The 118,208-nt window shown below is 48.5% G+C and overlaps 3 protein-coding genes across 3 annotated transcripts; all 3 read left to right on the forward strand.

Annotated features, from left to right (window-relative positions):
* The first annotated feature begins 6,972 nt into the window (after positions 1-6,972).
* Positions 6,973-59,770, forward strand: FSTL1 (follistatin like 1). The gene is made up of 11 exons (XM_054269792.1): positions 6,973-7,055; positions 7,151-7,210; positions 45,187-45,291; positions 46,522-46,651; positions 48,322-48,354; positions 49,919-50,049; positions 52,998-53,116; positions 53,863-53,975; positions 54,760-54,870; positions 56,645-56,742; positions 57,044-59,770. Exons 1-11 carry the CDS (start codon positions 7,053-7,055, stop codon positions 57,086-57,088), a joined length of 948 nt encoding a protein of 315 aa, XP_054125767.1. The 5' UTR covers positions 6,973-7,052; the 3' UTR covers positions 57,089-59,770.
* A 3,041-nt stretch (positions 59,771-62,811) lies between these two features.
* LRRC58 (leucine rich repeat containing 58) lies at positions 62,812-79,922 on the forward strand. The gene is made up of 4 exons (XM_054269746.1): positions 62,812-63,323; positions 72,501-72,629; positions 73,929-74,206; positions 75,647-79,922. The coding sequence occupies exons 1-4, from the start codon at positions 62,812-62,814 to the stop codon at positions 75,853-75,855; spliced, it is 1,128 nt and encodes a 375-aa protein (XP_054125721.1). The 3' UTR covers positions 75,856-79,922.
* A 13,687-nt stretch (positions 79,923-93,609) lies between these two features.
* On the forward strand, positions 93,610-116,690 carry GPR156 (G protein-coupled receptor 156). The gene is made up of 11 exons (XM_054269898.1): positions 93,610-93,650; positions 101,530-101,686; positions 101,798-101,942; positions 104,531-104,667; positions 106,822-106,957; positions 107,799-107,909; positions 108,941-109,066; positions 109,495-109,590; positions 112,295-112,531; positions 114,645-114,803; positions 115,358-116,690. Exons 3-11 carry the CDS (start codon positions 101,838-101,840, stop codon positions 116,552-116,554), a joined length of 2,304 nt encoding a protein of 767 aa, XP_054125873.1. The 5' UTR covers positions 93,610-93,650; positions 101,530-101,686; positions 101,798-101,837; the 3' UTR covers positions 116,555-116,690.
* Positions 116,691-118,208: the final 1,518 nt, after the last annotated feature.

A 118,208-nucleotide genomic window follows, 5' to 3' on the forward strand; every position in this document is an offset into this window, starting at 1 on the left:
TTCTTGTTTAGCAGCATAATTTCTCATTTTATAAGAGTCCCTGAACTCATGTTTATGTTTTAGTTCAGCAGTCCAAACTTACATGGCCAACTCCCAAACTTTCTCATGTACACCATTGGAACAGACATCCTGGATCTGTGTGCAGAACATTGCAGCAGTCTGTACTTTAAAAAGGCTGTGTCGACCTTTCCTTCAGGTCTCAGAGACCCCTGGTGACTCACAGAGCTGCTGCTCCACACCCAGTCCCCACTGACCCAGCCTCACTCACATAGCTCAAATGCATTTTAGGCAAATTCCTGAACGCCTTCTAGCAAGTATCCCAGGCTCTGCCACGGGCTGGGACAGATAGCTCTGTGTGTGTGATCATGTTCTATGCTATCTCATCCTTAGAGGATGAGGATAGCAAAATTATTCAGAGTGGCTGGAAGGACCTGAGAACCCCTGTCCTCTGGACTATGGAAGTGACTCACAGACAGTCTGTGAGGTTTTTCTGTCTGTATAATGTAAGGGTAAGGAGAAGGTAGCTACAAGACTTGAGTTTGAGATGTACTCTGACAGTCCTGTAGCATTGCTAAGAGACAGGATCTGCTTGTGTGGCAGTTGTTTGAATGGATTGGTGGCATCTTGGTGTGCTTTGAGTTTCTATTATTACACAGCTGTGGACAGATTATGCAGGTTAGGAGACAACCTTAGACAGAGCTGCTCAGTGGAGGGTCACCTCAGCGGTCTCTGTGGTCCCATACCTTGTAGATGGATTATGTGGTGTTGAGGCACACAAAATCCTCTCCCCAAATCTTCCCACACCTCAGTAGGCTCATTAGCTCTGTGTCTTTGCCCTTCCCCAGAAGGGGCTGGCTGCATGCACCCCAGCACCTCCTGTGACTTTCATTTTAACCCTTGAAATGCCCACTGGCTCTTCTGGCACTTGGCACTCTGATTTGGCAGCCAGGATCTGTAGGTCCCACAGCCGAGCTACAAGTGATGAGCTTTGGCTGCTGAAGAGAGGGAGCCTGCTTCTTTTCAGCAGGATGGCAGGTGCTAGCTCACCTCCTGGAAGTTTTTCTGGATATTTCACTCAAATGTTAAGCTTGCCCCTGCATGACAGCAGCAACAGAGAGGTGAGACAAGTGAGCGGCATGTGGAACACTTGTGTTTTGTTGGGATAAAATTAATAGATTATAACGGGTCTGTGCCTGAGCTCAAGACATCCTGGGTTGATTTCCTGCTACATTCATGAGCACAAACCCCCTACTGTTTCAGCTAATGGAGGAAGTGCTCTTAATTGTGTGAATCAGGATTTACTGGTGCAGATAACTGCTCACTCCACAGCAGCAGTATGTTGGGAATAGTGTGCCTGGGTTATTGTATGGAATATGGCAGGGCCAAGTACAACTTTGTAGCTCAATGATGCAGAAAGACAAGGTACCTGAAATTTCATTCAGCCACAGAAAAGTTGTGGGTTTGACTCTGCAGTCTGACAGAAATGACCTTAGCCATTCCTCAGTGATAGTGTCTGCAAAATGAGGGAAATAATGGGGAAGGAAGTTCAAGGCAGTGATGTTTATTTCCTCACTTTCAAAGAACAGTATCATATGTAATAGTTTGTGCTGTGAAGTGCGTGTGACATTAGCAGGTGTGGAGTCAAGCTGGGACTCTGCCCTGCAGTGTTTCTTCCTGGCAGTGCATACCTGCATCCTGCTTTGTGATGAACATTACACATGAGGAAATCCATATTATGAATTGGATGGGCCCATTCAGCTGCCTATACAATGGACAATTCACCTTACCTTGATACCTGAATTAATTAACTTACCCAAGACTTAATTTGCTAGGCTTCTAGCAACAAATTGCCTGTTGCATTATCAAACTGTCTCTGAGGGACTTTTGGGGTCAGACTCAAATCCAACAAACTGAGGCAGTAGCACGTTGGCTAGGACCTAATAATAATAACCTAATAATAACTGTGGGTACAGATATCTTGCTAGTGACTGCCTCATTTGGATGAAATAAGGGTTTTGCTCATCTAAGTGATAAGCCACATCTCCTCTGCACCAGGTTAGATGTGGCAGACATTGACTATGAGCCAATCTCTGTTACCAGTCATCATCTACACAATGGTGGAAGCACACATCTGGCAGCTGGGATAGCTCTTACTCCCCATCAGGCTGGGGGGCAGCCTTGTAGATGATATTGGACTGCCTGGGAACACTGTTTCCTTCATGCCAGCTGCTGTTCTGGATGCATGAAACATATTCTTTGTACATAAAGAATCACAGTAATTCGCACAGGCCCGTATCTCCAGGTCACAGCTAGTGAACTTGCCAGTTCTGAGCTGTTTGGCCATGGATAAGCACCATCCTAGGGAGCGCTTCCAGGGAATTGTATCAAACTGCTTTTGGATCAGTAGGACTTCTTTTGTGAGAGTGCTTTTACTTTAAAGGTTTTGCCAAACTTAAAGGACCAAACAAGTTCATTGAATAATTCAGGTTGGAAGAGACCTCAGTCTACCCTCCTGCTCCAAACAGGGTTACTTTTCCAGGCTGAACAAGCCTTGTGCCCTCTGCCTCTTTACAAAGGGCACATGCAGGAGCAGAATCAAAACCAAGAGTATTAAATTTATCTGTGCTGCATCCTGGCCTGACAGCAGTGGAGGGGACTGGCACGAGGAACATGCTGAAACAGAAGCATGACACACTACTGAGGACAGATGGACTGTTTCCACACTGAGGCTTTGAGACTGATTTTTCTTTCTTCTTTTCTTTTTCTGACTTGGATCCAAGTGTAGTTCAAGCCCATGAGGTACTCTGAACATCAAGTTAGCCTTGGCCAGGCTGTGGCAAATGCAGAGTGGATATGGTGACACTGTCTGGACATGGGTGCAGCTCTGTGCCCACTCCTGATGGGCATGGCCTACCTGGGTTATCACACCTGGCTGCAGGGGCTGGATGAATTCTGTGAGGAAATGCTGCCTTTGGGAGCTTGTCTGAAATTAGAAAAGCTCACCTTGAATAAAGGATACCAAGGATAAAGTTTAAGGGCCAGGTTGCCAAAGTATTTAGTCATTTTACTGCTCTAGCTAATGGAATATCCAAAAGTCTATCAAATGCATTAACCATTAGAGAAGGCATTTTAAACAAACCACATAGCCTGCTAGTGCCAGACTTGTGTGCCCTTTGGTCAGCAATGTCCATAGCACTACCTGCAAAATAAAGACACCTACTAGGGGAGAAAAAGAGGGGAAGGTGTAGCACTTTATTACATCAGGTCTGAAGCAGAGCTTTAAAGAATAATTATTAGTACAAATACTGCAGCTGGAGCAGGAGCAAGAAACGAGGAAACCACAATGAGAAAGAAAATTATAAGAGCAAGGGAATAAAAAAAAACCAAAGCCAGAAGAATAGGAAAAAAAAAATCTATATTTAATAAAGTGCATTCTGCACAGTAACCAAACTCCAGAAAAGTAGTTACAGACTCAAGTCAGCACTCCCAGGTCAGGGGGACACCTGGAGAAGGCTGCTGAGTTCTCAAAGAAGGTGATGAGGTGTCCATGTGATCCATGTGTTACAGCTCTGGGGACCCTCACGCCGGCCTTGCAGTCATCCTAGAGTTCATTTGTGTCTGATGCCCTTGTCTTTGAGGGTATAACCCTGCTCCAGGCTTTCCCCTCATGTCTGGCAGTCTTGGCCTATGTCTGCTGGGGAAACCCAGCCATCCCTTGGCCCTTCCTCGGGTGCTGGCAGTCCGGTCCATGAGGAGTCACTGCTCACATAGCTCCAGCCAACACAGATGTCTCTGGTGTCACATGAGCTGAGCCTTCTCAGCTACAACTTAACAGGTTTGCTACTCAAAAATAATTCCTACTCTTCAATGGGACAGACTGTTGTCCTGTCATGCAGGCAGCTATTGTCCTGTCACAAAGGCCACTTGCCAAACAGCTTGGTTTCTTGAATTGTAACCTAAAACGCAGTGCAGGATGAGCAATCACTGACTTCATCACAGCAGTGTGAGCACAGCCCCATCCCTTAGGGCAGATGTTTCATATGGCAGGGGAAATGGGGAAACGTGAAGGATGTGGGTGGTGGATAGGAGTGAGGTAATGTGGAGAGGGTGATATAATGGTACAGCCACAAGGGTTGGGTGAGGGCTTAAGAAGTAATTTTTGGCTTGTTTAGCCTCATTTCCCTGGGAGACGAGGCTTACAGTATCATTTTGGGTGTATATGTGTGCACATGCTGTAATAAGGGAGAGGCTGAGCCTTCAGAGCAACCCTCATGAGGCACCAGAGATCCAGGGGAGTGATCTTGACAGTGCCCCAAGAATGGAGAAAGCCTCTGTTGAAGCCTGCATTTTATTAAACACAGGGGAATGTATCCACCCATGAGATGTACACTTGCATGTGTCCAAGCTTCCCTTGATCTGCTTCTCAGGCAACAACTTGTTACTGAATTTCAGTTGTGCAGCCACTTGGGGATAAGTATGTATCTCAAAATTTGCAATCCCATATGTGTAACAAAATGTTTGTTTTAGAAATACCAGTGACTGGAAAGTAAGCATCAGCAGAAATGAAATACTGGTATATGTAATAGAACAACATCTTCTCTGAAGAGCAATGATTCCCAATTTCTTTGGCCCACCAGAGCATTGCAGCCTTCAAAATTTCAGGCAAACATCGTTCACCCTTATAATGAAGCTTTTAGCTGAAAGCATTTTTATGATACTTTGGTTGTGTAGCCAGAAATCATGAATTACCTCATCCATTATGGCCACAGCTTGAAAACACAACTGTAAATGCATTTGCTTCCCCCTTATTCTAGTGCTTCTGATTCAAGCTGTGTGTTTTGGGTCCATCACGAAAGAGCAAAGATTCCCATCAGATTTGTCATGCACTCAGGTTGTATAAACTGTTCCTTTGCAGTTTATGGTTTTAAATGGTGAAAGTTTGGGGAAAAAAAAAAGTGAAAAGTTTGTTGGATATTGTGTATTTGGTTATAAAATGTGTGCCTTTGTACACAGCAATAAGGCTCTGGTGTCTGCACTGAGATTGTTTTGTCTTGTGCTCACCCTTTCTGACGGTTGTATGAGAGACGATTTTTGGTTTTTACTTCTACCCATTTCCACATGATAGAAACTAACTTGAAGAAATATATTTTCGTGTACCTGAATGTCAACACAGAATGGGAGATTTAATCCTTTACTTTCTGTTCCATATTTAATCCTTTGAGTACACAGAAGAAAAACCCATGCTCATGGTGACCTACATAATCCAGCAGAGTGCCCAATCACACCTACATGAGGAGGCTGCCTGTGGTATGAGGGAGGCAATGTGGGCACTGGGAGACCCCTGCTAGTGCTCTGTTCTGAAGGCTGATATGAGTCACTTTTACTCTCTGGAAATAGAGAGCCTCCTCGTGTAACACAGCTTCCACAGAGCTGAGTATCAAGGGCATAGAAATTGATTAATCTTTTAAAATGTGTTTATCATGGGCTATTTGTTTTTTTCTTATCATGGCACTCACTTCAGGGTGACTCAGGGTGACCTTCTGCGAACTAGAGGCCAGCTGATTTCAGCCATAACTATGTCTGTGCTGTATCATGAGGCAGTCAATGACTCCAGAACAAAGAGCTACATCATGAAAGGTGAGTTTCAAAAAACCAAAACCAAGCAATGAAAATCACATTGCTCAGCATCAGCAGTGAAATAATTAGACATCTCCTGAGGATGGATTTATAGACTAGTACCATTCACAGGCAGAAGCAGAACTTGCTGGGGAGGATGCTTTATAAATGCAAAATTAGTAACAGTAGTCCTAAAAACAAAACTGAGTAAGGAAGCAGAGGCTGAGGAAGCACAGAAAAATGCACAGCTGCCATGAACAGACCAGATGTGGGCTGATCTAGGGTAACTCTTCCTAGAGTTTTCTCCTTGCAGCAGGATGCTGGAATACTCTTAGGTCTTTGTGAATGAGGGCACGCATGCCAGCATCTCCCTTGGTGCCTGCCTGCATTGAGGGCACAGAATAAAGCAGGAAAAGAAGACAGCTTATGGGCATGCTTGGTCAGAGTGAGATGGTATTTTAAAGCCAGGGGTGTCATTTTTGGTTACAACAAACCTCAAAACTCGAGAAAATGCCTTTGACAACCGGTGTCATAGTGTTGCTTGCTGTGAGAGAGGTTTCTGAATGTGCCCAAGGCAATGGGTCTCTTTGCATTGTCACCTCCTCTCTTCTGCCTACTGGAGGCTACTGAAATTCAGAGATAAAGAGCTAAAACAAGAGGATCACAAGTATTTATACACAAATGAGCACCACCAGGCATTTCAGGTGGGATTTTGAGCCCCTGTACCTGGCATGAAGCCCTGGCTGCCTGTTTTGCTCAGAGAACATTTGGCTTCTAACATATATGCTCTAAACCCTTATTTTTAAATCTGCCCACATCCCGACGCGAGTGACACCCGTAGCTGTGGCCAGCACTTCAGCGGCCTCAGGGCTGGAGCGTGGGGGGACAGGGGGTTGAGTCGGTGAGTGAATCCCGCCTGTGGAAAAGCCACCTCGTGCCTCAGTTTCCCCATTTTGTGACAATGTGAGGGGCGGCTGCGGCCCCTCAGCGGGATGCTCTCGTCCCGGCGGGCGGGCATCATCCTGCCCCGGCACGGCTGTCGCCGCTGCTCGGGACCCGCAGTGGGGCAGGGCTGGGGGAGCCTCCCCGGAGCCGCGTTCTGCCCGGCGGGATGTGTGAAGCCGGGCGTCGTGGGGCGGCAGCCGAGTCCCCTGGACGCCCCTCAGCCTCCTGCTGCCTTCAAAGGCCGCAGAGGTGGCCGTGGGGCGCCGAGGGGCCGGCGGCGGGAGGGACGGGGGCACCGCCGAGGGGCGGCGGGGAGCGGGCGGGGGCCGGGGAGGAGTCGGCCCCGGGGCGGGGGTCGGGCCGGGCCGGGGGTGGAGCCGCGGGCTGGCGGGTCGGGGCGAGGGGGAGCCCTCCCCTTCCCTTCAGCAGCGAGCCGGAGCCGGGGAAGGCGCCTCCGCAACTCGTCCTGCCCCGCCGGTGCCGCCCGCAGCATGGTGAGAGGGGTCCAGGGCGGGAAGTTCGGCGGCGGCGGCCGCCCCGCCGGCCCCGGCCCGACCCGCGCTCACCGCCTCCCGCTCCTTTCTTGCAGATGTGGAAAACTCTGCCGCTGCTCTGCGCCCTGCTGGCCGCCGCCCGCCTGCGAGCCGAGGTAGGCGCGGGGCCCCGGCGGCGGGACGGGAAACGGGACGGGACGGGGTGGGGACAGCGGGGCGCCGCGGGGGAGCAGCCGGGAGCGGGCGAAGTGGCAGCCGGGGCGGAGAGGGAAGTTGCGGGGCCGGCGGGCGCCTCGGTGGGGCCAGGGGCTGTGTCCGCGCCGGGGCCGGATCCCCGCATCCCGCCAGCGGGACGGGCTCCCCGGGCAGCTCCCTCCCTCCTTTTCTCCATCCCTCCCTCCCTCCCTCCCTCTCTTCCGCGCGCTCTTTCCCTCGCTCTTCTTTTCTTCCTTTCTTTCATTGCAATGACATTGAAAACCTTTGAAAGCCCCCAGTTGCAACCCCCCCAGTTCTGTTGACAGAAAACAAACGGTGCCTGCATTCCCGGTTGCGGCGGCCTCCCTAAAAAGTGAAGTCAGAAACAAAATATTTGATAATTACGGCGGGGGAAATGTGGAAGTGATTTGAGGAAAATGAACTCAAGCTGGGCTGGGAAGAGAGGCCGAGCCTGCCTTCGGAGGAAAGCGGTCCCACTCGGGGGGCAGCTCGTCCTCCCTCCCTGCATTTTTTTTCCCTACATGTTTCTCCCAGATGGCGAGACCCACCCTAGAGCATCACAGTTTGGCTCCATGAAAAACAAAAAAGCATAAACACGTCTAGTTCCCTCTTTTTCTGCCTCCCACCCGTGGACTGTGCCCGGGTTATGGTAAAGAATGGGATTTAGGATGGAGCCCATGGCTGTTGCTCTCTGTCCCTGAGCAAAGCTCTTTGTGAACTCCCTGCACCGGCCAGGTGAGGAGCAGAGATGATACAGGGTGGTTGTAGCCAGCACTGCTGGGCTCTGGTCGCTGCTGTCATGAAAACCAGGGGGAGTGGGAATGAGCTGTAGTATGGACCAGCATTTCACATCTGCCTGTACATGATAATATTGTAATACATGTTCTTCCCAAAGCGTGACATACTTATGGTAGTGAGTGTTTCCATGCATCCTCTCCAACACTGTCCCAAATAAGCTAACTCGTGTTTATTCATTTTCTTAGGAGCCCTAAATAAATCTTAATCAGCTCGGGTCATTATGCACCAACACCTCTGTAGGAAAGAGGTGCATAGCATAAGAAAAATTGTAATAACAGTTAAATAATGATGACACTGGTCTGAGTAAAGTCTTCTGGGACCAGTAACCCAGAGAAACAGCCAAAATATGTTTGGCCCTGCACTTGTGATTTCATTGGTGTCGCTAACATTGTCGAAGTGCTAAATCCTGCTTTTTGCCTGATGTTCTCTAATTTGTAGTACCTGGATAGCTTCCCAGATGTAAGTACTGTCATGTCTCTGTCTCACCTGCAAACTGAAAGTAAGAAAAAATGTACAGCCATCATGTTCAAAACTTGGTTTTAAAAGGCAGTTAAGGCTTGAGTGAATAAATGAATTATTATGACTGGCTTCAGGGATAATGGTCCAAGTGGCAAACCAGTGAATGTTTTGGTTTGATTCCAGCCTAAGTTCAGGAAAACTTGAGACTGATGACTGAGGTCTGGATCTGGTTTCAGGGAAAATGGACACTTGAGGCAACTTTTGTTTTGGGGTTCAGTTTGATTCCTCTGTGCTAGTAGCTGCCAAGCAGTGAATATCAGTTCAGTCACAGGTAGCATCCCACCCTCTGGGATATTTAGGCCTTCTCATTTTCTAGGGAGTGGGCTGTGCTTGAAGGTGGGCTGCTTGTAATTCAGAGACAGCTTTGATGGTTACCCACTTCTAAATGTTTCTTGTTACTACTCTACTGCATCACTGGCATTCAGTAAGATTAGTGTGGCATTTTCCTGTGTGGTTTTCCCTTTCCAGATTTTGGAAGCGATAACCCTCTCTGTGCCTTCTGTTTCTGCTGCAGCTTGCACTTTGTCCCTTTCAGTACATTCAGAATATTAACACTGAGCCTTAAGCTTCTAATCCTTTTGTTAGCAAAACTCTGAGTTGTACTGGGGTTCTTGTACAACATTCATTTCTACAACATTGTTAGGTGCATAATTAGAGTCTTTAAGGAAAGAAAGAAATTGCTTCAGTAAATGTTCCTGGCATAACTTCATGCAGACTGGAAAATCTGAGGCGTGCCAGAACTTTGGAGCTTTTCTTGGCCTGGTTCAGTAATAGTCACAAGAGCAATAGACGGTGAACTGTACTCCTCGGATGGAGGCCAGCCACCAGCTTCAGACAGCCCCTTTTATCTCTCTCTTCCTGGGTCAGACTCAATGAGCTGGCTGTTCACTCATATTAACAGGGATACTGCAGATGTGAAGTTACTCATATTCTCAGCTGGGGCTCCCAAAGCATATGGAGTGATTTTTGGGAAGAATCCATCACAATAGAGGAAAAGGGAGAGGCTCGAAATGTCTGTTGAATGTATTTAAATTCAATCAGTTGTTCACTTCCTGCTGGAGTAAGTTACCTAGTTAGCACTGGAGAGCAGTCCAGGTGCTATTGGGCTCTGCCCATTGAGGTCTGAAGGGTGGGACCACTTCCACACCAGCATCATTCTGTGTCCCACCAGGTTACTTGTTTCACAATAAGAGGGGTTTTCTTGTTTTCATTTTCACTTAAACCTCACTCAGAATCTTTAAGAAAGTTATTTTCACCATGAATTTTAGATGTTAGCACAGTGGTTTATGCCAGCATGAGTATATTGATGTGAGCTGTGGATACAAGTCCTTTCTTGAATCCAGCCTTGCCAAGAGGAGAGGTCACTGACCTCGCCTGCCTTCTGCTCTTTGCAAGTTTTCTGGCCATTCAAAATGATCTCTGGGGCCTGTAGCTGTTCTTCTGACTATCCTTAACCCATTTCTGGCCAAATGAGCCAGCCTTTGGAAAGAGTTATGTGTAAATGGTTTGATCTGACTTGTCTCATTTTGGCTAAAAATGGCAGGCAGAGGAAAACAAGCGACTCCCCTCTTGTGAGGAGACGTACAAACAGATCTGAGGCACTATAACCCCTGAGCACCACAGTGGTGACAAATAAAAGCCTTTTCTAAAAGCATGGTGTTTGCAGTGTCTACATCTGTTGTAACCTTGGGATGATTTTTTTTTCACCTGACCTCTGTTTCCCTAAATGTAATTTTGTGATATGAAAAGCTGAAAAGGGTTGTTAAGGGGGAAAGAGAAGGCAGAGGTTTCTGTTTGCTTAACTCACCTAAGTGCTTCCTCTTGATCTGACTTGGCTGCTTTTTCATGTAAGGAGAGCAACTCTTCATCCTTTCCAAGACTTGTGCCCTTTGCCAGCAGAGTACTTGTGTGCACCAGGGGATTTGCAGCTGGGAATTCAGACGGTCTTCACAGGACTTGGTGTACTTCCTCTCACTGGGTTGTTCACACAGTGTAGCCAGCATCAGGAGCTTGCCTTGGTCAAACTTTTCCCACGTTTTTGAAATGGACAAAACCTAAAAACTGATGTCTTAATAAAAGAAACAGATTAAATTTAAACTGAAATTCCTGTGTAATTGCATAGCTGTATTTGGCTCTGAAGCCACAGTTTTAAGAAGTTTGCCTTTTGAAATTAAATGATAGAGACTTTATTAATAGTTCAGTCCTGCTTTCACTGATAATTTAGCCAGGACAGTGGACAGAAAAGGCAGCATGGTGCCAATGATGTGTGTAACTCAGGCTGTTTTTAATAGGCACTGTCTTTGTGCAATACAACCCAGCAGTAACACATTCATAAAATAATTTAATAAAAGTGACTTCCCAGGTCTAGTCTAGCAATCGCATCTTCAGTGGAAGGAAAGATTGCATCCATTCTTTCTCCTTGAGCTGGTTTTGGAGTAATGGGTGTCTTCCTTCTTGAAATCCTTCCCTTGAGTGCCAGACCAGGCATTGCTGGAATTGCATCTCAAGACAATAAGCACCTTTTAAATGGGAAGGCAGGGAAGAAGTGATTCTTTCCTGGGAGCGCAGCAAAGGCTCGTGAGTGCAAAGCCCATTTTTTAAGGTGCGTGCTGTGCCACCAGGCAGCTGCTGCGCTGCAGATGTCCCAGGAGTTGGAGTGTGGGAGATGTCCAAGCTGTTCTGTCCGAGGCACCTCATTGGGCTGAAGCCACTGGCCAAATGCCCGTGTCGGAGTGTTTGAACAACCTCCCGGCCGTTCTGAAGGAGCTGTAACCTCTGAGCAGCAGCATGTGTGGCACGAGCTCTGCAGCAGTGTCGTGTAGCACTCCCGTGTGCGTGGCACCCAAATGCTGCTTCTCAGCCGGAGCCGCTGTCAGAGCCGAGCTGCTTTGTGCGAGTGAATGCCTTCATCTGCCCGAGTGCAAATTCCTTGCCGGCAATTAACGGGGGGCTGCTGCTGGGGGCTGCCGAGGAGGCAGCTCTGCTTCCAGCACAGGAGGAAGGGACTGGCCGAGTCTCCTGTTGCATTTTCCAGCTGCTGTTATTGGTACAGCTGCTTACCCGTCGGGAGGCTTCGGGACACCTTTGATCTTTCTTGTGTGGTGTTACATGAGCTGGGGAGTGTTTCTCTTTGTACAGAAGAGAGTTCGTCACGAATCTCAGCCAGATGTCTCTTCCCAGACTGATGAGACTCCCATTAACCAGGCTGTGTTTCCGCCACATATCCTGTGAGCTAGATGAGATTGGTTCTCAGAAATGCCTTGTTTACCTGGGTTGCATCTGTCTTTGCAGGGAGATTGGCTTCTGCTCTACTGTGATAGCTATGCTAATCTGTGAATAACCAGCATTTCCTTGGATAGATTTATCTCTCACAGCATGGCCTCTGAGTTTAGCAAGCAAAAAGAGCAGCCTGCTGTTGTGCTGTGAAGTGTACTTCCTCTTACAGCTGCATCTGGGTGGTAGACAAGGGGTTATACACATCTGGGCTTTACCAGGGGTTGTAGGTTTTGCCACAGCTGTGTACTGTTAGGTGTGAGCTGGTTAGAGCAGGGGTGTATTTGCTCTCAGCTGTGGAGTTCTGATTGCAAATCCTTGGGAGTAAATAAACAAATAGCTGATAAACCAGTCTGGAGGCTCCAATGCTCTGTTAAAGCACAGATAACTGTAGCACAAGCAGCAAGTCTGTGGCATTTTCTTGCTACTTTTTCTCAAATGTGTTTCAGTATGGATCTGGGCTGAAGACGCCAGGCAGCAGTAATGAGTAGCTGTCCCTTCTCTGCCTTGCAAACTAGCTACCCCAAAGTGAAGCTCATATAAGCTGCTGTGAAATTTTGCTACTGTGCTGTAGTTTTGTCACTTATTACAGTGTACCTCTTGGGCTTGGTGTGGGCCCTGTGGTTGCTTGGGGCAGTGGTTTAGATGAAGGTTGCCTGTAAGAGTTGAAGAAAAGCAGATTCATGCTCCAGTCTGCAAATGTGGAATTTCTTGCAGACGTCTGCACCTTGTTTGGAGTGCATCAGGAGGCCTGTAAGCTAGAAACAAATTGGAGGCTCCTCTTGGACAAATACCTTGGAAAGAGCAAAGCATTTGGGGTGGATGACTGGAGAGGAGTTTAGTATCTTGTTAACTTAAGTTGGAAGTGAATCCCATATTTCCACTGTTTGACAGCTAAACAGTGTTTTCCTTGGCTATACTCTCTCAACTGCTGGCCCAGAGATGGACCTCTAACCACTTTCTCAAAATACCTTAAGGCTGTGTAATGGACCCCATAGAACCCAGCTTTACTTGTTCCTTCTCCCTAGTCCTTCCCTTTTGCTCTGCAAAGACCAGCAAATCAGCTTGAAGGAACAACGGAGAGAAACAAAAACACCAAGACAGAGCCACTGTGTTTCATTTGCAGGAAGAGAGGATTTGCACACTTATGCTCCAAGCATAGAAGGGCTGTTTGGACAGCTATTTGTTATCCACTGCTGGTTGTCCCTAGCTAGTACATGTTCCTTCTGATCCATCTCTGCTTCTTGCTTAGAGTCCTGAGACAGGATCAAGAGACCTTGGGAATATGAATGCTGGTAGAGCTTCCAGTGCTTAATCAGCTTCCTCCCAACAATGGAAATTTTCAAGAAACAGCGATCTGAAGATTGCTTCATAGCAAGAAACAAATTCTTTAGTTTTGTATCTGTCAGGAGACCTAGAGAGGTCTTTCCATGATCTCTTTAGGTCTCATCACAGATACAAAACTAAAGAATATGGTACCCATGGCAGTAGTATGACTCAAACCTGAAAGGTTCTTAAGTCTTACAAGTCATGGGAGGGGAGCAGGGGATGTTTAAGTCTTTGATAAGAGGGAAGAAAGAGTGGAGTGACAGGAGTAGGTTGGCAAAGGTACCTGCTTCTGATGGAGAGCTATACTGGTGAACCTTGTCCTAATGAAGGAGCCCAGAGCCTGGGTGTACTTCTTGCCATCAGAAATGCTATCCTTGCCTGCCTTTTTCTTGTCACCCTGCTGCAATGGTGAGATATTTTGGAGCTTGAGTGTCTGAGAGGCAGAACAAGGAATTTGTGCCCATCCACCAGCATGGGCTTTGGCAGGCACTGGCCAGCTGATAAGTTGGCCTCCAGTACTGTGTTGTCCAGGGATGGTTTTGACAGCAGAGCCTGCTGTTTTCCCAACAATGGATCGATCTGCAGGACTGTTCCTGGGAAGGTGCCCCTCCATGCTAGAGCAACCTTGCCATTTAAGCACTGGTAATTTTAGCCCGAAGCCAAGAGCTTTCCTTCTGCATGATGTAACTCCTTGCATATGTACTTCTTGCTGCTCTGGGACTTTCTTTCCCCTCCCGGTTTTGGCTGCATTTTCATGTTTATGTTCAAGGAAGCGTAAGTATGAGGGATTGGAATTGTTGTCTCATTTCCTATATGCAGGAGGAAGCGATTTCATTGGGGAATTTTTGCAATGTCTGGATCATTTAGTTGTCTGGGTGAGTAAAATTCCTCAGGGATAACTGTAAAGGTTGTGACCGAGCTCTGGTCTACAGTTTGTGCATTCAAACCCAGAGCTCTGGAAGATTAGGGTGGCAAGGGACCAAGCATTCATGTGGGAGGCATCGCCTTCAGCTTGGCAGAAAAGCTGCGGTGTTCCTGTGTGAGGACAGCGTGTTTGCTCCACCATGCAAGCTCTGGGGTATTCCAGTCCTAAGACAATGAATGCCACATGAGTAGTGTCAGCCTAATCTTCTGGCAGTTCTCTCCCTCTCCAATTGCCCTCTGGATGGATCATGGAGAAGTCAGGTTGCAGCAGAGGCTCAGCTGCTCACAAAGCTCTTTTTCTGTCATCCCCAGGACTGGGGCTTGGACCCTTTTGTAGAGGATGATGTGTAAGGGTAAGGAGGAGCAGGTTAAGCAGGGAGTACTTCTATATTCTTTCCTTGTTCAGAAAAACAGACTGTTTTTTCTACAAGGTATCACTGCATGCCCTGGGATTAGAAGCTGCTTGTACAAACCATAGCCATTAGTGTCTTGTTAAATCCAGTTTCACACATCCCTGATAAGAGATGCCCCCCTCCTGTCCTTTGAAAAATGATACTGCGCTCTGGAATATCTCAGAGTTAGTAAGTTTATCTTCACGATCCTCTTCTGTGAGCAAGTAGGCCATTAATTATTTTATTCTGTCCCAGTGTTCCTAATTACACCCCCCTGTTCATTGATAATCAGTGCCTCCCCCGTGCCATTATCTCCACCTTGTACACACAGCCGGTTTATGGGACCCCTCGGCTCAGTGCTCAGCACACCTCTTTTCATCTCCTTGTAGCTCCCCTCCTCCTGTCAATGCAGGAAAGGAAACAGATGTATGTGATCTGATTCTCTGTTCGGTGTCCCCTTTGAACCTTCTCAAGCAACTTTTAAACTGAACAGCCAGTTTCAGTCATGTTTAGTGAAGCATGGTAATTTCCTACAGGATACAGTGTTGCTCTAAGCTTTGTAAAAGTAGGTGCGGTGCTACAGTGCTTACTGCCTTACGGGAGTAAGGCTTGAGTGTGAGATCAGCTTCTGCTGCAGGCCAGAGAAGAAATTTATGAGCATTCCCCAGTGACTGTAGTTCATACCTTCATAGGCACTAAATGCCATCAGCCTCAAGAAGGAATCTGTGGGAAGCAGTTTGTGGAACAACTTATTGTTGCTCAACTTTGAACTCGGTGCTTTGTCTTCTCCTCTTTGGCACTCAGAGCTGTGTGCAGTCCCCCAGGAGGGTGTCATGGAGGAAACTGAGCCTAAGCAGAGCTAATCAGGGGGCACAAAATGTGGTTTGTTGCACCTCGTGTGCACCCACACCCATGTGCACAGAGCCACTGTGCCCGGTCTTGTTACTTGCTGGTAACTCCTGCAAACCAGACCTGGGATGGGAGAATGGAAGATGTAGCAAAATTTGCAGTCGATGTGGATTATTTGTGGATTTCCTGTCTTGCTGGGTGAGTGTTAAATCTCACTGTGGTCTGTGAAAACCTTGAACTCAGTGCCAGCACCGTGCCTAGGCTGCTCCTGGCTTTGTGCACGTGAAAACCAAAAGAGATGGGAGAACAGCTGGATGTTAACACCTCCTCACAAATCGCTGCCAAGCTCTTCTGCAGTGCAGCAGCACACATCCAGATGCTGGGGCGAGTTAGGCCATCCTGGCTGCAGATGCAAGGTCAACAGTAAACCAGCATTAAACAGAGACAACTATTTGAGGTTTGGGTTTTTTGGTTTTGTTTCAGGTTAATATTTATTTGCTGTGGGGTTTTGGCAGGGTGGAGGGACTACAGCAGACTCTGAGCATCTGTGGTTCAAACACTGTCAGAGCCTGTGGGCATCAAGAAAATGCAAACAAACTCTTTGCAGACTAATTTGTCCTCACTCTTAGCATGATGCCATGATTTGTATTTAGGCTTGGGGCAAGGCATCCTATTCCTCTAAGATGTGGTGCTCACATCTGTAAGACAAGAATAATGATGGTGCCGTGCCTCATAGCAGGGTTTATAAAGCTGAATGCATTCTTGTTAAGAGAAGTTTAAAAGCTCTCATGTAGAAGGTGCAGCAGGCATTGCCGAGCATAATTTTCCCTGCCAGCAACGATAACAACAGTAAGAAATAGGGAGAAAAAATGTAGACCAGAGTTACTGGTTGATACAGCAATTTCTTGCCAGCCAGTAAAGATGTGCAAAAAGGACTTAATATGGGCCACCTTCCAGGTGTGAGCCAACCACAGAGGTGGTTGAATGTTTTGATGAAGCCAGAGAGAGAATGAAGCAGGTCATAAAGTGGGAGAGCTGGGGTCTCTCAGAGGGGATTGCACTTCTGGGGTACATTTGCTCTTGCAGGAAAGCAGTAAGCACCTCTCCATCCCCTAATACCTCAGAGGAAAAAAACTAGAGCTGTGCTATAAGGGGAGCACTTGACATTATGACAATGTAGATTTCCTGGTGTTCTGGTTCACCAGAGAACCCTACACAGGGCATAGTCCCTTGCTTTCCCTGACAGGTCTGCCAGAGGTTGACAAGGGAGAGAAGATGGGTTAGTGATTTCCATTGGTTGTCATGGAAACTAATGGAAATTACTCCTTTCTTCTTTTTTTTTTTTTTTTTTGTCTGTCTGTCATATATGAAAATTTTGTTAAAACAACTAGGAAGTATTCTTTCTTTTTCTCTCTCTCTCTCTCTCTCTCTCTCTCTCTCTCTCTTGTTTTTAACACTTTAATTGCTGACTTCTGCTCTTTTCAAAAGTATTTTGTTGGCAGAATTTTCCTAGGGAAGTTTATATATAGTTTTTGAATGCTATAAAGTTTTATTGGGGATGAGCATCTGAAGTAGGGCAGCTGCTGGTCAGTTCTGTGTGCTGAGCTGCTTTCCACTCTGACAGCTTCTGCAAGGTACCTATGTGACCATTTTCTCACCAAAAGGCTTAAAAGTAAGATGGCAGGTAGCCTGAGTGTTCTGTTTCCCATGTAAATGGTAAGCAGATGATTAGCTACTCTGAAAAAGCACAAGCTGGATGAAAGGGGGATGATAATGCCAATTTATCAGCCAGTGAGTTGTCAGGCTTGCTGACATAGTGATGGTAAAGAGCTTAGAGAATTTCAGATTACAGGTGTGGGTGTAACACAATGTATTATTATTGCTATTTCATGTAAACATCAGAATGTCTTGTTGCTAAAAATATGACTGTCTTCCAACTCCACTGACACTAAAAGGGGCAATTTTCCCCATAGATTAGTAGATGGTGAGACCAAAAGGAGCTATTGTGCTTTAGTTCTGCCCTCTTGCACAATGCAGCCCATATATCTAGGTTTTTTTAATTCATTCCATTTGCTCTGGACTCTACAATGTGTCTTTAAAACATCTAGTCTTGATTAAGTAATTACTACAAATGGAAAATACCACTGTGTTTGGTGTGTTGCTGCAGTGGTTAATTACCCACATGCTGTTACACCTCATTTCTGGCTTGCATTTATCTAGTCTTGATCTACAGATGCTGAATCTTCTGTTTAATCCACTAAACAGCAGAAGCCTTTAGTCCAGGGTGTCTCTTCCCTGCTGCTGTAACTGTGGTCTGTATAAGGACTGCTCCCAGTCTTGTCTTTGGCAAAATGAACAGTCTGAGCTCCTCAAGCTGTCCCCTGGCAAGGTGAGTTTCCTGATCTCTTGCTCAGCACTGGGTCTCCATGCAGTGCATCCCTCTGCCAGTGTGTGCTCCCTCACTCTGTGATGACAGGGCACTTCCATGTGCTTGTTACTGGGAATCCATAAATACTGGGCAATGTAAATTGTGAAAAGAAGAAAGGCAAAACCACTACAAGCCCCGATTTACTACTAGGGAGTTTATACACAGTAACACACACACCATCAGGAGGCACAGCTGGTGAAGTTTTCACAATGGGCGTGCTCCCTTAGTGCACAAATGTGCTGTTGTTGTTATCAGCTAAAGCCTTGGGTTTGAGTTTCCTGAAATACATGCTTAAGTTAAAGGTCAATATTTGGAGGCTTTCTGACCCTCTTAACTTCACAGATGAGATTTGACTGGTCTGGGGGCCAGGAGGTGTGCTCAGCACAGCTTGTGTCCTGTAGGAGGCAAGCAGCCAAACTGCAGCACCTCAGCCAGCTGGAGCCTGTCCTCAGGCAGCCTCAGCTGAAGCTTGCTGGGGTTCCTGTGCTCCCCAGCCAGTGCCCTGAGCACGGTCTCTCTTTGTCTTTAACTTTTGTCCTTAAGTAGGGATGTTGGACTTTTTTCTCCTCTGAGAGAAAGTGGAAAGCTGGCTGTGTTTCTTGGCCTCAGGTCCCTTCTGGTTCACATCTTGGAAAGACTAAATGGGCGAGGCTGAAGGTTTGTGCTTTCATAGCTTTAAGGCATCTTCCTGCATGGCAGCCTTTACTGGGCAGCAGAGGCAGTCAGATAAAGAAAGCTCATGCACTTTTTCTGTGGGCAAGCTAGTTGGAAGGTTTTTTTTGTCAGTGATGAGAGGTGAAAGGAGATGGTTCCCTTTCCTGAGGTGATGTTTTCACCCTGTGCTCTGCTGCAAGCTTGAAACTAATTTTTAATAAAAGTATGGCAAGTGCAACAAAGCCCTGTTTCTTAGGGCTGTGATTTTTAGACTTGTAGCCACACTTCCTTCAGACATGCATCTAAAGAATTGGTTACAGAGTGTGTGAGTTGCTCTGCCTGGGAGCTGCCCTGAAGAAAGGTGAACGTCTCCTGTGCTGCTTTGTCTTTGTGCTCCCTTTTCTTTTTTCTCTGCCCTTAGGCAGCTGAAAACTGAACTCTGCCCCCAGAATAACTCTAGATGTTTGGGATGAGGGTGAGCATAGTTTTTAATTTTTTATCTTTACAGACATGAGAGAAAACATTGGACAATGGAGCACAGGGAGTGCAAAAGAGGTGCCCTCCCTCTCTGCCCCAACACATTCCCTACAGCCCCTGTGACAGAAGCCCTTTGCTGGCTGCTTTGTCTTTTGGATGGAGGAGACCCTTAATGCTTTTTCAGAGAAGTTGTGGTCTGTCCCCATGGTTCCTCTCACATAAAACCTCTCCTTCAGAGCCTCCAGCAGCATACAGGTGAGGGGGGATTTCCACCTCCCCACAGGACATTTGCCCATGGTCCCCTTCTGGAATGGGGAGCTTGTTAAGTGTTCATTTATTGCAGAGGCAAATTCCAGAGGACACGAGGTGATGTACTCAAGGACAAAGGTACCATGACTGAAGGGTGGATGCAGAAGCATTTATCAGCTTAATTCTGTGTGAGAAGGACTTTGTGTCCTTGCTCATGCAGTGCATGGCAGGATAGTGTCATGGAACAACTGCAGTTGGTGGAAGGTGAGGATGGGCTTACCTGGCAGGACTTTCAAGGCTTCCCACAGACTTCCCATGTGGCATTGGATTAGTGCTGAAGACAGATAATGTATCTAACATTCGTGGAGAACAGGGGAGTTAGACCACTATCATCATTTAGGAAACTGAGGATACTTCAAGGTGGGTGTTTTGGTAGAATTTTCCTCATCCTGTGTCAGCACGTAAGATTCTTAAAGAAGAGCTTTCTACCCCATGAGCACATTTAGGTGATAATGCAGTGCAGTTCATGCCTGCTTTCAGGAAGCAGCTCTCTGATACAGTAGTGGGAAGTGTGCATACAGCTCTCTCAGCTTTCATACCTAGGCCTGTTTGTTTAGCCAGCAGGTGTTCACACAGTAAGTACCAGGAGTCCCAAATTAGTTCCTTTCAGCCTCTGTCCCATCCAGCAGCATTATGTGTTCCTAAGAGGTTGTTGAAAGCATTAGGATGTCTTGGGGAGGAGTGCTCATATTTGCATCATTATTTTTTATAGGATTTAGCTGTTAAAAGCCAGGCACACTGCATACTGCTGGCTGGGGTCCCAGTGTTATTATAGTCTGATCTCTCTGCAGTCGAATGGTTTCCGACAGGGAAGTGGGGAGGGAAGGAAGTAAAATGTCTTGGCTCAGATGAAGATTCAAAACTCAGGTAAGATGAAGAAACATGGTGAAGTCCATGTATGGAGTATGCAGAGGTATAAAGCATGTGTTTCACAAACTGTTGCTTGGTGTGTTTGATGACATATGAGAAAGTGGAGAAACAAGATTTAATGGAACACTGATGTGACTGGAAGAACAGCATCCCTTACAGCAGGGCTGTGTTGGCATCCTGGCATTTGGAGATATGAGGCTCATGAAAGTCAATTGTGTTTTGCTGTAAAAAAGGGCTTGGAGGATTAGGCTTGGACAGCTGAAGTGCAGTGTGGCCATGGCTGCCTGCAGCAGCCTTTGGCTGAGATTGCCATCACACAGCAGAGATAACTGGACAGGTGGTGGAGTGTGTCCTGCAGGGCTTATGGAACAGTGTGCACTGTAACTGAACATGGGGCAGCTTTCCCATGGGACACGAAGCAGGGAGCTGCAGCACCTTGACAGGAACTGCTCCACAACCAGCTGGGATACCTTTGCTGTAGAGCAGGTGTTCATTGCTAAAGGGGAGAAGGAGGCAGCTGCAAACAGTGCCCCTTTAGAGACTTGATTTTCATCCACACCCTGGACTTTATGGTGCTGACTGAAACATTAAAGACTTCTTGTATGAAGGTTCACTGCTGGGACTAGACTGTGTTTGGGTATGTGTTTCACAGTGTCAGGGCTGCCAAGGGCAAAAGCAAGTAAGACATGCATGAGTAAGGGTTGTAGTTCACCCAGTAAGTGAGAATTGGTGTCAAGGCCTCATGAGGGACAGGCTTTTTAAGACCAGCACCAATGTGGAAGACATTCATGTTCAGAGTAAGATACTTGGCCTCTCTTTGGTGAGTTACTGCATTGAAGTGGCTCAGGAATTAGAAGTGCTGGAGCACTTAAAACACAAGGAGGAACATAGAGCAGCAGCTGGACTTGCCTAGGCTGTGATGAAGTTGTTGGGTGTTGTGATTGCAGTAAATCTTTCATTACAGGCCTATGGTAAGGTTATTTACCATATCTTGCTTTTGCCATAGGCTAAAGGAGCAGACACCCACCATCCCTTCAGCTTGGTGAGATGACTTTCTAGGGCTGATATCTTACCTGTGTCTGACCTGATGTGCCTACATCCTCACAGGGTCTGGGTGTTTGGCAGGGAAGGATGGGGGCAAGACTTTGGACTTGGCAAGTTTTATTCTAGCAGAAAGAATTCTGGGGCAAGATTTTGGACTCGGCAAGTTTTATTCTAGGAGTGCTCTTAGACCTTCAGTAAGGAACTTTTGGGGCTTCTTTGGGTAGTGGGGTTTTTTCAGTGGGTAGTTTTGGCTTTGTTTGTTTGGGTTTTGGTTATCTCAAACTGAGCTAACCCAACTTACTGGGGAGCTGAAAAGCAAGATTGGCTTTCTTTACGAAACAAACCAAGACATCAAAATGTTCCTTTTGAGTTCCTGAGCCTTTCATTGCACAGTATTAGACTTTCAGTAATTGCAAAACTTTCAGATGGCCTGCAGCACCTTACATTGGTTAATTGTGGCTCAGTACATTGCTACAGTATCACATGCTATTTCTAACATAATTTTGGGTGGAACTGATCATGTTATCTTATTAGATTTCCTACAGCCTGCACATTAGTACAGACAGTGTCCAGTGTAGCTTTGTTTAACAAAGCAAGTGGGACAATCCAGTACATGAGATTTACATCTACAGTACACAATATGTACTTTTAAGGGTTTTTTCTTAGTATTCAAAGGTTACCAGTGATTTCCTGGCATGCTTAGTCAAAGCTGGCTCTAGGGATATATTTTAATAAATGCTTTGGATGTGTGAATTTCCTGGGTTTTCTTAAATCTTTGTCAAAAAAGAAAACCTATTGTCCCTTCTAGATTTCCTATCTTAATTTCTTTCAACACATTGCATTTTACATCTGAAATCTGCTGTGCATAGGAGTAGAGGGCCTGGTTGGACTGGGAATTGTAAAAATAGACTGCTTATACATTCAGGTGAGGTCATTCCTGGAGGGGAGCCCTGGAAGGGGAGGGTGGTGTCAGTAGTGCAAGTATGAGGGTCAGGAGGGCTTCCTTATACCCAGTTAGGTGGTGGAGGATGCTCCTGCTTTGACAGTGGGCTCTGGGCTGGTGGGAACATGAGCAGTGCTGATAACTCTGGCAGATCTGGCTTTATCTTTTGCACCTACAGCTCCCTGCCCCCATGGGGAGCAGTAGATAGCCCAACCAGCCTTTCCAACAGCAAAGAATGCTGCATCAAATTCTGTAGAATGAACATCTTTCTTTAGTTCTTTAGCCCCTTTATTTGCCTCTTTTCTTTCAAGTCTCTTCTAAGACCTTCATGACAAGGAAGACATTTTGTTCTGTTCTTATCTGTTCTTTCCCTCCTTCCATGTGCAGTCTGGGATCTCACCAATCATCAGCAAGGCAGTCTAATACACTGGGCTGCAAACTGTAGTGGCTGAGGCACAAGCATGTATTTCTTTCTGCTGACTTTATTAGAGGAGCAGTAAATTCTGGCTAGCCAACAAGGTGGACAGCCAAGGCTGGCAGACAGCTGTGCAAGCTAATGTCTTAAACTGCTGCAGTTGGATTTGCCAGAAGCTGCCTTCTGAAACCTTTAGTCTGTCTCTGGTTTGTGTCTATCAGAGTTTATTTTTTTCCCCTCAGAAAGTAATGGCAAAAATTGGCTTGTCTTCACTTGGGTTCTGCAGGAGAACCTACCATCCTACAGGGATATTTCCTCTCACCTCCCAGTGCAGTCCCAGCTGCAAATGAGCCACTTAATGTCATACATGGACTTTGCTGAAGTTGTGGCAGAAGCTGGGGCTGTCCCATGTTTAATGAAGACTGCAAGAATAGTGTGACCTTCTCTTTAGTTACTCACTGCATTCATTAAATGGGAAATTTTCTGTGGAATACCAAAATTGTTTATACTGCATTAAGCAAGGGAAGTTTGCCAAATATTTTATGCTTGTTTAACTTAAAATATGTCCAAACTAAGTGTGCTCCCCTGCCTTTGATTTGGTTTTGACATAAAGTATGAAAAACACCAAGTTTCAGCCTGCCACACATGTTTCTCTGGTGTCTAGATGGCTCCACAAACAAGGAGGTTTGTGGAGAAAGATTAACTTGGCCATTTCTGCAATGTTGCAAAGGGAGAGCGTGGACACTGCCCTCACTTTGTGGAGCTGAGCTTTTCAGATCAGAGGGGAAATTTTCAGGCAGCGTTAGGCCGGTGCTGTGGGCTGGGTTTCCAGCGAGGCTGAAGGCTTTTGTTTCCTTTCTGTATCACTAAGCATTTCCAACATCTGTGAATGTCAGGCTGTTTGGAGGAATCTTCTCCCCTGGCAGAAGAACTGAAGCAGATCAGATGATTTTTCTCTTTGAGGGAGGAGGTTAAAGGGAGGCATGCAAGGCTGGATACAAAAGGTAAAAAGGGGAATGTCAATCTTCATATGGTTCCCAGGAGGATGGAAAGGCAAGCTCAGATCATCAGCGGTGTCACCTCTGATTCAAGGAGTAGCAGTGGGGAGCCCCAGTGGTCTAAAGCATGGTTAGGGTTGTGTTTCCAAGTTGCATCACAGACACTCCCTCTGGTTAGGGAGGCTACCAGAAATTCATGGTGTCTGGGTTCTTGCTGTTCTATGGGAAAACAGAGAAACATAAAAAATGTTACCACTAAATGAGCAAGCAAAAAACCCCCACGGAAATAACCTGTTGCAAAGCCAACTGACCTGGCTTTGGTAATTGGAGATCTGCTGTCTGTGCAGAGATTTTGGCTTCTGCTGCCACTATAAACTTCTAGGTTTCTGGGACATTTCCCAAAGTCTGGCACAATCACCTTTGTTGCTCAGGGAGGAATTGCTGCTGTGCAGGTACCCTTCACATTTGTGGAGACCATTGCCTTGTCATGTATCTTTTTCTACCCACCTTTATTTTGCCTTTAATACCCCCCCTATTCCATGTTCCTGAGCTCTAAGGTGTAAATCTGCTGAGCTGCAGCTCCAGCTGCTGTGAAAAATTATATTTTGAGGGGGAAGATATGTGCTGCTTCTGTGGCTGCTGTTTGTGTGATCAGGGCAAATGGCAAGGTCTTGTGTTGGCGAGACCTGGCTGCCCAGAAGGACTTTGGCCCTTCTAGGAGTGAATTCCTGTAGGTGAGTGATGTTCTGGTATTGGGGAAGAAGACACCTGGGACCTGTAGTGCTGAGCTCTGGCTGCAGTTGGTTTGTTATTCCTCATTCTTTTTTTCTTCTGTGGTACAGAGCATCTATAATTTTATTTTGCTGTCTGCTGCATCATCTATCTCAGCCCATTCGAGCATTTAAAATCATAGAATACCCTGAGCTGGAAGTGACCCACAAGGATCATGGAGTCCCACTCCTGGCCCTGGACAGGACACCCCAAGAGTCACACCATGTGCCCTAGAGCATTGTCCCAACACTCTTTGAACTCTGTCAGGCTGGGTGCTGTGTCCACTTCCCTGGGGAGCCTGTTCCAGTGTCCAAACACCCTCTGGGTGAAGAACCTTTTCCAAATATCTAACCTTAACCTCCCTTGACAGGTTTTCATTCCATCCACTCAGGTGCTATCACTAGTAACCAGACTTTTTGCTGCCTAATTTGCTGCTTAATTACTTGAGGAGCTGTCAAACCTCTGTAAGGTAGGCTGTTACTCCATCTCTCCTGCTTTAACCAAAGACAAGCAAATAAAGTCATCTCATCCTCTGTCTTAGAGATGTGGTGACAACTACTGACTGTAAGGTGAGAGCACAGGGCTGTGCTTCTCTTTTGAGAAAATAAAATAAGAAAAGATGAAATGTCAGACATGATCTTCATGCTTGGCTCCACAGTACTTGCTTACCCAGTAACTAAGAGGAAATTCTCATGAGTGGAGCAGCAGTAGCTCAGCCATCTTCACAGGCAAAGGGTTTGTGGTACCTGTGAATTCAGACTGCTGCTGTACTCATTCAGGCCCTGAGCTTCATCCCACTATGTGCTTGCCTGATGAGGGAGCATAAAGCACCCACTGGGATCAGCTGCCGCACAATCCAGGTCCCAAGGGGACTCTAGCTCCAGGGGATGGTCATGCCCTACCTGCCAACCTCCTCTCTGTGCTCTCAGTCATGTCCTGAGCCTGCCTTTTCTATGAAAACCATCTGCTGATTCAGTTCTTCACCATTGTACTACGTGTCCTGTTTGCTTCTGGCCTCAGCCTTGCTGGCTGTAATGATGGATGACCTGGAAGGGAGATGTAGCCCCCCTGCCTTTCATTTCATTGCTCCTTGCTGTACCCCAAGCAGCAGATGCCTGTGAAATCCTGCAGTCCCAGGAGAGAGCTCATTTGGCATTCCTGTTTCACTCATGTTTGAGCAATGTAATTTGGATCAGTGAGCTGTAAGGGGAAAGATTGCTCTCAGCAGTGACTGAAGTTTTAGAAGTAAAAAGGTGCTAGAACGGTCACTGTGTGTAAATTGGTGATTTCCACAAACACATACTAAGTTGCTATGGTCATTGAGAGATGTGGCTGTCTCCCCACAAGCAAGAGGCACCAGGCTGACTCTTCCACAAAATTCAGGCTTTTGCAGAGGTGCTGAGGTCTGCTCTGTGTTCTGAGCACAACTTTAACAATTCCTCAGACAAGGACAAAACAACTTAATCTTGTTCTTAGAAACCATTGACCTTTTTCTGTTGACACTTTAAAAGGAAAAGTCACCCTAAGGCAAACTTCTGACATGGAAACATTTCAACCTGAGCAGTTCAGTGCTGGCAAAGTTCTCAGAAGTGGAAAAGATATTTTCATAAGAGAAAGTGTCAGGCTGCTTTTAAGCATTGGGTGCTACCTGTTACACCCATAACAATGTGGGTTCATTCAACAACACCTTGAATTCTGTGAATCTGCTGGCTCAGCTGCTCTCCATTCCCCAGAGGACCTTTTGAGGAGGTCAGGCTGTGAAGTACAAACCCAAGTAAAGTTGGAGGGGGATGAGAGCTGCTGTTTCATATACACAGCTTGGCATGTCTTTGTATTTTCCAGTCACGAGGATGTCTTGCAAATTCCAGATGTGTGGAAAATTGTGCCTTTACCTTGGCCTTTACTACATTTCCCATCATGATCCTTGACTCCTTACAGGCTGTGGCTGAGATTCTGCCATGGCTTTGGCAATGTCTGCATTATTAAATTAAACATGCATGGGTTTGCCAGCTGTGGGGCCAAGGGAGACGAAATGGCCAACATCTATGCTGCTGTTAGACTGTCTTAGCTCTTACTTAGAGGTACTGCATGTGAATTACTTCCTGGTTACTGGGAGTCTGTGCTAACCCCTAAACTATGTCTGAGAACTTGCAGACACCACTGGCCCTGTTCTCTGATTTTGGATGCCTGGGGTTTTGCTGTTAGTGCCTGGCTCTCTTGAATTTCCCAAGGTAAGCACAACCTCTGTGCCCATCCCAAAACCATGCAGCTCCTCAGTTTTTCCCTTTGTAGTGCTCAGGAGTGGATTGTGCTCTGTCAGCCCCTGGTGGCTTCTCCTGCTGCCTCGGGGTATTCCTGTCCACAGCTGAACTTCAAGGAGCTTTGCTGGGGTTAGCCTAGACATGGAGGATTACTGAAATATCTGATATCTGTTATGAGTTCACTCCATTTAGTGCTCTAAACTCTTCCTCCTTTCTCCTGGGTTATCAGCCATAGCTATTGCTAAGGAGTGTGTTAGGAACACCAGCAGGGAGATGAGCTGACACTGATGAGCTGACATCATTTATTGTGTGCTGTGGAGGAGTCTTCAGCTGGTTCCAATCTCCAGTTCTGGTGACACAACTGCAAGTAGCATAGAGGCAAAAGCTTGTGTACCACAGTTATCTGGCATATGGGCTGTGTCCCTGCTATGAAATCTAGTCTGTACTTCTCAGCCATGGAGAGCTATGCAGTAAAATGAATTTCCCATGAAGGATGGTCATCCTGCTATTTCTTCATGTAAATTTCCTTCACCAACAGCTTCAAGGACAATGCTGTATTGCTCAGGCACTTAATGCTGTAGAATTTGTCTTGGGAAATAATATAATTGCATTTTTTTCATAACAAAGCCATTACACTGTCAAAAGCCTAATTTTCTGTTGCATTAGCCGACAGCCAGCAGAGATTGCTGGGAAAAGAAAGTGCTTAGCTTAACCTAAATTTCTTGCTAGTAAGAAAAATGGAATGAAAACAAAATGAATTTATAATGAAATGGATTTATTTCTGGGCTTTCCTATTGTGCTGTTGTTTGCTTTCTTTGAGGGCATTTAGAGCTGATTAGCAGCCCTGGAGACAGAAGTCCATTATTGACCCAAAGAGCAGCCAAAAATGGAGAGACAACAATGCAGCTTTCCTCCCTCCCTTTTTCTCTATCCTCTGCATCCCAAAACAAGCCTCAGATTTGCCCAGAAGGGAGCATTCGTCTTCGAAGAGAGGACAGCTAAGTCTGTGTGGTCTGCTGCTTTCTGTTGGAGATGCCAGCAGAGGATTTGCTGGAGGTCTCCAGTTCCTCGGGGTCAGGTCCCCGTGCTGGGGAGAAGCATGGAATGCCTGCCTGGACTGTGGGAGGCAAAGGGCTGGCAAGGGTGTCTGCATCCATCTGTGCTTAAGCAGCCTTCTGGGAAGCAGGATCACAGGGGCTGTTCAAGGAACAAGGAGGATGAACATGTGGTCTTGCTGAAGAGATTTTGCAAAAGCCTGCACAAAAAACTTGTTTCTTTCCATGGGAATTAAAGCTAGGGGGAAGAAGTGGGAGAGCCAGATATGAGCTGGTCTGTGGCAGCATCTCTACCCTCTTCCTCCTCCCTGGGTCCCAGGAATTGTTTCTGGAATCTCTGCTTGCTCTATCTGTGGTGCATGGGCACTTAGGTACACGCAGAGATCCCAAGCACCCACGGCAATTGTTGTCTGTAGCATGGCATTTGTAATTGCAGGTTTAGAGGCGATTACAAATCATTTGAAACATAGCCCTGGTTTATTGGAGAAGGTTTACAATGTGGGGAAAATGCTGTCTTTTGTCTCTCAGCTGCCCACTGAGGTAACAGCATGGCCAATAATGGATATCAGCTCCAAAACAGTAGGGGATTCGGTTCTGGAGGTGGCTGTTCCCTCTCTGAAACAAAAATACAGCTGCCTCATGTTGTTCTGTTTGTTCCCAGACTATCGAAACCATGAGTAAATCCATTCTACTTTTTCTCCATCCCTAATCTCATATGTCACATCTTACACAGAGGATTCTTTTCCTCTGGAAGGAATGGGAATTTGATAATCATGGCTTACTGTCCTGATTAGAACCTTAGCTAAACTTGCACTGTAGTGAAAATATTAAATTCGGGTTTGTAACCTTTCTTTGCCCTCTTCTGACCATAAAATGGTGTTAAACTGCGTATTTTCACCTCTGATTTGGCCTGTCCCCCAGATTTCAATGCAATAGGAGATTTTTGGATCTCATGTTTCTTTAAAAGTATTGTTGATAACAATCAAAACAGAAATTACTTTCATAAAAGAGCATTATTTATTAAGTCAGACATCTGTTTTTGCTTTCTCTTTTCCTCCCTTATGCTGAGCAAGACAAGGGAATGAAATGCCAGGGAGGGAAATATGTTGTTTGAGTTAAAGTATAGAAGTCATATGCTTAGAGTAGCAAAAGCATAGAATTTATTCATTCCTATGCCAGTGTGAATAAATATGGATGAATCAGCCATGAACACAGTCAGCCTTGACGTTAGGGGAAGGTTTACAATTGCAAGACAGTTTTAAGACCAGGTTTTCTGTGGGTGTGAGACAGGCAGAAATAGCAGCCTTAATCAGTGTCATGTAAATAGAGTTGCACAAAGAGGGAGCCCAGGTAACATGGAGATGGACTTGGTGACTCCCAGCCCTGTGTACATCCCAGCTGTGTCCCATTGAAGGCAAGAGTTGGTGCTAGGGACTGGTGCTGGAGGGCAGGAGGAGCAGTGTGCTGGCAAAGCGGGCAAGGAAAGTCATTGGGCAGGCAGGGAGTGGGAGGCTGAAGTTCATCTTACTCCAAAGCATTAGAAAGATGGCAAAGACTGTGACTGCCCAAGCACCTTGAGGAAATGAAGTTTCCACAAGGACAAAGTTACAGGAGTAAAAATCAATCATGAGAGGGAACAACACAGGACAGGAAGCAGACTACAGTTTGACAACACAGAGCAATGAGAGCTGCTGGCAACTGGAGGAAGTTCAGTGCTAATGAACAGAAAGTCTGGCACTTGAAAGAGAAATTAAACAGCCTGTGGACAGCAGAAAGGGTTGCGTAGCAGAGAGACACTCCAGGTGACTGAGTTTATTACCAGAAGCATCCTTGCTGAAAACCTCACACTGCACTGGTGGTGTGAAGCAAACAACACATTTCTGCTCTGGAATGGTACTTTTGCTCTTCCTGCCTGGGATTCCCTTGTCCAGGGCTAGGCTGAGGGTGGAAAGGACAGTGCCAGGGGGCCAGAGGTTCAGCAGCACTGGCATGCAGGGACAGAGCTGTGCCAGCTACAGCTCCTACAGCAGCCATGAATTAGTGATGAGTTGGATGGCACAAAGCCACCTTTTCTTGCCTTGTGATTTCAGTAAGGTGGTGTGGGAATGGGGCCATTTGACTGCACGTGTGGTGTGAAAAAAATAATTGTCTTGGGGAACTATTAGGAGAAAGGATCTGTGTGAAGAGGACACACAAAAAGCCACTTCTGGCTATAATCTGTCTTGTGCGCATATGGCCGTGGTGCAATTTATACATTCACAGAAAAAGCACATGCAATTAATTTAGCCCACATCTGAGACATGACAGGGGAGGGTAATAGGAGAGCATTTGCCTCAAACAATATGATAGCAAGCAACTGCAAGGACCTTGCTTTTCAGAGCATTCACAACAGGGACAGGCCAGCCCCTGTGACAGGGACTCCCTTGTACAAAGGAATGTGGCCAGCTAAGGGAATACCATGGATTTTTCTAAGAGATCTCTGCCTCTTGTCTGTTGGTGTGCCTCTGGTTTGCATGCACAGAGTACGAGAGCATCAAGATCTCCCCAAGACATTGGATCCAGCTGATTTGGTGGTTACTCTTCCACAGATTCTGGTGGGTTTGTGTTGGTTTGGTTGTTGGTTTTGGTTTTTTTGGTGTTTTTTGGGGTTTTTTTTTTTGACAGGGTTGTGTTTATAATTCCCTATCTTAGCTATGTGTGAGAGAGAGGGCTACATCTTCCACCCAGGCTCTGAGCTTATCTCTGCCAGCAGCTGGTGCCACAGGGTGGTGTGATCCTTGAGAGCTCCCATCTGATCTCCTGAGCTGTGCCAGCTTCATCCTGTCAGAACAAAGGGCTGGATTTAGAGTGGTTCAGAGGAGGCCATCATTCAGGGAGACACCTTTTCTTGCTGGCTGTGGAGGGTCAGGGCTGAGCTCCTGCACCAGTGCTGAGTTTAAGTGGGAACCACTGAGAGGGCAGTATATTGGGCTGAAATTCTGCCAGGCCACTGGCAGAGTCTCCCTGTAACATTGTAATGGGGCTGAGCTGCATGCTGAGACTATGGCAAAGCTTCCCTTCAGCATCTGGGGTTGGGAATTTGGTTTGGCTTGTGCTAGAGCTGGGCAGAGGAGATGGATGTATGCAGATGTCTGTATTGCAGCCCTCCAAGTGCCTGCCCTACTGACTGCTTTGGTGTTGCACAAACTCTGGATTTTCTGCCCAAGACCTCGAGTGCTCTTTGGGGTCCCTCCCTATGGCACACATTTCCCAGCTGTGGGCAGTGGTGCTTCACATGCTTGATCTGTGACGAGCTCTGGGAGCCATGAGGACAAAACAGATGAGAAACACATGTTTTATTGAGCAAGTTTGCGTGCTGATAGCATCGTGGCTTTTACATTTTGCAGCACGTCTCCTTAAGGCAGCTGTAACTCTCAGGGAAAGCAAGAAAGCTGCCTTGGTCTCTGCTGGGCTAGCTGGGGGCCCGAGGGGGTCACAGCTGGTCCCAAAGCCAGAGGGGTCTGTGCTGGGATCTTGCAGCATACCTGGCAAGCTGGGGTTTGCAGCTCTCTCTCTGGGCTGGGAGGCAGCTGCTCCTCCCTGGCAGTGCAGCTGCAGCTGCTTCGAGGAAAACTTTTGAGCCAGGAATGCGTAAGGATGCCGGCATCTGTGTGTGCTCCCAGCCTTTCATCTCTGAAATGCAGCCCAGCCAGGCCACAGGGCAGAAAGCAAAACGTCCTGGGAAGGGCTCAGGAAGTATTAGAGAATAGTTCATGCTGTTGGAGGTGATTCAAGCAGTGATCCCTCTTCTAGGAATGCAGGCTGCAGGAGGCATGGAGAGCCTTGGGGTCACTAGCAGGGCTTGGAGCCCTCTCCTTCTAGCCCAGGGCATGACTGAAGCTCATAGCAAGTCCCTGATGCCTCATCCCTGTCTCTGGGGCAGGGAGAAAGGTAAGATGGGCAGGTGCTCAGATTGTTGTCATCACATGTGGCTGGCACTGATTGCTTACCCTTACTGGTTTGGGGCCAGACAGGCTGGTGGAGTTCAAAAGCCCTGTGTTTAAGTGACTGCAGTGATGTACTCAGGTCCTTTGTCTCTGCAAGATGAGCCACCTCTGGGTGTGTGTAGAGGTCATGGCAATGTCTCTTGAAATTACCAATCAGGGGAGGAGAGCTGGGAAGACCCAGGCACCTGCTCTGCAGCTGGAGGCAGTGCCATGTTGTCCCTGCATGAGTCCTGGGTGCACTCTGCTTCCCCAGGCACATGTAGTGCACATATCAGCCTCCCATTTAAGTTTCTGCATGCAAACCTCCTGATGGCCATCAGCTTGCCCAGCTGGGTTTGGATGGTGCCAGCAGGGCAATGACATCCTCCTCTGCTGACTCACGGGGCTCTGAAGGATGAGAAGCAATGCAGCAGGAGTGAGTGTTTGAGAGGGGAGCAGAGCAGGGTTTGCAGCCCTGCTACAGTTTAGCTGGGAGTTGCCTCATTAAATCACTGCTTTGCTGGAGTGGCTCAGAGGAGGGGATGCCTTCCCTGAAGCAGCATCTTTCTGGGTTCTCATAACCACCAAATGGAGATGTGGCTTTATTTTTCTGTTTGTTTGTTTTTGAAAGTCGAGCCATGGGAGTCAGCATCCAAGGTCTTCCCAACTAGACAGGAAAAAATTCCATGGTTGCAGAGAGAGAGGGAGAGCGATGTCTGCAACAGTTCTTCTTTATTTCCAGACACAGTTACAAAGAGCCAGATGGAAGGAGATGAAAGAATTAGAAGAATAGGTTGCTTTAGACACCAAATAACAATGTTATAGGAATAAAGCCATTGGAATAACTTATTGGTTTTGTTTTTTTAATTTCCTAGCTGAATCACAGAGTCAACTCAAAAACTGCATTTTAGGTCAGTTGAAATTCATGTTTTATTTCCAGCAGAAAAAAATTGCTGGACAAACAAAGTTGCTAAGCTTACCAAAACATGTTTTTATTTTGCTTTCTTTGACCTTTAAGCTTACATACATAACCTCATGAAATATATTTAAAAATAAGAGAGGGAAAAGAGTTCATCTTAGAAATCATTTTGGAATCAAAGCTGTTCCCTGAACTGGGCACAAATTTCCAAATAGTTTTGGTCTACCTCAAATTGCATTTCCTAGTGAATTAGGTCTCTGTCTGAAAAATGTTACCCAGCCTTATTTAGGAGTTATAGGAAATCAATGGTCACTTCTCTTGTTTCTTAATCACAGAATTGCCTTTGGGCTGCTAATGGTGCCAAGTCTGTGCTGTCAGTCATGGGGGCATAAGGGAAGCTCTGCTCTGGCAGAAGTGGTGGTGACTGAGCCTGGCTCCCCAAGACTACACGTGTAGGTACGGGGTGTGCCATTGCTAATGAGCACAGCAGAGGTTGTTTGCTTCATTTTCCCCTTCATTTTATATACGGCTCCTCTGCTGGCAGGGGGATTGTGGTTCTGACAGGTGTATCTTCCAAGCAACACATCATAAGCTAACAGGTCAGGAGGGGTGTTGGGCGAAATTAGCACCCAGCTTCCTCACTGATAGTCCACACAACATAATTATCTCTTGTTCCCCTTCTGTTTAGGCTGTGTTAAATCAGAAATGAGGCAGGGGACCCACAAGGACACACCAGTGTAAGCACAAGCAGCTTGCCTAAGAAAAAGTCTCCGTGTTTGACCAATCTTCTTGGGTGACATTGGGTCCAGCAGAAGCTGCAGGGAGCAGTGCAGGGGCAAAGGGGCCACTGTTGGCTGTGGTGCTGATAGCCTGGACAGACACCCATCCTTGGGGCATCCATGGGAAGGCTGGAAACCCTTGGACTTCAGAAAGTTTTTTTTTGTCCTTCCAACTGTGGCAGTTTCCATATTGACTCTACTTTGTAGCCTATTTCACAGTGATGCTGCCAGTTTTCTCATGGCCTTCTTGCCTTATCAGAGTTTCCTCTTGGCTGTCTCAGTGAAGAGGTGAGTCATTAAGTGTAAGTCAGAGACTTACAGAGCTTTCCCTACCTCAGAGGGAAGTCTCTTGAGGATGGGCATGAAATGGTGTTAGCACTTCACAGGGATGGTTTCAGGTGCTGGTGACTTGACTGGAGGCTTTCTGAAGAACAATAGGGACAGCAGGAGTTGAAAAGAACATGCTGATCATAACTTGGGTCACAGTCCCCCTTGTGCTGGATCCCACATGGCCCAACATTGCTACTCCTTGATCTCAGTGTGGGGCTGTGGGGTGACTGCCCTTGCAGTTTAATAGGATTTGCCTGTTGCTGATGTGATGTTTCTGAGAGCAGTGAACACATGCACATGTGTCTCTCCCTGTGTACCTCTGCAGCCTTCCCAATGCCCCAGTTTCAGCAAGGATTTTCACTTAGTTTTTACAGCAGTTTTTTTTCTCTCCTCTTTCCAATACTAATCAGTAAATGCACACACCTGCCAGTTGTCAGGTCATCTCCTGAAATCCTAGTTTGCATTTTGCAGGCTGCAGTATGGTAGACCTTTGGCAGACTTGCCTTCAGCTCCCTCTGGCTACAGGAACACAGTTTAACCTTGGATGGAGCCATGCCTTTTTGGCAGAAGCACCACTAATGAGCAGACTCCAGGTTCCTTCCACAGCCTACTCAAACTTTTCCTCTCTTCCATATTCACCTTACTTCACTTCTATTTTCAGGTGTTCCTGTTAGTCTGATAACCATTCCTAGCTATATGATTTCAGGAAGGGGATGGATGCTCCCTCAATACCACAGACCAAGAATAGTTGTCTATACAAAATAATGCCTAATAATGAGGAATTTTCTGAGCCTTCCTCACTGTTTTCATTGGGTAAAGGGGATTTCATGACTGCATGAAGTAGAGAAGCTTCAAAGAAGAGAAATTACTGTGACAGAGCACTGTCCCCTGGGGATTTGCTTTTCCACAGCTGCCTCCAGCAGAGCCATTGGGTAGAGCAGACCCAAAGCTGCTCTGCATTAACAAGGAGCTGATCAAATCCTTGAGCCAGGCTAGAAAATGGGAAATACAGAACTGGCTTATGTCCAGCTCTGTTCTCACTCTCCCACACTGAGGCCGACTCAGTGTTTCCCCCTAGTCACACAGCAATTTCCATTGCTTTTTTTGCAATGGGCTGTGGTGGAAGGAGAGTAAAGAAGGACTAAGGGACAGAGCTGGGAAGAGGGATCATCAAATCCATTGCAGTTGGATTCCCATCCCAGTGAGGGGAACAAAACCACTGAGGACTCTTGCACAAGAAGCTGGAGGCTGCTGGTAAACCTCAGCATTTCCTGCAATCTACATTCCCCTTGTGTATCCAGTTACTGGAAGTGGTGTGAATATGCCATAGGGTTGTAAATTCTAACTTGCCTCCCACTGCTTAGCTCACTCTTTCCTCCTCTCTGTTGGAGCCAGGTGATGGCTGAGAAATGTGCCAGATTTGGATTCCATTCAGAAATAAATCATCCCTGGTCAGAAAAAAGAGGCAACAAAACTTAACTTGCAGGACTTCAGAGTGTGGGAAATTAGGGGAATGAAGGATGAAAAAAGAGGGCTGCCATGATACAGAATGAGCTGTGGGTCAACACAGATTTAGGGCTGAAAAGGGAACATTTGAGGTTGTATATGGCACAAACTGCCTCAGATCGGGTAATGGGTGTGGGGGCAGGCAGCTGTGTCAGTGTACCTCAGAATGGGGCAGATGAAGGAAGGAACATACACCTTTGGGGAAATGCCATCTGTCAGAGAAACCTCCCTTTGACAGCAGAGCCTGGGTGTGCTTAGAGAGAGAGAGAGGTGATGACACCTGTGTTTAGTTGCTAGCAATAGTTTGTGGTGCACAGCTCTTCTCTGGTGTGGAGGCCCTGAGGGTGAACTCCTCATCTTCCTCCTTCATCCTCCTGTTGTCAAAGGCTTCCTCTGACAACTCATGAGTGCTGTGACACACAGAACATCACCCTCCTGTTGGAAATCAGAAGTCAATGCTGGTCTTGTTCTTATTTTTGCTTTAAACAAAATAGGATGGAGAATTGTGATTCCTAGGAGCTCAGCCATGGCAAAATAGAGCCTGGCCCAGGGCACTCAAGATATGGGAAGAAGAATCATGCCTCAATGAGGAGTACAACTGGTGCATTCTTGGGACTCTAGGTGGTCAGAGTGGCCCTGAGATATGTTAGAAAATCTCTTTTCCCAGCCTGGGGGTTGAAGAAGGAGTTGGAGCTCTTCAGTTCTCGGTCTCAAGGTTGTTTATTGTATCTTATCTATAAAATATTTTCTCCTGTCCAGCTGAGGTCCGCTCAGCAGGACAGTCCAAGGCACTCTGCCTGCCCCCAGGGTGGTGTTATCTTTTTATACTAAAAACTACGTGTACAATATTTACAATTACTTTCCAATACCTATCACCTATGTTAGACAGTGAGCTTCTACTCTAAACCAATCCAAAAGTGCCAACATTACAGCAGAAGATGGAGGCCAGGAAGAAGATGAAGGAGAAAGGCTGGACACACCCAGATTCCTCCATCTTGCCCCCTGAATCCCCATTCTAAAAACTCAAAAAATCTATTTTTCACCCCGTGACAAACTAATTATTTTTCTACTTATACTTTCATGGCTTGCAGATCCTCATCTAAGGTTGGTAACTTTTTCCATGGGTCATAATCAAAGTCACAGGCATCTTGGATTCTGTGCCAGGGTCTCTGAGCCCCCTGGCAGGGGTCCTGGCAATCCAGGACAGCCAGAGGGATGTCCTGAATTCCGACAGTGCGTCACTCAGTGAAATGGTCCTGGCTTCAGACCAGAGAGCAGAGGGAGCTGAGCTGCTGTCTTCTGGTCATTCTTGAGCAACTCATGCACCTTGGGCCTTTCCTTTCCAGTCTTGTCACATGAGAGGATGACACCAATCTCATCCCTAAGGCCCTGTGGAACTAACTTAAGTTAGGACCTTTCACATGCACTGAGATGCTTCCCTGTGCGTGAGGGTGATTTTTCTATCCAAATACAAAGTGATTAACTTGATTCTTCCCTCTGAGAACCATGGTGCAGCAGAGCATCACATCCTGTCCTCCTGTGGGACTGATTCTGCCCTGCTTACAGCTGAAGCCTCTTCAGCTGCTTTGGTATGCACAAATCAGTCACACTCTGAACTCCTGCCTCCATGCCTCGCTGGGAGCAACACTAGTAAGAAAGATCCCGGTGGTTGTGGAAAAGCTGGCAATTTCACCACATGATGCAGCAGAAGGGAATCAAACGCCTCCTTCCAGAGGTGCTGTAGGGATAGGTGGAGGGAATAGTGCTGAGAGAAGTGCAGCTTTGGGCCGTGACACTTTGGAATCTGTGAGTATAAGGAGTGTTTTTGCCTGAGGAGCAGAAAGGCTGCAGGAGTGAGAGTGCTGCCAGATGCAAGCTCCCTTCCTTCAAGCAGCCATTTTCCAGACGTGTTTGTAGGAGCGATTTCCTCTTCCCCAGACTCTCATGTCATTGTTCCCCTGATGGGGCCTCACTGGTCATTGCCTTGTGGTGGAAAATATGAGGCTGTGGGGGCCAGAGCACAGACATTCCTTCCAGCTTAAAAGGGAAAACAGAGTCCTTGAGCAGCGGAGTCCCCGAGAGGTGTGCCTGGCTCCGGAACTGTTTCACGCTGTAAGAGACATCAGCTGTTTGGCAGATGCCTTTTTGCTCTTGATTAGGTTGTAGGGAGAAAACCCTCCTTCTTCCCAGTTCTTGCTTCCCTTTCTGTGCAGGCACCAACTTCTGCCTGCTCTCTGTGGGACATGAGGAAGCCGTGGCTGGTGTGTGAGGGCTGCTGTCCCTGCCAGCAGTCCAGGCCATGTCTCCACAGGGCTCAGTGGGGAGGTAGAGCTCTGTATCTATCCTGCCAATGTCTGCAAGGCAATGCTGCCCAGGCAGGCTTTTTTAGTAGCAGTACAAGCATCAGACATCTTCATCTCCATTTCCCTGACAGAGTCATGGATGAATTCCTACAAGCAGGTTTTCACAAGCTGTGTTGGTTTTCCATGGCCTCATGTAAAAGTCACTGACCTGATGGGCCCCCTTTATCACAGAGGTCACTCAGAGCCTCAGCCACTCTCCTGCTCCATGCACATATGATGGACACATCTGATCCATGGACCCTGGACTGAGCAGCCAGCAAGTCAGGAAGGGTCTCACACAAATGGGTGAGGTACGGGTTTGCAGAGAGGGAACCTCCTATGAGCTCTGGGAGTTGCAGTTCCTTCCCTCTATCGCTTTCTTTTCTCTGCATCCAGATTTCTGGGAACACACCCTGATTTCCAGTATGTGCAGAGATGTATGGTCTGGCTTGTTTCCCATGAGCAAAGTCAGCTGCCATTAAATATTCATCTCACAAGCATTCAAAAGCCTTTAAGGGGTTGCACTTGACATTTTAAGACAGCCAGTCCTAGATGCCAGTTGAGAATAGAAAAAGATAGGGGCGAAGTATTGGAAAGAGGGGTTGGCTGATGTCTAGGTGTGTGGATTGGACATGCTGTCCTCCATGGCAGGCATCCCACAGAGAGTGCAGTAGCTCCTGACATTGTGTCCAGATCGCTGTTCACAGCCCTTGGCTGAAGCTGGCTGAAATACCCTAGTGATGGAAGCTCTGAGGGGGCAGCAGTGAGATGGGGTCTGTCCTCCAAGACAAAGGCAATGCTGTAAGGGAAGCACAAGGGTCAGTGGCAGGGAGACAGCAGGGGGCCTGGATTCAGGGCAGGGGCCTGGAGTGAGGATCTGTCCTCAGGACTGCAAGCAGCAGTGACGTTGAGTCTGTCAAGAGGAGAGGCTGAGCCAGAGAAATGTTGTGTGGGGCTCTGCAAAGGAATTCCTGCCTGGTTCCCTGTGGAAGCAAAGCAATGTCAGCAGGCTGTCTGTGCCTACCTGCCTGTCTCTGGCCTCCAGTGAGCCTTGAATCCATGGGCCTCTTTCCGGCACAGCTGATAAAGCAGTGGAGGCCTCCGAGATAATGGGATCCAGCTGGTTTTGTGACTCTAGGTGACTGCCTTAATGAGAGGGGCCTGTGAAGACCTCCCCTGAGGAAGGAGTCCATGAGCTGCCCTGGAACTGGCTGACAGACAGGCCGTGCAGAGAGAGCTGTTGGAAACTGGCCTTCATTAGTTCTGCCACTCGCAGGATGGCTTTAGGAACTGGGGGAGGGGGAATCCTGCAGTTTAAATGGCATTGGACCCCTCTGCATCCAGCACGGACCCCATATTGACAGCCTTCAAATAGGATATTGTTAGCACTGGGAATGTTGAGGGAACATTGTCAAATGCAGCTGGTCACACTCCCTTGGGGAACCCAGCCCTGGTCCAGACTTTGCCTGACAAACATCTCTTCTTTTTTGACTCCCTAGCTCAGGGATAGCTTGGTTTTGAGCCTTTCCAGCTGCCTAGCAACACCTTCACTGATGTGAGCAGCAGGACATGCACCATGTGCCTTCCAGAGACAGGTGGGACCCCTGCAGCAGGGGAGGGAGGAGTTCCAGAGGGTGCCACTTTAAGTCCGGATAACACCAGACCAACAGAAGTGTTCAAGAGATGACCCTGCACCCTTGTGTACAGCAACCTCTGGCAGGAGGTTTCATTCCAAAGTAGAGTATGTGTTATTCCACAGCCTACTGTACCATTCCAATAGTGATGATGTCCTGGGATTGTCCTGATGATGTCTGGGTTTTTTGGAGAGCTGAATAGCATGATTCAATCCCCACTTGTTGCGCTTATCACAGTCTTATTTTTGCTAAATGAAACTCAAGCCTTCCAAGTAAGAATTTAAGATAATTTGTGTGGATTTTCTTCCAGCCTGGGGCAGTAGCCCAAAGGAAGGAAAACTGTAATGATCACCTTACCTATCTATTTATGGCAAGCCCAGTGTCAGGGGTGCCTGCTTGTTTCATGCTAATCTGCTCCGTTTATGCTGCTGCCAAATTTCCACCCCATCACACCAGAGTGTTAGTGGATCCAGGGAGCTGCCACAGGAATTGGGTCAGGTTTGCAGGGAGGAACGAGTGCTTTGCTTGTTAGTTGCAAACCAAAACAACGGGACAAACTTGCTGGCCGAGCAGGCTGCACAAATGACCAGAGGTGACAAGCTGGCTGCCCCTTGGTGGCCTCAGTGAACATGGGATCTGGTCTCCCTGAACCTCTGCAGGAGGACACTGCTGCCGAAAGAACTGGAGAAACACTTGGGTAATGGGATGAAACGCATAAGCCAAATGCTTTCTCAGTGCCATCACTGCACAGGAGTTGCTAAATTTTCCTGGCTCCTCCCTGAGCTGCTCTGCTGCCCAGCTCTCTCTTTTTGAATGTTGCAGCACAATGCTTCTCCCTCCCAGCTCCACAACAGGAGAGGAGGGAAGTTTGGAAGTCAGGAGACATAGCTTACCTCAGCTTTCTGCATCATTAACCACTACTGCCTTGTGTTTCCAAATCTTTCTGCGTTCAGAAGCAAACATTGCCAAGACAACAGCTAGACAAGGCGCTAGATTTCATGGCTGGATGTTGAGTTGGTTTAGAAATTATACAGGCTATGCAGTTTATGGGTAGCACCTTGGCGTGTTCAGAGATCCCTTACATCCCTACTTCCCTGTTAGTTGTGGCAGGGAACAGGCAAAAGGGATGTGGATATGAAGATGTGGGGAGGACTGGCAGAAATAGGTAGCTGCACAGCTTATTTCTCTCTGCTGCATGGAGGGGAGTCTGTTGTGAATTGTACTGATTATATCTGAAAACTTGCAGCCAGCTTTTGCTGCTGCCTTCCCTGAGGCATGAGAATCTGTGCATGTCTTGCAATCCCAGATATCATTTTGGTGCCCTTTAGTTTTGCCTTCTCTGTGTAATACTCAAGTTTGTATAATACATGGGATTGCCTCCCATAGGAGTTTTCAGTGCTCCAGCTTTAGAGCACTTTGATTTCCACGCTTGTCACGCAAGGCAAAACCACAAAACCTTGATTTTACAGCAAAGAGCACAGAGCATTTTGTGAGGGTCAAGTAATTTTATGTATTTCCAGAAAGTGATGCCAAAAGAAGAAAGGACCTGCCCTCACTGCTGACGCCAGAAAAGGTTGTTACTTGTATCAATAGGAGCAGGACAATAGGTCCAATGCACTATGGGCTGCTGAGAAAAAGATTTTTGAGGTCTCAAAGAGGAGATTTTATGTGGAAAGATATGCAGAAAACAAGCCAATATGAGGGGTTGCTGTGAAGCATATTAACTCCCCATCTTGTCTTTCTGCTTGTTTCCCAGAATGTGTGTAATGGCAGTAATTCCTGCTGCTCTTTTTGGGCTGTAGGGCACTGTGGACATGGAGCTGCGTGCACAGTTCTTCTCTGCAGGTGGAATTTGTTCTTCCTTACAGAGGTGTTTTGTCATTGAATTGTTCATGGTTTCAACTTTCACAGGCTGGGAAAGTCCCAATTCCCATCAAGGGACACCAGACAGTCATGGCTCAGTAGGGGCCAGGGGAGGAGGCAGCCAAGGGAGAGCTGCAGCGGGCAGTTCCCTTGCAAAGGCAAGGAGCCGTGATTCCTCTTTTCTGCCATGTGCACAATTTCTGCAGACACTGCACTGTTTCCATGCAGTTCCACCAGTGCAGAGCAGGCACAGCACCTGGCAGGACCTTGGGATCCCATGCAGACCTGGCACTGCATTGGTGCATTGAGTCACACTCAGTCCTGGACAGCCAGGCACAGGCAGGGACTCGGAAATGCTCCGGATGTCTGTGCTTACTCTGTGTTGGGGATCCAACTTCTCAGCACCAGATGCTGCCAGAGATCAGAAACAGCCCTTTCCACTGCCTAATTTCCTAATTTTAGCTCTCCACCTTGAGGCCCTGCATTGCTGGTTGCCATGGTGATCCTTCACCACTGGCATTGCCTCTGGCTTCCGCCTGCGGAAATGTCTTTTTCCTCCTTGCTCCTCAGGAGACAACAGCTGAGGCAGAGGCATTGCATGTGACTCTCTGCACTGTCAGCTCAGGTCTTCTGCTTAGTGTTTGCCTGTTAACATGCACCTTCATCCACAGGGTTACACTTCCCAGCCCTCCAAAAGCATTGTGCATTCCCATCCCCATTCAGTAGACAAGCCAGGCTATGCATACATGACGCTACCCAGCTGCCCTGAACTTCTGGCCCTTGAGCTGTTGAGAACAGCCTTCTCCATGGTCTTTGCCAGAGAAGATGGCTGGGAAGGTCGTGCCCCTGCAGGTGAAGGGTCAGAGTGCCCCTGTGCTGTGGCAGACATTCCAAAGGCACAGGCACTCCTGCCCTGGCTTCATCCTGGCTGCTTTTACACCTTCCCACATGTTCTCTGGGCAGCAGAGGAGTACCTAAAAGAGAGAGAGTGTGGGCATCTCACTCGAGGCAGAAGAGAGGAAGTGCCTTGCCAAGGCTTGCAGAGGAAATGCCACCGTGCAGCAATTAATAACAACTCTCTGCCCTTTCCCTTCCGCCTGCCCGAGCGCGCTGTGGACTGGAACGGGTGACACTTGCCAAGCACAGGATGACAGAAAAGGCAGGGGCAGCTCTCAGAGACAAAGCAGTGTAAAAGATGTGATTCCAGTAAATCCTGATATTAATTAATTTAATGGCAATGATGTTGAAACACTGTGGAGTCTTTTTTTTACATTTTAAATTTTTAAAATTTGTGGTTTATATTTTCAAGCTTTTACAAGGCAGGGGTGCAAGGAAGGACTATTCAATATTAAAGCGGCAGCTGCCATCCTCACTCACATGACTCCAGCAGGTAAAGCTTTATAAAAATATATATTACAAGGTCCAAGGTAAGATCAGAGTATCTGTCACAAGAAACCAGTTTGGCTGGTAGATTCTGGGAGATCACCAGAGAATCGGGAGATTATAAAGCCTCATTTGCAGACCCCCACTGTGCTCATCCAGTCATCCACCTCTGTCCCTGTCACACTCTCAGTTGTGCACAGGAGACTCCCACATTTGCTGGGAAGGCAGCCAGGACTGCTAGAAGAGCTCCCACCCTGTGGTATGCCACAGCTGGGTTTGAGAAACCCCGTGCCAGAGTGAGAGGGCAGGCAGGCAGAGCAGCTTGCTTCATTTCTTCCTCTGGCTGAATCCCTGAGGTGGAGAAAGCCATGCTGGAATGTGGCAATCAGCCCCAACCCCCTGCCAGCCTAGGGCTACTTAAGGCAATAAGAAGAAGCAACCAGAAAATTGTATTGCTTTGATTAATAAGAAAAATCAGAGTAATGTGGCCTTCTAGCCTGGCAGGTGGCAGGGTGTCTTCAGAAGCTGTTCTGGTGATGTCACCCTGCCAGCATCCCCAGCCCAGGTTCCAATGGAAGAGCTGTGGGATGGTTCCTGGGCTTTAGCACTAGCAGGGAGGGAGCTGTGGATGGCCCCATTGGCGAATGGGTTTCCAAGTGAGCTCCCTTGGGGAGAGGAGTCCAGCAATCTGAGCTCGGGCACTGCAGATGGTTGTTGAGGCCAGCTGCATTGTAGCAGTGCCCCAAGTCCCAGGCAGGAACCAAAAGCCAGGCTTGGCATTGGTGGGCACGGATGGGAGGTGGCTGCTGGCAGTCCTGCCTGTCCTAGGCAGGGGCAGAGTGCTGCCATCTATTGCAGGCACCTGGATTACAGACCTCACTGGGTGGCCATTCAAAGCTGTGCCCAGCTGGTTTTTCTGTCTTTGACTGCTTAAAGGGATTGACAAGTTGTTCAAAACCCCTTAAATGGATCAGCACTTTGGTAGCTACATGCATTTTAGGTGTGTGAGTGCCCATAGTCAGGCTCCAGCCTTGGACAATTAGGGTTTTTCTTTGTGCATTTTGCAAAATGAGCTGTTCTTCCTTCCCTGCCCTGAGCTGCACGAGGTTGCTTCGTGCAGTGAAGCACTCCCTTTGTTCCATCCCACCCCAGAAGTGCCTGGTTCATTTACCCCAGCCCTCCCCTGGAAGGTGACTGCAGACAGCTGGATGCAGGAGAAGGGATAGTGTGTCACTTGTAGCTCAGAAACAAAATGTGAAAGGAGATGAAAAGGCAGGAGGATGATGCTGTCTTCATGGGGAGAACAGGCCTGGGACATGGAATACATTTCTCAGCTAAGACTGGCATGTCCAAACACTGTATTTGACAGAATAAGCAGCAAAATAGGAACTCCTGCAGAGAATCCAAAAGATGTTTGTCACTATGTGAACCTGGAGGGATTCCTGCAGTGATTTGAAAAGACCTTCTCAGGTTTGATGAATTGTGCAGTAGGCCAGCAAACAAACTATTCTGAAGACTAGGGCAAGGTTATTCAGAAAATTATCTGGCTGTCTCTGTGGGCTGTTCAGTAAAGACAGCACCTCTCTGAAACTGTGGTTTAAAATCAAAACAAACAAAAAACTAGAATAAAGAAGAAATAGGAGGAAAAAATGTGTTCAGCATTTGTCAATAATGCTTGCTCTTCTGACAAATTCTGTTCCTTTTTCATCACCTATTTTCAAAAGTAAGTAATGGAGGTACAAAGATGCCACACATGAGCAGAGTATAAGAATAATACTCTGATGAGAAGGTGAAAAAACATTTTTGTATTAGAGGGAAGAAACATAGCAGATGTGATTGACTTATCTCACTGATTATTTTTCATTCCTCAATCTTCTTTCTGATGCAAAACTGTTGTAGAAGCGAGTTTGCTGGCATAAACCAGATACTCAACATACAATGGAAAATGTTAAGTGAAATGACAGTCACAAAGGAAATTAATGACAAAGCAGGGAATTAAGCCAGGCTCTTCAAAGTCTGAACCCTGAAACTACCTTCTCTTTTAAAAGTCTATTTTAAAAAGCATTAAATGGATAAAAATAAGTGGTAGTTGCATCAAAACCATGATTAAACTATGGAAATATTCCACACTAGGTGTCACCAGGAATGCTGTGGGACACCAAGAAAAAAAAAAGAAAATATTTGACAGTTATGTGAGCAACAATACTTGTGATGACTTTGGCTAGGAGAAAATTATAAAGCATATCAATTGTGCTGCAGGACATAAGTCAACTGCAGGCTGTCAGGAACCAGGAAGGAATTTTCATTATGGGAGGATTACTCGATAATTATCTCATCCATGACAGTGTTCTTCCTTTAAAGTATTTGATCTTGACTAGTGAAAGCAAGATAATGGGTCAGTTTTTTGTGACAGGGACATTATCTGGTGCCTGATGGCAATCTCTTCTGCCTGTTTGTGTTGTACCTTTCTCTAGGGATATGTTCACCTTCTTCCTAAGTGTCTTGAGCAAAGACATTTCTGCTTCCTACCCTCTGCGAAAAGAAATTTTAAAGACAGCAGTCATTGACATGAGCAAACTATTCTTGCCATTCATGCTAGACTTGCTCTTGCTCATGTTTGCTCCACTTCTCCCAGGTGATTTTCCAGGAATGAACTGAAGGAAACCCTGTATTCCTGGGACTGTAGCCCTTGTTCTTGTGTCTGCTGCTTCTCATTGTCTGAGCTGTCCATCTATTGAAGTCATGTCTCTCTTGTTCTGTCACCCCCACCTTAACACCGTGGTACCTTTTGGTCCTGATACCAGTTAAATGTGCTATTTTTTTAACTGTGTTGTTACTCTTGTGGATAATGATGTATTTTGTGTCTCTGACTTTGTATCTTGCAGGAAGAGCCCAGGAGCAAATCTAAGATCTGTGCCAATGTTTTCTGTGGAGCTGGGCGTGAGTGTGCAGTGACAGAGAAGGGAGAGCCAACCTGCCTGTGCATTGAGGTATGGGAGCAGCACAGGTCCTGTGTCTGGGACAGGTGGCACCACCATCACCCCCCAGATGGGTTTCTGTCACTGGAAGGATCCCCTGATGGAATAAGGCTATGGCTGTTTTAGAGCAGCTGCAAAGTCACAGTGGCTCTTCAAACAGCAGGACTGTTTCCAGTGTTGTGCGGGGGATGAGCCCTGCAGGGTAGATACAGTCTGGGACTCACAGCTGTGCTGCTTGCAGGACTGCCTAGGGTCTTTACACGCACAGGAGACTTTTGTTGGGAAAGTCCAGGGGGGTATGGATGTGCAGCTGGCTTTGAAGGGCACTCTAGGGAGTGGTCTGTGAGCTCCAAGACAGCCTGACCTCACTGGCGCCTTGTTTGAGTAGGTTACAAGCACCCTACTAAAAATCAGCTTTTGTAAAATGGAAATAATTGTGGTAGAGTGCTGTAAGGATGAATAGCTGTATCCAGCAGGGAGTCAGAGATGATTAGAAGAGCCTTTCCCAGCTGTAGGGACACAATGTCTCCCTACTGTGCTCTGCTCCGTGCCTTCAAAACATTTCTGCCTGGCTCCTGGGAATGGCCATGTGGCTCTTTGTTCCCCCTTCCCTCAGAGCTTGCAGCTCTGGCATGACCAGCCTGGGCACTGGAGAGTGAAATGCTCTGTTAGTAGGAAGAGAGTCTGTCACTCTGGGTAGGCTTGGCCAGACCAAAAGGGACAGAAGAGAGAAGCTCATAGCCTGAACAGTGGCACTGGTGAACTCTCTTTGCTGTGGGCTGTGCTGTTTGTTCATGGCTGATGGATTATGCTGCCATTTGGTATCAGAAGAGTGGAGCAGAGTCTCCAGAGAGATGCAATGGAGCCAAGCAAACACAGGTGCAGAGACCAGAGGCGCAGAAACACCTCTGGGCAGGCATGGCCACAGCACATGGAGCAGCAGTTGCAGGATTATGCTCCATATTTATGCTGAGCACTGATTTCTCTGCAGAGGTCTGCTCTCAGAAAGACTCCTGTCATGCTGGTGGTGATAGAAACTGGGATGAAGTGAGGCCTTTGAACTCACACCCACAGACCTCCCTGTGTGGGTTTTCCTGGGGTAATGATGGGTGAGTTGGCCTGTTCCAAACACAGGGCCAAGGGGACAATGCCAAGGACTTCTCCTGAGCTGGGCTATGGTTGGACTCACCGAGCTGTCCCAAGGAGGCAGGTGAAAGGCTGTGTTCTCTGGCTCTCCCACAGAAATGCAAACCTCACAAGAGGCCTGTGTGTGGGAGCAATGGCAAGACGTACCTGAACCACTGTGAGCTGCACCGTGACGCCTGCCTCACCGGCTCCAAGATCCAGGTGGATTATGATGGCCACTGCAAAGGTAACCCTGGCAAGGAGGGCTGGCTACACTCTCAGGGACAAAGAGCTGGAAGGGAAGCATGGTATGATAACAAGGCAAGGCAGAGGCCTCACCAGCAAGACCTTGTCCCACAGTTGCTGAGTGGGGTAAACAAGGCAAGCCTCTGAACAGGAGCCAGACTCAAACAAGAGTCCAGACGACCAGGCAAGCTGGCAGTGATGAAGTAGGCCTGAAATCAAGTTGTTAAGTCAGGGCTGGTGACTCTGGTAACCAGAATCAGACAAGAGGCAGACGAGCTCATAGTGATGCAGTCTGTGGCATTAATTCAGCCTCCTGCTGGGTTCAGGGTGTTCCCAGCAGCTGCACGGGGTCCGGATAGCGCAGTCCTATTGGGGACAGACTGTCTGATTCCCAAGCAGCTTTCAGCTGCAGGCAACCTTAGCAAGCTTAAGGGATATCAGCTCTTTAGTGATTATCAGCTCACTGTAATTTGAGCTCTCAGCTTGCTAGGTGCCTAGGCAGGCAGACACAGGGAGAGAGAGGAGAAGGCAGTTTAGAGTTCCACAGCAATGTCTTAGTTGAATCTTCTGTGAAGGGTTCCAGCGACAGCTCTTCTACCAGAACCGGGCTAAAACAGGGTACAGGGGGATCAGAAATGGTCCAATGGCAAGGGTTAGAGGAAAGTGACCTATGGGCTTCCAGAGAGATAAGCAGGGGTCCAAAGGCAGAATAGGGACTTCTAGCCATTCACCATGACTTGGCATTTCCTATCTTTAGGCTTTGGCTCGCCACATGGCCCTTGCAGGCCCTGTGCTTGCTACATAGCAGGGCTGAGATCAAAGTGGGAACACAGCCACCAGGACAGAGCCTGGATCAACAGTCTATGGAAGAGAGTGGTTGTAACAGAGCTGGAGACAGGCATGGCTACAACATGATAATCACAGGCAAGGACTAGGAGTTGAGGAATCAGATATGAAATGGAGCCTCATGGTTCATGGTCAGAGAGTTTGGATGGAGGCTCTAGGTGAGGCCAGCAGGGTTATTAAGGCCCTCATTAGTGCACTCAAAATCCTGACACCTTGACTGTGGGGGGACCTTGGAGCTATTGTCTCCCCAAGCTTCTGGGAGTGTGGCACTCAGGAGAGCAGGGCAACCTTTTGCTCCTGCTGCCTCACTCTAAGCTTTTGGATTCAGCCAGGTAAGTGTCCCAGTTTAACTGCTGAGGAAAAGTCATGCTCTGAGGATAAGCTCCTAAAACCAATACTATCATCCATGTTCCTAAGGAACCTCAATAACTTTAAGAGCAAGGATTTTGTCCCATCAGTGGGCCTGTTTAACTCACACACATACCAGCTGCATGGTTTTCTTGTGTTCAGACAGAGTTTCATGTGTTTAAATGTGTGCCCACAGTGTCTTACCCTGTCACTGAATACCATGGATAAAAGTCTGGTGCAGTCTTCCTCATTTCCTTCCATCAGATTTATAAACATTGATGAGATTGCCCCTGAGCCTTCAACTCTTCAGGTTAAACTGTCTTCAGTATCTCCTCATGGTCCAGGGGATTCCAGCCCCTCAATCATGTATGTGGCCCTCATATACCCAAAGACTCGTCTGCTTTTACCCATGGTGGGAAGAGATTTGTTTTGCTTCACACTGCATCAAAATGTCCTCTTCTGTCTTTCCATTAACAGAGAAGAAGTCTGAGAATCCAGCTGCAAGTCCAGGTAAGAAGCTGTGTCCTGTTTGGCTGAGGCCTCTGTATGAATCTGTATGCTCTGGGAGATGGGCAGAGGGTGTGCTGGGGGGATACAGAGCTCTGTGTAAAAAGCATACCCTGCATGGGCTGTACAGGAGTCTGAGTTGATAAATCAGCTGAAAGGTGATTGCCCAGCTCTTTACTCTTGGGTAACCTTTCAGAGCTCATACATCTCCTGGGCTTTTCACTGTGCTGGGATGTCTCAGGGACTCAGCATAGACTAGGTGCAATGAAACCCAGTTTGCCCCCAGGCACTCAAACTGTGTTCATCACCCAGACTGAGGGATGGAGCACTCTTTTAAAAGGAAACTTTGCTTTAGGAGTGATGAACCGATGGGTGCAGAGGCAGAGAGTCAGGAGGTACAGCTGAACTGCCTCTACCATCCACCAACAAGATGATCTTGAGTCTCTTCTAACCTAAATGATTCTATGATCACCTAAATTTTAAGTCTCTTCGATTCCCTGTGCTTGGTTTCTCCCCTTATGTATTGCCATGTGTACTTAACACTGGATTTTAGGGCCATGGCTTGTCATCAGGAGAGCCTTTTCCTATTCATGACCTCTAAATACTGGAGCTGTATAATCATCAACTTTAACTTCCTAGGACAGATGAGAGCAAAGTCTCACAGAAACTAAAGAGGAAGGTCCATGTCAGAGCATGGCCACCACCCTAAAGCAGTTTTAAAGAAGTATAAAATGAAACATGCAGAATCCCTACAGAGCTGATTTTTTTAATCTCTCCATCTGCTTGTGATAGTAGTCACTGGATTCAGAAGATCATTAGTGTGTGCAAGTGACATGAATGCACACTGATTCCTTTTCTGGCTTTGCTGACCACTGGGCAGGTGTGACAATTCCCAGCTAGGCTTTCAGTTTTGTTTCTAAATCACAGTTTGTACTAGCACACAAAGTGATAACTGCTCTGGAGAAACCTGTGACACTGGCAAGCACTGTGAATGAATAAGCCCAACCTGACCCCCTCTCATTTCCAGTCAGAGTGGACAAACCAGGGCTTTGACAAAACAGTATATCCTGAGATAACAGGCCCTAAAATTCAAGTCTTGGAGACAGAGTGGTAGAAAGGCTTGCTCAGTCTAGTCTTCCCCCTTGCAGAGGATAGAGGTTTTGGTATTTTAGGGCTGACAGCTGAATGACAATTCTTCGCAGTGTCTGGAAGCCTGGGGACATTGTCAGTTACCTTCCTCCCTCAGTCTGGGACTCTTCACACTAAGATGAGTCAGCTCCGGGATGTTCTTCCACAAGCTTCAGGAATGGGAAGGAAGAGCTTTGGCAGGAGTGTTGTTTTCCAGTCGTGCCACATGGTGTCACCAACAGCCCATCCACTACTCAGCACATGTCAAATCTGCTAGGATCTGGCAGTGATATAACCCCAAGGACAGGACCGAGGGGCTGCAAGCTGCCATCAGGGCGAGCTGGCTGCCTTTTATTTCCAGCCCTCTCTTTGTGATCTCCCTGCACCCTGATTTCTCTCACTCTTGTTTTTCCTTCTGCTGCACTGTCTCCCATCACAGTTGTCTGCTACCAGTCAGACAGGGACGAGCTTCGTCGCCGGGTGATCCAGTGGCTGGAAGCTGAGATTATCCCAGATGGGTGGTTCTCCAAGGGCAGCAACTACAGTGAAGTCCTGGACAAATATTTCAAGGCAAGTAGAGCAGCACCTGCCTCAAAGCCCAGACAACATTTCTTGCCTTGCCACTGCATGACAGCTGCTGTGCCCCCAGCTGAGAGGCTCCAGTGTGTGATGTGCCTGTTGAGCTGGGGACCAGAGGGATCTGAGAAGTCCTACACCCTGATGTGTTATGGGCTGCCTGCAGCAGCCACTGACTGAGACACTGATACAGCTTGTGACAACCAGCTGTGGAGCATCTCTGACTCCTGGTGTCTGACCTGCCCTGGGGAAAAGGAAGAGGGCAAGCCTCATGTGCCTGTAGCAGAGTAGAGAACTAATCTTGGGTAAAATGCCAGAGGAAAAGAGGTGAAAGTGCTAGAAATGCAGGAAGCTGTCGCAGGGGCTGCTGATTTTTTGGTCTAGATAGTGCCAAGGCCATGCTGAGATGGGTATAAGGGACATTTGGGGGCTTCAAGGAATATGTCCCAGTTGTGGCTGAGAGCTGGCAGTTCCCTAGTATTCTGCAGAGTGAAAGCCACTCGAGTCTTGGGCCTTGCAATAATCCTGTTCCTCCCTCCTCCCTGTCAGTCTATCCCTCAGCCCATCTGCACCCCCTTCTGTAACCAGCAGATCCCAAGCTTCTCCCATGCTCCTGCCACATGCACTGCTGTGTCCCTCCCCCTCACGCCTGGCTCCTGAGAGAGACTTCAAAGCATTCAGGATGGAGCTGGAGGAGCAGGTGGGGAAGAGGGGAGAGCATTTAAATCACGAGCTGTTGACAGCCAGAGATTAATGGTGCCTGACAGGAGTTAGCACTGCAAGCAAATTTGCCATGGCAATGGCACCCCCTGGTGAGACAGAGGAGCTGGTCCCCTCGCTCCACAGAACATCCTCACATTTGCAGTGGAAATCCACTGCCCTGGGCGCTCCTGTCAGTGCCTGCCAGCACCAAAAAGCAGCAGTGTCCTGTGTTACTCCCTCTGCCTGCAAATATGCTGTTCCCAGCCACTTTTGCAGGGTCTCCCCAGGTCATGGGCTTTGCTGAAATGCATGAGCCAGCCATGGGCTTGTTCCACTGTCACCACACAAGCCATTCACACCCACTGTCCCCACGCCTGTCAGCATGCTGGTGATATCCTGAGGCTAAGCTCAGAGGCAGGCAGCCTCACGTTCTCTTTACTGTCCCACTTTTTCTGGAGCACTGATCCCAGCCACTGGGTGGGAGATGTTATGGCAAAGAAATACCTCTGCTCGTTCCAAAGGGAGAATTTCCATGGCCAAGGTCAATAGTATGAGGTTCAGTAAGGGGAAGTGTTAGGTTCTGCATTTGGGTCACAACAATCCCAGGCAGAACTTCAGGCTGGGGAAACAGTGGCTGCAAAGGGAGGTGGTGGAGTCACCATCCCTGGAAGGGTTCAAGAGACAACTGGATGTGGCACTTGCTGCTGTGCTTTAGTTGATAAGGTGATGTTCAATCAAAGGGTGATGATCTTGGAGGTCTTCTCCAACCTTAATGATTCTGTGATTCTCTATCAGGTGGTAATCCACCTTTTCAACTGCCTTATTCTTTGAGCTTTGAAACATTTTTGAAGCAGAATTCAGAGTTTGGAACAACTTGAGACAAATCAAGGCAAAGCAAACTAAATGGCTTCAACCACACAGAAATTTGTGTCAGCAATGAGTGTCTGCTGTTACTGGAGGAATTTTGTCCTGCCAAGCTGTGAGGCTCTTCATGCCCTGCATTCCTGCAAATGGCCTGATTCCTGTGCTGCATGTAGGAAACACTGGAGGCATAGTTGAAATGAAGCTTTTCCCTTTTCTCCTTGATGGGGAGGTTTGTAGATGTGGCATTAAGCTTTTCCCTCCTGGGAGCCTGACTTTAGGGCTCACTGGGATGTGCTTTGCTTGTCAGGCAGGTCATGACCTTGAAGGACATTATTTCAAGAGGAGCAAGACTGGTAGTAGGAAGCTGCTCCATTTTGGAGAATCTCTGTGGGAATGCCTTAATGTAGACCATAACTTTGAAAGGCAAGAAAACTCACTTAACAGTCTGGGTCATTAAGAGAACTGCAGTCATTTCCATAATAAAAAGCAGCTTCAAAGTCTAGTGGAAGTTACCATGTGGAGCAGTCACACAGGATTATTTCCCTAGTTCTGGATGTTTCTCCTGAAACACACAGAGGTAACAACAGGCAGTGCTCTATTCCAGCATTCCTGAGAGCACTGCACAAGGAGCCACAGGGACCTGCCCCAATCACACAGCAAAAATCAGGTGGCAGCAGTCTGTGTGCAGGATTAATTTTCCCTTCACAGCAATGCAGCTGTCTCTGAGGGGGCACAGCAGATCCTGCTGAGTGCCCAGCGCTGCAGTGTCACATCTCCAAACAGGAAAGCAAAATGCAATTACTTCTTTGGGAGTACAGCCAGGATTTTGGGGCTAAAGCTGCTGCTCTTCAGTGCCAGGAGTCTTGTCAGGACCTTAAGAAGTTGATGGTGAGGTGTTGTGCTATTGCATTAATTTTTTTCCCTGGTATCAGCAGAAAATTGCTTCCTGTGATTTTTCCCTTTTGTCACTGTCAGAGTCCAGGCACAGCTTTGGAGTTACACATATTGGAAAGCTGACACCTCCTTGAATGCAGCTAGTCTGCTCTAAGGCAGGAGGTATATAAGAAAGCTAAGAGCTGGCTGAAACAAAGAGAAGAAATAGGGTTAGAGCCATAAATCAAGCAGCAGGAGGTGAATGAGAGGCAGTGTAGCTTATCTGTGAGAACAAGGCTAGGATCATTTCTCTCTTATTCTGAGGCTAATGTGGATATGTTGCTGTTTTTCTCTGAGCCTCTTTCTTTGTGAAAAACAGGGAGAATGGAACTTGTCCCACTAAAGCTTCAAAATGTTATGTAGGTATGGAAGAAGGAAGGGGTACTTTGAACTGATAAATGAGAGCTTTTCACATCTTCCCATCTTCCCATCTTCCCCTACAGAGCTTTGATGATGGTGATTCTCGCTTGGACTCCACTGAATTCTTGAAGTTTGTGGAGCAGAATGAGACTGCCATCAACATCACCACCTACATGGACCAGGAGACCAACAAGTTGCTCAGGTGGGCAGTGGACAGGATGCCAGAGGGAGGACCAGGGGGGTAGATGTGGTAGAATGGAAGATGGAAATTCACTCATGGTAAATATCAGCTAGGGCTTGCACTGGCAGAGTTAATTGTGTATGAAGTGGCTTCCAATTAAGTAGGTGTGAACACACAAGAGGAGCAGTCCTGTCTCTACCCTTCATGTTAGGCACGTATTCCAATCTTCTTTTGCCCTAAATGTAGCACTTGTGCAGCCAGAAGGGAGTTGGGTAACAGAAGATTTGTCCTCTTCTTTCTATTTCCTAATAAATTAGCTTTCCTGGGGACTGCCCTCTCCTTTTGCCTAATAGCTACATCCAGTGCAAGGAAGATGGTGGGAAAACACCATTCATAGGCAGCTATGGTTTGAGAGGTTTCCCTCTTTCTTTGTTTGCTACTGTGTGAAAAAAAGGCTGCTTGTGGTTATGCTGTGCTTGCATCTCTACCTGTGTGACAGCATGCAGATGTCAACAAATGTGGATGTCCCATTCCTGCTGTTCTGAATATCCCCCCACTGCCCAGCCCGCTGCCAGACAGAGAGTATTTTGTGACTGTTCTTCTTTTCTCTGTATCCCATGAGGTTTCCTTAGAGAAGCCACTTGTGCCAGACATCTTGGAGTCTCCCTAGTTATTACTGGGTTTAGTCACCTGCACTCTGAAGACAGTGGAGCAGGCACTGGCCTAGCACAGCCCTGTGCAGAACAAGCCTCTCTGTTTCCTTTCAGGGGACTCTGCGTAGATGCCCTCATCGAGCTGTCAGATGAAAATGCTGACTGGAAGCTCAGCTTCAATGAATTTCTCAAGTGCCTCAGCCCATCCTTCAACCCACCAGAGAAAAGTAGGAACTCCTCACTTATCTTGGGGAACAAGAGGGGTCCTGGGAAGGGAGGAAAAAAAAGGAGATCAGCTTCAGGCCAGACATCGGGTGCTGTAACTCCACAGCCAGAGATAATTTTAATATATGCCTGCCTCTTTTCCAACAGCACTCTTTGTCCCTGCATTGTTGAGAGTACTGCTTTTACTGTCCCAGAGCTCCTGCAGCTCTTGTAATAAGAAAGGTTTGGATTTTAGAAGCAAGGACATAGGTTGAATGGGTATGGTATGCTTGTAAGATCAAGGCATGTATTTAACAGTGCAGAGGTCAATCATGTGAGGAGTTCATGGCCAGATAACTTAGGAAAGTCAGACCAGACCAAAGTCCTGCTATGCTCTGCCTTTCACACAGAGAGCCTCCCTGATGACCATCTCAAAGTTCACTATCCTTCCAAATCATTTCACCAACTTATCCTCACCTAGATCAGAATAACCCAAGCTTTCATTTCAGGGGTTCTTTTCTTTGTGTAACAAATAAGGAAATTCAAACAAATCCAACACTGAGATTTCATTTGGAATTGAGAAATTGAAACTTGTTCTTCTGATGAAGAAAAACAAAGGGTTTGACTTTCCCAAATTATATTTTGGCTGATTTCACTCACCAAATTCAACATGAATATTTTAGTCATGAGGAAACTTCTGATGGTTGGGGGAAGGAAGGCTTCCCCTTCAACCAAGGCATCTCCAAAGTATGTTGCCTTTAGCCTGCTCGCTCTCACAAGCCCTGCCTTTGTTTTGTGCCTCTTCAGAGTGTGCCCTGGAAGATGAGACCTATGAGGACGGAGCAGAGACCCAGGTGGAGTGCAACCGCTGCGTCTGCGCCTGTGGGAACTGGGTGTGCACCGCAATGACGTGCGAGGGTCCGTATGCTCCCCAGAAAGTTACTGTGTGTGGGTCTGGGCAAAAGAATTCTCACTGTGTCCTTTCAAAGGCACCAGCTATCCAGGGTTCTTCTCTCTCCAGCTTTTCCTCAGCTTCTCCATGGCTGGTTTCTGCATAACCCTCACTTGTTCCATGTTAGTCAAACCCAAGCTGGTACTGTTCCAGAGGTCAGAAATTATGTAACTGGGCTCAGGGCAATGCTGATGGGGTTTGTAGTTTGGATTTGGTGTCATGAAAATTCAGCACTAAATCTTCCAGACTGGAGCTACTCTGCATCCTGCTGGTGCAAAACAAATAGGTCACTGGCTGCTACTGTACGTGTAGGCGTGAGCAAGTCAGGATATGTGTCTATATCCTCACTGTATCTGCATTTATGGAATTTGTAAAACAGGATCTAAGATCCTGTCTTGATCAAGAGGGGATATAGGAACCTTCATCCAATGCCAAGAAAGCACTTTAGCTTCTTGCCACAAAAACTGTAGAATAATGCTGATGAAGGGAGATGGTGCTATAGTAAGGGAGGGTTGTTTGTTCCTCTTTTGGAAGGCCCTTAAACTTGCCCAGCCAGGTACAATTGTGAGAGGTCGTGGTGCAGTTGTGAACAACAGCTCTCTGTTTCACCTTCTCACACATAGTTCAGGGCCAGTGGAATTCCACCTTTTCCCTGTGTTGGCAAATGTATGGGTCCTTCCCAAGGAGCCACATCCATCCTCCCAGCATGGTGCTGCATTTCTCTGGCCTTCTCCCCTAGAAACTCAGTCCTTGCTGCATTTTTATATCCTTCTTCCCTAGAAACCAGGCCCTTGCAGGAGCTTTATTTCAGTGCTGTGTGGGACCTACCAGGAGTACACTGGTTCAGATCTATAGCTTGGGCAGAGTAGGAGAGGGAAACAGCAGCAGTGCGTACAGAGCTTTTCCTGTTTATCTGATCTTCTGCAGCAGAGGCTTCAGGATCACCTCAGCTCAGACATAGCTGTGGCAGCAGGAACTCACCTGAGAAAAGACAACTGTTGTATTAATAGAGCTGCCAGAGGAGTTTCATGTAGGTGTCATAGATTAAGCAACAGAATGAGATACTCTTTTTGTTGCCTCCCCAGAAACAACCTTCAAAGTTGCTATGCAACACCTGTTCTTGGTGCCTACTTTGTTCCCTACATCCATGACAAAAGCATGCAATGGCATAACAATTCCTTGACTTTCTGCCCATGTCAGAGCAGCAGAGGAGTTAGAGGCTATTGTTAGAGGAATAATGAAACTGAAGAATCAGATCAAACACATCAGCAAGTTACATCTTCATTGAGTAAAATTACCTCTTCATTATTGTACTTAGGTTATTGTACTTCAGTTATTGTACTTAGGTTGCACTGAGCTTCTATTTATTCCCTTCAAGAGGCCAAGATGTTTGAGCTAATAGGTTACACTGAGCTTCCATTTATTCCCTTCAAGAGGCCAAGATGTTTGAGCTAATTATAGGTGTTTCTTTTCAATAATATGCAGCCTCTTCTACGTGGCTTTATTATCAGTCACATGGGAGGGAGAGACAGGGACAGACCGCACATCCAAGTTGTGAAGTCCCAGGCAGCCACAAGGCCTGTTCTCTTTCTAAGAAGCCAAGCCATACCATCCTCCAGCAAAGGCTTCCTCAGCTTGAGGGATGCTGTGCCTGACCTGCCTCTCTTTGTTCTTCATGGTTCAGCATCTGAAATTTGCATCCCCTATTTGTGAAACACTAAACTCCATTTCTGCTTCTAGGGAGGAATGAGAAGGTGCCTGCTCAGAGACACCGACCTGATCAAGACTTGACTGAGGAGGAGATGGCCAGATACGTTCAGGAACTGCAGAAGCATCAGGTCAGCGTGAAGCTGGGAAGGTCTGCTTGCACTGAGCCTCCCCTTGCCAGATGGGTTCCTTCTGTTTCTGTCACTTGGAGACTTCTAGAAGTAGAAGGGAGTAAGAGGTAGAAGGAGGAGCAGAGTAAATGTCTTGCCTGTGGGGACAAGATCAGGTGTGGGGCTTTCAGATACAAAAGTGCTCTGAAGTCTTTGATCCATCCACACTGTTGGCACCGTCTGTGGATGGATCAAAGACTTCAGAGCACTACCAATTGCTGTGTCGGTGCAGAGCTTCATTTCTGTGCTCTCTTTTCTCTAGGAGACGGCTGAGAAGACCAAGAGAATGAGCACCAAGGAGATGTAAGGGGCCTCCACAGCGGAGGAGCCCAGGAGGATGGGCCCAACCTGCCATCCTGTCCTCCAGTGCTGATCTCAGTATGCACAAGTGTCTGCTACAGTTGCCCAGTCACAGATATTTACATGTATAGCGATGGGTTATTTGTTTTGTAATACACAAAGAATGGGGCCAGGAAAGGGGAGCAGAGCCCACCTGTTCAGGGAGCTTCATTGCTGGGACCTTGGAAGGCTGGGAGTGACTTAGAGCAGCCTCTGGGGCCCATCCCCAGAGCAGAGAGCTGCTCCCTCCAAAAGCTAACAGGGATTTCTTGTTCCTCTGGATCTGGGGAAAGGATGGAGGTCAATGCTGGATAGAAAAGCTTTCAGTCAATACAATTGTCAGCACCACCCTTGGCTGCAGAGATACAGGCCTGGCAGTTTTGTGGCTGAACACGTGTGCTGCAGGGCACCACTATCCAAGGACCTTACCCTTTGCTTCGAGCTCCTCAAAGTTAATCAGCCTGGTGTGACACCTGGGACTCGTGGTGCCATGCTGGCATAAGTCCAGCACATTCCTCCTTGCTTTCCACCAGACCGTCCCCAGCAGCTCCTCCAGTACACTGTGGGCTCCAACACAACATGGTTCCTTTTGACCTCATCTCACTCTTTCTCTCCCTGCCCCCTCCTTAGAGGTGCTATCATATTTTTTTCTTATCACATTCTCATGCTGACTCCCCTTTATTTTTTGTTTCGGGTTTTTTATTATTTTATTTCCTATGGTAGTGATTCAGCTTTTGTATGTTTTGTAGCTCTAGACCTTTCAAGAAAACCCAGCATGTGGGTTTTTGTTGTTGACAGTGCTGTAATGCCCATGCACAGTTTGTATTGCACTGTGCTCAGCTGCCACAAACACCACAGGCAAATTGTGAGCCTTGCACTACAGGGTATTTCCCAGCTGGGGGACAGCAGTGTCCCTCGTGGGAAGGAGAGACAGGGTTGGATGTAATTAGTTTCACCAGACACAGATTGCCACTGCAGCTCTCTAGCTCTCACTCTTGTAGCTAGCATTGACCATGTGCTCAAAGTCTGTGCTCGTGCCTCTCTAAATTGCTCAAAGCAGTCTAGAGACAGAGGGACCAGGCAATCCCATTAGTACAGTATCTTAAAGCTTAACTAGGCAGAAAACTGTTTAGTTGTGCTGTTGGCATCATCTTGGGCTTTTCATCTTCCTCTGGGGTGAGGCAGCAGCGTTATTCTTTGATTCCAGGTATGAGTTTGGAGTCAGGGCTGGAAGCCTCATTACTGACACATTTCTCAATGTCATTATCAGACCACCTTTGAGTGCTCTCACATTCCTTCGTAGGTCAGTTTCATCCCACATGTTTCTCAGAGCATTGATCCTACATGTAAATGAAATGCTCTTTTGTTGATAGTCACCTCTGTAGCCTGAAGCTCAGCTGATTTTCTTATGCAGTTGTCAAATGTACTTCATGCACACCTGAACATCCATGTTCCCTTCATGCCTGTGCTGTGCTTCCCAAGCAGTTGCATGTGCCCTGATCCACTACTTGTGACTTCCATCTTTCTGTTTGTGAGCAACTTCAGCAGTTGTTGCTGTGTATCTTGCAGCCCCTATTGCTTGCTCAAGCAAAATTCCACTTGCATCTCCAAAAGCATGTCCAGTTTGAGTGAAGATCAGCAGGACTTGAGTCCCAACCTCCCCTTCTTGCACAGTGCTTTCCTTAAAGAGGAGGAATGAACTGGTACCTAGAAGTATAGGAAAAGAAGAAAGCTTGGTCCCTCCTGTGCTCTTTCCCATGAACCAAATGGGTTAAAGGCTGGCTGGTCTTTGAGCTGTTTTCCTGATGTGAAGCCAGAGGACTTCCATTAACTTTGACATCGTGCCACTTTTCCAGTGAGAACTATAATGTACCCTGGCATTGAGGATTTGGTATCATAAATACAGGAGACTGTTTTTTTGGTTTTTTTCTCATGAGGACCTGAGAGGATTTGAGTAGCTGTCACCTGTGAAGGTGAGAGGAATGAGTCCATGTGAGCTGAGGGTAATGTGGACAATGCTACACTGGGACAGAATAATTGTGTTCTGGTGGCACTGGAAGAAGTGGTTGGTGAAATAGGAGCACCATTAGGCATAGGCTTGCTCCTTCCCAAGAGTATGAGCGAAAGGGCTTCATGTGCTGGATCTGGAGTCACAGGAACATTGTTAATAATGTTTTGCTTTATTCCAGCCCTGCTCTAAAAGGTAGTTAGTGCCTCCCAGATCACTTCCTTCCAGCTTGGGTTGTTAAAGTGCCTTAGAGAAAACACAACAGCTTGCCTTAAAGGCTTTCCCTGGACAGGGATAACATCTTGTTCCATCAGGAATATCTCCAACTGTGAAAACCAGAGCACGTGCAGGAAGGGAAGGTGAATGCACGGCTTCAGGGCTTCTGTAGGCTGCACTGTGCCGTGTTCTCTGTCCCCTCTTGCCTGCTGTGGCTGTGCAGCCGTGTGGATGGGGGTGGCTGCTGGGGCAGCCAGAGATGTGTGCTGGCAGCTGAGGTTTACAGAGCTTGCTCTTGCACTGAGGGCGGAGGGACGGGCTGCGGTCTCCGGCAAGCGGAGCTCTCCGAGAAGCCATACAACAGATCCCAGGGTAGCCTAGGGCAGCAGCTGGGAGTGCAGCAACAGTGCCTCTGCAAGGGGCTGCTGCTGCTGCCTCTGGAGCCTCTTCCTCCTTGTGCCCCACAAAGGGACGTGGTGGAAAGTGGAGCCCCTTCTAAGGGCAGCAGTTCTCAAAGGGGACCAAAACACCTCGGCAGCCCAGACTGAGCAATGCTCAGGCTTCTGCAGGCTGATCACTCACTAACTCCTGCAGGCTGCTGGGGAAGGAAGTGCTGAATTTCAGCCATTGCCCTCTGGGATGATTGCTGTACAGACTACAAGGGGCAGGGAAGGTGTTTTGTTTTGTTTTTCCCAAAAAACCAAATTTAAGCAACAAACAAAAAAAGTCCCACTCCTCCCTTTATATTCCCTCCTGTATGTGTGTGAAATTTATCAGTATTCCGTAGGTTTCCTTAGTGCACTTATTTTACTTGATTTTGTAATTTTTTTGAAGCAGGGGGGTTTGGATATTACTGCCAAATAAATGAAACAAAATTTTAAAAATAACACTTGTTTGGTTTATTTTTCACAAGCCACACAACTTGTTTAAAAAAAAAAAATCTGTCTTTGCACACTCATACACAGATCTCAGTGTGTTGGACAAATGTAAGACATGACTGTTTCTGTTTTACAGCTGGGGAATCAGGTGGAAAAAACCCATAGGCAAGCAAAAACAATAACTAAAGGCCTTGAAAATGTGACTGAATAGTGAAATAGCCTTCAGTGGTGGTGTATGACAGGAGGATGTGCCCTACTATTTATTCACCTTCCCAGCAATGCCACTGCTGTCAGTGCTTCTGTGCAGATAATGGTCTGACAGAAGAGAAAGCTGCCTTGCTTTGTTCCACTTGGTGTGCTCCTTCCAAAGCTGTTTAAAAAAGAAAACCAAACAACTCACAAACATTGGCTCTTCCATGTTGTTTTTCACACCAAATGGCCTCTTTAGCATGGACCAGCTGCTGCACATGCAATTCTTCTGTGGCATTCCCTGCCCGTTCACTGCTCAACTGCAAAGTAAGGCTGCTTTATTACTGCAATTTCTACTGTGAGGACTCCCCAGGATTTTAAGAAGAAATGAATGGAAGCAGCAGCCACAAATTTAGCTAGGTGGCACTACAAATATTTTGCCTTGTGCTCCATGCATATTTACTGAAGCAAAGTGGTTTTCAGGTGGGAGAGAGGAAAAGCAAAAATTCTGTTGCCCGCTGCTTGTAGAGGCCTGGGAAAAACTCTGACCTGTTTATGGAGTTGTGCATATCTGAGTATTAAATTACTGCACTATACCCTTAATCACAATTCTCCAGTGCTGTTAAGCTTCAGGTTGAGAAATAGGCTATTTAAGTGATAGATCAAGAGACTGAACTGCATTTGTAAGGTATTTATTAACTTTAGCTCTGAAGACAGGAGCAGACAGATCTATAATAAGACTCAGTCCTGAACCATGTTACAGGACACACCTTGAGGAGAACCAGGCTTAAAGCACTACAAAAGACAAGAGCAAAATCCAGATGACCTTACTCTTGTGCTTACATAAACTGTCCTGGAACAGCACAGTATTTGTAAAGTGGGGAAAATTATGTTGATAAGAAGTTAATAATACTGGTGAGGTGTCTGTTCTACAGCTATCTCTGAGTTCACATCAGGGCTCATACTTGTGAATCCACAGACTCTTGGAAAACAAATGAAAGGAGTTCAATGGAAATTGACCTGTTCATTCCTACCCACTGTGGCACACTTTCTTGAAGGCTGGGCATAGACAACCTCCTCGTCTCAGCAACAGGAGCTGTCATGTCAAAATATTGTGGTGATAAAATCCAGAGTTTATAAGAGCACCAAAGGAAGGACAAGTGGACTATCGGTTTTGTCCATAGTATTCTAGACACCTTTGAAATCAGCATTGTTGCTACTTCACACGTTTTAAACTCCTGGCTGGTACCTGCAAACTGTGATTTTGTTTGTGTTTCTTTCAGTCTAAGATGATGAAGACTTTTGTGTACATTAAGTGTTTTGAGTAGGTGGGAGATTGCTATTCCCTTCTTTTTGGCTTCTCTATGCATTACAAAGAAGCAAGTCTGCTTCTTAAGCCTGAACTTAGTCGAGGCAAAAGTTCCCTTGAGTTGCGAATCTTCTCATTGTTATCACACATGGCTGCTGCCTCTTCTTCGGATTACTGACTACAGCGATGTCACCCTGCGTTCAAAGAGCAATGAACTGAAATCACCGATCCCGACCTGCCTGTTTGCATATGTTGGTACAACAGGGGTCAGCCCCATGTCGATCAGTGACGAGCGTCAGACAGCTTCGCCTGGCAGACTCGTGTGTGACGGATTAACTCCAGCCAATGCCCCCGCTCAAGGCCAAAGCTGTCGCTTCGCATCCAGGCAAGGACACGCACTGGGAGTGCCTCCCTTTCGGTGCTCCACGGCAGCAGCTCACAGAACCACAGAATGGTTTGGGTTGGAAGGGGCCTCAAAGATGCTCAGTTCCAACCTCCCTGTTCTGCAGGGACCAAAGCAGATCAACCCTTGGACAAAATACCCGCTGACCAGGAATGCTAGGCCGGGCTCCCCCACCAGCTGCACAAAGGAGAGGCCATGGAGTACACGGGCTGAGGCAGCGCCTCTCCTTCGGGCTCGCAGGATGACCAAGAGGGCCAGAACAAAGGCTATGGTTTAATTTTACACTTGGCAGCTCTGGTGTCCCGAGCTCGGAGTAAAACATTTGGCAGGGAGGAGGTGGCATTCCCAGCCGGCGATTCGGCATCAGCCCAGCAGGCCAGGCCGGACCGAGCAGCGGCACCGGAGCAGCCCCGACCCCCGGGCCGCCCCCGCCATGGGGCCGCCTCCCGCCCCGCCTGCGCGCCGCCCTCCCGCGCCCATGCTCGTTCCGGGGCCGCTGAACGCTCCCCATCCCTCCCCGCCCACCCGCAGGTGCCCCGCAACCTGCATAAGAGCGCTCGCCTGGCTGTGGCCTCGGCCGGCGGCGCGCCCGGGATCGAGCATGACGCTCGGGGGTGGCGGGGCTATGCAGGTTCCGGGGCGGGCCGGGGCGGCGTGACGCGCGGGGCCGTCGGTCAGTGCGGGCGGGATGGCGGCGGCTGGCGGGGACAGCCCCGAGCTGGAGCCGGGACCGGAGCAGGCGATGGAGCCGGAGTCGGAGCCCGAGCCGGAGTCCGAGCCCGAGCCCGAGCCGGCGCTGGCGGCAGAGCTGTCGGCGCGGCGCAGCGCGGAGGCGCGGCGGCTAGTGCTGTCGCCGCGGCGGCTGTCGGGCCCGCTGCCCGCCGGGCTGTCGCAGTGGTTCCCGGCGCTGGAGGTGCTGGACGTGAGCGGGACGGGGCTGACGGAGATGGGCACGGAGCTGCTGTCCCTGCCGTGCCTCCACACGTTGCTGGCCAAGAACAACCGGCTTGGCGGGCCCGGCTCGCTGCCCAAGGGGCTGGAGCAGGCGCCGCTCGCCCGCTCCCTCCGCGTCCTCAACCTCAGCGGGAACCGCTTCTCCGAGGTGCCCCCCGCGCTGCTGCAGCTCCGCGGGCTGCGCAGCCTCAGCCTCGGCGGCAACCGGCTCCACGGCATCCCGCCCGACATCCAGGAGCTCCACAGGTGAGGGACGGGCCCCGCGGGAACAGGGACGGCCTCGGCAAGCCCGGCCGGGGTTACTGCCAGCTCCCCCTCAGAGGGTCGGTTCTCTCCAGCCTCAGGTGCCTCCCAGCACTGCAGCCGCTAACGTGGCTCTTCCTCTGCGTCATGTTGAGTTACCAAAACTCCAGGACGTTCTTTACTTCATCAACCTACATATATATTAAAGTATCTAAAGGGTGGGCATTGAGGATGGAAGGCAGGCTCTTTTTGGTGGTGCCACGCAGTAGGACAAGAGGCAGCAGGCAGAAAATGATGATGCACAGGAAGTTCCTCCTGAACATGAGAGAGAACTTTAATGTGGGGGTGACCGACCACTGGAACCAGAGTGGTTGTGGAGTCTCCCTCACTGAAGGTGTTCCAGCGGACACAGTTCTGTGCCGTGTGCTCTGGGGTGACCCTGCTTGAGTAGGGAGGCTGGAACAGATGACATGCTATGTGGTCCCTTCCAACCCAGCCGATCCCGTGTATTCCTCGGGTGACTTTGGGCCTTCTGTGCTCACAAACTGGGTGCCTCTGGCACTGCCCAGTCCCTGGGCTGCCCTGGTGCAGTGATGGTGTGGTTGATGTGGGTGTTGGCATGAGGAAGGCTGTCCGTGGTTTTCCTCTCCAGCACATCTGGGTGACAGCAGGATAAACCCCATGTGTCCTGCAGCTCATGGCTGCACGATGGGTTGCTCAGGAGGATAGAAATGTGTTTGTGGCTCATCAAACAACAGGGCCTTTCTGCCCATACAGCTGCAGTCCCACTGGGGGCTTGCTGTCATGGGTGGGGTTTTGTGATGTTTCTCTCAACCCATTGGCTCATGTAGATCTGACAGACCCAAGGCTGTGCTCAGGTACGGGGGTACCTCTGGCTCTGGGGCTGTGTCCAGCCGCTGCAGGCTGGTCATACAGAAACCTGTGGCTGAATCACAGCAATTGCCATCCCAGCTGGGGTGGGAACAGGCCTTAGCACAGGGTGTTGCCTGCCTGCATAGGCCTGGGCTGGCTACTCCTGAAGCCTGGTGTCCTCCTGGGCAAGCGCGATGCTTGTTCTGGCTTAAGTGACACAGGCACCTCAGTGTGTTCTGCTGCGTTCCCAAGCCCCAGGCTGGCCTCTGTGTGGGTCTCTGCTAAGACTTTGGATCTGACCTTTGTTTGTTCCAGCTCTTTGCCAAGGGACTTGCTAGAAGCAGCCTCTCTCATGCAAATTCCAGCACCCTTGACCCTGAATACCTGGATTCACTCTGATGGCTCAGCAGAGCTGCATCCAGCGGAAGCACAGAATGTTTTGTGTGGAGTGATGTCTCCCATGGCGTAGGTGGGATGTACCTCAACTGCTTGAGTGCTGTTGGGGAAAGGTTTTGTCTGCTGCAGTATAATGCAATTGGGTTTGTAGCTTTTGTCCAGGTATCACAGCATGCACCTGTTAAGGATTTGAAGTGATTCTGGATTAAGCTGTCTGGGCTGAGAGATGCCATGAGACATTTTGAGTGATGGAGAATGCCCATATCCTTGGCAGAGTTATGACACCTCCTGGGCTGGGGTTGTCATGAGGAAGAGGAAACTCAGCTTTTTTCTGTCTGGGAACAGATGCTTGAGGGATGAAAAAGGAAATGAGGGGAGGGAGGGGAGGCCAATGGAAGAGGGCAGCATGAGGAAGATGATCCACATTGTCTCCATAGCATGTCTGATAGCATCCAGGATGTGGTTGGGATCTGATAGTTGCTCCCACCTCTGAGTCAGAGGCTCCCTGCTGCTGTTTCTATGGTCTCTGTGTGTTGTGGGTTTTTCTCTCTCTTTCCTTTTTTTTCCCAAGAAAGCAAACCTCAGCCCTGCTGTTTTTCTGGGACATCCCAGGAAGGTACTGGGCTGCATAGCGCCGCACACGGTGCCCCGGCAGGCCGTGACCTGTGCTCCACACTGCACCTCTGTCACTCTGCTTTGTTCCTCTGACCTGCCCTGGAGCAGGGCTCCCTGTTGTCCTGTCCTGCAGCTTTTCTTGGACCAGTCATGCTGGAACCCCCAGCAGGAGAATTTGGAGAGAGCAAATGCAAACAAAGCTGTTGAACTGTCTGTTCATCATTGCAAAGTGACGTGTGGGGTTGAAAAGTTACACGTAGACACAGCTTCTGTCTGCTGCCCACGTCACCACTGCTACCTCATTGAACTTCTGCTAACATGGCAACACAATATAATTGAACTTTAGCTCAAGATAGCAAATCTGTGCCCCACCGGGACTGTAAGCTTCTTTAGCACTCTGCCATCAGTGACTTCTGTGTCTGGGACTGTTTAAGTCATGAAAGGGAGCTGCCCATGGCTTTGCCAGCACCGGGAGAAAACAGCACTTTATAATGTGTTGTTCCTCCAGAGGGCCTGCTGAATCTATTCATTGGGACCCAGATAACCAGTGACCCTTCCCAAAAACATAGAAAGTGCATTCTGGAGAGAAACTGCTGCCAGACTCTGCTCCTACCTGCTGACGAGAGAGGTGTCCTCAGTGTGAGCGTGCTTGTGGTGGAAGTGGGTGAAATGAGTCTGAGCAAGGACAGAGCAGAGCCAGCTGTTACAGCACAGCGACACGGAGACCTCTGTTAGTTTCTGAGCTCTAGAACTTGGAGGTGGGACGTGGTGTTGTGGCTTCTATTAACCTCAGAGCTCAGTCTGCAAATGCCAGTCTTGCTGTTGCTGACAAGCCAAGACCTTGACCCTTTTTCCATGTGCAGTATCTCATAAAAAGAGATTTTTCTTTTATCTTAGGGGCTCTGAGATCACAGGGGAATGCAGGCAGCACTCTTACTGATCAAGTTCCTCCTGCTGCTACTAGAGTTCCTGAGATGAGCAGTTCTCCTCTTCCTGTGACCCTGGCAGCTTCCCATTTGCTCCAGTCACTGGTTATAGAGCAGACTGGAGTTGCAGAAATCTAGAAATGATTCTTGGATTTCCAGGGAATGTCTGAGCTGTGATGAATTTTTTTTTTTAAATACTCTTGATAACTGAGCTTCGTGTCTTTCCTCTGCACCCCATATTTTCCTGTTTCAGTTTTTGAAGGGACAGCATGTCAGTTTTAGTGAAGGCCAGGAATATAGCAAGTAAGGAGTCTGTGTATGTGGTAAAGTTGAAAGTATAGAAAGCTGATGGGTCTGAGCTGCCAAAGGAGAAGGAACACGCTGGTGACCACAAATGTGAGCGTCCTGCAACGGGAGGTGTGTGCCACGTGTTGTTGCACACCAGGAAGGTAATAAATCCACCACTTCACACAAGCTGTATTTGGGTCATTGTGCAGAAACTTGCCTGGCATGTTCCTGGTGTCTTGGCAAGGTAATGAACTTGGTGATAAGAACCACAGCCAGTCCTGCTGCTGTTGTGTCCTGCTCCTTCTGACTTCAGCCATCTGTCCATCCTTGCCCACACAAATGTTTTGTGTGCAGTGCAAGATCCTGCATGGAAAGTGAGTGCTGTGTTCCTGATTACTCCTAGGTTATCTCCTAGGCTATTGTGGAAGGACCACCAATATGCTTGGAAGCTTCCTTTGCATGGCTTCTTAAGTGTATGATCATGATTGCTCTGGTGATGGCAGTAGGATGATGCTATGATGCTGTGACCAGGATGATGCTGGTCATAGCAAGCTGGCACCAGGGATGAATAACCTCTGCTTCATGTTTTCCATTAGGAAAATTCAGTGCTCTTTCATCATAGTTTCACTGTAAGCATCGAGTGTGACCAGCAATAGCCTCATGTGTTTCTGAGCAATGTAGGTGTTGACCCTGCTGAGGGCTTTTCCTTGATCATGGTGAGGCCATGCCAGGTCCTTCTGTATGCCCAGCATCCCCAGTTCCTGTCAGCTGGTGTGTCAGTACAGTGCAACACCTGAGTGCTCTTGCTGTGAGTTTAGGGTGAGGACTGCACCAGACATGTGAGAGCAGCCTCTTTGCATTGCGTTCCTCTTTGTTGCCAGATAAAATACAAGCTTAGCATAGGCAGCCACAAGTGTTATCTTCTCTGTAGTTCTCCCTGCTGACCTTGCTGTGTTCCCAGTGGGAGATGTTATGGTCAGTCACTCTCTCTCAGACTCGGGTCACAGCCCTCAGCAGCTCCTGAGCTGTGATCTGCAGAGAGATCCCGTTGCACATTGGTTCTGCCTATCCTCCCTCTGCTGATCCAGCTGGGGATGCACTGTGGGGCAAGGTGTATTACAGCTGGTGAGTTACAAATGTGGCCATCTACTTGTGCCCATCCTGGCACAAAATTTGTAGGGCACATCTGGTCAGACATAGCTCTGATCTTCATGGTGCAGCTATGAGTTTTGGCTTAAAGCGTGCAAGATTTACCATGATCAGCGTGCAGGACTGGGGAAATGTCCTGCAAGTGTCCTGTAAAATGAATAATTCTCAAAGGCTTAGCAAAATGCAGCTGATACTTCAAGTCTTCCATGGGAATTTTGAGTTTAGTCATACTCTTCTGGTGAGTACTCTCATGCTCTGTAGAGCACTGGGAGCAGGCAGGGCTTGGAAAACACCACTGCACGTTCCTTTCCCTCTTGCTGGTATTCCTCTAATAAAGCCTGGCTGGGATCAAAGCCCTCAGACGCCCAACTGGATCCATGCAAGGTTTGTGTAAAGGCTTAGATGCATTGAAAACCGGAGCGTTTGCTTTCATTCGTGGGTAGCATTAAGCATGTTAGACAAGCATACGCTTAAAGGACGGCTGTTAGTGTGGGAAAAAGGGCAAGCAGAGCTTTGATAAAGATACAGCATTAGGAAATCTGCTTGCTGTCTCCCTGCTTCTTCCCCTCTTCAAACGTTTTGCAAATAGCGTTCAGACGACCGTTTGATCTTAAATTTGCGTGTCAGCAAAGGCTGTGCAGTTCTCTCAGGAATTAGCAAATTGTAGAACAGGGTTAACAGGAGTGTGTTGTGGGCTGCTTTGAAATTCCTCCCTTGCATGAGCCTCAAAACTGCCCTGGAAATTTCTTGCTAAAAAGTTTATCTTAAAAAGACCTGGAGCTATTTCAGGCACCATTGTCGGTTTGGGTTTTTTTATATTACCTATTTAGATGCATCTGTTTGATGTCAGATGTTAAATTTTATCCGAAGGAGCATCTGTGGGGAAACAGGGTGGATTGAAAATTTGAGTATCTCCTATGCCTGAAGATATTATCCCCTTGAAATATGACTATGGGAGTGCTGTGTTAATTGATAGGGTATAAAAAAATACCTCTAGTGCTCAGAGTGGCTCTTCTTATTTACTGAATGTTCGGGGGCTTTTGGATTTGATTTGTGCTGTATGATGACCTGAAAACATCAAGGACATACTCAAGTGAGAAGGTACGGTCTCTTTGCATGTTAAACTTTGCTGCCACCCCCTGAATTGAGCATAGTTGTTTAAGCATTTCTCCACTCATTTCCTAGTAGGTAAAAGTAATTTCATTGCCACCCTACAGCCCAGTGGTGTGAAATATGCAGCTAGAGAGGAGCACCACATGATGGGCTCAGCGTGCTGGCTGTTCTTGGCAGCAATTGGGGTGGGTTGTGCTGAGCAGGGGGCTGCTGGGTGTGAGGCTGAAAGGGACTGTGGCCTTTTATTAGTGTATTTGTCAACAATGCTAAAAGGCAGGAGAGCAAGTGTCAACCCTCATTAGTAACTCTGTCACATCGTTGTTGGGGTTTTTCTCAGATTCTGTTGAGATTGATTTTGTTAGTATTTGTCCCCTCTTGAAACTCATTCAGCCAAGCCTGTGTGGCAGGTTGGAAGTAAATCACTCATTCTAGCTTCAAAAATTGGAGCTGAGCTTATGTTTGTTTCATAATAGTCGATCTCTGGCTTTCTCAAGATTCTGGAATTTTGAAAGTACAGAAAAAAATCCAGTTCCACCTCTGTGTACACAGCAGTTCACAAGACCTTAGCTGATCGATCAAAATGACTGTACAGATTAATGATTGTCAGGAGGACTAGGTCTGAGTGTGAAAGGTTAGTTAGAAGTATTCACCTAGCTCAGTGCCATCCCTGCTGTGGTCTCCTTGCAAAAATCTGTGCTGAATGTTGTGGGTTGCCTTACTGCAGGCTCTTGTGTGAAGAGGGCAGAGCTGAGCAGTGCTTTTGCTTGTCTTAGCGAGCAGCAAAGTCCCTGCCCTGAGCAGGACAGCTGGAGAGCCAGCATCACCTTTGCCTCCAGATACAGGCTCGGTGTGAGTGGCACACGAGTCTCAGGCCAGGAGCAGATGGGCTGGGAACAAACTGCATCCCAGTGCTGTGGTCAGTGCTCTCCATAAAAGGGTCATGCCTCTTGAAAATCCTTTCCTGTGTCATGGTTAGCTCTGCTCAGACAATTCATGACACTTCAGTTTGATGCAGCAATGGCTGTTGTTGATTCCTTCACCTTCATCAGCCTAGATCCTTCTTCCTAGCAAATGGTACTTAGAGGGATGGGAGTTACAGATTTTGTTTTCCCACTGAGCAGTATTTCAGTGGAAGCTATAAGAATATCTTTTCCTGTGTTTTAAATAAGTTTCTTTATTGTTTCAAAACTTCCTTCCTGTGTTTTTTAAATAAATTACTCATCTAATTAATACCATAAGTTGATGTGGAAATTATGAATTTGCTGTACTACACTGGGCCCCATGAGTTTTCAGTCTACTGACCCCAAAAAGGTGATTCAGAAGATGAGTAAAAAGAAAACATTTTTTAAGAAACATTTTGTTGCCAGTGAAGGAATTACCTTATTTAGTGGGTTTTTAGTTAGAGACAGTTTGTATTCTGATGTTAGGTCTTTATATCCTTCCTGGTATCACTGAGTGTTCTCATTACAGACTTTACAAAGAACAGATTTGAAGCTGTAAGAAGTTTGTAGGCAGTGTTTTTGTACACTTAGTTTGCACAGTGTGGCTGCTCTTGAAACATATCCATTTTATACCTTGAAATGAATTCCCAAAACATTTTTACTGGGTAACTTGTGCCCTCTTCTCCTTCCCTGGTAGGAGGTGCCTAGCTTTTTTTATGCCATGTCACTTTACTGGCATTAGTGTCCTCAAACACACAGGATGAGGAGTTAATTATTCACTTTTCCTAGGAAGTGCAAACTCATACACATCTAAGCTTTGTTTAAATATTGAACTCCACATTGCTAGAATTCCCTTGCCCAACAGCTTTTGGTGTGAGCTCCAGCACTGTTATGGAGTTAGGAATTGTATGGAATTGTATACTCAGCAGTTAAGTCCCTAATGAGAGCCAAGCAGCCTAAATCCACTTCAGGAAATAATGGAGGTTTGAAGGAGGAATTTTGGTTAAAACTCAGGGCTTTGTTAGGGGATCAAAAGTTAATTAAAAATAATCTCTCCTTGACATGGTCTCTGCACAGCAGCCTTCCTCCTACCCCCTCAACATAGAAGTTGTTGGAGTAGAAGAGAGGTTAAGGTTACTTTGAAGCAATGGCAGTTGGTGGTGGTTTTTCACTGTGCACTTCCTTACACCTTCAGAGTAACCTCCAAATGTGCTGTCCCACTTGGTCTGTAGTTACTGCCTTCCATGGAATCAAATTCAGTTTAAGGCTTAATTTTCTGCCCACTTTGTCCAATTTCTATTATATAGCTTGCCTTTGACATACTTGAAAAATATAAGGGAATATCCAGGGAAAGCTGAGCCCTGCGAGCATCTCTTGGTGTGTTGCAAAGGTCTGTCATTCTGTCCTTGCTGCTGGGCAAGTGCATTTGTGCTGCAGTAGTGGCCTCTGTAGCCCAAGCAGATGCTGTCATTGGATATCTGGGGTTCAAGTTTCTTGCAAGAACTGAGTGAAATAGACTCACCCTGCTGTTCTCCTGCTCCATCCCAGGGGAAGTCTCGGGAAGGAGCTTCTCTGCACTCCACATGTGCTGTGGCACGGAGTTTCAGGGCTCAGACCTTGTCTGGGTGGCCACCATGTCCTTTGGGCACTCTGTTCCTGTGTTTCTGTGCCACTTGTATCCATAGCGTTTCTCAGTTGCTGGGATGAGGTGAAGGTATCTCCTACTCCAAGGAAGTTATAACCTATACTTAAAGAAAGGCTGATGGAGCCTGGATGAGTTTACTTTCCCTGGCCTGTGGGTAATGCTTGCTGGATCAGAGAAGGCCAAGGTGCTTTGTAGTTAGGCAGCCTGAGTGTGTACTGGAGATACTGAACCAGGACTGTGGGATCCACCTTTTCAAACATGGGAAAAAATCTTGGCTGGACTGTGGTTAGCAAGATGTACCCAAACTGAGCCTGCCTTTGCTCCTCTTTCAGACATCTGAGAACATGTAAAGAAAGCTGCTTGAGTCTGTGGAATGGGGACTTGAAGCTATTATATGAGAGAGGAATGCTTGCCTGTTTTTCTTCCTAGAAGGGCAGAGATGCACAGCACATACTGGCTACTCCTGGCAGGAGGGATTTAGTGCCTCTCTCTGTTCCTGTGTCCCATCCACTGTTTTCACAAGACATCCAGTGATTCTTTTATTTGGGCCCAAACTGCAGTGAAGCCCAGCTATGGTTTCTGGTTTGGGCTTCATGACTTCAGAGCAGTGAAATCAATCTCTGAGAAATTGCATGTGTGTGCTTGTGTGACTTAGGTGCACTCCTGTGCTGTTGTGTGCTGCTGCAGCTGTGGTGTTGGTGTGTGAGTTGTATCTAAGGGGGACTGGCTGCCTCTGACTAATGGTTCCAGTTAGTCACCAAGGAGTCAGATGATTCCACACAGAGCAGCTAGTGCTGGTGCAGGGCCAGGATTTCCAGGGAGAGACACTGCACTCGTGCTTCACTCCCGCTGGAACTGAGAGCTCCCACTGGCTGCCACAGGATCTGTGGAGGTGCTGCAAACCCTGTGTTTGCAGGCTGCACATCCTTGGAAATAGGAGCCAGGAGCTTTGCAGAAGGGGTTGGTGTAGGAATACACAGTAGTCTGGTGCCTACCTGCAGCTGTAATGGTGACTGCAGGAGTTTGGAGGTAAAAATCTCAACATTATTGTGGAACAGCGGCTCTGTTGTAATTTTGATGTGCAACTCAGCTTTTTTTCCTGCTCTCAGCAAATTATCTCATAGGTAGTCATCTGTCAGTTTCCTTTAAGAAATGCAGTAGCTGTGAAAACCCAGGTGTTAAAGGAAACTTGAAATTAATGAAATAATGCACTCTTTTCTCTTCTGTTTTTCAGTTTAGAGTTTCTGTACCTTGGAGGGAATTTCATTACGGCAATTCCACCTGAATTAGCAAAACTGCCTTCTCTGAGGTATCTAGTTCTGTGTGACAACAAGATCCAGAGCATTCCACCTCAGCTGGCACAGTGAGTATTTACTGTCATCAGCCACCAGCTGTAATTAACTCTTTGAACTTCTTCTTCTGTATGTGTAGATAAAGTACCTGGGAGGACCTATTTGTCTTTCAGTGTGTAAATGTGACTGGATTTGAAAAAGAACATCCTTGGCATGGTGCACTGCAGGCAAACCATGAATATATGATCTGGAAAACTCAATGAAAGGGTTATGTTAAAAACCCATCACTGAGATTGCACCTTACAGTGAATTAATAATTTGTATAGAGGACCCTGAAAAGTACCTGGGCAACTTGGAAAAGATAAATTGCTACCTTTAGAAGTAAGAATGGTACTGTTGCATTAGTAATGAATGCTGGGTGGGTTTTGCCTTTCACCCAAAATCTTTTTGTGTGTATTTTTGTCTTGTCTTTGTATTTTTTGTCTCTATGTTCCTTTGACATTCCTTACCTTAGGATGTCAGAGTGTTTGTGTAATCCTATAGCACAGTTCTAGTGGCTAGGTTACTGCTTTATCTGTTCATAAGGGAGGAACAGGACACTGCAGTTCTGTATGTGTAGCCTGAGATGGGAGATGAAGATGGGAGGTGTAGCTGTAACCCTAAAAACAATTGAATGGCAGCATGGAGTTCTCCAAGTTGGAATTTGGTGGTGTAGTGGGATTATTCTTAAAGTACAATGTCTTGTAACTTTTACAAGTTTGGGAGCAGCCCTGGATCCTGTGCTGGAGCATTGCTTTGTGCTTCCTGAGAGGGGAAAGCCTTGTCCAAAAGCAAAATAATTGCTTGTCCCCTGTGCTGCTGCTGGCCTGGCCTGACCTCGTTCGGATCTGGTGGTATCAGCGTGAGGTGGTGCAGCCACAAGCAATGAAAACATGGGGCTTTCCAGGGCTGGCTCCCTCCCAGCAGTCATCTTTAATGCATGAGACAGAGCAGGTGACTTACTCAGAGCACTGCATGGACTGTTCTTGATGCATGTGCTGGGTACAAGGAGACGTTATGTCCCCTGAAAGCACTCAGTTTGTGCACTTATGTTCTACCTTTTTTGGGGTGTGTGGGGAATACTGAGAGGGATAGCAGCATGTTTAAGACTGTGTTTCTTTAGCAGGTATTCTGGTGCTGAGCCAAGTTTTCTAGTGCATTGTGTGTACTGGAGTAAGAACAGTTCTTTTAGCATGAATTTATGTTTTAAAGGGGGAGAAAACAAAGAAGAAGAAATTGGTGGGAGCTGGGAGAGTAATTAGGTCTGCTTAATGCAGCCGTGGGGCAATTCTGCTTGCACATCTTGACAGGGTATCCATCTCCATCCTTAGGCTGCATTCCCTGCGTTCCCTTAGCCTGCACAATAACCTGCTGACTTACCTCCCCCGAGAGATCCTTAACCTGGTTCACCTGGACGAGCTGAGCTTGCGTGGGAACCCGCTGGTGGTGCGCTTTGTGCGCGACCTGACCTACAACCCGCCGAGCCTGCAGGAGCTGGCTGGGCGCACCATTAAAACCCGCAACGTCCCCTACGCTCCCAGCGACCTCCCAGAGAGCCTTGTCCGCTACCTGAGCTTGGCCAGCAACTGCCCCAATCCTAAATGTGGGGGTAAGTTCACTTTGCAGCTCTGCTTCCTGCTCTGGCCTTATGGTTTCCTTTCCCTCTGGCTTGCCATGACAGTATAAGCTCACTCAGGTTCAAGGTGTTACTCACTGCAGCCACATTCTGGCTGTATTTCCCCGGCTCCAGGTCTCCTGGAAACTTGTCTTTAAGGAGCTTTGTTCACTTAGGAGCAGTATTCAGAGTTGCAGTGCTGGTTTACTGTATTTGCATGGGAATGTAAGACAGCGCTTCTGTCAGAGTCTTTGTAGCTCATCCCAGCATTCCACTGTGGTTTTTTGATTGGAAGTTTCCGATGCACTTGCCCTGAAATAGCTCAGAGCAAGTGATGGACAGCAGAACTTTTGCACACACTCTTGCTGAAGGGTGATCATCATTCTGGGTGGAAAGGAGGAGAGTTCTCTAGTGCTTAGCACTTACTTGTTTAGCTCTATCTTGGGACCACTAGCCTGCAGTTCTTGGAAGGAGAGGACTTCATAAAGCAGCCTGGAATGCTTGGGCTTAATCTGGCTCAATCTTAATCTTTAACCAGAGAAAATGATCTGCACATTTAGCATGTAGAAGATTAAGGGGAAAAAAAAATCATTAATTAGTATCTTACCCTGCAGTCATGATGCAAGCTGTTGTCTTCTTACAGGACAATATCAAAGCATGCTCCATAAGCAAAGATGGAAGGGCTGGGACTTATATTAGGAGGGAAAGAAAAGTTTCTTTTTTAAAGAGTTTTGCCCAGCTTGGGTAACAGTGCTTTTGTGCTTTTTCACTATGCCTTATGAACTCGCACAGTACTGCAGCATTGCTCTAGCACTGCAGGAGAAAAGTTTTCTCCTGACCAGCTAGGACTTTAAACACTGCTGGAAACTTCTGAAAATGTCAGCGTCTAAAATCACTTGCTGTGACAGGAAGAGAACGTAATTGTGTGTTACAGCAAGACTGTTGCCATGGAAAGTAGCATCCAAGCTCAGCATGGTGGCTTCACTCAAGCAGAAGAAAAGTAGAGCTGTGAAGGTCCATTTGTGAATGCATTTTTGCTAGCTGGTAGAAGAGGTTTTACAAGTTTGAAAGTAGAGTGCATTAATTCACTTGATGTTTAAGAAGTTTGCAAGTTCCTAGCCTGAGTTTTCTCCCTAATGGTTAGAAGAAATTGCTGCGTTATTTGGAAGTAACTGCCCTGTGTCTTTATGCGAAGAGTGTGCTGTTCTGAGTCTCCTACCAAATACAATTGTACAGGAATTTTTTATTAAGAAAAGAAATTTCACATTTTCAGAGATATCCTGGTCTCTTCTCTTCCAGCAGTATCCCTTGTCCTCCTACATATAATGCAGTGCAGTGCCAGTGAAATCCTAACTGAAGGCATATGCTCCAGGCAGAAACCCTGTGCAGTTTGAGCACAGGGTCTCATGTCTTTCTGTTCCCTCTCCCGCACAGGTGTGTACTTCGACAGCTGCGTCAGACAGATCAAGTTCGTTGACTTCTGTGGGAAGTATCGGCTCCCGCTGATGCACTACCTGTGCTCCCCAGAGTGCTCCTCTCCCTACAGCTCTGCCTCCCAGAGCTCCACCTCCCAGAGCGAGTCTGACTCCGAGGATGAGGCCAGCGTCGCCGCGCACAGGATGCAGAAAGTCCTGCTGGGATAACGGGCGGCCGCGGGGGAGGACGGGAAGGAAAATGGATTCGAACAGCAATAATGGAACGGTGAAGCATGAGCCTCCAGCCTGAAGGGCTCATGGGAAATTGTCCTCAAGTCCATGCAGGGACAGAACATCTTAGCAAGCCTGGACTTGCTTGGTGCAGTGCTGCTTAGGAGATCTAACTCAGTAGCATGCTGCCTGTAGGTTGCCTGGGGTTGTTAGAAATGTCTCCTGGCTGGGAGGCCCCCCTTCCTCACATGGGCTGGGAGAGGGATTTGTTCTCACTGGCGGATTCAGAAGGATTTTAATATATGAAACTTGACTGGACTTCAGTCGTCCTGCAGAGCAAAGGAGACTGTCCAGATCCTTTAACACTGTGGTAAATCAGAAACAGGCTAATGATGCCATGTGAGTATGTATGGATCCCAGTGTTTTATATAGCAGTTTGATTCCTTTCTGTCTCCTTTGATCTCAGTTACAGATTTTACACTCATCCACTGAAAATGAAAGTTGAATTTTTTTTATTCAGGACTAGATTTTTCCAAACTCTGGTTACTCTTCCTTTGCCTAGAGGTGTAGGGTTTCTGTACTGTTACAGATGTTATAGCCATCATAGAACTGAGCCACCTTTTTTCTCCCTTTTGGTACTGAGCTGCTCTTAGTGTCTCCTTTTAACAATATTTGTTATTTTTCCTCCTTCTCCCTCTTCCCATTACACCTGAAGTGTTGCTGTCTTTATGGTGCCTTCAGAAAACAGACAACTTGTTCTGTTATAATTGGTATTACTCCAGACTTGAGGCCTGTGCAAGGGACCAGATGTGATGCTCTGTATCATACTTTTGAGTCTCAGCTTACTGGAACAAATCTGCTTTTATAGCTGTGAACTGTAGGGAAGGTCTCAATTGACATTTTTTGTTTATAAACAGCCACATTTCCCCACAGTTTGCACTGCTGTGCTTGGTAGAGTTACTTTCCATCTTTAAGGTCATGGGCCTAAGGTACATAGCAGCTCAGTGAATTGAAACAGCCAGAGGAGTGCTGTGGAGGATGTCTTTTTTTCCTGATTCCTAACAGGAGAGGAAAAACTGGTAGAGAGGCTAAGGCATGTTATCTGGGCTTCTTGCACAAGGTGCTTTTGAAATGTCTTCCTTATTTGTTTGCATTTGGTCTCGTGGCAATAGCTTTGGCAGTCCCTTGATGGTTCAAATAATACGCTCAGTTATCTTAAACTATGTTTAAGGGAAAGCTGCAGAAAGTAGCTTAGAAGTTTTAAGCATCAAGAAATATCTTATAAAATTAATATTACAAATTGACAGCTATCTGTAAATCTACTTTATGAGGCTGTTGTGTGATTCACTCAGTGAGAGCTGCTCCTTCATTAATATTTCATGGTAGACAGTCCTTTTGATGCAGTTTCTGATAGAGCAAATCCAACTGTGCCTTTGAATGCATGAAGAGAGCAAAACCATCATGTTAAGAAGCTGAAATGAACAAGAAAAACTTTCTAAACCCACTTTGGCCCTAAAGGATAATTTAAAAACCTGTGCTTCTCTCCTGCATTCAGAAAACACATATATCTTTTGAACATCTTATGGCAGCTCTGTGTTAATGGTCCTGTTTAATTATGTTTGACACTTTATGTATTAAAGCACTTTGATAATTCTGCTCTTTATAACTAGCTTTAGTGATTTTTTTTTTAATTAGACTAGAATTTTTGCTTTCATGTGACCTGAAGAACATGGTCTGTGAAACTTTGTATATTCCATTCCGTCTTGGTGTGCACGTTAAATTCCTTGCATTTCCTTGACAGAACTCTTTATTTCCCCGGTTTCCCTTGGAAAGAACTGGAATTTGAAATTATCTGATAGTAAAATAGTACCCTGTCCATTGCTAATCATTGCAACTTAGTTCCCCCACACACATGTGATTCCCTGTGTGCATTGATCCACAAGGAATTAATTCCATGTTCTCTGTGCCTTTCCAAGTATTTTTAAGTATATTTTTAAGACACAATGAGGTGTATGTGCCAAGCAACTGGATGTCATTTTAGCAGATTCTATGAGGTTTGCTTGGGAAGAAGAACCTACAGATTTTGAGACAAAACCAATTGCATGCTGTTAGTGAAATTACAACCAGTGAGTGGCCTGTTTTGTTCCTCTCCTCTTTTAAATACTTCTTGCTGTCCCAAGTGAACAGAGGCACAGCAATGCTGATGACAGTAAGATGATTCCAGAGCCACAATTTTAACTTGCCTGCTGGTGTAACCATAGCAATCAACTGAGTGATCTAGAGCTTGACACTCCTGCCAGCAAAAGTGAGCCACACAAGTTGAGATCTCAAGATCTTTTGAGCTCAGAGCCATGAGGTACCACCTTCATTCCTTGTCTTTAGCAGCAGCTGCCTTGAAGTCATGCATTTTTTCATTTCACAGAGCTAGATTTCATCAGAGTTCCTGCTTGCACAGTAGCACCTCTGTGTGTGATGAGTTCAGACCAGTGGTGGCTGGTTCTAACTTAGCTCAGTCCTTAACTGCAGTGTCTTTCCTAACTGAACAGCCATCCCACTTCTGCCCAAATGTTATATGGTCTGTTAGGGTAGTCTGTTTTTTCACAGATTCTTCACTCTAGCCAGGTCAAAACTTGACAGCTTTTGCAGTTGATATCTATGCATTTTTAGACTTGATAAATGTTTCTTAAAAATTTTTTTATATATATTCCTGAATATGGCTACCAAGTTTTCTTTTTGCTGCTGGGCTTTAAAGTGCAATTCAGGTCAGCATTTAAAACAATCAAGAACTTGTATGAAAAACAAATTGTTGGTTGGTTGGGTTTGAGGTTTTTTCCCTCTGAGGTACTTTTGAGAGGACTAGGGATGCAGATATATACTGTAGTGCCTAACACATTGAGCCCCTGTGAGTTGTTTTTCAGCAATTGTTCACCCCCAAAGACTTGAAAATGTACTGGGCAATAAAATAGGTGAGACACAACTTGAAAATACGCAGCATGACAGGCACTAGTTTCTACCATCCCCTTCTCAGGGGCCCTGAGAAGTAGGCAGTGTTTTTGCCACTGTTTGTTTTCTGTCAGTTTTTAGCAGATTTCAGCTCCTGAAGACGCATCTTCAAGTGAAATCTTCAGTCAGTGTTTTGGTATCAGTCCCCTTGTTGCTGCAGCAGCCCAGCATGACCAGCTTTTGAAGCTGTTCTTAAGCTGGGACACAAGTGTGTAAAGCAAAGTTGTTCATTCCTTCTTCCATGTGGGGCCTGGGGCCCTGCCTGCATTCATCTGCTGCCCCACCAGGCCTGTGCCAGGGAGGGCTGCTGGTGGGGCTCTGAATGCAGGAACTTGGTGGGAACAGTGGGGTCATGTTAAAAAGAAGCAAAATATCAATTCAATGGGAAGCAACTCAGACAGTTGCCAATTCTTTTATGTTTTTCTTTAATAAGAGGTGAGACCTGAGGAAGTCAGTAATGAATATTGAAACATACTCTGAAGTGGTCAGATGCACTGTTTCATGGGCTTCTGTCCTGGTCATTTTAAGTCTTTGAAATCTTGTGTTGAATTATAATGGGAGTGGGGGGGAGGGAAGGGAGAACCAGCTCCTTTTTGTTCCTTACTCTTGTTGGCAATAATGAATGGAAGGAATTTAATCCAATGAAAGTAATGAAACTTAATCCTTGCAATGCATCTTTGTTGCCCAGTTCAAAGAACTATTTTAATGCATCTTATTCACACCATGCCCTCCCTCCCCAACTGAAGACACTTCAAATAGACTGCTCCAGAGTGCACAGTTATACAGCAGTAACTCTGTCTTGGAAACCTTTCTATTGATTATTTCACTTGCTTGCCTGACTAGAGAATTGATCATGTACTGACCCGAACACTAAGGGTAGAAAGGGTTCTCATCCAGCCCTCTTGTTGAATTTTTATCTAAGCATTTGTTTTAGGACATCTTAAAGTGCCTTACGATTTTAAAACTGTATTTTGCCTGAAACATACGAATGTAGACTCTCTAACAGTATTTCATTATAAGCTGTAAAACAAATTTCAAACACTAAACCTACAAAAATGTTATTTCTGCTGTTGTCTGTCCATTATTTCCCAACATCTCAGTTCTGGTATTTCTGCAAGCAGAACTCTTGTTGTATTGGGAGCATTAAAGTGTATATGGTTGGGGAGTGGGTGGGATTTGACCTGTGGTGTGTAAAACCAGGAGTAGGTGAGACTTCCAAAAGGACTGCTGAAACTCCTGGCTCTTGGGGCCCACTTGTGACAGAGCAGTGTGTGTTACAGAACCAGACCCTGTTTTACTTCTGCCAGGGTGTTGCAGAGATTTGCTCCACAGTTCAAAGGCAGAAGTAACTCACAGACAGGATAAATACCCAAACAAGAACATGTGACATCATGGTGGAGTTTTCCAACAATATGAAACAGTTCTAAACATTTGAATTGTTTCCCTCTTAATATGCTGACCTTGAAACCTGTAAATGATTTTTGAATGCCAATTTTCTGATCGTGTTAACTGGCTAATGTGTTCCCATTTCTTGAGTAATCCCATTTTTCCTCCTACATCCTGAAGAGTTTTGTGATCTATTGCCAAAATGTTTTGGATCCTTCCATGCAATTACCAGTTGTCAGAGTAGAAATGTGGTGTATTGGAAAATGGGACAGTGGGAAACAAGAATGACTTGATATTAACTTCAGCAGGAACTATTTCAGAGATGGTTCAACTTCATATGTAAGGAAAAACCTCTCAAATGATGCAGCAGCTCCAATTTGAGTAACATAAAGTACAGAAGAGTGCAGTGACCTTGCAGGTCATAGCCAGGCTGAGAATATTCTTATTTCTTTCTGTTAACTAATTTAAGTTATACGCTTTTCTTTGCCTTCCTAATGCCTACCTTTTATATGGAAACAAAATCCTTGATGTGATGATTTGTGACACTAGTTGCCCATTTTTTAGTCTTTAGGAGCAAATCTTGGCTCTTAGACCCTCTGCTCTGCCTTCAGCACTAAAACAGCAGGAAGAGTGCAGAGGAGATGTGAGTGACTAGATGGCTGAACCAGATGCTCAGAATGTCACAGTGACATTTTAGGCTCATGCAGTTGTACAGATCTAAGGGGAGGTGTTATGTTGATGCATTGGAAGTGTGTCATCATAAAGTAGAGCTGTACTTCTCTTACTCAGACGTGCTGCCTTAGGTGATCAAGACAGTTAGAGCTGAATGTATGCACCTTCTTCTCTGCACTGAGGTTGTGAGTTGCAGTTGCCTGCCTTAAAAAAAAAAATTGGGAGAAAGTCCCAAGTGCTGCATTGAAGGAGGACAGGGCCATCTCTTTATCGTGGCCTGGGATAAGTCCCCTTACTGGTAGCAGCTCCAAGCTACTCTCAGAGTGGTAAAGGAATAATGTATCTTCAGAGTGTTGTCCAAGTGCCCTGTCTGTAACCCCTTCTTGACTCCATGGAAAAAGCAGGACCCAAAATCAGTACTGATAAGTGAGTTGCATATTTATCCTTATATTACCCTATCACCAGAGTGTCAAGAGGCTGGCTGCCATTTTACACAGCTCTGAAGACCATTGTGTTGGCAAATAAATTATTTGATTGAGCCCTGTCACTCCTTGTATAAGGGAATGAGACAGACTGGAGTGTTACAGGGTCCTTGCTGGAGCTTGACTCGGGCACTGCTGAACAGGTGAGTTGGGAGGGCAAACCAACCCTTCATCTGGGTGATGTGATAGCTTAGCAGGGGGCAGGGGGTCACAGAGTGAGCCCAGCAGTTCAGCACCTTTGCTGGGCCCTTTGCAAAGTCACCCTTTGCGTCTGCAAGGACACAGTTACTGCTGGTGAAAGGACATGTGCAAAAGGCACAGCATTGTTTTGTTTGGGGGTTGTCCCTGAAAGGGTAAATTTCAGACTAATGCCTTTGCAAATGGATAGGAAAATGCCATTGTGGAAAAATGTTTTTCAGTAATTCCTGGTGTTCCTGGCGTCCTTAGTAAAAGTTGGCACAACAAACACACACAATATTGAGCATTGTCCTTTTTGCCAGCCAGTGTTACGTGGTTGCTCTAAAGCTTTGCAAATGCTGTTTGTTGACTCAGAAGGGCAGCCTGTGGTTCCTCAGGAACAGCCTTGTGATGGGTGTAGGTGACCTAAGGGATTCTCCATGTGAGCAGGGGAACACTGAACAAATCCTGACCAAACTGGCATTTCATGGGAATGGGTCAGAATCTGGATGGAGACCTGGATGCTAGAAATCAGAGACCTTGCATTTCCCTTAACAATAAACCTCTGCTTCAAACATGCTGGGTATTTCTTGAAGGCTGGGTGAACCTGTCTTTTTGGGGACATCCTTTGTATCAGGTTAATGGGTCACTGCAAGTTGTGTACTTTCTTGGCAGCAGATCCCCCTGGGCCACTCAGGACAGGGCTTTGTTTCCCTGTGGATTGTCCTGCTCTCCCTCAGAGGGCCCTGAACTCAACCCCTGCTCATAAAACCTCCCCACAGGCACAGGGGGCCTGGTGAAAGCAATGGCTGAACCCAGAACTTTGTTTCTGTTGTGAGTAGCACTGTTGAAAGGGCCTTGCTGGAAGACTTTAAAACATCCCTTGCATTTATATAACCCACACATAAAGCACACCCTTTATAATCTAAATCAGACCCGAGTGGTTTGCAGCAGTGGTTTTTATCTTCATATAAACACTGCACTGTGTTTTCCAAAGCTGGGTTCCCTACTTACTCTCTTCAGGCATTTGCAGTTAAATTGCATCTTTTTGTTTGTTTTTCTTTCTTTAAAGCAGTCCTGAGTCTTTGACTGAGAGATATAATCATAAAAGGCCTTGCAGAAAACCCCATGCAACTGGGCTCGTCAAAACACGTTTTGAAATGGTCCAGGAATGTCTGAAACTTTATGTTGGTCTTTCACAACTTGCAGCCCCATCTGGCTGCCTAGCATTTTGAAAACCTGTTCAGAGATGACCCTTTGCCATGGTTTGTAGGGAAAGCCCACACTGTGGTGCCTGGCCACAGCTCGTCCCTAGTGCCACGCACAGCCCTCCAAGAATCCTGCCTAGAAACACTTCGTGGTGCTTCTAGGAAAACAGATTTTGTCTGGTGTGTATGTGGAGGGGAGAAGGATGGCCTTGGGAGGCAAAACCTGCCCTTGACTGAATGCTGACTGTTGTGGCAGCAGGTATTTTCAACCCTGTCCTCAGAGATCCCTACAACTGTGGGCCACGAGGAAGAAAACCACTGTGCAGCGTGTCCAGGAGCATCTTGTGTGCTTCCACACCTCTCAATAGAGGGCTGTGGGCATGTTATACTTAAACTCTGAGTGAATAAGGGATCAGCTTTGGTTTACTGCTATAAAGATGGTCTGCATTAATAGTGGCTGGCAAAGCCCTGCTGGGGTATATTCCTGCTCCTGTGATCCCACTTCAAGCAGGGCATTGTGGCTAGTGAATTCCCCACAGGAAAGAGGGCAAAGGCAGAGCATCTCCCAGGGCCAGCGTGTTCCTGCGGCAAGGAGGAGCCTGAGCTTGTGCTTGTTTGCCTGCACCAGTTGCACATAAATGCCATTTGCACGGGAGGGCATTAGCAGGGCTTGTCTTCCACCAGCAGCCTGGAAAAGGGCATGTGCAAGGGCAGGAGGTGTTACTGTAATTGCTGCTGGTGCTGCCCAAAAACACATTCTAAGAGCTGCCCTAGCTGCTGGTTAGGATGTCAAAAGGGCCCATCCCTGCATGCTCCAAGGGAGGCTTGTGAGGTGTCTCCTTAGGATTGGGAAATGGCCTTTGCCATTATACAGGTGAGGTTTTGCATCCAAAAGAGGTGGAGAAAGAGGTTCACCAGTGGCTACCTGCTTCTGCTCAGGGTGTCACAGGAGCTTTGCTCCCACAGTCACAGATGTGCCTTCCAAGGTGGCTCCCTTTGAGAAGCCTATTGAAAATGGGTGGCTAAAGTGCCACTTCTGTGTCACACTGCCAGTTACCTAAATTTTTGGGGATTCACGTTATGAAATAATATTGACCCCAGGGTAATTCCTCAAAACCAACACCAGCTTCTGAACCAAGGGTGTCCCGACAGAGAACACCTTCCAACACCATTTGTGGTCTCCTGGCAAAAGGAGACCACCAGGGGTGATCTGTGCCATCCATCATGGGCTCTGAAGGTGGCTTCTTTACCAGGTGAGCGAGAAGGAAACATCCTCTTTAATGGCATTTTCTGAATGCCACTCCCTCTTCAGACAGCTTTTCAACAAAGATGCCTACTACACCATTCCACACATCGCAAGTGTCTAGTGAGGCTGTCTCACATGCTTTTTAAACCATCATGGTGTTGTCCCCAGATTTCTGTGGCCAAAGGTGAAGCCTGATGATAATTTGACATGACAAAATGAGGCCTTGGTCTGACATGACTAAATAGCAACAGTGGTGTGACAAAGGGCCTTTGGATAGAGCAGAATATATTTCATCATGTGTAAAGGTAATTGATGTTGCTTTTTCCATGGAGAGGGATGTAGGAATATGGAAATATGCCCCACAAATAATTCTTTCACATTCATTAATGCACCAACAGATGAATCCTCCAGTGAAACCTGGGATGGTTGAGGAGGTTCATGGATATCATGACCCAGCAAATCTTTAAGGTGATGGCTGGTTCTTCACCAGCAGAAAACTTTTCATCCTTCCACAGGCTCTGGATGGCAACTTCATGTTGGTTATAGTCTCAGTCTAGGCAATCACAGGAGTTGTGCATGGGTCTGCAGTAACTTTGCTCATTCAGTGCATTCATTTCTGAAGTGCAGAGTAATAGCCTGGCAACAGAAAGGCTGGAATGACATTTGAAAAGGGTGTTCCAGTCATCTTTTGCTGCTGCTCCAGGTGCCAGCATAATGGATTTTCCCAAGCCTGCTTCCCAGAAGCCTGGTACCTCCTTGGGTTTAACTAACCATTGCAGAAGCTGAGTTGCTGTTTCATGAGAAGACATCAATGCTGGCACTCCTGGCTACAGTGTGGTAAAAACATCCTCCCTTGCCTGTGCGTTCTCCTTGTCCTAAGGTGCCTGAACATCCCAGATGTGAGAGCTATTCCCTGTGACTGCTGAGTTGTGCATGGCAGCCCAGCCATTTCCTCCCCTCTCTTCTCTTTTTACAGTAACAACCTTTCCGCACTTGCAAGTCCTGTTGCTTTTGTCACAAACTTTTCTTCAGAATTCTCCAGGGTGAATAAAGCTGAGAAATGTCTTGTCTTCACAATCTTTTATTCAGCAACAAGTGTCTTCTTCATGCAAATTTCATTGGCAAGCATCTAGTCAAACTTTTTCAAAGACATCCATTTTTTCTATTTCTTTTTAAGAAAAGAAAGGTGTGTTTCTTTTATTTTTAAAGCAGCTCATGATGAATGGGCTTTCAGAACCTTCAGAGAGACTGAGGAGTTCACAACTTCAAGGCTGGTGTGTGTTGTCCTATGAAGCCTGTGATTATAATCCCTTTAAAGGACAGTAAGCAGGAACTCTTGTGAGTTGTACAATATTTTCCCATCTCATATTCTAAATGTTGGGGTAAAGTAATCAACAGTTGCTGCTTTGAATTTCATAGTGGCAACAAAGCAGTGAACTTATGGATCAAAGTGCTTCACTGCAAAGTTAAAAATTCTGTACTAAAGGTCTGTGATTTTTCAGGTACATGTCCTTGACTCAAAATAGCTTTAAAGACCATGGAAAATCTATCATGTGACTTGTAAAATGTGGGCATATTTAGATCAGCATCCACCAAGGTGGAGGTTTAGTGGTTGTTAAATTGGGTGTTGCACATCCACAGAAAGCTGTATTGGAAACAATAGCTCTGTTCCTAAAATTTGTTTGTGCCAGCTTTTACAGAGAATAAGAAACAACTGTTTCCTTGCATGCCAGGCTTGCATTTGCCTTGTTTCTCAGTTGTCACCCCTCCTCTTCCTGCTCTACTTTCCTTGTTCACTTCAGCTGACGAGCTCCTGGCCTTTAACTTCCTATTTACTAAGTTATTCTTGGCATTATGGATACCCAAGCATAGATGGTAGGAGGTTCCATTTCCTGGCTCTGTTTCTCACAACCCCTTCTGCCTTTGTCTCTGAAGTCAGCAGTGCTGTCCTTGGGAAAGCCAAGCTGTTGCACTGATTTAGCAGATTGACTCAGCTTTTCAGCATTACTGGCTTATCTTTACTCCCATTTGCCTCCACACAGCACCCCCTTCCTGTCTTCTTGTTCTTCCTTCTGCACAAGGATTTTTCCATGACCCCATGGTAACCCTTTTCCATTCCTCACACAGCAGCCCCTTCTCTGGCAGCCAGCATAGACATCCACTATGCCAAGGAGCCCACTCTCATGGCCTCCTTTTCCACAGGGCTTGTTGGTGCAAGTTGTTTGTGGCCTTTCCTTCTGTCCTCACAACTTAGAAACACCTTCCACACTGGCCCCCAGCGCTCCATAGCTGTCCCCACGGGGACAGACAAGGACACAGCAGGTCTCTGCTCCAGGATGACCCATTCAGGACGGACATGGGATCCTTCTCATTCAAGACATTCCCACCAGCATCAGGAACTAAGTTTGAGTGATGAACATCTCCCACCAATGCCCTCTGTGCCACATGGTTCTGTCTCAGCCTGAAGTCTTTGTTTCTAAGGACTGGCATGAGCAAGAGGGCATTGTCTGTGAGGATTTGGAAACAGGGATGTGCAGTCCTTACCTGGCAGCAGAGTGCTTAGCATCCAGGGAGACAAGTGCCAGGCCCCTGCTGTGACAAGGGAATACCTTCGAGGAAGGCAGTGGCCTGTCTTTCCTGTTCTTAGATGGAAAAATACTCAGATATGGCAGCTAGAGCCAGAAACAAGAGATACTTCTGTTGTGCACTGCATGTGCATTAGATCTGCATTAATGGGGATTTGGGTTTGGTTTTACTCTCTGCTGTTAGAAAGAAAAACATCTTCACTGTGTCAGGTAGAAGAAAGAACATGGTGACTAACTGAGCTGAGATCATTATATGACTTCATGAGTAGTCATGGACTGCTACAATTGAAGGAAACTATCATTTACCACTTGTTATTTAGCAGATGGGCACAGCTGAAACTCGGCTCCACTGCAAACTTTATTGTTTCCCTGTCAAATCCTGAGAGGCTGAGATACCTCCCAGGAGACCACTAATCACTGCTGGCACCGGGTGCTGCTGGCAGCACGAAGGGAACCTTAAAAGCTTTGGTGGTTCAGATTAGCATCCAAAAGGCTGAATGTTTCCTCTGGGTTCCAGGTCATGCTAAATGTTTAATAAAAATCCTACATTAAGACTCAGTATGAAAGGAAAGAGGGGGCAAGCTTACTGACTGCATCTGGCATGACCAGTCCCTTACCTAAAATTAGCTGAACTCCTGCTCTCCTGTGTCAGCATGCACTAGAGCTTGGGCAGAGCCTGGCTGGTCCTTCAGGAGCTCAGACCTCTGCTGGCTTTTCTGCAGGGTGGTACCAGGCATGGCCTTTCACTGAAGCACCATCTGTCCTTGGAGGGCATTTGTTATTCCCTCACCAAAAACAGGGACTGATGAAAACCAAGTCTCCAATGGAAAACACAAGTGGGAAAAAAACAAGAAGAAAATGGTGTGGTTCTTCTTCTGCTCCCCCCCCACCACACCTGCCCACCCTCCTGCACTATTTTTTATATTTTGGTAAATAAAATGTGTCAACCTGTGGACAGCTCAGTCAAGGATGGCCTGTCCTCCCACTGGCAGAAACTGTGCTTTGCCATAAAGTATGATTCTGCCTGATCCCATTCCTGTGAGAGGGATTTGCTGATGTTTAATAAAAGCTGTGCATGTGCTCCAACCTCATGTGGGAGAGGGAATGATCCACCAAGTTTCTCTCTCCCCTTTGTGCTGGTTTTGGCTGGGGTAGAGTTCAGTTTCTTCACAGTGACTGGTATGGGTCTGCATTTTGAATTTGTGCTGTCCACAGGGCTGATAATATGGAGATGTTCTCTTGTTATTGCTGAGCAGATCTCACACAGAGCCAAGGCCTTTTCTGCTTTTCAGGCTGCCAGGCTGGGGAGTCCTGGGGGGCTGGTCACAGCCAGGACAGGTGACCCCAGCTGACCAAAGGAATATTCAACACCCTGTGACAGCATGCTCAGTAGGTAAAGTGGAGGGAAGAAAGAGGAATGGGGGGACATTTGGAGCCATGGTCCTAACTGTTTGGAAAGGATCTCATCAAAGATGAGGCCATTTGTCTCTGAGTCCCAGGACCAAATCTGTATGAACATCCTTGTTTGTCAGAGCCAGAGAGCTGCTCGGTGCCTCCTCCACCAGAAAGCTTGGTCACAGCCTCACTTGATTCCCACACTCTGGCTACACTCTGCGGCGTAGGATCATCCTGCTGCTTTCTCAGAAGCTCTACCCTGGCTCCCTTTTCCTTGCCACAGGACCTAATTCATAACCTCATGTTTTCCCCTTGATGCTATCCCCCAAAAAGGCAATAATTAGAAAGCATGTGGGAAACCAGCTTACAAAAGGTTGTCAGCCTCTCTCCCACATCCGACAGACTGACTGAGGGTTTTCTCCATCCAGCTGGTCCCTATCCAGCAATGCCACTGGCAGGATGCAAAAAGCCTCCACACAGAGAGTTTCTAACACACCACAGATTGGCTTCATGGATGGAGCAGAAAGGAGTGGGGAGAGTTGAAGCAGACCAGCCTTTCTTCCAGTAGTGAGCACCAGCTCCACTCTACAGGGAGCTGCCAAGCAGCAGCTTTGAAGGAGATCATGTCTCAGGCCAAGCCCTCTGTGACTTTCTGACCTGGCCCCCTGTCAGGTGACTCTGGGATGAGCCTTACTTTGCATAAGAGCCAGGCAGGATGAGCAGGGTGTTGCTAACAAACCAGTTTTCATGGGTGGGAGTGAGCTGCAGTTCTAAGCATGGTGGAAGCCACGCTGGAGCTGATCTTCCTGCCCCAGACAAGTTCAAAGTGCTGTAGCTTCTACTGCAAGGGGATGTGGGTCACTTGTCACTTTTCTTCACATGGTGTTATTCTTCCAGCATATTCTTGATCCCTCTGGTTTTCCCCACTCTTTCCTTTTCCCACCTGGGTCATTGCTAAGATCTTGGCTTGTCCATCTAGCAACAGTGGGGTCCACATCAACCAACTCAGAAAGATCTTTCTGAGAGACTGATTCAAATCTGGGAAGATCTCGAGCCTTGTACTACAGAGGACGGTTTTTTAACTTGCCCTCGATGGACAGGCACCAACTGGGCTCAAAATTTTCTGTGGCATGAGTGAGTTACAAAGTTACCTTAAAGCAGTTCACAGAGCCATGGAAAATGGGCTTCAAAGGGAATGTGACCTGGTTCTTACTCATGTCCTCAGCTGCACCTAACTACTCCTGGCAGAGATTTCACCATCTGCATGGACAGTCTTCCAGGATGTACTGAGAGGAATGGAGTGAGCAGTGGGAACCTCCCTGAGGGCAGTTCTTTGTGTAAGAATAGTCCACACATGTTCCCAGTTGCCTTATCAAGGTAAGTGGTTATAATGGGGAACTTCTGTCAGGGGGAACAAAGGAGTTGGGGCTGTTTGGAAAGTGTCAGAAAGCCAGCAGGATGGTGTGGGAACAGCAAAAGACTGGTCAAGCCTTCAGAAATCTCAGAAAAGTAGAAAAAAAAGTCCAAGGTCCTGCCCCTGAGAGTTGGAGAAGGGAATAGAAACTCCTGAAGGCTGAAGAAGTGGCTGGTGTTTGCTGAGAGGCTTCACTGTGTGGGGCACGAGCCCTGGTTCTTGCGGATGGGTTCTCTGGATGGCTGCCTGTCCAAAGTCCAGTGCCCAACCTCATGGCCTGGAAATGGGCTAGGAAAGGCAGGATGGCTTCAATGAACCTTCAAATGGGTAAAACTTGAACAATTTACACCCAAGGGACCAGGGACTAGGGGGGTATGTGAAAAGAAAATGTTCAGTTGTTTAAACTCCCAAATAGGAAACTTTTTAAGAGGAAAACGTGAAAAAAATTCCCTTTTAGGAATGAATGGGACAAGAGCAGTATTGCCTAAGCGTGGCCACATGCTTTTTTAAAGGGGGATGTTTCAACTTCTGGCTGCCACTTGCTGAGAAAGGAGAGAGTCCCTGAAGGGGAGAAGGGTGGTGCTCCATGCTAATGGCAACATTACCCGTTCTACAGCGGGGACTCGAGCAGACTATGCAGATCAGGAAAGCCAAGAGGGAGCACGGTGTGCAAGCCTGTGAGTACCTGAGTGCCTCATCAAACAAGGCCCAGCACGGGTCTCTCTCTACAGGCTCATTTGCAATGTGTGAAAAGAAAACTGTATTTGCATAGATAATTTAATTCTGGGACACATCTGTGGAGATTGCCTGCAGGCCACAGTCAAGTCTCATGAGAGTTTCCAAGTGTGCTGGATGATAATTTCCCAGCAGAGGATGTGTCCATCCAGCACACCCTGTCTCCCTTTTAGATTCATGATGATGGGTAGAGACAGTGCAGCTGAGCAGTTGCAAAGTCAGGACAATCATAGGTAGTCATACATGAATTTGGCTTTTCCAAGGCATTCATTTTCTCCAAGATGAAGCAAAAACCAAATGCAATTCATCCTAAAGAAAACTCAGGCAAATTTAGTGAAATTTGACTGCAATGTGAGTTGCTTAAGAAGAGTTTAGCAGATGACCAAAAACTGCAGTTAAGGTAGAGGGTATTTTTTATGGTTCACTGTGACACCCTGGTTGGGTGTGAACCCTTGAGGATGGACCAAGCATAAGTGTTAAATGGGCTAAAACCCTGAGCCAGAAACCAGAAGAGAAATGTTATTGCTAATGACTGGCAAGCAGGGAGCGGGTCTCAGGCCACAACAATCAGCTCCAAGCCCCGTTTTTTCAACAGTAAACTTGAAACAAGGATCCAACTGTTGTATACATCTTGGAGCAAATGATGTGGGCCAGACCTCCAAAATGAGGTGTCCCAGGTGATCCCAGCTCCCACAAGGGATCCAGCAGCTGTAATGTGTAAGTAGCTCCATGCAGGATGAACAAGGTGCTAAGGATGAAGAGCCAGAGCAGCAGTGAAGGGGCATGAGCAGGTGGTTTATCCTTCTTACCAGGAAATGTTGTGATGGATACTGAATCCCTCCAGGGAGCTCTGAATTCAGCTCTTCAACAGGATGTTTAAAAGAGCAAGGGCTGAGAAAAGACATGGAAGACAGATGGAGAAAATTGCATCCTGCCTCCCTGGCAGTTTCAAATGAGTTCAGCTTTTGCTTTCCCTTCCTAGGACCCAGCCTTGGGCTGAGCCATGCTGCTGCTGGGCTCCAGCTATTCTCTGGCACGGGGTGATGTGTTCCCAACACGGGGTCACTGACTGTGCTTTAAGCACAGCAGGACCCTCATCCCTGCAGAGTTTGTAACACAACTCACCTTAACTATGGGCTATCTGCCCTCATTTGTGCCTTCCAGACCTCCATTCCTTCCTGCACAGCAGCACAAATCCTTCTTTGGTGCACACCTGCAGTGCAGCAGCACTTTCCTGCCTCCAGACAAAACACCCAGGCATTTTTCCTGGACTCCCCAACATCCTGGCTGCAACTGCATGTTCTCTGACAATGCCAAGTGACACCCAGAAGGATGTCCCAGCTCTTGTAGGGCTGCAAAGCCAGCTGGGATGAGGCTGTGGTCCCACTTCTGCTGGGTGAGGGATAAGAGGTAATGCACATCCACGTGTCTGTAACAGTTACCAAGGAACTGTCCCTACCCCCAGAGGGTTTTTTTTTGGTTGTTTTTTGTTTTTTGTTTTGGTGCTTTTTGGTTTATTTTTTTTGAGGGGGGGGGGGGTTGTGTTTTTTGGGGATTTTTTTTGTTTGGTTTTTTGGTTTTTTGGTTTTTTTGAGAGCAAAACTGAAGCCCGCACAAAGCGGCCATTTCTCAGTACCACAGTTTACAAAGGGCTTAGTAACAAGCATGAGTCAGTGGGGCACCAGGAGTGCTCCCTGCTAGCTTTGGGAGGAACCAGAAATAAGTCACTTCACTCCTGCTCCTGTGTGAACACTTGGGGTCTCACTCCTCTCCCCTCACTGCCTGCTGGGAGATGTTTCTCCTCATGGTCCTGGTTTCATGGAGGCAGAGACCAGATTGTTAAATTCAGCCTAAGAGCCCGCGTGTTTTAAAAGAGATCAGATTTCCAGAGATACTGAAACATGGGGACCTTCATTATAGCCACTGTGAGCTGCAGATAATCTGCACCTCTGCAAACTGGAGGGCTGCTTTCAGTGCCAAAATTCAGAATAATTCCATTGGTCTCCATATTTCAAATTGCTGGACCTTTGTCGCCCAAGGCTTTCCAAGGGGCTTTTTCATTATGTGGCTCCTGCCTCCTTCACCTGCTCTGGATGTGACCCTTGGCCCCACTGAGCCTTCATCACCCATCACTGCCCAGGCTGGAAAACACTTTCTGGAGGGTGGTGTTAGACTCCCTGGGCAAGGTTCGTGCCTCTGTTTAGCCTCAGAGGAGGATGGGAAAAGGGAGTGGAGAGGTCCTATGGCAGCTTCTCCTCTGGGACATCAGTGAAATCTAGTAAAGGGCAGTGGGAGCTGCTGCCAGAGCCAGAGGCTGCAGACTTGATGCTTTTACCAGGCTTGGGGAGTAACAGGTCATTGTTTATTTCTGAGAATGCTGTGGGGCACAGCGTGACCAACAGTGCTGTGCAAACCTCTCCGCTCCCATTGAGACCACAGCTGCCCCTTGTCCACAGCTCTGCAGGTCTGGGAATGGGCAGGAGTGAAAAATGAGCACTGCTCACGCCAAGGCCTAGCAGAGCTGAGTAAATGAGGTAAACAGAACGGTGTAAAGAGAGAAAACCTGCACGGCCCTACAGCTGTCTGCAAACAGCCCTTTCCAGCAGCACCCGGCACTTGGCTGCAGGCTGGGAGAGAAACTACAGTGCTGGAGCGAAGCTTTTGGCTTTCAGAGCCGGGGAAAAATTCCAGTAAAATGGAGTGGGTGTCTTGAGAAGAGAGAGCACAAAGTTGATGCGACCGAGCTGCAGGACCGTGGGAGGTGAGACAGGGAATGGTCAGCGCGGGGATGCTGTCAGTGGCGGTGGGTCTGTCCGCAGGACACCGAGCGCTGCTCACACACACATACCTATCGCAGTAGTCACGCTGGCCGCCACTAGCCATGGGGCGGCACAAGCAGGTCACGGAGCACGAGGTTGGCCGCCCTCGCCTTTACTCACCTTCTCGGGCCGGTTTTGCCACAGGCGCGGGGCTTTGTGCTGCCTCAGCCGCCGGGAGCAGCCGAGCGAGCGAGGCGGCCCGTTCGCAGCCGGGCGCATCCCGGGACAGGGCCCGGAGAGGAGTGAACGGGCTGCGGCGGGAACAGGTCAGCCGGGGCTGTGCCGGGGGCCGCTCTCCCAGCTCCGGGGCGTTCTGGGGAGGGCTCGATGCCGCTGTCGGCTGGAGGAGCCGCCGGCGTGAAACGGGGTCCAGCCCTGCCGGGACAGCCCCGGCCCCCGGGCATTTTCCCCGCTGCCGAAAAGTTTTGTCCCGGGTCAGACGGCAGCGGGGCCGGTGCCGCCGCCCCGGCGGGAGGAGCGCGGCCGCCCGGGCCCCTCCCGCCGCCCGCCCCCGCCGGGCCGGGCCGGGCCGGGCGGAGCCGGGCGCTGAGGGGCGCTGAGGGGCCGAGCTCCGCGTCCCGCCGCTGCTGAGGGGCTGCTCCGGGCCGGGAGCGCCGCTCCCGCAGGTTCCCGCAGGTTGGCACCCCGGGTACGGGCGCTGTCCCCACAGGTGGGTCGGGGCTCCGTCGGCGCGGTGTGGGGAGAGAGGGGCCGGCGGCCGTGGCTGGGGCTGCGAGCGGGATGGATGGGACGGGGCGCCCAGGTTACCTCCCGAGTCGCTTTCCTGTTTTGGTGTTTTTGCTGCCCTTTGTGCCCCGTTGCCCACAGCCGGCCGGAGCCCAGCGCGGCGGGGCCGGGGATGGGCCGGCAGCCCCCGAGCGCTCCCGCCCTGCGGCACGGAGCCCTGCTCGGGCGCGAATCTGGGGATGCAGAGCTCCTCGTTCGCCCTTCGCTGGCTTGGAGTGCATCCCTGAGCTCGAAACGGGGCGGGCTGGGGCCGGGGTTTTGTAGCTCCCCAGAAAACACCGTCCCAAAGGTTCCAGGCAGCCCCCGGGAGGCGCCTGTGGCAGCGGGAACCTGGCAGCACCGAGCGATGGGAAGGGGCTGCCTTGCAGGGTGCAAAGATGTGAAGCTGCAGCGCTAGGTCAATTTGTGCTAACCAAACTGCTATCACCTGGGCGAGCCGTGTGCCTTTCGGAGCTCAAAACAGGGGGGAGAAAAGTTGCAATCAACTCCACAGTGCAGCATCCTGCTGGATGGAGAGGGGGAGAAGGGACCCCGTGCCCTCGATTTGCAGGGCTGCTAAGGGGTGAGACCCTCCCCCCAGGAAACACTCAGGACCCAGCTTGTTTGCTTCCCCTTGACTGCCAGAGTTGGGCATGACACAACTCCAGGGACTTGGTCACCTCTCGGGGAAGGGCGGCTCATGGACCCAGGGCTGGATTTTGTGCTGCCCCACAGGTGCCCTGCATCCTCGGAGGGGCGGGAGGAGGCCAAGGGAACCAGATCCCGGTAACCGGGAGCTGCCAGTGTTGAGTTGCAGCTGGCATTTCCAATGCAGCCTTGGCAGAGCTGCCACATCCCCTCACCCACCTGCTGCTCTCACTGCAGACCCTGTGCTGACACAGTTTACAAGCAGCCCTTTCCACACGGGTTTGGTGCTGCCTCCAGTCTCGGAGCTGCCCCTCTGCCCCCCTGAGCAAGCCTCACTGCCGTCTGCAGGGAGCCGGGCTGGCAGACCTCGTGGAAACCTTGATGTGGCCCTGGCCCTTGGTGGGGGGCTTGTTTTGCCCAGCAAGGAGAGCAGAAGCCTGAGGAGGGCAGCGCTGGGTGCAGTTTGGCAGCCTGTGTGCCCGGGAGGGGAGCCAGAGGAGCCGTGGACATCTCTGCCTTTCAGAGCCTTAAGTCAAGTCTGTCTCCTAGGGGAAAATATTCCCTGCTGCTTGGTCATCGGGGGTAAGGTGAAAGAGCTGTAGTGCTCTGTTTTCCTGCCTCTTTAAGGACTAAATGTGTCACTTGATTTCCAAAATCCTGCCAGATTAAAAACAAAAAAAAGTAAAATAGAGAAAAAAAACCTGCTGACCTTGTTAGGGCTAGAAGCTGTCCCCGTGCTTGGGGCTGTGTGGCTTTGCAGCCTGGCCATCCTAGCCCTGTTTGTGAAAACACAGGTGTGCTAGGGCTGCGAGGGGATGGTGTCTGATTGCATGAAGGAGCAGCTGCAGCTTTCTGCCAGCTTTGGAAAGGGAGAGCTCTTGAAGGCATATGCTTAATGTGAAACATAACTTAATGGAAATATTCCTTCTGAGGTCTCTTCCTCCTCTGCATTTGATAGCTCGGCAGCAAACAGCTTCAGTGGGAGTGAGCTTCTGCTTTTAATTAAGTCATACACACCTCAACCACAAGGTAGATCTCCCTTGTAAATCACAATTCTAAATCATCAGGCTTTTTTACCTCTTATTCATGGTGGCTCTCTAAAGGTGCTACAGTTAAGAGAGAAAAAAATCACAGGCTACACCTTTCTGTAAGGCTGTTTAGCATGTTCCTGTTTGTTAGGCTGGTGCTGACACCCTGAAGGAGCTGGTGGAAGGAAGGGAAGGGATGTTGGAGCCTCCAGCAGCTGTGCTTGGGGCTGAGCTGTGCCTCAGAGCAGCATTTTGGGGCACATGCCCAACGGAGAAGGGAGCAGCAGTTGATGGGAAAGGCCTGGGAACAGGCAGGTTTCTGAGGCAGGTGGATGCATGGGAGCAGCTAGAAAGGCAACAGAGGCACCAGGAATGGGCACAGAGCCCTGAGACCTGGCTGCACCAGTCACAGCACCTTGAATCAGCGTCCTGGTGGAAAAGTGTGTGTCACACAGCCACAGTGAGTCCTGCAGCCTCCTTGTCCTGTGACAGGGTGCCAGCCTCTCTGGGGCAGGGATGTGGGTGTGATCCCGGGCAGGGATTCAGGATTGACCAGCCTGGCAGACAGGGGGGCTCATGGTTTGCCTGCAGCAACTACCAGGGCAAATTGTGAAGCAGATGCTTGGGGATATTTGCACTCCTCCAACATTGCTTCTCTTTGGCTGTGCCTGGCAGGGTGGCAGGCAGGCAGGAGCTGTGTTTCTGGGGGCATGGGGCGTGGTGGCCACGCAGTTTGGCCCTGTAGCCAGCCCTGGCCACCTCTGCCTCTTTGAGGGGAAGGTGCAGTGCAGCATGAAACTGGCTGTGTGTTTCTGGAGAGGTAACCCCTGCCATCCCACTTCCAGGTCATCTGCCACATGCCCAGTGCTTGGGATGGAGACCTTCCTGACTCAGGGCTTGGGAATGAGCAGGGGGGTTGCCCATGGAGGCAGAGCAACACCTTCAGGTGTGGTCTCCCACTAATAAATGAAATGGAGTGAAGAAAACCCAGGATTTTTCCCAAAGTGGTGAAAAGCCGCTGTGTGTCCTTCCTGTCCATGCAGCACAGCTGCTGTGGGCAGAGGCTTGGGCATGGGAGCAGCACTGCTCCTTCCTTCTCAGAGGGGCGCTTGGGGTATGCCCCCTGCCCATTTCTGTGCCCTCCTGGGCCCCAGGAGGTGAGGCTGCAGAGATCCCACTGCCTCCCTCCCTGCCTGCAGGAAGGTGAGCTTCCACCTGGGGGTACCGTGGTGTCGCTAAGATTCGGCTGGAAGGGCTTTGCCGGCGTTTCTGCTGTGGCCTGGCTCTGTGTGGGGAGGTGCCAGGCCACCTGGCCGAGCAGGGATGAGCTCAGCGTGAGGGGCAGGGGGGTCCCCACCCCTGGGCTCCCAGCCACTCTGGGGAGGCAGAAAACTGGAGGTTTCTGCTCATTTCATCCACGTGCTGCTCAGCAGCTGCTGCAGCTGGACACGAGGGAGGGTTCAGATCTTCGAGTTGCTCCTTGGCAGCTCCAAGGATTTGGTTTGCCTCCCCATCAGCTCTGGTCTTATTGGCCTCATCTGTGGCATGCTCCCTATGCTTCTTGGTATACCCTCCAATTTTCCTTCCTTTGAGCATCTCCAATCTATTCTGTCTCTGTTTCTCACATGCCTGTCATTGTATAGCAATTATGGTTAGAGAGTTAAAAGCCTTATCAGCTCCTTAGTGGGAGAAGTGTGAGTCAGCTCCTTGCAGGACTGTGTGGTGGTTCAAAAACAGTAATGTGTTTTTTTGTTTTGGTTTTTTTCTGTGCATGGAGGCTTCTTTAATTCAAAATGTAAACCACAGAACTGAAAAAAGCCAGGTGGGTATTCAGCCTGTTCTTATAAAGTTAAAAAGTTCAGAGTTAGAGCTAAATGTGCCAACCTCGTGCCATCCTCCCAAGCTGAGGGAACTACAGTGGACAGACAAGCAGTAAGATCAACATTCAGAAGTTATTGCCTTCATTCTTTCCAAAATAGGAGGCTTGAAAATCTCACCTAGCTTCAGTCAACACAAAATGTCAGGTTTCAGTCACACAGCGAGCTCCCCATGCATGCAGAGTCAGAAGCACCTTGTCCTGCATCTCCCTTCTTTGTGTGCAGAGGGTCCTGCAGCTCCTGGTGGTTATCCTCACTGAGCTTGCTGTCTGTCTTGAGTATGAAGATATCTGAAGGGCCTGGAAGTGACTCTGGACATCCCAGGGACAGGAGCAGAATGAAGCACGAGCACAGGGCAGACCCTGAGAAGAAGGGTGACAGCTTTGTAACTCCCCAGTGTTCCTGGGATTGAGCCTTTGTAACCCAGGTTTTAGGGTGATGTGATGAGTTTCTTGGTTTTCTTTCTTTTTCCTTTTGTGTTTGCAGGGAAAAGCATGAAAGTGTAGGTGCCAAAGTTTTAAATATAAATTAAAAATAATCTTCAGATATGCTGTGTGTTTTAACTCACAGTTTTTAAGTAGCTTCGTTGCGGGGGGTGCTGCAGTAAGTCTGGCTTGTGACTTTTTTTGATCACCTTGGGGATGGCAATATTGCAGGTTTCTCAGGCCAGACTAGAAGCGATCTTGTTGGACAAGAAGAGCAGAAGGAAAAAGCAGGAGCCTGTCTTGGGAGCACCAGATTTTGAATTGCAAAACCCCGTCCCGCGGTGTTCACGTTGCCGGAACAGTTATCCGGCTGATTTCCCACTGCGCAGCCCGGCGTCCTGTCAGTCCTGGCTGCTCCGCACCAGCAGAGCTCCATGTCCCACCAGCACTGGCAGCAGCAGCACAGACCCATCGTGGGTGAGCCGAGCTCCCTGCTCCCTCCTGAGGCAGCGGGGGTGGCTCTGCCCTTTGCACATTGCTCCTTCTCCCCTGTTGTTCTGCTCTGCCTCTGGCCTCACCGCCGCCTTCCCAGAAGTTCTCAGCAGATGTTTCTCCAGAGATGTTTCTCACACCTCTCCCTGCAGAGGTGTGCATGTACCATTTTGCTGTCAGGGCTGGTGTGACCGGACAGGGTTGCAGAGCCCATGAAGACTGGCACAGTTCTGAATGTGATTGTTCTGTTGTCTGTGATTTGACATCTTTGGTTTTGCACCTTTTGATTCGCCGAGCAGCGATGTCACCCTTGGGAAGAAGCCTCTCTTTCAACACTACATCAAAATGAACCTGTTGGGGTGAAAAGTTCATTCTGCCTGCTCTGGGTCTATACATGCTGCACCAATTTTTCATCTTCTTTAAAGGTTTTTTTCCCTCTGTTTTTTTTCCCAAAAGAAATGTTTTGAAAGGGAAGAAACTTTGAGAGAGTCAAGGTGTGCATTTAGATAACATCAACTGCATCTATTTTGAGGGCTATTTATGTGTTAGTCTGCAGTTACTAAGCATTGTTAGATACTGGACTCAGTGGCTTTTGAGGTGTTTTCCAACCTTAGTGATTCTATGATTCTGTGTCTGTCCCTTGAAGTGTTCAACAAACATGTGCTTAAGGACATGGTTTAGTGGAGGGGTTGGCAGTGCTGGGTTAATTGTTGGACTTGATGATCTAAGAGCTCTTTTCCAACCTAAGTGATTTTATGCTAAGTATTCCTAGGTCTTGACAGATCTGAGGAAACAGGTTTTCCAGGCCTGGAGATCCAACCATTGAGGTGACCACAAATTGCTTTTATCCAAATACTGTTTCTAGCAGTCAGTGCTTCCCTTTTATCTGAGAAGATGATGGTGCTAATATTTTTCATGTGGTCCAGTCACTTGTTTCCTGTTGACTTTTGTCTTTTTGGATCATGTCTGTGTGCAAGCCGGTGCTCCTCTGTGGCCAAACACTCTGCTCCATGTCCCAGACAGCCAGCAGGTGCAGGGCCACAGGGAGCAAGGGCAGAGCAAGGCAAGCAGAGCTCTGGGGTCCCTTCCAGCCCAAGCCATTCTGTGATTGTGCTCTGGAAGTGATCTGTCAGAATTGGTTGGCATTTTAAGTCTTAAAAACACCCCCAAAAAAACAAACCCCACAAGTCTGTTCTCAACAGACCTTACATTTTAAGGATGTGGTGTTTTACCTGTGTTGTTTTCTGTCCTGACAACCATTGCCCAGCCTCACCCTGAGGTCAGTGACCCTCTAAATTGCTGATCCCCCTTGGATCCTCTCCAGGCTACAGAGAAGCATTCCTGCCAGCTCTCACAAGAGGCAGGAGCTGGGCTGGAAATGCCTGTTGCCTTTCAGCGACAACTGCACTGGTGCTTGCTTTGTTGCATACTAATGAACACTAATTAGCCTCGGCTTGTTATCAACTTAGTGTGGGAGCCGTTTGCAGAATGCAGGGGTGGGGGCTGGGGAGACCCCAAGGGGCTGCTGCCCTCCTCCAAGGGGTGCCCTCTGGGTGGATGAGGGCTCCTTGTGGTGACACCTCCGTTTGTGTGCTGTGCCTGCTGGCCTCATGCCAGCCTTGGTAGGGGTCCACCTGCCAGGAGTGTTCCCTCTCTGACATGGCAGGAGGTTACAAGCAGTTATAGGGGTTTTTGTCTGTAAACCCACCAGGGCATGGGGAGGAGCTGAGCCCCTTGGAGGCTGGGCAGTGCTCACCTTCAGGTTTTCTCAGCATCAAAGCTTCTGTGCCCCTCTCCTACCCCCATCCCCACCCAGTCCCTCCACACTGTCCATTGGTCTCTGAATTGTTCAGCTGGAGCCTGTCTCCTCCTCTCCACTGCACTTCCAGCATTGTAGCAATCCTGGCATTCACTGCAGCAGCTGGAAATCTCCTGCACCCGTGGCTCTTGTCCAGTCACTCAGCCTGAGCTATGGAGGGCATGAAAACTCCCAGAGGATGAGCCTGCTGCAGAGGGGAAACACCATCACAGTTTGCCACAAGCTGGAGAGAAGGAGGCTTGATGGAGCTGGGTGGCTTCAGCACTCTTGAAAAACACATCTTTACACACCATGTGTGTAAACTCTTCAGTCTGGCTGATGTGTGATACTGTGTTTGTAGGACACAGTGAGCTGATCTCATGCTGGGGGAAGTTCTGGCAGGGGCAGGACAGTGCCAGGACCTGCAGTACCTGAAGGCTTCTGCCAGCAGGAGAGCTGGGGTTATTGCTTCAGAGCTGGGCCTGCTAATTTTGGACAAGTAGCCCACTTAGCTTGATGTGCTTGGGCTGGAACTTGTAAGCAACTACTCTGAAGCTGAAAAATCAGTCTACACTGGAGCTGAGAACAACACCTGTAGCTTTTCTGGCATTCGAATCCCAATTATGCTCCGTGACGAACATCAAGTTTCAGACCAGGCCCTGGTGACCATGCTTCTTTTTAATTTACTCTTTCTTTGCTCACATAATGACAGGAGTTTTTCCAAAGAAAAGGCTTGGAAGGAGAGGGCATCAAAGTGTCAGAAGCAGTGACAGGGAAGGTTGGCCAGGTACAGGGGATGCTCAGCCAGGGAGCAGCACCGAGGAGCTTCATAGGAGTAATTTTTTCCTCCCACCTGTTGTTAGGAGCAAGCAGGGAGTGAGCTGTTGTGCCTCCTCCCCAGCTGCTAACGACAAGAGACTCACTTATGGTCGTGTGCTGGAAGCTAATTAAACCTGGTGACAATGGTAATTGAGTAAGGATGCTTGAGGATAAGTATGACCTCATGTCTAAAATGGTAATGAGGCCTATTAAAATCCACACCAAAAAGAGAAATGAAAGGGGGAACAGAGGCAAAGGTGGTGCCAAGGGAGCAGGAGCAGGCAGGGACAATACCTGGCAGCCAGAGCACCGGGAGGGAGGGAGCATGGAGGTGTCAGGCTTCTCCATCTCCTTAATAAACAGCCAGCTCTGCAGGTAGCCACGCTGCGTCTGGGGCCAAGTCAGCCAAAACACAGCATTAAGCACCTTCCCCTCTGCTCTCCCAGGCCTGGGTGTAGGTCCTGGTAAGTGGTGGCAGCACTTGTTGCTGTTTGTTGTCTTCAGTGGCTGGTTCTCTGCTGGAAGAAAGGGACATTCCATGAAACCAGCAGTCACTGCCAGCACAAGGAGGGTACTTGCAAAATGACCCTGAAATTGCTCCAGTGCAGGGAAATGCACTGGCAAAGGAAAGATGCAGTGGGTTCAGGGCGCCATGCTCATTCTTGGACCAGCACAGCACCTCATTTCAGCTCCCAGCTGGGATATAGGGGCTGGGGGCCACTGTGACCCTCCACAGGTGTTGTTTTGCAGGGTGGTGTGGCAGTGCTGGGGGTGCCACCGTGCTCCGTGGGAGCCCTGGTCCTGAGCTGACTCTCCTTGCTGCAGAGGAACCCAAGGGACGCTGGAGGGGGCACTCCCTGTCCTGGCTCCGGACGTGCATCACATCAGTTTGGGTAAGCTCAGCCCCAGGCTGTCCTCAGACCCCTCCCTGCTGGCAGGGGGGATGTGGTGTGTGCCAAAGGTGTCTTCTCACCGGAGAAAGCCAATGCTCATCCTCCTCCCAGCAGGGCAAAGGTACGGCTGGATGACGGCTGAGGATGTGCTATGGAGCCGGGATTCAACTGCTCTGAGCTCTGCGATGGCAGCTCCAGCTTTGGCAGCCAGGAGCAGCAGCAGCGGGCCCTGCAGGAGCTCTGCACTGTGACAGTGGTATGTATGGATGCAGTGGGATGTACGGGTGCAGGGGAGTGCTCTGGGACAGGAGATTTGCTCTGCGGTAGATTTGGGGGAGGGATGAAGAGGGGGGTGCAGCTGCCAAGCAATCCCAGTCCAGCTGAAGGCAGCACACTGTCACCTGGCTGAAAGAAAGACAAGACACACTCAATCTAGGTGACACCCAGCAGTTATCCAAAGGGGAGAAAGCATCCATGACAGCCAAGTCATGTCAAGCAGCCCTCCCATGTGTCAGCCAGCTGCTCAGGATTGGCCTGCGATGGCCCCGTCTCCCCTTGACCTTTCCTGTCCCCTCTAACTTGAAAGTGCTTTTCAAATATGAGTAGAGCAGGATTTAATTAAAAGTCATCCTCTGTAATAAACAGCACCTTCCCCCCTCCACCAGTAAGGCAGGGGTAGAAGTGACACTGGGATGCACTCAGTGGCAGCTGGCACCACGTGGGGCTGCTGGATGGAGCAGTGAGCTTGGCCCACTCGGCTCTCCATCACGTCCTGCACGACCATGGGCCTTTAATTAAAAGACTGTAAGCTGCTTGGCTCCTCTGGCTCTGGCAGCCGGCTTACAATTAATATTCCCCCTGCCAGGACCAGGATTTACTGCGCTCAGCAGCCAGCAAAGCGCTCCATCAACTTCAAGTAGCATCAACATCCAGGGAAACAGCAGTCAGGTGGGAGGGTGTGTGGGAGAGAAAAAATGGAGATCATAGGGGTGTTTCTGATCCCTAGGTGGTTGCTGGGAATAGGGTGCAGCAATGCTTTTGACAGCAGCCAGAGGTGAAAAGAATTTGTTGGTGGGTGCATCTGGGGGTGAAGTGGAGAAGCCCCAGGATGCTGAGCTTGCCTTGCTCACCTCAGTGGCAAAAGCCAGGTGTTACCCTTGGGCTCGAGCAGGCAGGACACAGAAATAGAATGGCTTTACAGCCTTGCCCCAGCCCTGTCAGCTCCAGCCCTCATCTGTGCTGAGTGATGGGCTTTTCACACAGACAGTCCTGGTGTGAGCAGGGCACTGACCTGGCTGACCATCTTCACCATCTGGTGTGGTCTTCATTTCCCAGAGAGGCAAAAAACTCCCCAGGGAATGGGAAGAGGAGGGTGGAAGCAGTTTTCAGGAGGGAGATGAGGATCCCCCCAGGGATCCCTCCACACTGCTGCAAAGGGAGGCTGAGATGTGCACACAGCTGTATCCCAGCAGCAGCAGCTCTCAGCTGGATATCTCTCCCAGGCAGGGGTTTGCCTTTCCCAGTTGCCCTCTGACCAGCGTGGCTCCAGCATGTGAGCTGCCAGGAGCCTGCAGATCAGCTATGCTCATGTGGCAGTGACACGTTTTTGTGTCAAGAATTATGTGGTGGCTTTAATTCTGCAAGCTGTGCGTTGTTCTTGCTCGCCCAGAGGAGATGAAGCCTGGCTGGGGAAGAGGGACATGAGGCGTTGGCTCTGAACGAATGCCTTTCTTCTGCCTGAAGATTTATTTCTAGCAAGGTTGGAAGCAGAAACAGCTCAGACCTTGAAGGAAAAATTGGGAGTTTGGGGCAGTGTTAACTGTCTTCTGCAATAGAAATTGGATGCAGGAATACCTGAGAGAGGACTCAGCCCCAGAGAAGTTAGTGAGGAGGTGTGTGATCCCAGCTCAAACCCCATTCTTCTCCCTCCCCCCTTAAAGGGGATATTCCAGCACTTTTATTGAAGTGATGCTTTTTTTAAGGAAAAAGAAGTTGGTAACCCACACATGCACACCCTGTTGAAAATGCTGGAGCATTTTAGATCAGTAGCGGAAGTGGTTTCTTGTTTCACGTGGGATCATTTTATCCGTTTTATGTTAATAAGGAGATATCAGAGATTATTTTAAATGGAGATTTAAACCCATAGGGTGGTTTGTGTGTAAGGGGAGAGGTGCCTCCATCATACCCACTTTGGGAGTGTCCCTCCAAAGCCAGTTCTCAGCTGATGCCTGCCTGGGACCAAGTTAGTTTCCATCCGGCAGGGAGACGGGTGGATTCCAGCTCAGTGTGTCACCACCTCTGAAAAACGCTGTCACACTCCCTGTGCTGTGCTCCTGCCCCGACTGGCAGCTCTGCTGCTGGCTCCCAGGCACGTCCTCTAGCTGATCAGGTGTCTGCTGCAGGGAGGGGTAAGGGGGGGAGCCAAGAAGCATCTAAAGAAGCATGATACCAACTGGGGCACCACAGGGCCTTCCTCCAAAGATTTCCTTCCAGAGGACAGTGGGGAACCAGTGTCCATGTTCCTGTGTTTCAGAGGCAGGGCTGCTTGGGATTTATGAATCCCTTGTACAGCTTCACTATGGATTTGGCTAGTTGGCATAAGAGGAGGGCTCTTGGACTGCTATGTCCTCCTGAACACTCAGCAAGTGACAGAGCACATGTCCTGTCCACACACATCTCAGTGGCCCTACCTGCAGGACTTGGTCTGGTGCCAGAGTGTCTTCTTACTGGGAGCTGTGGGTTCTGGCTGAGCAGGATAACTGTGGATCATGCTGGAGTAGGAGCCTTCTTTGCTAAGAGCCCCAGCAATGTCCTCTTCTTCCTTACCCCTTTTGCTTCCTGCAGACATCGTTTGACCACAGTATGAAGAGCTCCCCATCCTTCTCTGCTGGTCTCCTGGGAGTTGTGTGGACATTCCTGACTGGAGGAGTCCTGCTAGCACTCTTCTTTTTCATCTTCACTATTCGCTTCAGGAAAAACAGGTAAGGGCATCCCTTTCCTCCTGGGAGGTTTCCCCTGAGCTGGAGTAGCAGAGTCAGGCTCTTTCAGGAGCAAGCTCCGAGCTGATGACCAGCTAAGGATCAGGAGGGTGTAAGCCTGAAGGAGCAGCACAGGGCAAGAAAGGGCAGTGCCAGGGATGTTTCAGCTTCTTCCATCACACAGAGTTTTGATCACTGGGGGAGACAGTCCTGTTTGGACTGCTCCTTTCCTTCCCAAGGCAGGGAGCTGTAGACAGGATGAAAGGAAATGGTCTCAGGAAATACATCAGGGGAGGTTCAGGTTGGGCACCAGCAATAATTTTTTCTCCAAAAAGGTTGTCAAGCATTGGAACAGGCTGCCCAGGGAAGTGGTGGAATAACCATATCTGGAAGTGGTCAAGACTGGATGTGGCACTTAGTGCTGTGGTTTAGTTCTCATAGTGGTGTTTGGTCAAAGGTTGCACTTGATGGTCTTGGAGGTCTTTTCCAACCTTAATGGAAAGTTCTATGACTGTATGGGTGCCCTCTGGCACAGACAGTGATGCATGGTCTCATCCAGGTGCTACTCAATAAAACCATCAACAGGAGTGGGTAAAAGGAGAGCTCAATTCTACTCCACGTGCTTGAGAGCATTGGAGCAGCACAGCCCCACAGCAAGGCCATCATACTCCCCACAGTGAGCCATGTCCTCCCTGCTGTTGGGCCACTCATACTTTGAAGATATTGATAACCCTTTTTGCTCTTGGTGGTTGCTTGTATTGGTGGAGAACATGATCTCCATTACTCAGAGAAGCTGGTGGTGAAGTGTAGACTTTTTTTGGTGCTGTTCAGTCTGCTCTGATAAAAAGTCCTGCTCCTCTGAAGGCAGCATAAATCCAGCAGAAGGCTCGGCAGTTCCTCATAGCTCAACCTGTCTCAGCCAGTGCTGATCCTTCCTCAGCAATTCTGGATGTCTCTGCTGCCTCTTTGCCACCTTCTCCTCAGCCTCATTGGCTCCTTGGTATTTCAGTTGCCTCCAGGGATACATCCCTCTCCCAGGCTTCACCAGGCGAAGCCTTTGCTCTCCATGTGCCTCTGTTTCACACAGAGGTACATCTGAGTGCAGCCTGCACTGATGTTGTTGGACTTCTCTGGTGGCTTTAAGGAATTTAATGCTCCTGACAACCACGGTGCAGTCAGGAGGGTCCTGCCCATAAGGGTTTGTGTTGAGAGTCCTGTGCCTGCTGCATGACCTGCATCCCAGTCTGAAGCACTTCATTTACTGAGTGGTGTTGAGTTCAGTGGCCGCTTGAATTTATGTTCTCGGAACGTGCTGTAATGAATGTGTGTTATTTATTTACCCTGCGGTAAATAAATACTGGTCTGCCTCCTGAACCTGGCAAGGCAGAGGAGACCTTTCTCAGCTGCAGCTGACAGCATGAGCTGGTGAATATCTTTCTCCAAGGGCTGAGACATGGTGAGGAAGGCAGGGAGGGAGAGAGACAAGTTGAACCCCAGGCTTTGTGGCTGGAAGACAGCAGGAAGGAGCTCAAGGAGAGAGAAAAGTAATGACTTGGCAGCAGGTTGAAGGAGCAGAGCTGTTGGGGAGGGTGGCAGGAGGTGCAGCTTTCACTCAGTAGGCTGGCTGGGGAAGGGTGACAGGTCATAAGAGATCAGTGGGTTGATTCTCCCCTCCCTGAATACAGTTACCGGATTATGAGTGATGAGGTGAAATTACAGAGGGGAGACTGTAACCTGAACATTGCTGGCAGCTTCCTGTGCTGAGTGTGGAGATACCTCCTCAGAGGAAGGAGCAGTGGGAAGGGCCTGTTCTGGAGGCACACATAGCTCTTGCACCTGGAGCTTACTGCTGGGGACTGTCACCCTGGGCTGTATTGGTGTGGTTTTCCACCTCTGTCCCTCTGCAGCAGAAGTGTTGGCATAGGCTAAATGAATACTTGAAGGATTGTGAAGCACTCCAGCAAGAAAAGGGAGAGGGTGGGACCATGGAGTGATGGCTGAGCTTTTGGGGCAGTGGCGAACAGCACAGGCTGGGGGTGGACAGTGTGTCAGCATTCCTTGTGACCGTCATCATCTCTGTAAGGGGACCTCACCCCAGTGCTGCCAGGGCATGATGCTCAGTAACTGTCACCAAATCCCCTGCTTTGTTTCCTGGAGGATTGTGAAGATGTCCAGCCCCAATCTCAACATTGTGACCCTGCTGGGCAGTGGCTTGACTTACACAAGTGCTTACCTCTTTGGGATTCAGGAGCAGAGCCTGCCATCTGGAGACTCAATGGAAAAGCTAATTCAGGTGAGCAGGGGCTTGGCTGGGATGGGCACCTTGACACATGTACAGGCCTGTTTGTATGTGCTCTCTCCCAGCCAGCTGTCACCTGTACATGCTCTGTCCCAGCCACAGCCTGTCACCACCGTGTTGCTCAGCTGGGCTGTGGCTTTCACATACACAAAAGGCAGCCAGACACTTTCTGTCTGAATGGGGCCTTTGCTGTTTTGCAAACCACATCTGCACCGAGGTCCCTGGGGACAGGTCCTGCAGGCAGACAGGCTGCTGGATTTGTACAAGTGCAGCAGGCAGAGGGCAGCACAAAGGGAGATGGGACCCTCCACACAGCCACCACTGCCTGACACAGCACAGGTGCTCTGGGTGAGTTTTTTGGCTGCAGAGCAGATCTTCATCAAAACACTCGCCTGTGTGATGAGCCCCCATGTCCTGGCCTGAGGCAGCCACCCTGCCAGACTGAGAACTGGGCATGCACCCATGTGGGAGAGTGGGATGGAGCACACCCTGCATCGTGCTCAGCCACTGCCCTGAGGATAATTAACAGAGGTGCCAGCAAGTGATTTATGGGTGCTGGGACTTTCTGTGCCCCTGCTGCTCACAAGCTGCTTGTCTCTCCCTGCCTGCCCTTCCAGTGAGAGTCTCTAGGTAGGCAGCAGGCATGCCTACAGAGGAGTGCTTGCCTTTGAATTTATTTCACCCTGTAGACAGCTTTCTAGTATCTGGTATCACCCTCCAGAAGTCAGAAGACTTCTGTCTTCTGCTGTCTCCTTCGGCCATCCTCGCTGCAGCCCAGGCTGGGAGGGTGTGTGGTGTCCCTGAGCCCCTTTAGCCCCTTGCTGTGCCCCTGCAGGTGAGGCTGTGCCTGCTGTGCGTGGGGACCTCGCTGGTGTTCGGGCCTGTGCTGGGGAAGAGCTGGAGGCTCTACAAGGTGTTCACCCAGCGGGTGCCCGACAAGCGCGTGGTGAGTACCCGGCACTGAGGCGCGAAGGGGAGGACAGACTTTCCATGGAGGGCAAACACCAGCAAGTCCCAAACCAGAGTGGGATAGCAGATGGAACTGGCACATGACAGGGATGGATGCCACAATCACAGGTCTGGTTTCACACCTGCCTGGGCATGGGCCCTTCATTTATTCCTGCACAATGAGGCAAGAGCTTTCCCGCTCCACAGGCAAGTGGGTGCCCTGCCTCTTCCCCAGTGGAGTCCCAGCCCCATCACCAAGCAATGTTCTCATTTTACACTGGCCACATGCCTTTGTTACACTACGCACCAATGTTTGTGTTCAGGTCTATTTTCATCCCACAAAAACAATGAGCTGTTTTTGTGGGATGAAAATAAACCAGGTGTCCTCAAAAGTATCTGATCTAGGGCCATCCCCAGGTGGATCCGTTCTGCTCTTGAAGGCAAGAAGGGAGTGCTGGGCTCTCCTTTGCAGCACTTAAGGATGGGGATTCAGAAACTGGGAGGGAAATGGAAAATTTGTGCACAAAAAAGTGCAGTTACAGCTTTCAGTAGTCACTTTCCAGCAGTGAAAAAAGTAGGTCTCAGATGAAAGATGGGACAAGAGGCTATGCAGGGGAACTGGGTATCACAAGGATTCCTGTTTCACACTGGGATCTGTGTTAAATTTGCAAAATGATGCTCGTACCAGGTGTTTTTGTCTGCCCTTTTTGTCTCTGCTGGTGATATGGTCATAAGGGATGATAGTCTTGTTTTGGAAGAACTGTTTTCTGTCATAGCATTTACCTGCTATCCACACCATCAGGCAGAGTTTATACCTCGTCTCAAGCCTGATTAGGTCTCCAAGAATTTGGGAGTTGAAGACAGAGATCTTGTGGCCAACTCAAATGTCGGTGCTGGACACCTCTCTGGGCGAAGTAGTAGGATAGATGTGCCACTTGAAAGAAACAACAGAAAGGGACCCGAGGGGGATGGAGGTCATTGGTGACCATTCCTTCCCCATAGTAACTTTTGTTTCTTGCATGTTTGCAGATTATCAAAGACCTGCAGTTGCTGGCCATGGTGGCAGCGCTGGTGCTGGCAGACACTGTCTTGCTCTTGACCTGGGTGTTCTCTGACCCAGTCCAGTGCTTCCGAAGCCTCAGCGTCTCCCTGCGGGTAAAAGGATGGGGAAGGCAGGGTGGGGTATTGCTGTGTCCTCCCTGAGCTCTGTGAACAGAGTTAGTGGGTGGCCAGGCATTTGGAGGTGGTCTTTGAGAAACAACAGAAAGAAAAACGAAGCAGAAAACCTTCTGGGCACTCTGGATTTGGTTTATGTCTGGTCTATTACAGAGGTGAGAGTCCACTGCAAAATTTCCAGGTCTGTGCAGATCACCTGCATGGCACAGGAGGGCTCCAAGGCATCTGCTTTAGACAAATGTTTAACCAGCCCTGTAGGCAGCAGAAGGCCAAAATCATCTTGCTTTAAGACTCTGCCCCTGGTAGCACCAGCTTTTGGCCTCTCCTTTCAGAAATTTACATAGGAGACCAGCTTCTTCCCATTGGTCTGTGCCAGCCTTCACTTGTGCCTCTGCCTTGCCTTGTAGGCCACAGAGAAAGGCATGACGTGCTCCGTGAGCCGGGTGCAGTCCTGTGCATCGCTCTATTCCGACCTTTGGCTCGTTCTCATTTTAGGCTTTAAGGTATGTACCCTCTTGAGTGCTTCTTGCATTGTATCTCACCTCCTCCCTGTCTTTCAGCCTAAACTGTCTCGCAGCATTTGTCACTTCGCTGCCCTCCCAAGCTACATGCCCACTGCAGATCCCAGCTACTCCTGTTCATCTCATAAGCCTTCCTGTTTCCAGCCCTTCCCATCTTGGGAAGGGTGAAAGCCCTGCTAGCTGCGTTCTCCTTGCTTCGCCATCTCCTCTATGTACACTGTGCACATACAGTCTCTCAGGATCTCTCCCGGCACCCCTCTGAGCTTCATCTCACTTCTTGAAACTCAACATCTTCCTGGTCTTTACATCTACACTCCTTCCCTAAAGACTCCAGTGAATGGCCACTGCCGAGGTGGCTCAATCTCTGTGTCCTGTGACTTCAAACCAAGGAGGTGCTGATGACAAGTGCTTGGTCCCCACCTCTGCAGGATGCTTATCGGGTTAATTATACCTCTGAGTGCACTTTCACTGGTGAATCTCTGCACATGGCCAGTCTTCTTCCAGCAGTGTTAGTTATACTGAGGTAACTATGTTGTATAATTATCACTGTAATTATCTGTGGTCTCATGTGTCTCTGGTATGGCAGAGGCTGGACACATTTCAGAAAGCTGATGTTGATGAAGCTTGTGACATCACAGCCTTTTTTTGGGAATGGCTTAATCTCTGCATGCAGCACAGGCACTTTCTTTGTGATTCACTGTAATGTAATACTCATTGACCATCTACCCAGAATCATAGGAAAAAGAGCAGAAAGGGACCTCACAACACAGCCAAGTCCTTCTACACTTAATGACAAAGTCCTTAAAAGTCCTCTGCTGTTAGGGAATGTAGGCATTACCTGGGCTTTCAGTGCTGTGTCTCCACCTCTGATTTTGTCTGCAGTTTGTGTTAGGGTCTAGAGAGGTAATGCCTCTGCCTACAGCCCTTACAAAATCCTTTTGGAAATAAAACATCCCCATAATCAGTTCCAGGTAATCTTTTTAATGTTGTGTTGAATCTGGCCCTGTTCCTTCCTGCTTACTGGGGGTCATGGAGTATTTCCTTGGTGATTTCTCTGGAGTTAGTCTGGATTTACACTAATGTGAGTGTAGGCTTTATCTCTGCATACATTGCACCACTTAGCATCCACAGCATTAATGTGCTCAGCCCTTTGGGAAGACACTCAGTGTATTATCCTGGTTTTACTGGCACAGAGCAATGAACAGAAATGACTTGCCAAGGACATGCCTGGAATTAGAAGCAAAGTCCTCTGCTCAAGTTTAAAACAAACAAACAAACCACTGAGAGTCCTAGTTTAGGAGACGCAGTGCTGTTGTCTGTGTCCCAGATAGACTGTATGAATTTAAATGGGACTTTGGTGCTGGTTTTTTCCTGCTCAGGGATTAGGGGTTGCCTTGCCTTTGGGCTGTTTGGAGGTGCCCCATGGTGGACACAGTTATGATCCAGTGCAGATTCCACAGAGCAAGGTCAGGCACCAGCCCAGTTCCCAGCAAGGCAAGTTTCACTCTTACAACCCCACCCTGAGACTTCTGCTGCTTTGAAGTTGGGAGTCTCACCAGAGATCTGGACATGAATGTCCCTTGCTTGTGTCCCTCCAGGCCTTAGGCCTGGCAGTGGCCATCACAGTCACCAACAGGCACAGCACAGGGGAGTTCACAAGGGTCTAACAACCATCTGCATCTCATGCCACAAAGCACTTCTTGATGCCCAAATAACAATGACTCTTAGTAAAAGGCTGACACTTCCTGGGTAGCACAGGAATAATGTATGTCACATTCCCTGTATTCCAGGTCCTTGCAGGAGCTGGGACTTTGTTAGATGGTATTTCCAAATGATCCTGAAGGCAAACCATGCTCAGTTCTATGGAGGCAGGCAAAAAATACTTTGTGTTTCCTGCTAATGTCATCTAGGGAAGGAGATGCTTATCCTGCTGGGTAGTTTTATCCTGAGCACACTGGCAAAATGCATGCATGAGACCCTTGAGGAGGAGGGTGGTGAGACAGCCTTCTCTGAAACAGCTGCTCTACTCGGGGGGAGGGAGAGCCTCTGTAGAGGCACTTCTGTAGTGCCCTTCCCTGCTGCTGGAGTCAGGAAACAGCCAAGGGAAGGGAAAAGAATTGCACATGGTAGTTTCCTGGATTATTGCTATTTAAAGAGGCACCAAGTACATCCTCTTCCCTCCAGTCTAAACCTCCATATCTCTTTGCCTTGTTTTTTGAATTCCTTCTGGGTATCTTTCCTGCTCCTTCAGAGGTATTGCTCCTTGATGGCACCCACTGCTTCATCCCTGTAGGGATCCCTGCTTCCTGTTTGTCTGCCTTTGCTTCTCCTGCTCCAGGCTGCCCAAGGAGTGGTTTTCACAATTTCTCCCTGCCATCCCCTGCTCTGTGGCAGCACCTGCTGACCTGCGACTCTTGGCTCTTCACGCCCTTTGGTTGGGACCCCCCGTGCCCACAGTGCCCTCACTGCTGCCCTGTGTCCCCAGCCCCTCCTGCCTGCAGCAGCGTGCCGGGCGTTTGCCGCGGCGTCACCGCCGCACGTTGCAGGTCTGCATTACAGATCAAAGAGCATTAATTAGGATTGCGCTGAGCGCGATCTGAGCTCACCGGGCTTGGTGCGACATGGGGCTTGACACCATCAGCCTGTAATTTTCCACACTCTGGAAACCTCTTTTTTCTGTTTCCAGAGTATCCTCCTGCTGTACGGGACCTACTTGGCCGGTCTGACCGACAATGTCAGCTCCTCTCCAGTGAACCAGTCCTTGACACTCATCGTCGGGGTCAACCTGGTTTTCCTGGCTGCTGGCACCATCTGCTTAGTTCACCGTTTCTTCCGTGCTTGGCACAATCTGCTGTTTGGTTTTACCTCTGGAGGCATCTTTGTGTGTACAACCACCATCAACTGCTTCATCTTTGTCCCACAGGTATGCTGCCACCTCTGTCCTGTCACTTGGCTGGAAATAGGCACGTTTTAGGAGTTTAACAACGGCAACCGTGGGCGTCAATGCATTCACTTTCCTGCTTTTTTCCCCCAAATGTTTGGACTCACCTGTACAGCTCGTTCTCCAAGCCCCACCCCACCCTGGTGGTTCTGCTTCCCCAAGCAAGTTCCCAGAGTCTCAAAGAATCACAGAATTGTTTGTATTGGAAGAGACCTAAAGATCATCTGGTTCCAACACCCCTGCTGTGGGCAGAGAAGCTTCCACCAGACCAGGCTGCTCATAGTGCCATTCAGACTGACCTTAAATGTTTCCAGGGATTGGGCTATCCACAACTTCCCTGGGCAAGCCTGATCCAGTGTCTCACCACTATCATAGTGAAGAATTTCTTTCTTGTATCTAATCTAAACTACTCTCTTTTCAGTTTAAAGGCATTCTCCTTTGTCCTATCACTGTGCCCTTCTAAAATGTCCATCTCCAGCTTTCTTGTTCCTTGTCCCCTTTATGTCATGGAGAGTCTCCAAGGAGTGCAGCACTGCTGCTCAGAAACCCTCCTGCAGGAACGTGCCCCAGGTGACAGCCACGCAGACAGCACACATGAGGCGAGGCAGCCACTGGCCTCCTCCTCCTGCTCCATGCAGGTGGTGGGATGTGTCCTTTGTGCACTTGTCCTTCCCTCATGCCTCACGTGCCCACTTGCACCAGGAGCTCCTGCCACTGGCAGCGATGGGCACAGACCATTCAGATGGCCCAGCCACTCTCAGAGACTTCCCCAGGGGAGGCTGTCCTCCTCTGCACTTTTGAAGAAGGAAGCTGGGCTTTCCCACAAGCCAGGAGGAGGAGGAGGTGTTTAAAGGAAGCCTTTTGTGGTGAGCTGAGGCACTTCTGCTTCCTGTGTCCTCCAGGAGCAGCCTGGTGTGCCTGGCCACCACGTTAGTGGGAATAATGCTCCCATTGTTACAGGGAAGGGAAACAGCTATTTACTTAGTTGAATGTTTGGAGGGATGTTTGGGCTCAAGGACATGAGGTGAGAAAGGGAGGAAGAGGTGAAGCTGAGGAAGGCACATCTGTGCAAGGGAGGGCTCAGGGGATCTCAGCAATGTATATAAATATCGATGGGGGTGGAATAGGGAAGGGGGAGCAAGGCTCTTCTCAGTGGTATCCACTGACAGGACAGGGGACAATGGGCACAAACTGAAACACAGGAAATTCTATTTAAACATGAGGAAAAGGCTGAAGTTTTTTCTGTGAAAGTTGTAAAGCACTGGAGCAGAATGCCCAGAGAGGCTGTGGAGTCTTCATCCTTGGAGATACTCAAGGCCCAGTTGGACACAGTCATGAGCAGGCTGCTCCCTCTGACATTGCTTGAGCAGGGCACTTGGGATGATTTCCAGAGGTCCCCTCCTGCCTCTTGGGGCAGAGCAGCCTTTGGGAGCAAGGATCCAAACCCCCTCTGGTGAGCTCCAGGCCTGCTGGAGCACCAGGTCCCTTGGACTGAGGGTAGAGAAGCTGATGAGCTGTACTTTCACTCTGCCTGTACCATTTTTCTTTGGGACCCTGGGGCCCTTGAACATTTTATTTAACTTGGATCTTTTAATTCATTACCTTGTTTTTCCTAATGGGTTTGCTTTTCTATAGCTCATCTGAGATCAATAAACAGCTGGAGCTGAGCTGCACAAGGCTTCCAGGCAGACACTAGATGAGCAAATAGATATTAAACATTGCTGGTTTTCAGCTTGTCACCAGTGATTCAGGGATAAGGGGGCAGGCATGACACTGTCTTTGTCTGTCATGGAGTCAGGGAGTGGGGAGAAGAGGGAGGGGGCTTTTACAGTGTGCTCAGCAGTCTCGGTGCAGCCAGGCACTGACCCTCTCCTGCATTAAAAGCTGGAGCCAGGAACAGGGTAGGGCTCAGATGGGTGGGAGGCTCCAAGTGACACTGCAGCCCCTCGCCCAGCCATCTCTGGCTGGCTGTCTCTGCTCCACCCTGCCTTTGTCTCCCCCTCTCCATCCCTTTGTCTCCTTCGCGCTTGAGCTGCGCCTGCCTCCCGCTGTGTCGGCCGGGGCTCTGTGGATAACACCCTCTTCTACTCCCCAGCTCAAGCAGTGGAAAGCCTTTGAAGAGGAAAGCCAAACCATGAGCCACATGGCAAAATATTTCACCAGCCCGAGCAGGAGCTGCCGCTCAGTGTACAGCGAGGAGCAGCTCTACCAGCTCATAGGGGAGAAAAACTCTATGAAGCGGCTGCTCACTGAGGTACGGGGCTCTGCCAGTCCCCCTCCTCCAGCTTCCCCCCTTCCCTTTTGTGGGCTGAAGGCTTTGCAGGGTGGGAAGCCCTTTTTTACACCCCTGTCCACACTGGTGATCCCTCACCACCCTCTTCCTTCCTGAGGGGAAGAGCTGCTTTGTTTTGTCACACTCCAAAGCACCACAATTTAGGCATAATTTGGAGGGGTTAAAAAAATTCTGTAGGGAGGAGTGCAAGAGAGCTGGGTTCCCACAGCCTTGTCAAACATGGTTAATTTAGAGGGGAAATGCTCTGTCTCAGAAAAGCCCCCAGGCTCCTGCTCTGTCACCTGCACTGCATGGGCAGGAACGCCCCAGCCTGAAGAGCTGCCTGCCCAGTGAGCCCCTTCCCGTACACACGTCTGGGGGGCTGCAGGGGAGGCTGAGGTCACACATGCTGCTGGTGTGGCTCTTGCCATGCAGAGAGGGGTGATTTGTTTTCTGGCAGTGTCTGCTTCCAAATTGGCAGCGTTTTCCTCCTCCCTGCCCGCCCCACACTTGACAGGCTTATTTGTTTGACACAGAAAAACGCCGTGATCGAAAGCCTGCAGGAGCAAGTGAGCAGCGCCAAGGAGAAGCTGATGAGGCTGATGTCTGCGGAGAGCGGCTGCGACCCCCGTGTGCTGCCAGCAGCTCCCTGCACCTGGAGCTCAGGGCAGCCTGGGGATGCACCAGGGGACTGCTGCCCCCCGGATCCAGAGAGGGATGGATGGCAGCCCCCCTGCTTGCTGGGTTCATCACCTCCTGGCAGCAATGCTCAGGCCCTCCAGAAAGATGCAACCCAGGAGCCTGTTTGCACTCAGGTGCTGCTTTTTAATGGAGGGGACAGCATTGAACGTGGCCTGAAAGATCTCCAGGAGTGTGGGACACCTGCAGTGCAGGAGCAGCCTCCGGAGCAGCTGCCAGGCCAGGACAATTCAACTGGTGTAGCCTGGGAGTCGTCCCCCAAAGTCAGCTATGTAAACAGCGAGAAGCTGTGGGAAATCTTGCAAGAGTTAAGCCTGGATGGCAAAAACCACAGCCCAGCCTTATCTGCAGGACCCCCACTCGGCAACCGGGGCACCTCAGGCGAGCAGGGAGAAACACGGGCGGGGCAGGGGGGCTACCCAGGCATCCACACAGCCCTCAGCCCCTACCTGGCAAGGCTTCAAAGGAGGATCCCATTGCCCCCTGCCTTCACACGCTTCCCTGGACACGTATCCCCTCGTGCCAGCTGCAGGGTGAAGGAGGTGGGCAGCTGGGGCCGTGGGGAGTCTGCACAAAACTCCCTGGGAAAGGGAGGGGACACGGCTGGCAGAGGGCTCCTTCACGGCCCAGCACCATCCCCTGCAGCCATCCCGAGGGAGGCCAGCCTGCAGCCAGAGGGGTGGCAGGGATGGCCCAGGGTGCCTCAGGGATGCCAGGGTGCCTCACCGAGCATCCCGCAGGAGCGGCGGCGGCGGCCGGGCACGCCCAGGGGCCCCGCGGAGCCCTCCTTGCGCTCGCTGTACTACTACCCAGACTCTGACTCCAGCAGCAGCAGCAGCTCTGAGGAGGTGTTTCATGGCTGCCACCGACCCTGCTGCGAGGTTTGCTTCCAGAGCCCTCGTGGCTCCCTGGACAGCAGCAGCACGGACACGGACACAGAGCCCAGTGACTGTGAGGATCACCAGACAGAGCACCACGGCGGGCCCCAGCCTGTGGTGAATTTCAAAGAGGATCTGAAACCCACTTTCGTGTGACTGGGAGCACCCCTGCTCCAAAGGCAAGTGCCCTCCCACCCCCAAAACACTGTGTGTTCTCTGCAGTGCTAAAGCCACACATCCCTCTGGGGAATGTGCCTTGTTCTGGAATGTGGGGATTTGCCCCATTCTGATCTGCGGTGTCAGCCTCAGCCTGGTCAGCCGTGCCTGCAGCCTGAGTTTGGCTGAGAGGGGCTTGGCAGCACTCGGGGAGGTGGCAGTGGCCTTGTCCTGGCTGCTCTGGGCAGCAGCCTGTGTCCCACAGGTAGCAGCAGTTCTGTCCATCCTGGTGCCAGCAGTGCAGAAACCGGGGCTGGGGGTGTGTGAGAGCCCAAACTTCATCTCCTCAGAGAGCTTTCCCTGTGAGACCTGCGTGATTTGCTCTGGCAGGGAGCAGCATCCTGCCTCAGAAACAACCATGGCTTCTTGCACACCTCTCCATATGGACCGACAGGACACTCCTTCCCCTGAGGCTGCCCAGGCAGAGCATCCCTCTGGCATCACCCCAGCTGGGGATGGGAGATGGATGCCAGAAGCAGCTGCAGGCGGCCCTGCACCTGGGGTGTGCTGCTTCCAGGCAAAACAAGGACTTTGGAAGGGGGGGTGCACAGCAAACTTTTGGGTTTTGGTGGGGTTTTTTTTGTGGCATCTGAACGGGAAAATGGAGTCCAAAGGTGATGTCTGTGGAGGTGTCTTTGCATTTTGTGTTCTTCAGGTGCATCGTTGTCGGTGAGACTCAGGTCAGAGCTGAAGGGAAAGACAAGCTAGCCATTGTAAAGGAGGATCTGAAAAGGGGTTTCTTTTTTTACCTTGATTTCTGGATCTTGTGCCCTTCTGTCTGTCTTTGTATGGATGATATAGTCTGGAATAAGGTTTGTTTAAATTAATATGCTCTGTTAATTTTTATCTTAGAAACACCAAGAACAGTAAATCCAGTGTGTGTGCCTTTTTGGGATATTTATCGTGGCATTTGAGCTTATCGTTGCTTCCACAGAAGTTCAGGATGCTGAGACCTGATGTCCAGTGCAATATAAACCTTCTGGAGAAGGGCTTGATTAAAAAAGCAGGTGTCAGAGGAATCCCAGAGCTGCTTTTGAACAAAGCATGTTAGCACTGCCCTCCACATTACCCAAATGATGAAATCCCTCACTTCTCTCTCTTCACTGGTGTCACTTTTTCCCCCCCTGTTTTCTCTGCCATTTTCCAAGCTTGCATGTAGGGCAAATCATCAAACTCAGTAATCTTATGAGGAACAATATTCCCACAGCCCCTGTTTGCTTTAAAATGGAAACACCCCAGACAGAGTGTAACCCTTTTTTTTTTTTTGGTCGCTTTTTTTGCTAACAGAAACCGCTCTCTTTCAGTTTTGTCTGAGCACTTGTGGCTCTGGCGTGGGAGAAGTGCACTGACTGGAGGGTCCCCTGCGTGTGCAGGGCAAACCCTGCCGGCTCCCTGCAGTGGGACTGGGGATCTACTCGGGATCTCGGTGCCCGTGCCCTGCAGCCGCCTGCAGTTCTGCAGCGCTCGCAGCAGGTGCTGCTGCTGCCACGCCGGGCGTGCCGGCAAACACCGAGGACATCCACGGCATCGCCACGCTGGGACAAGGCGGGGAGACAAGCACGCTCCAGGGACCCTATTAAATGTGGGTCAAAAC

This window comes from Melozone crissalis, unplaced genomic scaffold (genome assembly GCF_028551555.1).
Source record: "Melozone crissalis strain CALT ecotype California unplaced genomic scaffold, PUWL_Pcris_2 ptg000008l_1, whole genome shotgun sequence".
NCBI lineage: Eukaryota > Metazoa > Chordata > Aves > Passeriformes > Passerellidae > Melozone > Melozone crissalis.

Coding starts and splice junctions, on each gene's coding strand:
- FSTL1 (XM_054269792.1), top strand. Junction 7,211..45,186: donor CCGCCCGCCTGCGAGCCGAG/GTAGGCGCGGGG, acceptor TGTATCTTGCAG/GAAGAGCCCAGGAGCAAATC. Junction 53,976..54,759: donor CTTCAACCCACCAGAGAAAA/GTAGGAACTCCT, acceptor GTGCCTCTTCAG/AGTGTGCCCTGGAAGATGAG.
- LRRC58 (XM_054269746.1), top strand. CDS start 62,812: ATGGCGGCGGCTGGCGGGGACAGCCCCGAGCTGGAGCCGGGACCGGAG. Junction 63,324..72,500: donor GACATCCAGGAGCTCCACAG/GTGAGGGACGGG, acceptor TCTGTTTTTCAG/TTTAGAGTTTCTGTACCTTG. Junction 72,630..73,928: donor ATTCCACCTCAGCTGGCACA/GTGAGTATTTAC, acceptor CTCCATCCTTAG/GCTGCATTCCCTGCGTTCCC.
- GPR156 (XM_054269898.1), top strand. CDS start 101,838: ATGGAGCCGGGATTCAACTGCTCTGAGCTCTGCGATGGCAGCTCCAGC. Junction 112,532..114,644: donor GCTTCATCTTTGTCCCACAG/GTATGCTGCCAC, acceptor TCTACTCCCCAG/CTCAAGCAGTGGAAAGCCTT. Junction 114,804..115,357: donor TGAAGCGGCTGCTCACTGAG/GTACGGGGCTCT, acceptor TGTTTGACACAG/AAAAACGCCGTGATCGAAAG.